Source organism: Schistocerca piceifrons, chromosome 2, assembly GCF_021461385.2.
Source record: "Schistocerca piceifrons isolate TAMUIC-IGC-003096 chromosome 2, iqSchPice1.1, whole genome shotgun sequence".
Lineage (NCBI taxonomy): Eukaryota > Metazoa > Arthropoda > Insecta > Orthoptera > Acrididae > Schistocerca > Schistocerca piceifrons.
The window spans coordinates 133,834,812-133,978,990 of record NC_060139.1 but is presented as its reverse complement, the minus strand read 5'-3'; the positions used below and the strand labels follow the sequence as shown (position 1 = coordinate 133,978,990).

At 39.4% G+C, this 144,179-nt stretch overlaps 1 protein-coding gene across 4 annotated transcripts; it reads left to right on the top strand.

The window, feature by feature from the left end:
* The first annotated feature begins 40,678 nt into the window (after positions 1-40,678).
* Positions 40,679-127,554, top strand: LOC124776296 (tetratricopeptide repeat protein 14 homolog). 4 transcript variants are annotated; one of them, XM_047251212.1, is made up of 20 exons: positions 40,679-40,713; positions 49,757-49,972; positions 50,051-50,175; positions 76,521-76,603; positions 83,888-84,010; positions 94,888-95,105; positions 96,470-96,610; positions 101,016-101,207; positions 102,191-102,313; positions 102,970-103,248; positions 103,493-103,678; positions 103,754-103,842; positions 103,953-104,021; positions 113,988-114,135; positions 116,921-117,000; positions 120,858-121,086; positions 121,315-121,413; positions 121,966-122,096; positions 123,592-123,694; positions 125,176-127,554. In XM_047251212.1, exons 2-20 carry the CDS (start codon positions 49,803-49,805, stop codon positions 126,818-126,820), a joined length of 4,233 nt encoding a protein of 1,410 aa, XP_047107168.1. In that variant the 5' UTR covers positions 40,679-40,713; positions 49,757-49,802; the 3' UTR covers positions 126,821-127,554. The 4 variants fall into 4 exon arrangements, with proteins under 4 accessions (XP_047107168.1, XP_047107167.1, XP_047107169.1 ...); XM_047251211.1 differs by having other exon boundaries at positions 123,565-123,694; XM_047251213.1 differs by lacking the exons at positions 40,679-40,713; positions 49,757-49,972; positions 50,051-50,175; positions 76,521-76,603; positions 83,888-84,010 and adding an exon at positions 94,037-94,181 and having other exon boundaries at positions 123,565-123,694.
* The last annotated feature ends 16,625 nt before the right edge of the window (positions 127,555-144,179 follow it).

Genomic DNA, 144,179 nt, shown 5'->3' with positions numbered 1-144,179 from the left:
GACTGAGTCTTTTTCCTGCCAACTTCCAGATGGGGGTGGAGGAAGTAGGGATGGCTGGGGGATTTCCCAGGAGGGGGAAAAGAGGGTAAAAATGGGGAGGGGGTGACAACAATGTGTCTCTTTTCCCAGAGGGGTGGGGGTGGAGGAGAGGGATGGGTGGTGGTGTTTCTCAAATGAATGGATTATCCACGGGGGTCATAATTCAACCACAGGAATCGTGAACTACTTAAACTACTTAGCAGAACAGTAGGTTGAGGGGTAGGGAGAAGGAGGGTGGTTTAATTGATAAATTTAATTAATTAGCATCTCAATTTGATAAGAAAAGTGGACCAGAAATGCCCTTACCCCAATACTCTTATCAAAAGCATTTGATTGTGCACTTGAAAATATTCCACTAGAAAAGTTCAAATACAGAGATATTAGAGATATTGCTGGTTTTTATCCTGTCTTACTAAAAGCATGCAAGAAATGTACCTAATGAAATAGCGTTTTCATAGTGGGGAATAAATCTACAGATGTTTTGCTGTGATGATATTGGGGCTCCTCTTATTCTTTTTATTCTTGTTATGTATAAATAATCTGTTATCATGAAAGAGCGCCTGATGGCATGATGAAACTATTCACTTGATTTGAAGAAAATTTGTATCTCAATGTTTTGGAGACACACATCCCTCCAGGACCTACCATTCTACCTATTATGCACTTGTATGTCTGAATGCAAAAGGATCTATGTGGTCCTGTCTTTAATGTTACTTCATAGTTTCACCCCTTTATGTAATTTACAGTTCATTGACGAATCTCCCCCAAAATGTGATTAAATGTATAGTAGAATGAGATTCTTTTATTTCAGCCAGTGATCACAAAACATTTGGTCCTTAAATTACTGTTTTCAGTCAGCAATGACGACCTTCAGATCTACAGCAAAATATGGGAACTTAAATACAATTAGTGAACAGATCACGACTTAGAACAACATAATAAGCCATAAAGAAGAATTATTACTTTCGTGGATGTGAAAACATGCACTTAAAATACAATGACGCATTTGTGTTTTATAACTTGTCCTAATATAATATAGCCTTACTGGGGTAGTCGCAAAATATACATACTCACACATATTTAAAATATGGTATAAACTAGGCCACAGTTCTGACAGAGTCATACTGTCTCTATCGCTACTGTTCGTAATAAACTACAGTTCAGTAGACACAACATATATTTGTGCTGTAAGACCATTAGATGTCGCTATTGTAATTTTACACATATTCATCAATTATAAAGTTGTACATAATGCAGTAAAAGCAGTTCACAATAGGTAATAGAAATATGTTTTGGAAAATCTAAAGTAAGATGTAGTTTTCAAATTAAGAATACCCTACAACTTAGAGTAAAACATAATTTTGAGAAGTACACGTGACACATTTGATGGCTGTGGTGTGTACATGATCAAGTGTAATAATTGTAATAAGTATTATAGCAATCAAACTGGCCGCCCTTTTAGTGTAAGATCTAAGGAGCATTAGCAGCCAAGTAACGAAACTGCCTTTGGATTGCACTTAGGAGAAACTGGCCATTCTATAGGGACTGTTGAAAAATGTATATATATTCTCCACAGAGAGCAAAAAGGCTGTGTTCTCGGTTTATTAGAAGAGCTTGAAATTTATATAGGAAAAAGACAGGAGCCGACAAAAGTGCTCAATGGGCAACATGATTTCGTAATCAACACCTACTTTGCTTCATTTTACAATGTCAATGACTGAACGACTCTCATATGTATATTTTACCCTGTCGCTACATAGTTCGGAGTGCATTACTTATTTCCTCCATTTTCTTGTGTTCTTCTTTTCCCCTCATGTTTCATTCTCCCTTGTCGGTTTATGTAACACATTTTATTAACAACATAATCTTATTAAGTGACAGTTGCAGTATTTTATTACACTTTTCTTGGAATGAGTGTCACAGGGTGGTTGAGGCCCTCTGGTAGTTAAGTTCCTCTGACTTCCCACCTTTGCTGCATTCTGATGGCTATGCCAACAGATGTCACTGATTACATACTTTAGTCTTTTGTTTCCATCCTTTTTAGTTTCTTTCCCTGGTTATTCTATCAACTTTATGGTATTTTATTAGCTCCATAAGCTTGTTCATATGCATCTTATTATTTCTATGTAAGATGACCATAAGAGTGTCTCAGAATCATATATTATCACTGAACTCCACCATCTAACAATTTTAAATTTATTAGTGTTTTTAATTATTACACTTTTTATTTGTAATAACTTATACATTTGGCAAGCACACTGTAGACTTTTTCATCTATTGCACACTGCACAGTTTTATAAATACAAATTTATGTAGCTTTTCAGAAGCAACTTCCAACTAGTTAACAGCACAAACAAATGTTGTTACTGTACTGTAGTTTGTTATGAATAATAGCGATATAGACAGTATGACTGTGCCTGAACTGTGGTCCAGTTTACATCATATTTTAAATATGTCCTATGATGCTAAGCAGATTTTGTGCATTTATTTTGACGATGCCACCATAGCTATATTATATTAGGACATGTTATAAAACAGTATGCCCTGTCATATTTTAAGTGCATGCTTTCACATCCATGAAAATAATAATTATTTGATAGTGTATTATCTTGTTCTAATATGTAATCTGTTCGGTAATTGTATTTCATTTCCAATGTTTTGCTGCAGATCTGAAGATGGTCACTGCTGACCGAAACCAGTAATTTTAGGACCAAAAGTTTGGTGGTCATTTGTGGAAATGAAAGAAGTTCATTCTAAACTTTGTGGATCACTGTTTTAATCCATGACCATGTCACAACTTTTGTAAGTACACCTGCATGTCTTTGTAATAATAATTTTTGTTGTAATCTTATTCAATACTTGTTATGTCAATCAGCGCTTTGGGAACGACAACTGACAGGTCTCGCACTAGTAATGGGCAGGTGGTGAATTAATGGGTGCAGCAGAGTGTGCAGAAACCAGTTTCTGAGCTCGCCCGCAACAGGTAATGTGACCAGGCTGGCAGTCAAGGACGAGAAGCAGCCCATCTGAGTGGGCAGAGGGCCACTGCAGATTCCAGTGAGGCTCACTGGCACATGGCTCAGTGAGGGATCATAAGCAGGGCAGCCACCTCTGTCTTCTGTCTACCTGACCACGTGACAGAGGCTGCCGATGGGGAAAGAGTATCCCAATCCAGTAGATAGATCAACTACAAACACATACTGGGCAGACTGCCTGGCGCCTGTATGGGGGTGCAACCTGGGGATGCCCCATAATGGTGACAGATAACGATGGACACAAGATGCTCTTTTCCGGTAATCTCATGTTCTTTGTCTGTGGCGAATCCATCTCTACTGGTATACAAAGACAAGTGCATTAGTAAATACCCTTTCAAGTAAATGTATTCAGGCAACCAGCCAGACTGCAACTGCACTGCAGCCCCTTACTGAAGAATTCTGGGCTCCAAGTTTTATTGTTTTTCTCCTCTCTTAGAAGGAGCAGTTCGATCAGCTGGTCAGCTTCCATAGCCTCTGGATAGCAACAACGCACCAGCTGTACCACTCCATTAATAACTACCGTACTCTTTGCTCATCCTTGAGCGAGTTCAATCTCACTGCCTTTGGGCATTTGACTAAGGGTCCTGAGACAGTGGCAACAGTGGTATGGTCCAGCATAGAAGCGGCACCTATACACCAGAATGGGCCCCCATTGTATCTTTCTATGGCTGTCAAACAAGATGTCCATGTCAAACTGTCCTAGTGCAACCTTCCAAATTCCGGTCATGAGAGCCACCAGGTCCAGTCATGCACACAACTGCCATGATGGACAGTTGCTGGGTGCTGCCCACTGCAGATTCCTCCTGGTGCCATGTCTTGTGGTACACATGTCAGAAACACCCATGCCACGGCTCGGTCATTTCAGTACTCAGTGAAAAGACTGACACCAACATACTTCTGTATCAGTGCAGTCTAATTGAGATATCCTTTGTGCAATTACTATTAGTGAGATACTCCATGCTAGCATTTGATGCTCTAGAAATCCATCTGCACTGTTAGGCACATTTCTGCACACTTATTGTCAGTCAGATCAAATCAATCAGTTCCCACCAAAACCTTAACTCTACTAAAAGTGTCATAAGTAGCTATGTTTTTGAGAGATGATCATAATTATCACAGTATACTTTTGAAGACAGTGCACCAGGCCTAATTTGTCTCTGTCAGCTGTTTGGTTTGTTACTCAATTCAAAGAATGCACAACCATTTCATCATAATTCTTGTGTTGCAGTTTCGAAGATTTCCCTATATAATTTGTCAATGTGACATATATTTTTCTGTATTGTTGTTATAAGAACAATCTTGGTGGTAGAACACAAATCAAAATTTTATCATTTCCTTTTGATGCTGGCATTCTGATAAGCCACATACATTATGACCAATATTTTTCTTTGGGTTTTATGTCTAATCAGTACATTACTGCACACTCATTATCATGCCACTGTCACAAACTATATCAAGATTATTGTCCATATTTCCACCATTACTCAAATTTACATGTATTCACTGACACATTGCTACAGTGGTCACAATTTGAATCTATATTCACATTTTCGTGTTTCCTACTCGGTATTTATTCACTTGTTCTTGTTTGTAATGTATTACACAGTTTTGTTTTTTTTATATAACGATTTCAAAAGATGTTACACTGTACCCCAGATCCACAAATTCTTGGTGTGTTTGTGTGTATATGAGTGCAGTAAGAACATTGTAATTATCATGTGTCAAAGGATGAATGTCTGCTGAGTGGACCATCTGTAATTTTGCTTATTATGTGTGATCTTTCTTTTGATCAGGGGTACAGTTTATGAGACAGTCAGTGATTAATTCCTTGAGAAAACCATTGTATTAGAATTCCTTTCTTTATGGAGTAGTGTGAATGTGGTTGTGTTGGTCAGCTGTTGGTAAATTTTTGATAGTTTTAAATGGTGATTGATACGTTTGCACAGACAATGAGGTCCAACTGAAATTAACAGCGACTTCCAGCATGGCCATTAACCTTGTGATCAACTTTCATCTAATTTTGTTAGAAACTCTTTGATGACTGTGGGGTATCCCTAAGTTTGTTTCTGTGCTGCGTGAGATTTATTAGTTTTAATGAAAAGAAGAATTTGGCATCGTTGAAAGAAGCCCACCTTTACCCTTGCTTTACTCTAATGTTTGATGTCATATTCGCATACTAGATTGTACAGATTTTTCTCCATGCTCATGACACACTAGCACAATCCTGAATGAGTCATTCACTGGAAGAAAAAATCTGTTGTGAGTGAGTGGTTGTGAGAAACGCCAAACCCTTTGGTCTTGTTCTCTCTCATTTACTTTTTTAAATTGCCATCTCAGGGTATGATGATAGGAAGATGATTGGGTATCAAGGGCTTTGATTACTTCTTGCTTGAATGAAATTAGGTGATCGGTTTTACGTTATTTGCTACATTTTCTATTTGCTACATTTTCTAAGATCAGTTGGTAGACATTCTGTGTGGGAGAGGTGCACGGGACAGGGGAGTTGGATGCGGCCGCTTGCACTGGGTCCCAGGAAAGTTGGGCCCAGGTGACAATAGCGGTGGTCAGGGTACTCTCTTTCAAAGGTGTCCTCAGCTTCCTCTCAACTGGAAGGATTGCAATGAGGATTTCATGGAATCTGCCAGCATAGCGCTGTGGCATCTGGACCAGTGCAGTCGAAGAGGCACCCTCCGCCCCAACATCATCAGTAACTCAACGCCGCCCAAGATTCTACACACAATAAACCCAGTCTGAATTCCCCACAGTTGGGTAAGATTGTAATGCTCCCATGTAACAGTAACTCGGTTGTTGCGAATGATAATCATCCCATGCATATCTCCAGTCATTCATAAAAGTCATGACAGCAACATACTGAGGATGGTCTTTAATGTCAGCCATCCAAACAACAACAAAGGAAAAATACTTAGCTAACAATAAGTCACAAAAAACGAATGTAATATTAACTATACGTCAGTATTATATACATCTACTAGCAAAACTAGTGAACCTAAACCCTAACAAATTTTAGCCCACGAACAAAAAATAGGTCTTGTTGTATGACGTGTTTATATGTGATGTCTGGTGGGAACCAACTGACTCCCTGTCTTCGACGACTCGACACGTGGTTATGGCTTGATCTGAGAGCCGGAACGAACGTCCCATGTGTCCTTTTCTTATTCATCTCACAGTAACATCACCTAGAGAAATGACCAAATCATTGACCCATGTCACGTCCATCGGACATGCTCCAGTCTCTCCTCCTAACCGAGTTCTGTCCGCTAAAATATTGTCCTCCAGCATCATATCATTCCATCTTGGTAGGATGGAATATTGTGCATGTGCTCGCTTTCGTTGCTGCACCATGTGCCATGCAGCACTCTTCTTTGCTCTCAGGCTTTGTGTATCGATCCTCCCAGTGCTGGCACAATTCTATGAGCGACTCCGGCCGCCTTTGGTCGTAATGGGGGCTTTCGCAATTCTCCTCCTCCATCTGTCTCGACTGACTCCATTCCCATAACCCAGCTCACTTTCTTCAGAACTTGTGATGGCAAGTCCCCAACGTTTAGTCCCCATATGAAATATCACAATATCAGAACTGTGTAATATTTCCTGTTAATGCATTTTTCACAGTTTGACTCATTCAAATATGCCATGGCTGCCCATATGGATTTATCCCTTACCTTTAGCGTTAGAGCAGCTTGCATGCTTGCAGTAAGGAAAAATGATCTCTCCTCGATGGAAAATATGACTTCAAACACTAACTGAACTTTTATAATGGGAAAGAGAGAGGAAAGAAAGAGAGGAAAAACGAACGGTGTTAGTCATGTTTACCCCACTCCATTCAGTGAAATTTTACTTTGCCACTTACTTTTCCTGGCAGTTCAGACATATTTGGTGAAGTTCCATGCCGTGTGACCAGGGCGTTTGCAGGTGTCACAAATCGCGTCCACTGCTTCCTTGCACAGGGTTCGGTGTCATATTAGATTACATTGAGAACATCGAGCAACATATAGACCTGCTCAACTTAATGGGAATTTCCTCTAAACTGACTAGATATATTTCTGTCCTTCCTGTTTCCAAAGTGACTTCAAGAACAGGATAACTCGACATCATGCCTACAAGTGCGACTCATTTGCTAGGTTATCCCTTGTTCACTACATTTGATCGAGATTGTTAACCGACCAAAATACAGGAATTCATTTAACAGTCCATACATACATACATACTCTTCCGGAAAAAAATTAGTGCACCCACTTGAGGTTTACAATTCACTCAACATTTGTCGTTATAAAAATGCATAAGGAGTACATGTAGTGATTACATTTACATAGCAATAGCACAACTGGTTCTGAAGTACCAAGTGTTGACCCATGCTGGTGCACACATATTAGTACCTGGTGTAGTCATCATGGGTGGCAATAAAAGCACTGACTCTTGCATTCAGTCGATAATACAGATGGGCATATCGATTTTTTCATATAGATCCGTAAGAGTTGTTGGCTAATGAATGCATGAGTCACTTCTCATCCCATCTGTACCATACATGTTCGATTGGAAACAACTCCAGAGATGGTGCTAGCCAGGCAAGTTGTTGAATATTTTTTTAAATTACACTGGAGGCCTTCATATTGAGGTAGTGACCGTTATTAAACATGAATAAAATATATTAAGGTGACAGTGATGGCTAACTACCACTAACTACTGAATCAAAAGCGATATTGTAAATAACTTGTGTTTATTGTAAATTATCTCACGATAGAAATTAGATCATATTGAACAAATCATGACTGAAAACAAATTAAACAAATTGTACACTGTTCTTAGATATACTACACTGGTAAGATTGGCTCTCAGCTCTTAATGTTAAGTTGATGAGAAGTTAGATTTAATTATGCTCCTGGATAAGCAAATGGTAAATGCGATCTGACTGAGTTCCTATAATCTCTTTTGTGTCTGAAATAATACGTACTTCGGACATCACCACCAAGAAACAAACCGAACAACATGCAAAAAGACAAATAACCAATAACGAATCGTAAGCAAAACTGCACAGATGCTCAGGGGATGGCAAGAACACGATCCAACAACTATTTCTGGACTTCACTGCCGCTGCTGCAAGTTTTACAATACCGTCTACCAGTGTGCTGGCTCTGTCAATACTGATGGGGCGACGACTGCAGCTGCGAAGTCGCTGAATTAAGATAAGTCTCTCAAATATCTTGAGCAGAGTAAACTACTCAGAAACTACTAATACCACAAGCCCTATATTTCCTCTAAATGGTATACAATGCTTTCAAGACTGGCTCATCAACCTTTAAGGTGCAGCCCAGCGTGTATTGTACTAACGTGCAATACCAGTATGATAGCTCTGTGCACTGGTTGACTACATTCAGTGGTGACTGCCAGCCTATAAGGCGGAATCAACTGCAATTATACTAGTAGTCAATGCAATGCCTATCGTGGACGCTGATGTCCTACTGTAGCTGCAGACTCTAGATCATACACAGCACAGTATTCAGAATCTAAGTCCCTATCTCAGAGCTACCGAACTTTGCGACCGTCCGCTTTCACGGCGCAAGACGCTCTCTGTGTGCTCGACATTTCCCCTCTCTCTCTCACCTGGCACCTGGCGGTCAGTGGTCCCATCCCCTGGGACCCCCGGCCCGTGCACAATGCTCTTCTGCCGCTCGCCGGCCTTCGCCTCCCCGGCTGTGCCCGTCCACTCCTCGCCTCCACTGGCAAATTTACTTTGCTTACACCTACAGCATGCAACTAAGTATTACCATCACCAAAACCCGTATTATTTCAGACATGTGTTCAACCATCACGTATCTCTCTTTCTAATCCACCTAATAAGACTAATTAACCATTATATGCATTTATTTACTTCAAACATGCAGAATAATCTGCGAAATGAATGTCAAGACTAATTAACCATTATATGGGTTTATTTACTTCAAACATGCAGAATAATCTGCGAAATGAACGCCACAAATGAAAGCCACCTTTCATAACCCCTTCCTTCCTGGAAATTTTATACAAGCAGGATGATTCTCACAGTGTCATCATGCACAGTGTAAAATTCTCATTTTCCCGTGCAAAGAACAATTAAGAGCCGATCTCATTCCTAATCTAATTTATTCCTCCATTCAATCATGAGTACTACCTTAGATTTTAATATTTGGCATGAGTACATTAAAATGTCGCCTCTCTTTCTTTCACAATATCGAATTACGACATGCATCATACACTGTCTCATGTCCTTACAAAAATGTTCAAGAAAAAGCAAGCAAAAATGTTTACGAAATTTAACTCCTTATGAAACGGCAGTAAGTAAATTTTTTAGAGTGGCCACCTACATTTAATTATTTTAAACAAGTAATAACATTCTCATTAGAGTTGACTTTAAGAAAACGTGTTATTGTTTCTGTGCGTTTTTCTGTTCTGATGTTTGTGTTGAAATTCAAACATACAATACTTTTTAATATGTTCTGAACAGGCCCAGTACCTGTATCATATGTAGACATGTGAAATACAAGACAAATATCAATTTAATACTTTGTGGCCACTCTACTATCATGAAACACACATATCATCAAACATATCATTGAATCACACAAAAATAAACATATAAAACATACATAGACACTGCATAATGAAATATTAAGACATAAAACATAATAGAAAAATACATCTATTATAATATGAAAGCAAAAGATAAAATACAAAATACAATAAGACATAAATATGTTATTTCATGGATAAATTATTGTCATTTTTATAATGTCCTTTGCTGATCCTGAAAAAGTCTTAGAACTCACATCAGTTAAATTTAGTTACAGAAAGACGTTGATATTCACCGACCTAACCATGTTGCTTTTCCCTGACACTATCACAACACTTTACACTTGTAGATCAATGCATTGGTGGCGCTGTTGAAAGTTGCTGACGGACCCCCGGACCCACGGCTCGATGGTGATTCAGCAACAATGGTAATCATTCAGGAATCTCCTCTGACGGACAATACGCCTCTTCAATTAGCTGCAGGACTGCCAGAACTATGGCTGGTATAAGAGGTGTAAGATGACGATTTAATTAGTAGTGCACAGATGTTGTGCTGTGTACTGACAGGGCTTTAGGAACCTATACACTTCTTTGGCGACTAAGGACTTGTGTCACTGTTTCCTATTTCATTCTTCGTGTTCTTCCAATCTCAAATGTGTACCTAGTCTTCTTTCTTCATGTTACATTTCATCAGCTATTGTTTTTGGATAGGGAAATTTTGTGGCAGGATCAGAAGATGTTAACATGCTTATGTATAAAGCTGCAATACCATGGTGTAGAAGGCTTTGGATGCATCCACACGATCTGTGTTTACTGTTTCCTCTCAGTCAGTGTTCGTCCACTAGAACCTCGTTGTCTGCAGCGAGAGAATGGGTAGTCGGCCTTGAGCCGCCCTCCTCTCCGCTGGGCCATTCAAGCTTTGGACTCCCCACTATGACGGACAGCTGTTGTGTCGCCCGCTACTTGTTGTGAAGCTGGGCCGCCGTAAAGGTCCTACTTCTCGCCACACCATCTCTTTCACGGTCAGCTGGAGCGCTCCGGTGGAAGGGGTGCCTTCCATGTGCCCTCAGCCTGCCAGCTGGCTACCTACTTCGTCCATGGAAAGCGACAGTGATTTCTCCTCGCTGTCGTCCCACTGCGGCCGGTACTCCACTTATGCCAAACACTCTCCCTCTTCTGTGTGCCAGTCCTCTGAGACCAAACATCCACGTCCATCTGTTTACAACAATTTCTGTCCTTTTTAGTTTTATACAAAATAAAACATTACATTTTATAGGATCCTTTACAAAGTTTACTCTCTCTACTCTAGACATAAATTACATATTTTACATACATTTACTCTTGTCAATAATATTAATATCTGCCAATTTTATCAATTTAACTCATTTAAACAAAATAACATCATTCTCCTTTTTTCGTTTTGCAGTAGGTAAAGAAAACATTTCGTTAGAATATTTACCACCACCAATTCTTACTACAATATTTCACTTTCTACTATAGATACTATATAAATGACTTGTAGTTTCTACTTCAATACTTTATCATGCAGACATAATATAATGTTTCTAGGATGTGTTGAGGAATTGTTGGCCAACTAGGACTAAGGAAAAAGGAAGGGAAGTTATCTTTTGTTCCGCCCTTGCTGTCAACGTTGGACACCCCACATTTCCTGTGAACAAAAAAAAAAAAACAGATTCTTTCCCAGATTAGTTATAGTTATCAATTACCAACATCTCTGCTTTTCTTCGTGATACCTTTCCTTTGCTTATTTTCTTCGTGCCCAATCTTCCTTAGTTTTTTTATACATATTTATGCTTTTTTTACAGTATTAAATTTTAATAACGCTGATTCCTGAAAAATTGCATTAAATTTTTAGTATTCATGTTTACAGTTGCTACACATTTGTAATCAAGTTATCCAGCCTTGCGTATCCTTGAGAATGTTTGTCTTGTGATTATCTCGATAACCTACTCTTTCAACCTTGTCGGCGTTCACACGAGCACACGTGGAGCATACCAGACAAATACAAATAAACCACCGGGCGCTACAACCCACATCGCATACATTAAAGCCTCAAATTCGGTGCGTCCAGACATTTCGCACTAGACAGATCACCGCATGTCTGTGTGGACGTAACAACACACTCAAAATACCCTCGAAAATCGTGCGTTACTTCGCTCCTGCTAGAAACTGGCCACCTACTTCTCTAAGAATGGTAACATAAATCAAACGAACATCCTCGAACTGGTGCGTCACTACCCAGCGGTAAGACAGGCCACCTATTATCGTCTCATAGGCGCAAATCAAACCCACAACTATGGTGAGACGCAATGCACACCAACCACAATTAACACTCACCCCACTACCTCGATTCACCACATGACAAACAATACTCTAAGAGTTACAATCTTGGAAAACATGACAAGTACCTGAAATTTAAATGGTTAGCATATGTTACGCTACAATTCCAGTAAATGTTATGTTAAGTTATCACTCAATTCAAAATGTTTATTAAGAATTCCCCTCAGCAAAACATATAATATTATTCTATACCATATTATTTTAAAGAAATCTACACATAACGTCTTATTTTACTTACACTTAATTACTCTATATGTACATTTGTCCCAGTGTCTTGTCATCCAAACCTACCCCACAAACAGCTTGAGATGACCGACATGATGCACCCCTAGTGATTTACCACTTTTGATTGCTTCCAGTTCATATGCATTCTGGTGTGCCTTTCTTCGCACCCTCACTGGGCCATTGTATGTTGCAAAGAACTTGTGGCACAACTTTTTCTGTTTGTTAGAATGTTTGTGGGTCTTTACAAGTACCTTTTCCCCTATTGCAAATTCCCTTACACATGCCTTTTTGTCAACCCGGGCCTTACGTTTCCCCCCCACCGCTCTTATTCTACTAATTGCCACTTCAACTATCGCCCTATGGTGTAGTCGTTTCCTGGGTGGGAAATCCACTAACTCCCGGATACGATCTTTTGGATATTTGTTCTTCAAAACTGTTATTGGTGGTAACAAGGTTGTGCTATGTGGGAGCTCATTTATCACGTCCTGAAAATCTTTTAGGAAAACATCCCACATACAATGACTCTTGTTGCAGTAGATTCTACACAGATTTACAAGATCTTTCATTGTCCTTTCGGCAAGATTAGAACTTGGGTACCACCTTTATATAAAGATGGGTTTAATACTGTGTCGTTTTAACATCAAGGTCCATACATCTGATCCATATTGTGGTCCATTTTCTGTAATAGTGGAATCCACTTGTCCCACTTCAGACAGAAAATCCTTGCAAAGGGCCTTGCTAACTGTTAAACCTGTGGCTCTTTTTAGGGGCGTGAGGGTGACAAATTTTGATGTTAGTTCCAACACTACTAAAATGTGCTTATATCCCCGTGCTGTGGTTGGCAAAGGTCCCATTAAATCACTCGCCACCATTTGTCTGAGTTTCTCAGGAACTATGGGGTACAATGGTGTCTGCATGTTAACAGTTGTTGTCTTAGCCTTCTGACATTGTTTTCAAGTGGCCAAAACCTTCCTAATGTGTCTCTCCATATTTCTAAAAAATGGTTCAAATGGCTCAGAGCACTATGGGACTTAACATCTTAGGTCATCAGTCCCCTAGAACTTAGAACTACTTAAACCTAACTAACAACCTAAGGACATCACATACATCCATGCCCGAGGCAGGATTCGAACCTGCGACCATAGCAGTCCCGTGGTTCCGGACTGCAGCCCCTAGAACCGCACGGCCTTCGCGGCCGGCCCCATATTTCTAAAATAACATACACTCTTCATCTTCAGTAAACATTTTCGTGACCCGAAATGAGCGTAACTTAAATGGATGTAGCAAATCAGTTTATTCACAACATCATCTGGTATGCATACTGCCCAAATTGAGTCATTCTCGTTTGTTCTATGAAAGAGAATCCCATTTCTTAGCAGGTAGCGCGTCCTAGTATGACCTCCCTTCTGTCTTTCATTCTTTCCTTTAGTTTTCTAAGTGCGCATCTTTCTCTTGTTCATTTTTGATGTTTTCCATGCGTCATGGTGATGAAATTTAAAAGGCAACTTTTCTTAAATAGAATATAGAATAGCGCTCTTCCTCCATTTCGTTCCCTACGTTGTTTTCTAGACCAATAGGAGCACGAGACAACGCTTCAGCAATTACGTTACTCGGACCCGGAACATGCTCGATTGTGAAGTCGTATTCTTGTAGCAGCGTCACCCAACGTGCCAGTCTCCCATATTTATACTTGGCAGTCAGGATGAATTCGAGTGCTTTGTGATCAGTATATAACCTCGGTTTTCTTCCCAACAGGAAGTATCTATATTTCTTGAACCCGCAAAATTACGGGCAGTGCTTCTGATTCAGTTACAGGGTAATTTCTTTCACTTTTCGTCAACACCCTGCTCCCAAAAGCGATGGTTTTATGTACTCATTCTCCATTCTCTTCATGCTCTTGGTATATCAAAACCACAATTCCCGTTTTTGCACTGTCTGTCGCCATGCAAAAGTCATGGGACAGGTTCGGATGAGCAAGTATGGGAGCATTCACCAGTGCTGATTTCAGCGCAAGAAATTCTTTGTCAGCTATTTCGTCCCATACCCACAGTGTTTTCTTGTCTGTTAATGCACATAAGCGTGGCGTTCCTAAACATTCCACATATATGAACTACTTGTAAAAGTTAATGACCCCAAGAAACTTTCTTACTTGTTTTCTATTGGTTGGTGTTGGGAATTTTTCAATAGCTTCGATCCTTTCAGGATTTGGAGCTATACCCTTGGCCGAGACAATGTGCCCTAAGAAGTCCACTTCACTGTTTGTGATATTTACAGTTACTCCATATTCCTTTAATCTATTTAGAACATTCTCCAGAAGATCGTTATGCTCTTCCCAAGTTTTCTCCGCAATAAGGATGTCATCCACATAGCAGGTTATTTTATCCTTTAACTCATCATTGAAGATTGTCCCCAAACCACGAATAAATGCGGCAGACGATATGTTGAGTCCGAAAGGGAGCCTTTTAAATTGGTAACAAGTACCAAACGCCAGCAGCGCCGTATATTTTCGACATGAAGGATGCATCTCAATTTGCCAAAAACTCGAGCGCAAATCGAGCGTCGAGAACACAGATACTCCGAGAAATTTTTGAAGCAACTGTTCAAGTCTCTCTGGTCGATCAGTCTCCTGAACGATAATAGTGTTAATTTGGCGTGAGTCGAGGACTAACCGTATACTTCTGTCTCTCTTGTCCAGTACTCTCAACGAACTATTGTATTCTGACGTCGCCTGTTCTACCACTCCGTCAGCCAGCATTCTTTGTAGTTCTTTTGCTACTTTTTCTCTATAAGACCACGAAATATCGTAACTTCACACTCTGAATGGAAAATGTTTCTTGACCTGAAATTTGTATTGGTATCCTTTTATTACTTCCGGCTTTGGTAGGAAAACTGCTGCATGATCTTTTAACACTTCTTCAAGCCTCTCTCGTTCTGCTGTCTTTATGTTCTCAATTTGCGTTAACTTTTGCTTAATTTCTTCGTGCATCTCAGCTATCTGTGTTTTCTTATCTTCCAGACTAATATTTTTACTGTATTCAAGATCCTGTTCTATATCATCTTCATGCTCTCTCACAAAGTGCAGTTTTGCGCAACTTGCAGGTACTTGCGCCTTAATGGCTTGATCATTGAACCTTATCGTTGCTCTATCAGTTTTCCCTAACGTCAATTCTCCACGTCCAAGATCCAATATTGCTTTCTCTTCGGCCAAGAAATCCATCCCTAAGATGATTTCGGCGGAAAGCTTCGGAATGATATAGAGATTTGCTGTAAGTTTATGCCCTTGGCATTATAACTCCAGTTTAGTTTGTTGCGTAATGTCGCTGCTTTTACCAAGTAGCGCACCACGTACTTTAATCTTTTGGATTTTTAACGTTGGCGGGTTGACTGACGCTCTGCATCGGTCACACACGCGGTCTGAAATAGCAGAAAGTTGGCTTCCACTATCTATAATTGCAATGCAAGATATGTCGCCTACTTTTACCGTTACAATAGGGTAAATGTCATTCTTCGTATTATTCTCTCTCTTCTCTAATAATGATTCCCGTATGTCGTCTTCGTTTCCTATTATGTTCACTTCCTGTGTTCGTTGTTTGCCAACGGGTACGCTCCTTTTTGCACGCGTTCGTCGTATAGTCATTCGTGGTGCCTGTTCTGATCACCTTGTCCGCGCCCCGGATTTGGTGGTCTAACTTCAACCATCTGTGGATTCTGTTGCGCCTGTGATCTCCAATTCTGCTCGACTTGCGGCCTATCCTCTCTGTTGAAGTTTCGTGATGGGAAATTATTTTGTTGCTGCCACCCACGATTCTGTGGCTCTTGATTTCTCCATCTATTATTATTCCTCCAGTCCTGATTTTGACTATCTCCGTTTCTGTTTCCTCCAAAGTTGTTTTGCCTATTTCCTGCACTGACTGGCCAATTTTAGCTTTGATTATTATTTTCGTTTTCATTTCTCCCCTCTTTTTATGCCTCCTTTGCTGTTCTTTTCTCCCCAACTTGCTGCTCACTAAATGCAAATTCCAATTCCTGTACAATGCTTTTAAAAGTCTCCACGGCATTCCCACATCGTCCTGCCAATGTCTGTTGGTAAGACAACGGCAACTTCATGTACAAGGTGCATTCAAGTTCTAAGGCCTCCGATTTTTTTTCTAATTAACTACTCACCCGAAATCGATGAAACTGGCGTTACTTCTCGACGTAATCGCCCTGCAGACGTACACAGTTTTCACAACGCTGACGCCATGATTCCATGGCAGCGGCGAAGGCTTCTTTAGGAGTCTGTTTTGACCACTGGAAAATCGCTGAGGCAATAGCAGCACGGCTGGTGAATGTGCGGCCACGAAGAGTGTCTTTCATTGTTGGAAAAAGCCAAAAGTCACTAGGAGCCAGGTCATGTGAGTAGGGAGCATGAGGAATCACTTCAAAGTTGTTATCACGAAGATACTGTGTCGTAACGTTAGCTCGATGTGCGGGTGCGTTGTCTTGGTGAAACAGCACACGCGCAGCCCTTCCCGGACGGTTTTGTTGCAGTGCAGGAAGGAATTTGTTCTTCAAAACAGTTTCGTAGGATGCACCTGTTACTGTAGTGCCCTTTGGAACGCAATGCGTAAGGATTACGCCCTCGCTGTCCCAGAACATGGACACCATCATTTTTTCAGCACTGGCGGTTACCCGAAAATTTTTTGGTGGCGGTGAATCTGTGACCTTCCATTGAGCTGACTGGCACTTTGTTTCTGGATTGAAAAATGACATCCACGTCTCATCCATTGTCACAACCGACGAAAGGAAGTCCCATTCATGCTGTCGTTGCGCGTCAACATTGCTTGGCAACATGCCACACGGGCAGCCATGTGGTCGTGCGTCAGCATTCGTGGCACCCACCTGGATGACACTTTTCGCATTTTCAGGTCGTCATGTGGGATTGTATGCACAGAACCCACAGAAATGCCAACTCTGGAGCCGATCTGTTCAACAGTCATTCGGCGATCCCCCAAAACAATTCTCTCCACTTTCTCGATCATGTCATCAGACCGGCTTGTGCGAGCCTGAGGTTGTTTTGGTTTGTTGTCACACGATGTTCTGCCTTTATCAAACTGTTGCATCCACCAACGCACTTTCGACACATCCATAACTCCATCACCACATGTCTCCTTCAACTGTCGATGAATTTCAATTGGTTTCACACCACGCAAATTCAGAAAACGAATGATTGCACGCTGTTCAAGTAAGGAAAACGTCGCCATTTTAAGTATTTAAAACAGTTCTCATTCTCGCCGCTGGCGGTAAAATTCCATCTGCCGTATGGTGCTGCCATCTCTGGGACGTATTGACAATGAATGCGGCCTCATTTTAAAACAATGCGCATGTTTCTATCTCTTTCCAGTCCGGAGAAAAAAAATCGGAGGCCTTAGAACTTGAATGCACCTCGTACAAAATCTAACTTGTAGATCAGTGGCCATTGCGGTGGGAAAGTTAAGTCGAATTGACCAATGAAAGTTTTTGGATGCAATACATTGCTGTCGTCTTTGAAGTGTTGAAATATTCTTACGGAAAGAAAGTGCTTGTAGTCAAATGACCCTTCGTCGAATCTATTTTGCCTCGTCTCCAGATAGTTACTGTTGTTCATTGCTTCTTTGCGCGTATTTTCGAATTCTACATTTCCTCTCATTTCTTGTACGTTTCTTGAATCCGCTAACACCGTTGCAGTACGTCGCAGTGGGCTACAATTGTTTGTCCCGGACGATCCGTTACTGTACTGCGAGTTGATAATCCTGTTCGTGTCCATAGATGAACTAATCGTTTGATTTTCGTGACAACTTTTCCGTTACTTCCTCCTTGTCTTTCTACTTTGTGCGATCGCGAGTCGATTTCCATAGGATGTACGGCTCGGTCCTCAGAAATTCTTTCTGCACACCTGACCCCTGCGTTTGTTTCTCCTGTCGACGTCATTTGCACTCTTTGAACGGTTTCAGTGTCTACATAGCCCGATCTTGCTTTCGACATAACGTCAGCTGATAGTACTTTCAATTTATTCTCGATCTTTTTCTTAAATTCAGAGAATTCTGCCGAAAACAATCCGTTTTCCGATTCCGTATTTTTACTGGTTACAGTTTCCTCAATTTTCTTCACTCTCGTTTGTAATCTAGTTATGACTACCTTCCCCACTTTTGTCGTTCTTTCTGTTCCTTCTTTCGTCTCTTTAGCTATTCTTTTTGCGCCTTTCGCAATTATCTTTGTTTCTTTTGCCGTCCGCTTTGCTTCCGCTATTTCACGTTCTAGTTTTATTCGTATGCCTCTGACTTCGTCCTTAACTTCAGATGTTTCTCTCCGTATCGTCTGCACTTCTGTATGGAAATGTCTTCACTTCTTGTGATAGACGTTCTCTCGTCGCCTGTGTTTCTGTACGGACTGTGTTCACATCCTGTGATAGACGTTCTAGATAGTCCAAAATGCTCGCCACACCTACGCCTAGATCTTGTTTCTTACTGGGTTGCCGTCCGTCATAACACGTGGGTGTTCGTCTCCCGTCTTGTCTCACTCTTTCTGGACTAGCACAAAAGTCGTCGCGATACATTTGCGCCGGACTGTTACGTCCTCAACTATATCTTTGAACCTCACTGAAATTTTCTGTCGGTATTCTCCGCCCTCTAGGAGAAATTTCTCCGTACTCATGCACTACAATAACCGGCTCTACGTATTGTTCCCTTTGCTCCTGATTGGCTAATTGGCCACGAGCTGAATGATCGAACGTTGTTGCTTCACTAAATTCCACTGCACCGGCTCTCACGCTGCCGAAACTGCTCTCTGTTTCGTCGTTGATTTCACGTAATTCGTGTAAACTATCAGTGCTACCCCGATTCTCTGTCATCATTTCATCTCTTTCCCGACTCATATCGTCTGCCATTTTACGTGCTCTTGCCCTTGTAATCATCAAATTACCCTTACTACAACCCCACTGATTTTGTACATAACATAGATGTGCTACACACGACAAAATCTGTTCTCTGACATACAATGAACTATTACACTAACCGTAATTCACACACAAAGTTTACTGTACAACCTGACATAACTACATATCCTAGAATCTGATAATCTGAACCTGCATTCAAAGTCACACCCAAACAAATACACTCCTATTTACTATAGTACAATTATACACAACACTTCCCACAAAAGAAAACAAAACATAAACAACACAATAAAATACAATGCACATGTAAATACAAATCTCGCAAAAGAAGCAAATGTTGGATCACAATTACTGAAAATATTCCACTGAGTCCCTTCTTCTCGTTATTTGGTTTGCCTCTCTTTCTGTCTTTCTTAATTACCAGTTTTAATATCGATCCTAGCAGAGTCGCCATGTGGAGGACTTCACATTGGGGTAGTGGCCAATATTAAACCTGAATAAAATATATTGATGTGACAGTGATGGCTAACTACCACTAACTACTGAATCAAAAGCGATATTGTAAATAACTTGTATTTCTTGTAAATTATCTCATGATAGAAAGTAGGTCGTATTGAACAAATCATGACTGAAAACAAATTAAACAAATTGTACACTGTTCTTAGATATACTACACTGGTAAGATTGGCTCTCAGCTCTTAATGTTAAGTTGATGCGAAGATAGATTTAATTATGCCCCTGGATAAGCAAATGGTAAATGCAATCTGACTGCGTTCCTATAATCTGAAATAATACGTACTTTGGTCACCACCACCAAGAAACAAATCGAACAACATGCAAAAAGACAAATAACCAATAACGAATCGTAAGCAAAACTGCACAGATGCTCAGGGGATGGCAAGAACACGATCCAACAACTATTTCTGAACTTCACTGCCGCTGCTGCAAGTTTTACAATACCGTCTACCAGTGTGCTGGCTCTGTCAATACTGATGGGGCGACGACTGCAGCTGCGAAGTCGCTGAATTAAGATAAGTCTCTCAAATATCTTGAGCAGAGTAAACTACTCAGAAACTACTAATACCACAAGCCCTATATTTCCTCTAAATGGTATACAATGCTTTCAAGACTGGCTCATCAACCTTTAAGGTGCAGCCCAGCGTGTATTGTACTAATGTGCAATACCAGTATGATAGCTCTGTGCACTGGTTGACTACGTTCAGTGGTGACTGCCAGCCTATAAGGCGGAATCAACTGCAATTATACTAGTAGTCAATGCAATGCCTATCGTGGACGCTGATGTCCTACTGTAGCTGCAGACTCTAGATCATACACAGCACAGTATTCAGAATCTAAGTCCCTATCTCAGAGCTACCGAACTTTGCGACCGTCCGCTTTCACGGCACAAGACGCTCTCTGTGTGCTCGACATTTCCCCTCTCTCTCACACCTGGCACCTGGCGGTGTTCCTTTTGATGCCTGCCGGTCCGTGGCCCCATCCCCTGGGACCCCCGGCCCATGCACAATGCTCTTCTGCCGCTCGCTGGCCTTCGCCTCCCCGGCTGTGCCCGTCCACTCCTCGCCTCCACTGGCAAATTTACTTTGCTTACACCTACAGCATGCAACTAAGTATTACCATCACCAAAACCCGTATTATTTCAGACATGTGTTTAACCATCACGTATCTCTCTTTCTAATCCACCTAATAAGACTAATTAACCATTATATGCGTTTATTTACTTCAAACATGCAGAATAATCTGCGAAATGAATGTCACAAATGAAAGCCACCTTTCAACACATTCATTACACTGCCTAAACTGTGGCTTAGTGCTGTCCATTTAAAGAATATAAAATGCAACAGGAAAAAATTTTAAGCTCTGATTTCATGCACTTTCAAGTCTAACTCATATGTAAGCCCATCCACAGACAGGCCTTAAGCCTGCCTCGATGGTCATAAATCGTACAGAAGTAGTAAGTCGGCCCATTGAGCACACGCAAGAAAAAGTTTCACATACTGATTTCTATATCATGAAATTCATTATTTTTATTTTTAATTTTCTTCATTCCCTTGTATTTCAGTTTTATTTCCCCTTCTTTCAAATAATTGAAATCCCAATCAGTAATTAGTTTAGAAAATCTGTCTGGTAAAATTATCTTAAAATCATTATTAAGCTCCATAGAAATTTTTTCTCCATATCTAGTATTTAAATATTCACAGCCAGTAACATTATATAAAACATTTCTAGCTCACTTATTTTTTTAATGTCTTTTGTGACACTTACATTGTTGAGCTTCTTGATTAGAGTCTCCATTTACATAGAAAATTTTTTATTAGATTTTTTAATAACTTGTAATGTCCATATGGTAATGTATCTACTCGATTTTCCAGGACATGTCTTTTGTTGTGATGTGGGCTCAGCGCCTTCTTGTTTATTTCAACTGTGTAGATTTCGTGTCTTTCACTTTGTATCATATTAAACCTTCTGTACGGTTCTCTATCGTTGAACAGGCAGTCTTTATAATGTTCCAAACTGATTCTATTTTTGATTACACAATTCTTAACTCCTTTTGATTTCTTCATCACCTTGTCGCCAACCTTGTAGGCGCACATCTTCGCCCTTAGGCCACAGAACTCTTCCATTATTCTTCCATTGCACTCATCCTTCATTTTTCCTACAACTTTCTTGTTTGCTTGAGAAATGCCTTAGATGTTGTCCTTCGAATAGTCGCTCATATCAAAGCCATCAAGCATCGATTTCATGTCTTCATAGAAGTCTTCAGTCTGAATGTTTTATATGTAGCTGACTGTGTCTTGGTAGCACAGCTCAAAATTTTCCCCATACTTTGGGTTTATTATTCTGTAGTGAAAATCATACATAAGTTCTTTAGACAGATCGAGTATGCTCATTCCAACATATATAGGCTTATTAAATGTGATTTTTGTCTTATTCATATGGATAGCAGCAAGATTTTCGTTAAATATAGTTCTATCCTTAAACTTTGGGTTTTATATAATTTTATAACATTTCTCTTCATCTGAAACCAATTTTATTTCTACTCTCTTTCTTATGTTTTCCATCGTCTTGCCAAAGACTGAGTTGTTCATTAGCTTATAGAAGTCTTACTCGAAGTCGTTGGTAGTGTTGGTCCTCATCTCTGTGTTCAAGTCTATATATTTCTTCAGCCAGTCAGATTGTTTAAATTTTGAAACTCTGTGTATTTTTGTAAGCTTCATCCCAAGAGAGAGGTACTGTTCGAAATTTCTATAGTGGATCACATATTTATGTTTGTCACTCAGTGTAGTCAACTACTTGATTCTTTAGTGACAGGTACAATCTTATTTTCAGGTGCAAGTGGCAAATCTCTGTGTAAATCATACAGTTTCTTCAGATATTCAAGATCTATTTCCAATAAGTACCCCCCTTGAGAAGTGTTTGACATCTCACTACTTTTGTAGAATCAAAGTTTCTTGGATCATCCCACTCGAATCCATCATAAGGCAGATATTGACTCATAGCCCAACCATACAGATTGTTTGCATCTAAATATGCCAGGTAGTTTGACGTCTTGTTAGAATCAAAATCGCTCAGATACTTGTTGTTTGCCTTGATATAGCTCTTTCAACATTGTGATATTCCTCCTTGTATACCCTTTTAAACCATTAAAATCATATCATAGTCATGTAGTAAGTTAAGCGGTTGTTTAGCCATTTTCAACCTTGCATCCCAAGATAAACCTGGTGCTGTAAAATACCGAGATGGATCCAAATCATAAGCTTTAATATAAGTTTTTCTAAAGTTTTCAAACACACAGCCAATAACAAGACATCAGTTTTCAGATACAGATCATGATATTCACCACGGTTTTTTATATTGAATTTTTCCCAAACTATTTTTGCATGTTTGTAAACTTCATCACTTATGTCACAGTCATTCAATTTATCGTAAAATTCTTCTTTTTCTGGTATCTGTGTGTCTTCAAATTTCTTCCAAAAATCTATGTAATCATATGGATATACACCTTTCCTTATCACTAGCTCGAACAACTCTGCTGAGAAAACTTTCCTAATGTTTGTCATTTGATTCTTTTTCAGATTTGATGAAAGTTTGTCAAGTGATGAAGCCATAAATTTAAATGGTTCAATAAATCTCACTTTCAAATTTTTTGTAGTCTTGCAAAAACTGATGTATCTATATTCATTATGTGGGATTAGGTCTATCTCCTTCTCACTGTAGGCAAGTTCTTTCACAAAGAGGTGAGAATCATATCCAGATAAATTATGTAAATAAATAGGTTCAAGGGTAGGATGTTTTCGTTGCAAAATACAATTATTGCTCAATGAGGCAATGTATTTTCCAGTTAGATAATCATGATGATGATCCTTCTTATTTTTCTGTGAGTAATGACATCTACACAGTGTAAAAACTTTTGATCTTACATGTTTTGATTGTTCTTCAGGAGTTAATTGTTTCATTTCGTCAATTTCAGAATAAATTTGTCCAATCTCTTCAACCTCTTGCTTAAATCTAACTTTGGCACAGAAAGGGGTGAATTATACTGGCACTAAAGTCTTTGGTCACTTACCAAATAGTATCAAAAGTCTGACAGATAACCAACAAGTATTTAAGAAGAAATTAAAAGAAATTCTGAATGACAACTCCTTCTACTCCATAGAGGAATTTTTAGATATAAATTAAGAAAAAAAAGAAAAAAAACAAAAATATTAAAAATAAAAAATAAAAAAATAAAAATAAAAAATAAAGAAAAACAAAAAACACAAAAAAAGTTGTTATATTAACTTAAGTATGTTGTTAAATTAACCTAATTATGTCATGTATTGGAAAATTCGACTCGTTCCACATCATTATGAAATATCGTATTCATGATCCATGGAACTAGTATTAATCTAATCTAATCATGCATTTTATGTACTTTTTATGGCAGTTCGGCCCTCTGTACACGACAGGGTATTTATAGTGTCCATTCATGTATTTGATGTAGTAGCAGAATCCACTTGGCTCGTGTTTTTGATATTTCATCGTATACAAGCTTTCAGGATTTGGCTGACAGTTGCCCATCTTTAAAGGTAACTTTCAAAATCAGCATAAATAACAAATGGATCTTTCTGATAATTTTTAAAGTGTACCTACGATCCTTCCTTTGGCATTTCTACTTCTAATGGCTTCATAGTCAAACAATTTGATGTGTGCTCATCCAACCTCTTCTTGCTGTTGAAGTGAAGCAAACACATGTCACAAATAAATTTTACTTCTTCATGTTTATTGATTTGACTCGAGACAAGCTGAGATAAATTTTTATGCTAGAATAATGCAAATTATTTTCATTCTTGAAATAAAGGAAATTTACATGTTTTTCTCTTACTTTTTGTAATTTTCAATGGATGCACTCGATTTTGTTCATCAAATGAAAATACATTGACAGATACATTAATTCTAATCACTATTTTTGGAATATGATCAATCACTAAAGAAAATTCAATATTCTCACGTTTCTGATCAAGATCAAGACCAACATTTTTGTATTTCGTTACTGTTTCAGCATATTTATCTACAGGATATAATGCGAATTTTATAGCCCACAGAAAACATTTTTGATCATAATTTTTTACATTGAGGCAAGTGTTTTTGCTTTTTATAGCTTCAGGTAACTCAATGAAGGATGATCCCCTCAGTGGAACATATCTGTTAAATGCTAGCTGTAAACCAATAATTCTCTTTAATGTTCATCCTGATCCTTGTGCTTGGAAATTAGATATTTTCGCTAAAATATCACTTTTCACACGCTCTAATTTCTTATAAAATACTTCTCTGTCATAATGGTATATTTTTGTGTTTGGTATCCAAATTTCTGAACTTTATCATCCGTCTGCAATTTGTACTCACAAACTAAGTTGAAATTTATCTTCAAACCACGATGTACTCTTAGGTTGTCTTTCACAATTTTCAGAATTTTAGTCTCCACTGTAGACAAGAAATGATCAGGTTCAACTGAGTCTATACTGTTTTCAAAATCTATAGTTTGTAATCTGTTTGCAAATGCTTTATCAACTACATAATCTCTAACTGTTTTCCTATCTCTTCGTTTCTCAAATAAATCAGTGTAAAAGGGGATAATGCTTTTTCGTTGTTCTAGTTTTCTGTTTCTCAAACACATCGGTAGAAAATGGAAATACTGTTTTCAATGGTTTATCTTCTTTAGTTTTGGCAAACACATCGATAGAAAACGGAAATATTTGTTTCAATGTTTTTATCTGTCTTAGTTTCGAAAATCTCGACATCGCCTCCAATTTCAGAATATGGCAATTTGTTCCAAAGATTGCGTCCTGCAGGACGTATTATATGTTGTGCCGACCAACGATGTGCTACAACAAATCTAATTAGATCAGCCTTGTTCAGTTTGCTGTAGTCACTCCACTTATGTCTCCTGCAACAGTCACGAAGTTGAGCAACTGTGAAGTTCTCCATTTGGCCCTTCTATTTAGAGGAAATAAAATTTATTAGATGTGCAAACATTAGTTTTTCAAAAGTCGAGGGCAAGGATTCACAAATCGATGGTAAGGATTATTATTTAATATTGATTAAGTTCGAGATGTTTCAGATGCAGATGTAGTCTAAACCTGCTTTAGCTGGCGCTAATTTCTTGTTCTTCATATATTCTAAAGTACGCTCTTACATTTATTATTATGCTTATCTTTATGTGAAGGATTTATATAAAAACAACTTTAATCTTTAATCTCTTGACAACCTTTACATTTCTTTGGAGATGTGGATGCTTGTTCAGAGACAGCTTCTTTGTTATTGATCGATAACAATACTTTCGAATGTTCTTCACTCTGAATCCGGCTTAAATGTACTTTGTAATAGTATTTAGGAACACTTTTTCCACATATGCAAGGAATTAAACATTCATTGTAATTTTTTACATGATATTTATTTATACATAGTCTACACAGTATTCTGTAGCCATGTTTTGTGTACTTCTGTAAAGTAAAATTATCAATTGACTTCTCAGTATTGCAATATTTACAAAACTTAGATTTGATGCCTTCTGGAGATTGCTGTAATGGTTGCTGTACGCTCTCCATTTACATAGAAAAAAATTTATTAGATTTGTGAAAAAGTTAAATTCTCTAATTTTTGTACCATGTCTTTCAATATATTTATTTCTTTAGGAACTAATTCAAATGTCTTATGACAGTCAATACCAAATAAAGATAAATCAGTTCTAACTACTTTTTTTGTAACTTCACTGTATTCATAGAATGTATCAACCTTGAAAAAATGCAAACCATTCGTGTATCTAAATGCAGAATTTATTTTTTGGGGGCAATCCTGGACATTCTTAAGTTATAGTTCCCCGTGATTGTATGTGAGATTGCATTCATCTAATTCTACTTGGAAAAATTCGTTGAAGAATAAAATATGTTATACCTGAATAAGTGTTTACTACACTAAACCTATAGAATTAATTTGGGGGGGGGAGAGAAAACATGCAAAATAACAAACATTGGAACGCTTGTGCATCGCCCTTCAGCTTGGGCATACTGTGTGTGGCATGCTGAAAAGTTTCAGAAAGAAGACTGATAGGGAGGTGAAGTTGGATATCAGTCTTGAAACTGTTATCCTCAGTTTGCAGTCAGATGGTTCAGATATAGACTCAGATAGAAGTGATGATAGTATTATGATGAAGATGTTGCAACAAAGTTAAGTAATAATATTTCTTGGTTTTAAAGACTCATGGTTTAAAAACGTGCTTGTCAAAATATCAGATGCATACATAGTATATGAGAACTTACTAAGAGTTTATTGATCAGGAATTTGTAGTCTGTGACGTATTCACACCATAATGTTCAACACTTTGCCCAATGAGAAGTTATGCTTTTCCCATTGTGTTATATGTTCTTTTACACAGCTGGATAAATTCGTCAAAACTCCAATATTCCGACAAATAAACCCCTGTCATTTTCAAGGAATGAATTGGAAACTGCCTTAAAATGAAATGGAGGGTTACCTGTCGAGATATTGTTGGATTTCGGCGTTATCAGACAGCATTCCGACAAATTATTCACAAAAGATGGTTAATTGCTTTCTTGTTCAGTGGATCATAGATGTAGTCTCTCACTGTAATGTCTAACGAGTTAGTTTACACCCATAATACCTTTTGATGCTGAAAAATATAACACAATGATAATTTTTATGACAGTCGTATGCACTAGTCCTTGTTATAAGTAATTTTTTATGCACAATGATTTACATTGAGCTACAGTCAAACACATCTACACACATGCATTATAAACGTTAAAAAAATTATGTGAACAAGAAGCAGTTGTCAAGCAAACATAATGATTTCGGTTTGAGTTCGAAGTTAATTTTGTTGTGTTTAACATTTTTACTTGTAATACAGTCCAAATCAAACTAAATTGCAATTACTGCAAACAATTTTCGACGATCTTGCCCTTCGACAAACGTTATTTATAGAAAAATTTTGCTGGACGTCTTCACAAAGCTGCATCTGCTATTCTCTTCTTCTGACGTCAAACAGACAATTGCCGTGGAGCATTTGACAACGTCAAAATGTGAAGTAAAATTTCTGCCATGTAGATGATTGCCCGATATCAGTTTTATTCCCCTCGTAGATAATACAATGTACCAAAGTCAAATGAACCTGACTATTGTCCTTAGCAAGACTGTTCCACGACATGGACTTTGTTTGCCCACTCTCTGCCACCACACATGCGCTGAACTCATCGACTCCATGCTTCCCTACTGCTCCGCCTCTGTGCGCGGAAGTGCCGTCCTATGTTACTAAATGTTCTTAAAAGGACTTAGTAATACTTTTAGCTGATCAGATCCAGACATTGAAAAGCATATGACAGGCTTATTTTAAAGTTATTAGATTACTGTGCTGTTAAACATTACACCAGCCACTATAGAGCCCCACTGAGACTGCTGTTCTTGAACATGGGATGACTTAGTTCACATTCATAAAAAGCTGGAAATATCCCCCACTACTGCCCTATGATTGGAAGATGCTATAAATGGGTGTGTTGGGTGAGCCCTTACAGTCATGTACCAGAAATAAAAAAGTCACTTCAATTACATTGAAGTGCTATAGGAACTAGTACAGGCATGTATATTCAAATACAGAGATATGTAAACAGGCATCATATGGAGCTGCAGTCGGCAACGCCTATATAAGACAACAAGTGTCTGATGCAGTTTTTAGATTGGTCGCTGCTGCTACAATGGCAGGTTATAAACATTTAAGTGAATGTGAATGTGGTGCTATAGTCGGCGCACGAGCGATGGGGCACAGTACCTCTGAGGCAGCGATGAAGTGGGGATTTTCCTGTACAATCATTTCACGAGTGTGCCGTGAATACCAGGAATCTGGTAAAACATCAAATCTCCGACATCACTGAGACCAAAAAAAGATACTTTAAGAATGGGACCAATGACGACCGAAGAGAATCGTTCAATGTGACAGAAGTGCAACCCTTCCGCAAATTGCTGCATATTTCAATGCTGGACCATCAACAAGTGTCAGTGTGGGAACCATTCAACGAAACATCATCCATATGGGCTTTCAGAGCTCAAGGCCCACTCATGTACCCTTGATGACTGCATGACAGGAAGCTTCACGCCTCGCCTAGGCCCTTCAACACCGACATTGGATTGTTGATGACTGGAAACATGTTGCCTGGTTGGACGAGTCTCGTTTCAAATTGTATCGAGTTGATGGACATGTACGGCTATGGAGACAACCTTATGAATCCATGGACACTACATGTTAGCAGGGTACTGATCAAGCTGGTGGAGGCTCTGTAATGGTCTAGGGTGTCTGGTGTTGCAGTTATGTGGGTCTCATGATATGTCTGGATATAGCTCCGATAGGTGACACGTACATAAGCATCCTGTCTGATCACCTGCATCCATTCATGTCCATTATGCATTCCGACAGACTTCGGCAGTTGCAGCATGACAATGCGACACCCCACACATCCAGAACTGCTACAGAGTGGCACCAGGAATACTCTTCTGAGTTTAAACACTTCTGCTTGTAACGAAACTCCCCAGACATGAACATTATTGGGCATTTCTGGGGTGCCTTGCAACGTGCTGTTTAGAAGAGATCTCCACCCTCTCGCAGTCTTACGGGTTTATAGATAGCCCTGCAGGATTCATGATGTCAGTTCCCTCCAGCACTACTTCAGACATTAGCCGAGTTCATGCCACGTCGTCTTGGGGCACTTCTGCGTGCTGACGGGGGCCCTACACGATATTAGACAGGTGTACCAGTTTCCTTGGCTCTTCAGTGTACTATCCTCCCCTATGGATCATGTCTCCGCTGCTGGAGGTACAGCATCTTTTGCTACTCATCAGTTTGCAGTCTGACAGAGAGTCGTGTGTCAGTGGCTTTAGGCACCCTGTACAGGGGAGACAGGCACCAGAGAGAAGACAGGGTGCTCTATATCAATCCCTCTAACTAATCTTAATTGAGGTGTTGTCTGTCACTGAAACTCATTGAGACTCATTTCCATTTTGGGAAAAATGCTGTGTCTTGTGTCAAGAGGAGGTATTTGAAAAGAGCTAGGTATTTAATGGCTCTTAGCTGTTAAAACATGTGGTGAATAATGGTACCCTTTAGGGAAAAGGCAGAAATGGCAGGGAAGGAACACCAGGTGCATTTAAATTTGTTTTTATGGGGACCTCATTCACCACTTTGAAAAAGTTATTCTGGTAGCCATTGAGGGAACATGATGCAACCAACTGCAGACTGTGGAACTCATTGGGACATAAGATGCCTGTCATCTGGGTTATGAAGCCATACTTCATGTCTGGCAGAGAAGGTTGAGAAGATCAGCGTTTCAAACAGAGTTTCAATGAAGCTTACAATTTCCAGCACTGTCTCTAGAACTGACTACAATACCCTGATTCTGAGCCGAGTGGAAGGACTGAACAACAGATTTTGAATATTCTGTTACAAGCAAGGCTGCAACTTCCTGGACTTGCCGTAAGGTTATCTTTGTGTGCATTACACATCAGAGGCTGCTACCCAGATAGCTGAATGTGTGTGGGATGCATACAAGGAGTTTTTAGATTAGACTACTTTCCATTCAATCCAAATAACGATAGCTGTAAGTGATCTGGAACCGTCAGGATGAGATCCAACGAAATGCCCACCTACAAGGCGAGGGAGTTAAAATCCTGGTGGTTAACTACCAAAACATTCGCAACAAAAGGCCAGTGTCCGTAACGTTCCTAAAAAGCTGTGGTGCTCGCATGATATTAAGTGCAGAGAGCTTCTTGAAACCCAAAATTGGTAGCAGTGAGTTTTTGAGGAAATTTTAACTGAATATCGAAAAGACAGGCTAATGCTAAAAGAAGATGGTGTGTTTGTCACAGTAGACAAAAACTCAAATCCCCAGAGACAGAACTTGGAATTGCATGCTATACTGTCTGGACAAGACTCAGTATCAGATCCTTCTATTGACCATACAGCCACCTCCAGATGTAAATGAAAGCTTTAGAGAAAATCTAAGTTCACTAGTAAGTTCCCCAGTCATGCTGTCATCATTGGAGAAGACTTAAAGGATACAAAAATCAATTGGGAATATTACAGTTTAGTAAGTACTTTGCATGACGAGGAGCCCTGTGCAACATTGCTAAATGCATTCTATGAGAACTACCTTTAGGAGATTGGTTGAAGTGTATTTGATTTAATTGTAACAAACAAACCTGACATCTTTGAGGATGTCCCCTTAGAAACAGGTATCAGTGTTCATGGGGTAATAATAGCAAGAATTGTTACCAAAGTACAGAGGGCAACTAAAATAAGTAGAAGGACTTATATTTTCAGCAAACTGGATGAAGAGGCAGTAATATCGTATTTCAGTAAGGAACTCAAAACATTTAGTTCTGGAGATCAGCATATGGAAGAAGTGTGCCTCAGGTTTCAAAGAATAGTTGGTCATGCACTTGGTAGATATGGACCTAGCAGAACAGTGTGTGTTGCAGTCACTAAAAGAAACATGTAAAGAAACATGCGTTACTGAATTGTAGGTGTAAAACATAGCTTACATATGTAGATAGGGAGCTGCTGTGTGAAAGATGTTTGGCTGCCAAGAGAGCAATACATTAGCCCTCAGCGATTACCATAGCATTCTATATAGAAAGAGCACTCAAAAAATCAAAAGACATTCTGGCTGCGTGTAAAGTCCGTCAGTCGTTCCGCAGTAAGTATCTGGCCGCTCATTGATGGGATAGGGACTGAAACAGAGGGTAGCGAAGCAAAAGTAGAAGCAATTAATTCAGTTTTGAAATAACCCTTTACAAATGGAAATCCAGGAGTATTGCCCCAGTTTAATGTTCACACCACTCTAAAGGTGAGTGACATATACATTAGTATCAATGGTGTATAGAAAAGATGAAACCGCTAAAACTGACAAAGCTTCAGGGCCTAATCTAATTCCTTTCAGATTCTATATTGAATTTGCGGTTGGGTTAGCCCCTCTTTTAACCATAATCTACTGTGGACACCTCATACAAAAACCATGCCCCGTAGTTGGAAGGAAGCACATGTCACATTTGTCTTCAAGAAGGATACTGAACATGTACAGAGAAGAGCAGCACTAACGATCACAGGTTTGTGTGACTGATGGAAAAGTGTCCCAGAGATGTTGATCAAACAGAATTTGCAGACATTTGAAGATAAACGCAAACTGTCCTAAGAAATCCTTCTCATAAAGGTTCAAAAACGAGCTGTAAATGATGACTCTGGGAATGCACTACAATTCCTTGTGTATCACTGCCAAAGGTATTGTGAGGACAAGATTGAAGTAATTACAGTCTGCACAGAGGCATTTAAACGTTCATGCCAGTTTCCATACGTGAATGTAATGGGAAGAAGCATAAAAACTTGTACAATGGTAAGTACACTCTGTTATGCACTTCACAGTGATATGCAGAGTATGGATGTAGATGTAGATGTGTAGTGTTTACTCTAGAACCTCTTATAAACAGCCGCTTAAATAACTGAGTGTACTCACAACAGCCTCACAATAAACTTTCTCCTTTATGAAAGCTGTTGCTACATATCAATCACAGGTAGAAAAGAACACTAATGCTCATAAATACTGTACTAGAAGGAGAAATGTCTCACACTATGCAAGCAAAAAAATGTTCAGTCACATACCCAAAGATGCCAAGAATGTAATACATAATTAAGTTTCTTCGATCCTACGTTGAAAATTATCCACTTTGTAGCTCCTTTAAGATCACAGAAGAATTTCTGCATATGTATTTGTGTGTGTGTTTCAGAAAATAGAATTGTACACAGATAAGCACAATGATGAGCCAGGATATGGCGCCCATCTACTTGGTCCAGCTGTTTGGTTCACCTTCTGAATGCCATATGGTGGCGATTCTGTATGGCATGGATTCGACAAGCCGTTCATAGGTTTCCAGATATGTGTGACACCAAATACCTACGCACAGGCCACGTAATTCGCACAAAATATAGTCAGTAATTTGCAGGCAAGGAGCTGGCCCTGACAGAGTCCCAGGGGTGTTGCATTGGGTTCTGAATAGGCGAGTTTTGTGACCAAACCATGAATGTGAGTTCTGACATCGTGACACACATAGTTATCCTGGCACCATCATCGACAGGGAAGACATCAAGTACAAAGAGATCCAGGTGGTTTGTAATAATGTTCACATAGTCTACAGCTGTCATGTCTTGGATTACTAACAAAGATCCCATGGAAGCCCAGATGAATGTTCGACAGAGCTTAATACTATCCCCAGCAGCCTGCATCCAAGGTACAGTACACGTTTCGACAGCTGTTCACCTGGATGATTGCATGTCTGAACACCACCATTGACTGGTGTAAAAAGAAACTTAATTCATCTGATGAGGTCCACAGTCGAATCTCGATGATCCTGTGCCCACTGCAACTGTAATTGACTATGTTGTTTGGTCAACCTGGAAGCATGTGGGAGTCATCTGCTGTGAAGCCCCGTGTTTATCAACAGTGTGTGCTCAACAGTGTAGAACTAAAACGATTGTGCCTACACCAACAGTGAGCTCTGTCGTCAGATTTGCCACAGATCGTCACCTATACAACTTTACACAGTGGGAAAGCCTCCTACATTCGTGTTCTGTGATGAGTGCAGGCTATCCAAAATAACCACGCACCCTCCAACTCAGAGTTGCAGTATTAAAAGTTTTGGCTGGTTTCGTTGTCTAGGGGCTGGGACACGTAATTGTCGCATTACAAGCCAAATACTGCTGAGTCTACAGTATACAATATGAATAGACACACGAATCGAATGGTCGAAGGTTCCTATCACTTGGCAATTGCGAATTTTGAACGTAATATAGACATTTATAAATGAAAGATTGCAATTAAATACAATCTGCAGGTTCTATCTTAACGACTTTAAATGATGAGGACAATAGTAGAAGTACTTTTGAGAATGCGGTATATTTCTGCAAAGCACTTATTGGTGTTGATGGTCCAGCAATTAAATAAAATATAAGCTGAATAACAGGGAAACAATAGATTCCAACTGCACGTAATTAGTTATGAACAACAACATAGCTCGCGAGATATTCACTTCTAAACGCATGCTACGTCTTCACTGCACAAGCCACGGAAATCACACAAGAGCACAGGTCGGCACTCCGAAATATTTCTATCCTCCGCGACCACATGCGAACTGCTCCACTGTCCAAGTCTTTCCGCCGACTGTCCTGTGCCCTTTCTCGAAACGATGCTCTTCTCCCACTTCCATCCGGTCTCCACATTCACAAGCGCTGTGATTGGCTAGAGCGCTTGCGCAATGTCTTCAAACCAATGCACACACACAACATAATGAAATATATACGAAATACTGGAATTACGTTTAAATACTTGAAATTAAATAAATATTCCTACGACTGGACTATAAACATGCGCTAACACACATTATTAAATACGTAAACAAATAAAATACTCTTATATCAAAAGAAAAGAAGCAAAAGATAGGCCAGGAGCCTAATGTCTCCGTGCTTCCTAAAATACAGTAAATAATTGACCAGTTTTTTCATGAATAACATATATCGGATATTAACAAAGACATAGACGAATCAATATGTGTATAACCATGCTGGTACCGTTTTTTTGTATAACTGTGGAGTACTTATGGCCTGACGCGATCGGTAGTAATCGGCCACTTTGACCACCACTAACTCATGTACTATTTAAGTTACATGCCTGTAATTCATACCAATTTAGGTTTACACTAATAGCTTTCTAAATATACGGCGATCGACAAAATCGGGTAAAGCGTTTATACACTCCTGGAAATGGAAAAAAGAACACATTGACACCGGCGTGTCAGACCCACCATACTGGCTCCGGACACTGCGAGAGGGCTGTACAAGCAATGATCACACGCACGGCACAGCGGACACACCAGGAACCGCGGTGTTGGCCGTCGAATGGCGCTAGCTGCGCAGCATTTGTGCACCGCCGCCGTCAGTGTCAGCCAGTTTGCCGTGGCATACGGAGCTCCATCGCAGTCTTTAACACTGGTAGCATGCCACAACAGCCTGGACGTGAACCGTATGTGCAGTTGACGGACTTTGAGCGAGGGCGTATAGTGAGCATGCGGGAGGCCGGGTGGACGTACCGCCGAATTGCTCAACACGTGGGGCGTGAGGTCTCCACAGTACATCGATGTTGTCGCCAGTGGTCGGCGGAAGGTGCACGTGCCCGTCGACCTGGGACCGGACCGCAGCGACGCACGGATGCACGCCAAGACCGTAGGATCCTACGCAGTGCCGTAGGGGACCGCACCGCCACTTCCCAGCAAATTAGGGACACTGTTGCTCCTGGGGTATCGGCGAGGACCATTCGCAACCGTCTCCACGAAGCTGGGCTACGGTCCTGCACACCGATAGGCCGTCTTCCGCTCACGCCCCAACATCGTGCAGCCCGCCTCCAGTGGTGTCGCGACAGGCGTGAATGGAGGGACGAATGGAGACGTGTCGTCTTCAGCGATGAGAGTCGCTTCTGCCTTGGTGCCAATGATGGTCGTATGCGTGTTTGGCGCCGTGCAGGTGAGCGCCACAATCAGGACTGCATACGACCGAGGCACACAGGGCCAACACCCGGCATCATGGTGTGGGGAGCGATCTCCTACACTGGCCGTACACCACTGGTGATCGTCGAGGGGACACTGAATAGTGCACGGTACATCCAAACCGTCATCGAACCCATCGTTCTACCATTCCTAGACCGGCAAGGGAACTTGCTGTTCCAACAGGACAATGCACGTCCGCATGTATCCCGTGCCACCCAACGTGCTCTAGAAGGTGTAAGTCAACTACCCTGGCCAGCAAGATCTCCGGATCTGTCCCCCATTGAGCATGTTTGGGACTGGATGAAGCGTCGTCTCACGCGGTCTGCACGTCCAGCACGAACGCTGGTCCAACTGAGGCGCCAGGTGGAAATGGCACGGCAAGCCGTTCCACAGGACTACATCCAGCATCTCTACGATCGTCTCCATGGGAGAATAGCAGCCTGCATTGCTGCGAAAGGTGGATATACACTGTACTAGTGCCGACATTGTGCATGCTCTGTTGCCTGTGTCTATGTGCCTGTGGTTCTGTCAGTGTGATCATGTGATGTATCTGACCCCAGAAATGTGTCAATAAAGTTTCCCCTTCCTGGGACAATGAATTCACGGTGTTCTTATTTCAATTTCCAGGAGTGTATTTTGGAAATTCGTTGCTGAGTGTTACTTGTATAATTTACCGTCAGACACTAAACTTTAAACTAATAAAGATATTGAAAATCTGATTACACCACCAGAATCGTCGTGCAAATAACAGTAATGTACATGTTTCTTTTTGAGGTATCATGATTCATCTGGCTTCTATTAATTTCTATACGAACTGTGAAATGTCTGCCATTAAGGTTTCACAAAGTCCGCAATCCTTGGCACTCCCGGCATAGACATCTACTTCATCAACACAAAGCACCGTCCCCGTCACAGCGGAATTCCCTGCCACATGGCTGGACTATGCACTGGGGCTACCCCTCTCGTCCGGCTAACGTTTGCCACCACGTGTTTTGCTGCTGGGCCCCGGCTTTAACGAGCGTCCTGTGCGCTCACCCCAAATCCGAACATATAATATTCCCAGGGCGCCACACCTCGCTTGTTACCTCACAGTAGGAATGGCTGTCCAAAACCTTGCCGCATGTTTGTTGTTTCCTGATCATTCACCACTTTCCATTGATGCTCGCCTCAGCATGTGGACTTCACCATTACTGACATGCTTGTTCTTAGGTGCCAGGCATTAACAATCTGTCCTAAGAGTTTTTATATCGATATATTTCCCAATTTGCGTCCCATATGAATATTAGTGTCATTCCCTTTGGCTCAGTTCCGCTTAAAAACATTCCTTTGCACACCATGTGCCCACATCACCACCAGACAGCATTCAATCTCACAGTGGGTACTTGGGTATTGGTCATAGTGTTTTCGCTCATTGGTGTATAAACCTGTGTATGAAACAAAGATAACTTAAGACAGTCATATAAATGTTCAGCATATTCCTTTTTTCATTGTGAATGTACTTTACCTGTCAAAGGAAACTGAAAGAACGAAGTAAAGATTTCCTCAGATTATCCAGTATGTGATTTGAAGCCAATGAGATAGCTGTTGACTATGAAAAGATTTCAGCTTATCCAGAGTTGATGTGGAGTAGACTTCTACTGAACTCCTTGGCATATACCTGGATATAAAATTAGCTTTGGAGACTTACATGGACTACATATCTCGAAAGTGTTCATGAGTTATCCTACTACTGAAAAAAGATAGAGATTTGCTTCAGAAAAACTACTGATTTACTCCAGTCACACCTCCTTTCATTGCCATTTCAGTTGTGCCATTCATCTATGGTGTAGTACTTGAAGGGCCAGGAAAATTTTATTTGGCAGGAGAAAGCCAACAGGAGCACCTCTGAAATAAAAAAAAAAAAACATATCATGTAGACTTTATTTCAAACAGTTACAGGTAATGGTAGTATCATATCTTTTTATATAAAGCTACCTTTTGTACATAGCAGAAAACCTTACCAGTTACAACCTTAGGTATCCAATTTATAATCATAATACCCACCAAGCATTAAACATAGATATACCTACCACTCAACTTAAAAAAGCGCAAGGCAGTTATGAATACATAGGAATAAAGCTTTTCAACACATTACCTTTGCAGGCACATGCTGCCTCTCTTAGTACCTTTAGAAATAAGACACAAAAACTGCTGAAGGAGAAAGCTTTTTGCACTCTTAAAATATCTGAAAACTCTTCAGAAGTAGACCTGAACTACTAAATAACTCATAGTACTGTTTGTTTGTACATTCTTTCTATGATTTTTTGTCCTGTCTGGTATCTTGTCTCATGTATATAATGAATATGCAAGTAACTAAATAATATTCAGCTCGTGTTTTACTATTAACCACATTAGGAAATTTTTGTTTGTGTCCATTATTCTTTTATTATGTGGAACTTAGTAAGTAATTTAACAATGTTTAGTTCCATGTTTAACTATTAACCATGTGGAGAAATCTTTATGTAACAACTACATTGTTTTATCTTGTATGTTGTTTTATTATGTGTACTTTAATTATGTGTAGCACCAAAGAGTATTTAAGTATTTTTCTTAACACGTCAATCATAATTTATAAAACCTCTTTTACATTACTCATGATAACATCGACTGCATGCAAATGCTTAAAGATGGTTGAATAAACAAATTAATAAAACGAACTCGTTCAACTTCGAGGTGAGAGACTGCATTTATGTTTCATGTAACATGGAAATAACTAAATCAAACAGAACTAAATGAGCAATATGGATAGCACGATCAGTGGTAGGGAAGTGCATTTGCAAGTTTTCAGTACCTGTTGATGTGTGACTTTATTTTGATGTAGTTTGTTACGACATTTCACTCTCTTGTGTTACGGTACATGTAAATGTCCTTTTTATAGTAAAAAATCAGGATAGATATTCACCTTTATAAACAGATCAGCACTTTTTGGAGGTCTAGAGAAAAAGCCTACAAGAAATTCCTAAACTCACAGTAAAAGCATACTCTGTTTATATTTTCCTGATCACATTATTACATTGGTAATAGTTTGCCTTCACATCACTGACACTTCCTACAACTCCAGTTTGTGTAAAATGTGCAGTGATGCATTTGACACCACAATATAGGTCTTACGCTATAAACATTATATGGAGTGATTCTTATTAATGTTTAAAAAACCCTGAAGTAATGTCAATGATGCTGAGAAAAATAATTTAATATAAGACACGTAAGATCGCAAATGTCAGGTAATACCCCAAAAATGGATGAGGAATGTTGAACATGTGACATCACGAGATGACATACCTTGCCGCACATGCAGATGTTAGGCTTGGCCATGTGAATAGCCTCCTATATATCAGAACCCTTAAGGACTTGGGCAATTAATTAGTTGCAGTCATATACTTAAGGTGACTCTAAACATAACCTTTTCAAGTATTTTTGTGGAATCCAGCGAAAGTGAAGTTGGTTGATAGTTTGATGGTGTCTCTTTATCCTCCTTCTTTGAAAGAGGCTTAACTTAAGCATATTGTAGCCAGTCTGGCAACATTCTGCTAATAAGAGATTGATTACACAAGTAGCTTAAGACAGAAATCAGCTCGCCTGAGTAATCTTTGATTAACTTCACTGATATGCTATCATAACCACTAGAACGCTTTTATTTTAAGGATTTCATGATGGATGCTACTTCTTTAGGAGACGTGATTGTCATTTTCATTTTACTGGAGTTATTCGTAAAGATTGGTCTCACATACTCTATTGCACTCTTTATTAATCCTGGTAACCCCGAGCTATCAGTAACAGAAACAAAATACTTGTTTAAGAGGTTTGCAACACTACATGCATTTGTTGCCATTGTCTCATTCCTCTTCCGTTTTGGCCCCTCCTGTCTCTGACTTCGCTATATTCCATATAGTTTTTATTTTGTTTTCTGATGTAATTATCTTTTTCTCATGTCTGCCTGTTTAGCTCAGTGTTAATGTGCTTGCCTCCCATAAGCGGGCCTGGGTTTGATTCCCAGCCAGCTTGGAGATTTTCTCTGCTCAAGGACTGGGTATTGTGTTGTCCTCGTCATCATATCATTCTCATCACCGGCACGCAAGTCGCCCAATGTGGCGTCGACTGAAATAGGACTTGCACTTTGTGGCCAAACTTCCCCATTGGGGCCTCCTGGACAACGATGCCATATGCTCATTTCCATTTTTCCATTTTTTTCTCATAATAAAGCTGCTTAGATTTCTGGATTATTTGTTTCAATACTTTGCAGTATTCTTTGTAATGCATTACAATGCTAACATCAGAACTGTTCCTAGATAGTAAATACAGGCTCCTTTTTGTCCCACACGATATCTGTATTCCTTGTGTAAAGCAAGGTTTATTTTTAGACTTCTGTAATCATATTTTCATTCTAGCCATAGCTTCGGAAAAATTGATACATTGTGTTTCGTTTCATGATGAAACTTTTCCCTAAAAGTAGAAGTACCCCAGTGATTGTTCACACGTGAAGATAGCCACTGTATTGTTTTGCACCATCGCAGGAAAATCTTAATTCGGAGAGGAGATGTTTTCCAGTATTTTATGATCATGTTCACTCTCGTTAGGATTAAAAAGTTCGCAGTGCACGATAACAGCTTGTTTTACTCATGTACATAGCTCCTCCTATGCTGTTCCGCTCTTTAAGCTTGCATATATTTGTTGATTGTAGGCTGATTGAATGGAATGCTGACGGCATAGCAGCATGATCGTTGTCATGGAGTCACAAGCCGGTCTCTGTAGAGAGTACAGTGATTATGTAAGCCTAGAGACTGCGAAAGAACAGAGTGATACTTTTTTTCTTAAATTATAAGTTACGTTACGCACATTGCACTTTGTACAGTAGGAACCAACCGAATGAGGCAGTGTAAATATTGTCGTGACACTGACCTCATATTCTGAAGGATGGAGTATGCTCTGTCTGGCCATCCTGACTTACGTTTCCCTAAATCATTTCAGGGAAACGCCGGGATTGTTGCTGGAAGAAGGCCACGGCCAACTATTTATCATATCCTCGTAAAACATATTTATATATTCTATATATTTAATATTTTGAATTATTCGAATACATTGTATTGTGATGACAAATCCTATTTCATTATAAGACGTTTAGATTCGACCTCCAAACCAACCAACCAATATTAGATGATCCCTGGACGAATACAAAAATGAAACTTAGGAAGACAGTTGGAAGTCACAAGTGTTACTAACTAAACAAAGTTTCAATATATTTTGTATCAAACTAATTTGCAACACACGATTAGCACTCATAAAATTTCGATTATTTTGTGAAGAAACTTTAAGTACATATTATCTTTGGTTGCATTCCCGATGTTATGTAAGTTGTCTTTGGTTTCTTTGTTCGTTAAAGCGAAGGAGGTGAGTTGGGTGTGGTGAAATTATATTGTATATTTCTGTGGTTTTTAATTCGTTTTATATGTTGTAAAATTGCTTAAAAAGTGATTTAGGTTCTATTAACTCATTGCGCTATTATTGTTACTTGAAGTATATTATTTTTCTTTGATGTATTAATTTACTGCGTCATTCCTCTTTTCATGAGAGGCCGCCATGTTGTGCTCACAATACGGGTGTAAGTTCGTCAGTTGCAAGAAAGGTCGAAGATACATAAATTCTTTATTTAGTAAATTTTGCATCATTTGTTTTGTATGTAAATGAATAGTAATAGTTGTTATAGTTGTTTTCTAAATTTATTTCGTGCTTGCGTGACAGACTGTTCTGAGTGTGCAACTTGAGACTACACCGGATACCCGGGTGGTGTTGTAATGTCGCATAATTGCAATAGTTATTGGAAAAAACGTTAACTAGTACCCTTTGTATTTGTTTCCCAGAATGGTTGTATTAACAGTTGTGATATTTCTTTCACGTCGCGAATGGAGATAGCGTGTTATTCATATGCTGTGCATTATCCATGTGTATGATGAATTGTATGCCAAACTTATCATATTGCAGCTGTTTAACATATTCACCTTTCTGCAAGACTGATGATAACGAAACGTGTGGGTCTGTCTATTGTTAATTTGCCTTGTGACTGGAGTTTTTTTCTTTGTGTATTTTCAAATGCTTTTGGTTTGTTAGTGATAAAACTTATTTGAAATTGCGGAGTTGTAGGTGGGTTAACTGTCATAACCTGGTGCATTATAATTGTGTTATTTCTTCGCCTTGCTGAAAGATCTCCCATAACTCAGTGAATTTACGGTCATGTATAAGGGCTGTCAAGCACCAAATTCAATGTTGGGACGTTCCAAGATGACGCACAGTCGAGTTGAGGGAAGCAGAGTAGAAACACTGAAATCTGTTGACGTGGTCTTCAATCTGAAGACTTTGATTCATCTCACCATGCTACTTTATCCTGTGCAAGCCTCTTCCTTTCCGAATAATTACTGCAACCTTCAGAATCTGATTAATTTATAAATCTGTTGTTCCCCTCAGCTGCTTTTACCTTCCACATTCTTCCCCCCTCCCCAATACTAAGAATGGTGATCTATTAATGTTTCAAAATGTGTCCTATCAACTGATCTCTTCGCCTAATCGGGTTGTGGTTTCTGTTTAGTACGTCATTAGTTACGTGTTCTACCCATCAAATCTTCAGTGATCTTCTGTAACAGTGCATTTCAAAAGGTTCCATTTTTGTCTAAACTGTTTGTCTATGTTTCACTTTCATATATGGCTACACTCAAGACAAGTGCTTTCAGAAGCTACTTCCTAACACTTAAATCTATGTTTGATGTTAACAAATTTCTCATCTTGTATGCTTCTTTCAAAACACTCTCCATCCTGTTCAATTGTTCTTCCAAGTTATTGGATGTGCCTTACAATTACGGTGTTGTTGGCAAAGTGCAAAGTTTGCAATTCTTCTCCCTGAATTTTTAATTTCTAATCCAAATTTTTCTTTTGTTTCTATTGCTGCTTCTCCAGTGAGATTGAATAACCCAAATTTTTTGTTTTTCATTTGCTGCTTCTTCAGTGCTTGAATAACACGGATAGGTTACAATCCTGTCTCACTCTGTTCTCAAACACTGCTTCCTTACATATATACCTGCTTCCTTACATATATACCGACTCTTATTATTGCCTTCTGGTTTTTGTACAAGTTATAAATAGCCTTTTGCTCCCTGTATTTAACCCCGGGTATCTACAGAATTTCAAAGAGAGTATTCCAGGCAACATTGTCAAAAGGTTTCTTAATCTCTGCAAATGCTGTTAATGTTGGTTTCCCTTTCCTTAAGCCACCATTTAATGTAAGTTGTAGGGTCAGTATTGCCTTGCATGTTCCTACATTTCTCTGGAATCCAAACTGATCTTCCCTGAGGTCAGCTTCTACCAGTATTTGCATTGTTGTCAGGAATTCGTGTTGGTATCTTGCAGCTTACTAAACTGATAGTTCAGTAATTTTCGTAACTGTAATCAACTGCTTTCTTTGGAATTGGAATTACCACATTCTTCTGGAAGTCTTGAGGTTATTTTGCCTGTCTAATACACCTTGCACACCAGGTGGAAATCTCATTGCTGGCTGTCCCAAGGCTATCAGTAGTTCTGATGAAATGTTGTCTACTTCTGTAGTCTTGTTTCGACTTGGGTCTTATGCTACTTTGTCAGATTCTTCTCACAGTATCATATCTCCCATCTCATCTTCATCTTTCCATTTCTATGTTGTTGCTTAAAGTTCCTCTCCCTCGTATATACCCACTATGTACTCCTTCAACCTTTCGGCTAAAGTTACGTGTTGGACTCCTTCGGTGAGCCGGCCGAAGTGGCCGTGCGGTTAAAGGCGCTGCAGCCTGGAACCGCAAGACCGCTACGGTCGCAGGTTCGAACCCTGCCTCGGGCATGGGTGTTTGTGATGTCCTTAGGTTAGTTAGGTTTAACTAGTTCTAAGTTCTAGGGGACTAATGACCTCAGATGTTAAGTAAGTCCCATAGTGCTCAGAGCCATTTTTGAACTCCTTCGGTGACAGGTCTGTAGCGCAGTCTGAGTTCTCACTTAGGTTGGAAGTGACAATTTGGCTGTGAGTTGACAATGCCAATGAATATGAGAGCAGAAAAATTTGATTGTGGTGACAAAATGACTGGTAGCAAAGCCTAATGTCATATTGAAAAATGCAAGGGTGGCTAATATGTAACTTTTACCCACCTTTCAGCTTTCCGTCCTTTGCTTAGGACTGGTTTTCCATCTGAGCTCTTGATATTCATATAGGTGTTTCTCTTTTACCCAAAGGCGTTTCATTTTCCTGTAGGTGGTATTTGACTTTCCCATAGTGAAATATCTTTCTAAATCCTAAAGTTTTTGGTCTGTTGCAGTTCCAGACACACACTCATTTTAGACATTTGTATTCCTTTTTGCCTGCTTTATTTGCTGCACTTTTGTATTTTATCTTTTAATCAGTTAAATTTTTTGTGTAATCCAAGGATTTCTATCGTATGTGCAGAGTTGACACTTGGCGTTGTGGTTGATTGGGAGTGACTGCAAAGGCATTTCCCATTTACAGCCGCTCCCATCGGCCAGCGTGTTGAGTGTCAGCTTTGTTTGCGCATTTCGTACTATTCCTTGTCTTTTTATCTATTTGATCCTCAGCTGCCTTCACTATTTCATCTCAAAGATTCTTCTTCCCCTGTATTCCTTTCCCGTGTTCTAGTCAACTGTTGCCTAACACTACCTGTGAAACTTTTGAAATCTCTGGTTCTTTCAACTTATCGAGGTCCCGTCTCCTTAATTTCCTACGTTCTTGCGATTCTTCAGTCCCCATGTGCTCTTGCAAATATTACAAAATATATACAGCTTACCAGAGATGTTACATTTCATTCCTATTTTTCTTTGAATTTTATCTTTGGCTGTGTATGTTTCGCTTTCCATGTGATTACTGCTTTTCGTATTCTATTATGTCAGTAGAAGTTTTTGAGACAGTATCCATGTTTAAAATCTGTGTGTTCATTTAGAGTTCTATGAATATATATGTCCAGTTCTTCAAGAATGTTCGTAGTAAGTCCTTTCGGTATTTTGTGTGAAATTTGTAATGCAGTTTAAATTTTCTCTGCTTTTGTATTGGAGGAACATCTGCGACTGAGCATTATACCGGAGGTTGAAAGTTCCGCTACAGTTGTAAGGTTCTCTCATTTAGAACACAACCAGGTTTGGGCACTTACATACCCCTCTTCAGGTGATATCCTGAAAATAGCAAGAGACGGGAAAATAAGTTTTTATACACAGCAATACACACAAAAAAGTGTTCCTTAAAACATTTTAGAAATCAGTGGTTGGGCTAGGTGGCAAAGTTACACAAGACAGTACAGTGAATGACTGCTTGGGTAAAGAAATATGCAATGAATACCAGGACACTTACAGCTCGTTATGACCCTGACTGCCGCGGTGGACTAGTACAGGACCCAGGCAGTCAAGCTTTTGGAATGTGAACATATACCTTGCTTCCAAATATTCTGAGATGTTGGAGATCTGGCTTATTGTTTGTTTACGGTTCTTCTGGAGTCTTGGTTTATAGATCTGTTAATTAAATGGACTGCATCAGAGCCTGCTTCTAACCAGAATTAATTTGGCAAATCTGCTTCGAAGAGCAGGCACATCTTGCTTTTTTTTTTACTATTGTATGGTTATGAAGCTCAGCTACTTTGTTTGCCGGTGTGGTCAAGCGGTTCTAGGCGCTTTAGTCTGGAACTGTGCAACCGCTATGGTAACAGGTTCGAATCCTGCCTCGGGCATGGATGTGTGTGATATCCTTAGGTTGGTTAGGTTTAAGTAGTTCTAAGTTATAGGGGACTGATGACCTCTGATGTTAAGTCCCATAGTGCTCAGAGCCATGTGAACCATTTTTACTCCGTTTTTCTCTGGTGTATATGGTGCTGTAGGCCAAAGTTGGATCCCTCCTTGTCTGAAAAGTTTATCAGTTTATCATTCACATATTCTGTGCCATTATCTGTGTGCAGAGTGAAGATCCTGTTCCCAGTTTGTCTTTCAACTAGATTTTTAAAGTCTCATACAAACTGTTGTACTTTATTTTTATTTCTCAAGAGTATATAGAAGTAGTTTCCTGCCATAGACATCAAAATTAGGAAGTATTTGGCTCCTCCAGTTGACATTGTTTTCATTGGCTTGGACAAATCTGAATGAATTAGCTCGAATTTAAGTGGTTCTTCAACCAGATCGTGAAAAAGGTAGTCTTTTTGTTTGCTTTTTAAGCATATGGCACAAAGAATATTAACTGCTCCCTCAAATGAAATTCTACTAGCCAGGCCCTTGTGAATGGCATGCATAGCTTCAGAATGCAAATGACCCAGTCTTTCATGCCACAAGTCAGTGCTGTTTTAACTGTAGTGCTGATTTTGCTTCAGAAGTTAGATCATTTGGTTGGTCTATTTGGTACATACCATTTGCTAATGGTGCACTAACAACTACATTTTAGGATGTGTTGTAAATAGGACAGCGTTGTTTGTTAAAACCGAATGACCTTTTTTCACCATTTTACTAAGAGATAGTAGGTTTGTGCTTAGCTGAGGCACATACAGAATGTTGTTGTGGTCTTCAGTCCTGAGACTGGTTTGATGCAGCTCTCCATGCTACTCCATTGAATCTGTTTAGTGTATTCATCTCTTGGTCTTCCTCTACGATTTTTACGCTCCACGCTGCCCTCCAATACTAAATTAGTGATCCCTTGATGCCTCAGAACATGTCCTACCAACCGATCCCTTCTTCTAGTCAAGTTGGGCTACAAACTCCTCTTCTCCCCAGTCCTATTCAGTACCTCCTCATTAGTTATATGATCTACCCCTCTAATCTTCAGCATTCTTCTGTAGCACCACATTTCGAAAGCTTCTATTCTCTTCTTGTCTAAGCTATTTATCGTCCATGTTTCACTTCCATACATGGCTACGCTCCATACAAATACTTTCAGAAACGACTTCCTTAAATCTATACTCGATGTTAACAAATTTCTCTTCTTCAGAAACTCTTTCCTTGCCATTGCCAGTCTACATTTTATATCCTCTCTACTTCGACCATCATTAGTTATTTTGCTCCCCAAATAGCAAAACTCCTTTACTACTTTAAGTGTCTCATTTCCTAATCTAATCCCCTCAGCATCACCCGATTTAATTTGACTACATTCCATTATCCTTGTTTTGCTTTTGTTGATGTTCATCTTATACTCCCCTTTCATGACACTGTCCATTCCGTTCAACTGCTCTTCCAAGTCCTTTGCTGTCTTTGACAAAATTACAGTGTCATCGGTGAACCTCAAAGTTTTTATTTCTTCTCCATGGATTTTAATACCTACTCTGAACTTTTCTTTTGTTTCCTTTACTGCTTGCTCAATGTACAGATTGAATAGCATCGGGGAGAGGCTACAACCCTGTCTCACTCCTTTCCCAACCACTGCTTCCCTTTCATGTCCCTCGACTCTTATAACTGCCATCTGGTTTCTGTACAAATTGTAAATAGCCTTTCGCTCCCTGTATTTTACCCCTGCCACCTTCAGAACTTGAAAGAGAGTATTCCAGTCAACATTGTCAAAAGCTTTCTCTAAGTCTACAAATGCTAAAGCGCGCGTCATTTATGTTGGCGGCCGAGTTTAGGTTCGTTCTGCACATCTGACGTCACAAAACACAGTCAGCCAATGAACAGAGAACGACGTTGCCACATCTCGACTGCAGTGCAGAGCATGGACGAGTGTCTTCAGTTTTAGAAACGTTCAGTCGTAAATAAAGTAATAGAACAAAAGCAATGTCTTGATAGCAGACATTCTTTTATAGGAAGTTTGGAAGAAGCATTCTTTATACTAATTGCTTCATATTCTATTAATTAATTAAACCAAACAAGCAATAAGACTCCTAATTCAGGCGATAGCAAGGAAAGGTGTTTGTATCACTCTCACGAACCGCTTTTTCGCAATAAAGAACAGCGGTAATTGTTTATTTCCTATTGTACTTCGATGAAGCGTGAGTAATTCATAGTCATAGGAACAGTGTTTGTCAGTTTTTTGCGTGACGTGTTATAGTCCTCATGGCGTTGTTTAGTCAGACGAGGTGCGTTAGCGTAACGGTTAAGGTGTTTGGCTACTACATTAAAGGTTATGAGTTCAAACCTTATGCGGTGCTTAATATTTTCATTATTTAAAAACAATATCGAAGTGCCTTACTTCACGAATTGTATTCGTTTGAATGCAATTTTTTGAAATTTCTAGTGCTTTGTCTCATCATTAACCCTTTCGCTGCTGCAGACACGTGCTCCCCGCATTCCGCGCTGTGCGCGATTTTGTCATCACTGCACTGCTCGCCTGTGCAGACACATGGTGTTCCCACTGCTTTGACACACTTATCATTTGATTTCACAAAAACTATTTGGCCCAAAAATTTGATTTTTACACTTCTTCTTGACTGATACCTTCCCCCCATAAGTGACTTAATTTTGTTTCGATGTTCAACGCAGTTATTATGCAGCATTAAATATAGTAAACTTTTGCATGAAATTTTGAAGAGTTTGCAGAGGTAAAAGTCCGTAGAGTATACTTTCCGCATGGTCGATTTTAGTTGCCACAATGTTGAGAGTGAAATGTGGACAGGATACCTAAATTTCATATAAAATTTACGGGACTGAAAATCGGCTGCTGTTCTGCCTACCTCCACTGTTGCTTATGGCTGTTAGGAACACACACTTCACTGAGACCATTTATGTCTTTTACACGGTGTTTATACTACAGGGTGAGGCAGTGAAACGGCACGATTTTGTAAAACCACCAAAGATTTATTTACAAGTAAAATCATAATAGTTGAACATGGATCTCAAGTACAAGAGTGGAAATTAAAGATTTAACTTAAAAACAATCATTTTTTAAATATGGTGTCAGTGAGGTGTCGTCCTTGGTTTTGCACACATTGTCTAAGCCTGAGATAAAATTGTCCCATGACGTTTCGTAGCATCTGTACTGGAATGTTGTTAATTTCCTGTCGAATTCGCTCATTCAGGTCTTCTTTTGTTCTTGGTGGATTTTCCTGGAAGACTTTGCACTTGAGGTAGCCCCAAAGAAAAAAGTCTGGTGCCGTCAGATCTGGTGAACGGGCAGGCCAGGGGAAATCGCCATTCCTGCTGATTAGACGTCGTGGAAATGCAAGTCTGAGCAATTCCATTGAGACATTAGCAGTATGGCTTGTTGCACCATCTTGCTGGAAGAGTGTTTCAGCATCTGGATCATGTCGATCAATTCCAGGCAGACCAAAAATGGTCAACATGTCAGCATAACGTCCAGAGTTTACTGTCACTGTGTTGCCATCTTCATCTTCAAAAAAATAGGGCCCCACGATTCCACGAGATGACATTGCGCACCAGACTGTTACTTTTTCAGAATGGAGAGGTTTTTCATGAAGTTCGTGCGGGTTATCTGAGGACCAATATCTGAAGTTTTGCTTATTTACGTACCCACTAAGATGAAAGTGGGCTTCATCACTCATCCATAAGTTATGCACTCTTTCTTCATTTCGTTCAATAACGTTAAGCATTGACTGGCAAAAGCGTATACGGTTATTGTAGTCATTAGGTTTAAGGGCTTGCACTACCTGAATTTTGTATGGATGATAGTGAAGGTCACTCTTCAAAATCCGTCTTACTGATCGATTGCTGAGACCAAGTTCTGCGCTGTGCCGTCTCGCGGATTTTCGCGGACTTCGTCCCAACGCTTCGCGCACACGATTAATGTTCTCGGGTGTCCGGATTGTTTTTGTGCTGCCGCCTCTTTTCTTTGTTGTGCTAGCAGTAGCTTCAAAGGTTTTAACCCAAAGGAGAATGGCTTTCCTTGATGGCACGGGAGCCCGTGGCGGCAGGTTGAATTCACGACGAAAGGCGCGTTGAGCACCAACCACACTATCCGCGTTTTTGTAATGTGCCTTTACGGCACATGCACGTTGCGCACTCGACCAACGCTCCATGGCTACTGAAACTTCCACCACTCTAGACGCCCAAGGTCACTTCCCCCACTCTCGCAACCCCCCTCCGCGCCCGACAACCACTATCGAAATCGTGCCGTTTCACTGCCTCACCCTGTATAATGAGTGAAGAAGCAGCTCCTGTTCAATCCCTGGTTGCAGTGTGGGACCTGATCAATACTTATTTCCTTGCAGCAACCTGTTGGCCAGATCGTGATTACATTGCTGACTCCCTTTTTTTTTTTTAAAAAAACCTTTTCCTTTAATGTTCAAATAGTGGTTTACAGACTGGATATTTTTCAATCACATTTTTGACAAACAAAGAAAATTAACCTACATGACAAAATAACGCAACCATGCGAATAATTTTGTCCACAATGTCATGAGTGTGGTCTGCTGTTTTCTTCAGTTGAGTCCTTATTTTGTCCTTTGCAATGTGGAAATCGGATGATGATCTGTATTTCTGATTTTCTTTCCAGGAAATATAAGCTTTACACAAGTATTGTCAGTGGTTAATGATAGGCAATGGAGCCTCCATTGAATCCGGACCTTGTGGTCCAGTCATTGAATTTTCATGGACAACAGTTACAAAAGCTGTGGGAAAGTGAGAGAGGTGAAGATGATTTGAGCAAAGTGAACGTAAACTCAAAAGAAATTGACTTTGAAGTATATCAGCAACGGCAGAAACAACTGAGGTTTGTGTTTATTTTGTTATTCATTTTGTCTTGAGGTTTTTAAATGTTTTGTTTTGTTTAATGAGTTTCTTATTGCAGTTTTCAAGACAGGGGAAAGAGGCTGAAACTGCAACAATTTATTGTGAAGAAAGCTACGTCTCTCTTTGAGCTCTCCCTTTCAGAAGCAAGTGAAACAGTCAAGGATAAGACCCAAAATGATGATGGTATGTGAAGTAAAAAAATATATCTGCTTTGCTTTTATTTTCTTCATTCTTATTAGTAACTGATAATTGAATTACATACTGCCTACACACATACAGCAGAAAATGGAAACAGTAGTGAAAAAGAATAAAAGAGAGCTGCATCAAACCAGTCTCTGGACTGAAGACCACAACAGTTTTTACTGGGACAGTCTTCACAAAGAATTTGTAAACTCGTCATCAATGGTGGCAAATGGACTTCTTTTTGGTCATATGTCTCCTGTCTGGGTTGATGCAGGACTGCCACAGATTTCTCTCTTGGGCCAACCTCTTCATCTTAGATTAGCATTTGCACACTTACATTTATGTATTGAGCTTATTCCAGTCTATGTCCTTCCCGACATCTTTTTATCTCTAAAGCTTCCTCTTGTACCATGAAAGTTATTCTGTAGTCTTAAAAAAATGAAAAATGGTGTATCATCCTGTTCCTTCTTGCCACTTGTTTTCCATATGTTCTCATGTGATCTAAGAAATGAAATGAGAAATTTATTTCTTACAGTATATGTGATAGTGCATAAGTTGGGGGTGGGGTGGGTTATAGTACTTACATACTCACAAAAACATGATAGTAATAAAGATAAAGGTTACATTACATTTGTATAAGTTGTAACAATTTAGCATCATAAACACGCAAATCACATTCACAGCACTGGTTGTATATAGGCTGAACCAATAAAACAACTTGCAGAGTACAATAAATTGAAGTAAATGTGTGTTTTAGGTTACTTCCCACTAATTACAGAACAGTATTTGTACAAATATACAGGGTGATTCAAAAAGAATACCACAACTTTAAAAATGTGTATTTAATGAAAGAAACATAATATAACCTTCTGTTATACATCATTACAAAGAGTATTTTAAAAGGTTTTTTTCCACTCAAAAACATGTTCAGAGATGTTCAATATGGCCCCCTCCAGACACACGAGCAATATCAACCCGATACTCCAACTCGTTCCACACTCTCTATAGCATATCAGGCGTGACTGTTTGGATAGCTGCTGTTATTTCTCGTTTCAAATCATCAATGGTGGCTGGGAGAGGTGGCCGAAACACCATATCCTTAACATACCCGCATAAGAAAAAATCGCAGGGGGTAAGATCAGGGCTTCTTGGAGGCCAGTGATGAAGTGCTCTGTCACAGGCTGCCTGGCGGCCGATCCATCGCCTCGGGTAGCTGACGTTCAGTGCTTGAACCAATTTCAGACAATAAGGTTTCATAACTAACTTTTTTCATAGGACTCTCCATACAGGTGATTGTGGAATTTGCAGCTCTCTGCTAGCTCTGAGAGTCGATTTTCCTGGGCTGCGAACAAATGCGTGCTACATTTTCATCACTCGTTCTCGGCCGTCCAGAACTTTTCCCTTTGCACAAACACCCATTCTCTGTAAACTGTTTATACCAACGTTTAATACACCACCTATCAGGAGGTTTAACACCATACTTCGTTCGAAGTGCACGCTGAACAACTGTCGTCGATTCACTTCTGCCGTACTCAATAACACAAAAAGCTTTCTGTTGAGCGGTCGCCATCTTAGCATCAACTGACGCTGACGCCTAGTCAACAGCGCCTCAAGCGAACAAATGTACAACTAAATGAAACTTTATAGCTCCCTTAATTCGCCGACAGATAGCGCTTAGCTCTGCCTGTTGTCGGTGCAGAGTTTTAAATTCCTAAAGTTGTGGTATTCTTTTTGAGTCACTCTGTATAATACTGTGAAATATATTATAAAATGAGTCACTTATGTTAATGTATTCAAGCAACTCCATAGTTGTCACAATGTTCGTGAGAATGGGCTCCTTGAATTGCAGTGGTGAAATAAGTTATACTATCTTGGTGGTGAATTACTAAAATACATTGCTTGTGTGACAGTAGAGATATTTCAAGTATCAAAGATGTGTTAGAGTGCACTTGATTCTCCATCATTCTCCTATACAACAGTACAACACAGTGACAGTGCTATAAACACCATTCATATTACAAAACCAGCTGGTATTGGTAGAAGGAACCAGATGGCACAGGCTGTGAAGTAGTCATTGAAGTGAAGCTCATTGTGTTGGGCAGTGTGTTCAGCAAATGAATGTTCCTTCTGTCTCTTGGCCATAGTTTCTCAGTAGCCATTCAGGGTGATAGACATCTTGTTGGTTGTTGTGCCCATGTAGAATGCAGCTCAGTAGCTGCAGCTTAGTTTGTAGAGCACAGGACTGCTTTCACAGGTAACCAACACCAGCTTTTCTGAATTGTGTAGGCAGGAACTCTCCTGCAATGTATCCTTTGTTCCCGTAACCTGGCCTCAACCTCTGTTAATCCCTTGTTTTTTTCACCCACCTATCCCCTCCCTTGGTCCCACTCCAGTATTGCACAGTCTTGTATTCCACCTACACATTTTTCCCCTCTCTGTTTCAGTGCCCCCCCCTCCCCCCCCCCCCCCCCCCAAAAAAAGAAAAAAATTGTGACAGCACGTAGCATCCCTATCCTGTCTCCACCACTTCCATGCTCGCTCCAATAAGCAGCACTATTCAGTTCTGCATCCCTACCTTGCTATCCTTCCCCCTCCTTGTCCCAGCCTCCTTGTTACCCAATCCAGTCTATCTCCTTGTTACCCAATCCAGTCTATGTCCAGTGACTCTCTCTCTCTCTCTCTCTCTCTCTCTCTCTCTCTCTCTGTCTCTCTCTGTCTCTCTCTGTCTCTCTCTCTGTGTGTGTGTGTGTGTGTGTGTGTGTGTGTGTGTGTGTGATATTTTCATTATTCTATCCTGGATTCTCCATTGTTAAAATGAAAACTAGCAACTCAAAACACAAAAGTGGTGGAGTATGCAAAGCATTTACTTTGCTAATGGCTGCTATGCTTATTGTTTGGTGAGGTTGGCAGTAGTATTAGGCAAGTCCTCTTTATCATTTTCTTAAGCATTTGTAGATCAAACCCCCCTCCTCTTCCCCCCCCCCACCCCCCACCCCCTAAAACTACTGGGATACAGTGGCTTCATAATGTTCCAGACATGCATATAGCAACAACAGTAGTACACCATTTGGTGTTAGATAACATGATATAAAAGTAATTCTGCTGATGGATTGATGAGACTGGGACGGATGCAAGCGGGTGTGAGAGCATTGTCATATCTTTAACCACTTATATGGTATTGAGTGGAAGTTATTTAAAGAGCTCCTCTTTCTTAAATCTTACAGTTGTGTAAATGAGATTAATTTTTGAAATTACAATATACTTGAATAGATCAAAATTTACTCATCAAGAGGCAGGAGAAAACACATGTAGAAGGTAAGGAAGTGTGCAAGCTTTTGGACCTAGTGGCTACTTCCGCCAGAAATGTTGAAGGGGAAGGGAGAAGGATGAAGGAAAAGATTTCTGAGGATTGAAAAGTTGTCCAGAACCCCGGGTCAGGAGAAACTTACCAGATAGATGCAAGGGAAAGACTTCCTTTTGGACTGCACCGGATGAGATTTGAGAACCTGAGAGCTTAACGTTCAAAGAGAACGTAATAAGCGAGGCAGGTTACCGCCAAAACTTCATGTAAGAGTTAGACTGTGTCCGGTAGATGTGCAGTTGGGAGGGCATGCAGTGGTGAGAGCTTTAGTGGGCAGGGGGGGGGGGGGGGTGTATGCAGGTCCTGAAGCGAAAGTTCCAAGTGCTGAAGGGGAAGTGCCATGCTAAACTGAAGCTATGCACAAATTTTTTTTGTCAGTATTAAGTGGATCCCTTATATGCCCACACTTCCATGGTGACAATTCAAAAAGATGTCACCTCGGCTTTGGATAGTATCTAAAAAGAATTATATTGAGAATTCAAAATCAGTAGCTATTTATTTTCGCCTGGCTTGTTAATCATTTAAGTTTCAGAGAAGCATCGGGAGTGATGAATTTTTAGTGAAACTTACTTGTTGTCACGTTAAAATTTTCTTCTTCAACCAAAACACAGCGGAGGTTACACAGTGTCTCCCCTCTAGCATATGCAGATGCAGTTGCGATATAATTCTGAAACAGTGATTTATTAAGTGAGGAACTGAGGAAAAATAAGGTTGATAGCTTACGAAAAACCACAGCCTTGGTACAAAAATAATCACGTTATATCTTCACTTACATTTCTCGTTTCACCAGCTATTGATAGCCCTTAAAAATCACATTCTTTCTTTGAAAAATTCTGTAGTTATTGGAATAACACAGCAGATAATTTAGTTTTGGATAGCAACCATGTGACAAAACAATGCCTCCTTGCATGCTATCATTTGTCAAAATTTCATTTTGATATCTGAAATCACGAAGTATGAGAAATGGTGTTTGTATCTCTGACTGGCTCAGCACTTGTTCCTGTGATAGCAAATGATTCTGCTACATCAGATCAGTTTTCTTGAGTGACAGTGGCGTCCACCAGAGCGTGAAGAAAAATTCAATATGTTAGCTAAATTTCATATGCAGCAACATATTACATAATATGCACCAAACACAAAATCATAATGACCCCTATTTTTCGTCGCAAAATACTTTAAAATTTCGCACAGTATCTTACTTACCTGCAAATGCCACAGTTACTAAAACCATTAACGAAATGATGATGGGCATGTCATCATGAAGCTGACATATAAAACTACATGTAAAAAAACTCTCAGTAAAATCATTTGAGAAGGATTGCATGCTGTGCATCTGAATTCTGTCATTGCCTATTGGCTGAAAGGGGTCAAACACTGTTAGTCTCCCCTTCTGAACAACTGAATGAACTTGCCCCCAGTGCTTCAGATGAAAATTGGTCACTGTGTTTAGGCCATCGTAGCCTGTGCAGACTCCAATAACAACAGAAAGCTGAGTACATTATCTGTGGTAGACGTGTGTGAGGTGGGAGGGAGGGGATTTGACAGGCCAGACTACACAGAAGACTAATAGGGAGTGAAGAAAGGAATAGTTACTCAAGATGAATGCCGAGACCAAAAGAAATTAATGTAAATTAAGATGGGTGGTGAGAACAAAGGACACATTGTGATGGAATTTCCCACTTGTGTAGCTCTGAGAAACTGGTGTAGAGAGAGAATCTACATGGCATGTGCAATGAAATAGGCAACAAGGTCATGACTGTCACTGTACAGCATGCTCTGCAACAGGATATTGAGTGTTGTTAGTATACACCTCTATGCCCATTTAGCCTAACTGATAACTTGGTGGTAACCATACCATGGTGGTAACCACACCAATAGGCCAGACAGTGTTTACATAATAGTTGGTGTATGGCGTCATTTTGCAAATGGCTCTCCGTTTAATAGATCGCACTCCCTGTCCCATAGTTGCTAACTTCAAAACAACCAATGAACACACATCTGTCTCAACATTTGCAATCTATAGTACAGAGACTACAGTAGACACCAACCATTACCAAGATTGCCTGAAATCTGTCTGTCCCACTCCCACCACACACCTTGAGTGTCATTTGTATGTAGTTTGTCTGTTGCTGAACATTACCTCTATCAGTGCCCACATGATTCCAAACTATGACGTTCCTCCTGCTCACCGTAACCATCTTTATAAGTACTTTACCTTTGGGGGCAGACCTACGAACACATCAGGGCACTGCCATTGGAACGAGGGTGGCTTCTTCCTATCCCAGCATTCATGGCTCACTTTTAGGGCTTTACTGAGATCCATTAGCTCTCTCGTCCGGTTTGGTTTAGATACATTGATATCATATAGATTCAGGGTGAGGATGGCCTGTTAAAATTTGTGGAATCTCTAAATAACATTCTCCTGATTAAATTTCAGTCAGATTCCAAATCCCATACCACCTTCCTTGATGTTGATATCATACTCACTAATAGTAAGTTGCACACTTCTGCTCACATTAAACCTACTTACAAGCAACATTATTCACATTTTGGCAGTTGCCATCCCTTCCATGTCACATGTTCGGTACGATACCCTTCACTTGACACAGTTACCCTACCAGCCTTGATAAAAAGCAGATTTCCTGGGCCATCACATGATATCCTGGTACTGCTGATCCCTGCAAAAAATAGCTTAGTACACCTCTTGTCTCTTAATACTATCCTGGTCTTGACTGTACGAGTGCTGATCAACAAAGACTGAACTTTTTTCACGGGTTATTGTTACTCCATTTAATTTTTTCACAAGATACTTCTATTTATTCCTCCTCCTAGGTGAAAGCACTTTTTATACTATCTGCCAGTCCTTGAACAAGTGATGCGCAAGCTATTCTTTGTGAGGTTCTTGCGAATAACCTCACTTCATTTGAGCACTGCTTCAGAGTTCTCTAATAAAATGCCCCAAAGCTTTGCTTTTAGTGATAAAAAAATTTAAAAAGCACAGGGTGCAAGATCGGGGCTGTACGGTGGATCCGGTACGCAGATAATCTTGGATTGTGCCAGAAATGGGACAACTTGATTCGCCATATGGTGCCATGCGTTGTCATGTTGAAGTCATCACCCTGCCCGAGAAGTTATGGTTGTTTCTTTGCAATGTGCTTCCTCAGTTCAGTCTACACTGCTGTTAACAGTAGTGTGAGGGGAAACTGCTGGCTGGTAAATCATTTCATGAATGGAAAAAATATGGTCACTCACTTTCCCTGAAGATTCAACAACTTTGAGCTTTTCGGTGTTGCAGAACCCATCGATTTTCACACTGCTTGTTTTCCTTCAGGATCATAATAATGCAGACACAACTCATCACTGGTGGTAATCGATTCCAGAAACACAACCCTTCCGTCAGCAAAGGGATGCAGCACCTCGTAGCTTGCCTACATTCGCACAACCTTTTGTTTGGTAGTCAACAGATGAGGCACCCAATGGGCAGAAATGGTGGTCATATGTAGAATGATCATGCATAACAGTAATGACTCTGCCATATGAAATTCTCAACACTTCACTGAGGTTATGTAACGTAACCTGCCGATCTCACTGACAATCACAGCAGCTGTGTTGATGTTGACTTAGTCACAGCAGAAGCCGAAACACAAGGCTCACTTTGGTTAACACAGACAAGTCTACCTTCTTTGAAATCTTGAATACTATTGCACGAGGTACTGCATGTTCACTGTATGTTTGTCAGCTTTTCGTAGGTTTCTGTGACTATATGGTTTAAGTGATCACAGAATTTTATTACACTGTACTGCTCCTCTTGCCTCACCTCCATTGTTTGGTATGCAAAATTCAAAGAACATCTACACAATAGAACATTACTACCAACCTGCCGATATTAAAGTGCTTCCACCTATGGACAATTTATGTAAAACTTGCTCTTTGCAAATATTTGTGATACAGATATCCTATCACGGAAGATATAGGGAAAAAAATCAGTCTGTCTTAATTGATCAGCCCTTGCATTAATCAGTTATTTCAACAAGGTTATTACTTCTTAAAATCATGCTGTGAAATGAGGTACATTCTGTCTTGACATTTTGCATTTTGCCGACCATACAGAGAAAAGTGTTCCCTCCTCCCATCTCTCCAATATCCTCGTCAGACCCTACGCTTCTTCTGCTTGGGTTTCCCTACTCTGACTGCTCCCACTGTAAGCTTGCCCTATGCACCCTCCTACCACCACTGTCAGCTCTGTGACTCGCAATATCTACTATCAAAGGGAGAGCCATCTGGAAAATGACACATCACACACCAGCTGTGACTACCAACAAGTTATTGATTTGGCAGAATGAATATAGGCAGAGAATGTATACTAGCAGCACACAATATCCTGGCTCAGAGCATGCTCTGCAACATGACAGTCATGATCTCGGTGCCTGTTTCACCACACATACCCTCTAGATTCTCCCCTAACACCAGTTTCTCAGAAGTCCACATGTGGAAACTGGCATTACAATGTGTCCTTTGGTCTCAGCATTTCCTTTCAGTAATTATTCCTTTCTTTGCTCGCGTTTCTTATTTTCTGACTCGCCTAATTCCCCCCTTCCTCCTGCCCTCAAATGTCAACTATCTTGCAAGATATTTTGTCAATCATCTCTGTCTTGCATATTACTCTCTCTTCCACCTTTAAGCCCTCAGGATTTCAAATCTTGCCTGGTGCAGTCCATAGCAGTCTGTCTTCTCATCCTGTCATTTATTTGTATTGTTGAGTATGAAAACAAGGTGGAATCATGGGCAAGTCCCACACGTTTTTGTACTTGGAATGCCTGTATTATAACACAAGTAGTTTACAGGGTGTTCATAGTCGAAGTTCCTGTTTGAAAATGCTGTAAAAAGAAAACCACTGCTCAGAATGATGTAAAATTTGAACAACATATTATTGACACAGGGAAACGTCATGGAACAAAACAAGAGTTGATGAAAATTTTACCAATAGATGGTCCTGTAAGCATTTTAATGTAAATGGGGTCAGCTGCATATGACAAATGAATCCTAGTATGGTGGCTATAGTTTGTGTTGCATATTACACTATCTGTACTGTTCTGTGTGGATGACTGCAAAAGTTCAGCAATCAGCAGTTGTGGTGTTGCTAGTTAAGTAAGCCCAACCACCATGGCAAGGCCATACGACATCAGATAGGGAAAATTTGGTTTTTAATTGTCCTGAGGTTGAAAACTGTATAAAAGGAAAAATGGTATTGGTTTCTGATTGACATGGGACTGAAGAAAGATATGTTCAACTATTTTTCTTCCAAGAGTTGAAATCGAGAAACAGCATGTTCCACAACAGATTGGAGTGTCTGGAGTCACATTCAGAATGTGTTGCTCCATGTGTGCCTTCAGTAATGTTCATAATTTGAGCACTGCATTCAACATCTTGCAGATAATCCCACAGCTAGAAGTAATAAGGCTGAGGGAATTGGCGGCTGATCATTCTAGCATTTCCGAACTGCAGCCACTTCACTGGCTGTGCAATGTGTGGAGGAGTGCCATCTAGCATAAAAAAGATCTTTCCACACATCTACTCTGTTGGAGGATTTGAATGAATGTGATGCGCAAAAGACTCTCATAGTTTTACCAGTGTCTGTACGGGTAACAGTACTCGCAGGACACATCACCTCAAGAAAATATGACCATACAATAAACTATAATGTCAACTGAACCACAGCCACCTTTGCAGAATGTGGTGGAAGCAGTTGGTGTGCGCGTATGTGTGCAATTTTTACATTGCCCATATTCTGCAAATTTGCATATTTAATGTCCTTGGAGATGGAAATGGGCTTTGTCTGTCAACAGAATATTGCTTGGCCATTCATTGTCTACTTCTGTGCAAGTGAGAGAATCCATAGAGAATATTGTCTTTGTCTCAGGTCAGCAGGAAGCAACTCTTGATCATGTGCAATTTTCTATGGATAACAATGCAGGATGTTTCTTAGGATTTTATGTGCTGTGCTCATGGGCATGTCCAATGTTCAAGCAAGTTCGTCGTGCACCGCACATTTGCACACAACCGCTCGATCTCTCCTGCAGTGCTGTGGCAGGTCTTCAGCAGACGTTAGATCAATTGATTTTTTTGACAAACATTGTATGAACTGTTTTCCTGCCTCTTCCACATTGCGTTTCAAAAGAACCTGTCTTCTCAAATTTTGTAATCATTTTCTCCAGACCCTTAGAAGACCAATGCCTATTTTCATACCCTTGAGTGTCTGGAACTTCTACAGGGCTACTGGCACAGTCACAGTCACAGCTGTTGTAAAAGAGCTTTACCAACAGCACTTGCCATGTTGGGTGTCAGGGACGCAGGCTGAGGAACAGCCATAAGTCGTGCATCTGTATGCGTATTCTCATGTTTACAATGCCATCTGTTGGTAAAATTTTCTACAGAATATCAGGACTATGAACACTAACCATGCAAAACTAGCAAAGAGAATATCAGGGATGAATTTGAAAGAGATTTTTTTGGTGAAATCTCCAGTTAGTGAAGAGTAGTGTAGCAGCTGCTGAGAGATGATCCTCGGATCCCTGGCAGTTTGCAGTTCTAGTACCAGCTTTGAACAATGTAGCACAGGTGGCTGCAGATGTAAACTTAGCTTCCGATCATTACATCACACCCCCCCCCCCCCACTTTCTCACCTCTATTTCATGTAGTAGCTGTGCCTGATAGTGCAAAACTTGCCTACTGGAATCAAACTCAGAGGTGGTTTTGTACAGCATTGCGGCGTGTATATTTCTGCGCAACTTACAGGGCAGCAGAGAGGAAAAATTGAGTTGTTCCCTGGGACAATGACTTACTCGATATACGTTGAAATTGAGGTAACAGAGCATCAGACATTAAATTTTTTAAATTAATTTCAATCTCCATACATTGACTAAATTCCAGTCAGATATAAGTGAAATATTCTGGTTTCAGAATATGACACGATAGTGTAATATGCAAGACTTCAAATGATTTGAAATGATGATATAGTAACCAAACTTACATATTTTTGTATATGTTGTCTTGACAAGACAGCCTAGACACAATGAGAGGAAGCCGAAAGGCACGCGCTTAAACTCACGCAGGCTGGCGTGAGGTCTGAAACAGGATACGTAATTAATGCTATAAAGAAAAGTACTTAGCTTCTGGAATACTTAACTTTAATCCACATTTGTAGAACATCGCTCTTGATGATACATGTTATAACCACAATATATATAGCAAAGGATTATGGCGCCTTGCTAGGTCGTAGCAATTGTAGCTGAAGGCTATGCTAACTATCGTCTCGGCAAAGGAGAGCGTAGTTGTCAGTGAACCGTTCCTTGCAAAGTCGGCTGTACAACTGGGGCGAGTGCCAGTACGTCTCTCTAGACCTGCCGTGTGGTGGCGCTCGGTCTACTATCACTGACAGTGGCGATACGCGGGTCCGACGTATACTAATGGACCGCGGCCAATTTAAAGGCTACCACCTAGCAAGTGTGGTGTCTGGCAGTGACACCACATTCCTCCCCCGCAAATCGGCGTACAGTTGTGTTATAAGGCTTCCGCCCGCCGTGTGGAGGACTCCATGTTGACGAATGCGATGAGGTGGGGAGCCTAACAGGCGAGGCTGTGCCACCCGCACCCGGCTATTCGGTCCGAGGGGAGCTAGGAAACGCCTGAAAACGTAGTCCAGGGTGCACGCCAACATGCTGTGTATGCACCCGTAAAGAGACAGGAGGGGCCCTAGGGTCGACCTCCATCGCTTCGGGGCAGCCGACGGGCGAAGACGACATCTGGTCCGGAGCGGGCAAGAGGTCCGTGTCGGAGGACAGCTGGCTACGGGAAGCAATCGGCGGCGCCTGACCCAGGGAGGCGCTTGGCGGCTGCAGCGAAGCGTCCACTGCGGGCATAGCCGGCAGGAGAACAGGCGGCGGCGCATCGCCACGGGGCAAAATGGAAGGCAGCGTCGGTAACACCTGGGGATGAGGCGAGCCAGTAGATGGGTCCCCAGGGTGCTGACCGGGCGGCACCGTCGCTGAAAGCAGACGGGGAGCGGCAGTACCCGTGCGACGACAGAGGCGCAGCTGATTGAGGTGCCGACGCACCTCACCAGAGGCCCCCAAAACCAGATACATAGTGCGGCCGAGGCAGCGAAGAATGTGCCCTGCGAGCCAATGCCGTGAACCGCGATAGTTGCGATAGTATACAACATCGCCTGGAGCAAAAGCAGGTGGCTGCCGCTGCACAGGGACCTGATGCGGCGGATGCAGCAAAGACATCAAGGTTCGAAGAGGATGACCTTGCAACAACTCAGCCGGCGAGCGACCATCTCGGGGCTGAGAGTGATACGAGCACAAAAAGAGCAATAACGCGTCCTCCCGAGAATGTGACTCTTTCGACTTCAACATCTGTGACTTGAAAGTCCGGACCAATCGTTCAGCAGCACCGTTTGACTGAGGCGAAAACGGCGTGGATGTCAGATGTTGAATACCATTGGCCTTGCAGAATAACTGAAATTCTGCGGACATGAATTGTGGGCCATTGTCGGAAACAATAGTCTGCGGAAGACCTTCAATGCAAAAAATAGCGGATAACGCTTGGATGGTGGCTGAAGACGTCGTGGAAGACATCCTGACAACAAAAGGAAAATTACTGAGGGAATCGACCAGAACCAACCATCGAGCATTCCAGAATGGACCAGCAAAATCGATGTGCAAGCGTTGCCAAGGGGAAGTGGCTTTCGGCCATGCAAAGAATTTCCGCGGTGGTGCGGATTGTTGTTCGGCACACGCCATGCAAGAAGAGCACATATTCGTAATTGCAGCATCGATTCCGAACCAAGTACAGTGCTGACGAGCAAGTTGTTTCGTTCGCACTATACCCCAATGTCCTTGGTGGAGAAGCTGTAAGACAGAGGACTGTAACGAATGTGGGACCACGACCCTGGACTGATCATTATCAGAAGGCAACAGCAAAACACCACGTCGAACAAGAAGTCTCTCCTTGTGAGCAAAAAATCGGCGAACCAACGGATCCTAGATCCGTGACTTTGACAAGGGCCATTGCGTAGCTACAAAACGCAAAACTGTAGCAAAGACAGGGTCAGCAGCTGTGGCTGTAGCTACACGACGAAAAGCAATTGGAAACGATTCGACCACGTCATCGAATTCCGCATCAATGAACATGCAAACAAGTTCGGAAGAATCGAATGCTCTATCCCCAGCAACAGGCAAACGGGACAATGCATCGGCGTTTCCGTGCTTAGCAGTGGACCGATACAAGATATCGTAGCGGTACTGCGAGAGGAAAATAGACCAGCGAATGAATTTCTGCGCCGTACGTGGAGGTACAGGCTTGTTCGGATGAAAAAGCGACATCAAAGGTTTGTGGTCTGTGATGATGGTAAAGTGACGACCATACAAGAAATCGTGAAACTTAGTAACACAGTAACACCAAATACGAGAGCCAAGGCTCCTTTCTCTATCTGTGAATAATTTCGTTGCGCAGACGAGAGCAATTTGGACGCAAGGCAATAGGACGATCATGCGAGCCATCTTTGTGCGCAAGCACAGCACCGATCCCGAAATCCGATGGATCTACCATCAACAAAAGGGGTTTCTTGGGATCGAATGGCGTAAGGCAAGTACTAGAAAGCAACGCCGATTTCAACTGGCGAAAGGCGCGTTCGCATTCCGTCGTCCAGACAAACGGAACACCTTTACAGCGTAAGCGATGAAGCGGAGCTGAAATGGAAGAGGCATGGGGAAGATAGCGATGGTAATAATTCATTTTCCCCAACACACTCTGTAGCTGCTTCAGATTCTGCGGCGAAGGCAAGTCCTGTATGGCACGGAGGTGCTCGGGACTGGGATGTATGCCTTGGGCATTGATTACATGTCCCAAATATGGCAAGTCATGAACATAAAACACACATTTGTCCTTCCGCAAGCGAAGACCATTTTGTCGCAAGACCTGAAATATTGTTCTGAGATTGGCTAAATGTTCTTCTTCCGTCTTTCCGGAGATCACAATATCGTCCAGATAGTTTGCTGCAGTAGGGACCGACGCACAAACAGTTTGCAGATGTTGCTGAAACAATGCAGGGGCGGATACACACCCGAATGGCAGTCTTTTGAATCGGTACAAACCAAGATGCGTGTTAACCACCAATCGCGCTGGGGTTCTTCGTCCACCGGTATTTGCAAGTGCGTATCTGCTAGGTCCAACGTCGAAAAATATTTACCCAGGCACAGTTTATCAAAAAGATCTTCCGGGAGGGGTAAGGGAAAAGTTGCAATCACGAGTTGTGGATTCACTGTTGCCTTGAAGTCCACACAAAGTCTCAGTTTTCCTGAAGGTTTTGGCAAAATTACTAAGGGCGAGGCCCAGAGAGAAGCCTGCGCACGTTCAATCACACCTTGTGATTCCAAATCGTGTAATGTTCTTGTGACCTCATCACGCAATGCGTGGGGAACATTTGGGAACATTGCGCGCCCTGAAAAATCCCGGTTGCGCGTTTACTTTCAGTTCCAAATGTGCTTCATAGTGCTTAGCGCAACCAAGGCCCGGTGCAAAAATGTCTGCAAACTCTTCACATAGACTTGAAACACTGGCGGAAGGCACAGTCTGGTTCACTGATAGTACCTGATTTACTATAGACAAGTTAAACAACTGAAATAAATCGAAACCAAACAAGTTCACTGCAGAAGAAGAACGAAGGACGTAAAATGACACAAGTTTTGTTTGTCCTTTGTATGTTGCAAGAAGGCTGCACTGTCCTAACACAGGGATATTCTGACCTGAATAACTATTTACCTTAACATTTGCGGCACACAACGGAGGTGTGCCCAGTTGTTTGTACGTGTCTTTATTGATCAATGAAACTGCAGCTCCGGTATAGAGCTGGAATGGTATGACCTTGCCATTAATGTCCAAATCTACAAAAAGTTTATTGTCCTGCTGACGACAAGAGTGACTGTCTCGTGCAACGTGAACACACACTGGTACAGAATCACTTGCTAATTGACATGATTTCCAGTGACGTCGACGCACACTTTTTGTGGGACGCACACAGTCACTTTTAGAGGGAGTGGCACTGGGCGGAGTGGAATTAACTACATGAATTTCCATGGGCGAAGGTTCACGAGCCTGAGTATTCTTGGTTCGATTCCGGCGCGAAGCAAAGGGCCTGGAATCGTTGAGTGTGTCCGATCTGAGCTTTTTCTGGCAAACACTCTGAACATGTCCTTTTCTATTACAGAAAAAGCAAATAGCTTGGCGTGACGGGCAATTTTCACGCGAATGTCTAGTAGCACACCGCGGGCATGATTTCACTGCATTTGCTTGCTGCCGCGGGACACGTGGTTGATAGCTAGGCGGCAGCTGCGCGGACGAGCGCGAGGGCTGTTTACAGTTCCGTGCAGCTCGCCCGGCGGGCCGGTTAACATGACACACGGCTGGCGAAGTTTCAAATGATTCCTGAGCAAAGTCAAGTGTGTCTTGCCTATCCAATATGTCCATCACTTGTTGAAGGGAGGGATTGACTAGTTTCAAAATCTGCTCCCGTATACGAACATCTGAAACGTTCTGTGCAATTGCATCACGCACCATAGTATCTGAATAAGGGAGTCGACATTCACACTCAAAAGCACAATCCCTAGTAAGGCCTTGCAAAGTTGCAACCCACTCCCGATTAGTCTGACCTGCCGTACGTTTTGTACGAAAGAAGGTATACCTTTTCGCAACTACATTGACTGATTTTTTGAAATATGCATCTAATGCAGACAAAATTTCGTCGTAGGACAGAGTTGCTACGTCGCGTCGGGGAAACAATTTCACTATCACACGGTACGTCTGGACGCCGACACACGCTAATAAGTGAGGCTGCCGCTCATTACTTTGAATTCTGTAGGCGGCGAGATGGAACCCAAATTGGCGTGACCACTCCGTCCAGCGTTCCATCGCCGCATCAAACGGACGAAAAAGTGGTGCAACTGCATGTTGTAGCTGCGGTAGCGGTGGAGCGGCGGCTGCCGCATTGTTTTGCATTGCACGTTGACCCTGGACGAGCTGTCCAAGGGCATCCAATAACGCCTGCGTCTGCTGATTCTGCAAGCGATGAAATTCGGACGGTAAATCTGGAGAATGTGGCGAAGCGATGACACAAGTAAATTAGTTATATATAAAGGAGACCGTTTGTATCCGAGTCGCCATATATGTTGTGTCCAGACAAGACAGCCTAGACACAATGAGAGGAAGCCGAAAGGCACGCGCTTAAACTCACGCAGGCTGGCGTGAGGTCTGAAACAGGATACGTAATTAATGCTATAAAGAAAAGTACTTAGCTTCTGGAATACTTAACTTTAATCCACATTTGTAGAACATCGCTCTTGATGATACATGTTATAACTACAATATATATAGCAAAGGATTATGGCGCCTTGCTAGGTCGTAGCAATTGTAGCTGAAGGCTATGCTAACTATCGTATCGGCAAATGAGAGCGTAGTTGTCAGTGAACCGTTCCTTGCAAAGTCGGCTGTACAACTGGGGCGAGTGCCAGTACGTCTCTCTAGACCTGCCGTGTGGTGGCACTCGGTCTGCTATCACTGACGGTGGCGACACGCAAGTCCGACGTATATTAATGGACCCCGGCCGATTTAAAGGCTACCACCTAGCAAGTGTGGTGTCTGGCGGTGACACCACAGTATAGATTACTGAATGTCATGAAACATAAAGTGAAATTTTTCATGTTTTAGTTGTTGAAACTAAACAGGAAGGGGTGTCTTCGGCATTGCAATTTTGGTTTTCAGCATTGTCAGTGTACGTCGTCCTTTTATTTTGCTTATAAGAAGTGAATGTTCATTAGTAAGTTGATGAGACGGCAAATGAATTCCTGCTGTAATACAAAATAAGTTTTATGTACCAGCCTTGTTTTTCCTATGGGTTTTTTAGTGTGGTAACAAAGCTGATGCCCAGTGCTCAGTAATGCCCACTCCTAGCACTTCAAAGGATACTGAATTCTTTCTGCAGCACTGAAGCACTGTAATACATTGAGAGAACTTTCCATGTAGGCCGAAGTTGCGGTTGCATTGACTGTGTGTCTATCCCCTAACTGGAAACATGTTGTATGGGTATGATTGTTGATTCTGAAAGCAATGTACAAAATTTTAATATACTCATATTTTCGTTTTGTTTTCCGCATGAATCTGATAGAAGCGTAATGATCTTACAGCAAATTCACTATCGCACTCAGTGTTCCCAGTGCCGTGGACGTAGAACCAAACTAAATTGAACTGGATTGTGTTAGGAGAGCCTCGTAAGTTAAAGTATTCTGTAGGATGAGATATGTGAGGAATTATAAAGCACAGACATTTCCATAGTGGTTATTCGGAAAGAAACTACATTCTGTTCGTAGAAGTAAAGTAGCGAAGATATTGTCTCAGAGTACGATTGGCGTAACATTCTTTTGTTACCCACAATTAGGTAATGTTGTGATTGATTTTCTGTGGTTTCTGAAATTGCTTGTCATTGAAATGGTTTTTACTGCAGTGAAGTTTTAATGATGAGAGACTTGTTCCCAGTCAACATTATTACAGTAGTAATTTCCATGATTATAGTACATGTTGATACGTTTGTTTACATCTGACTGCATTTTGGGCGTCATACAAACAGGAAGCTGAACTGACACTGTTTGTTGATGATACAAGCATCATTATTAATCCAGTAAAAGAAACTCCAATTGGAAATGGTACAGATAAGATCTTTGGAAAAGTCATTAATTGGTTTTCTACAAATGGGCTTGCTCTAAACTTTGTAAAAACACCGTACATCCAATTTTCTGCTGCAAAAGTACAGTTCCTTCAATAAATATAACACATCAACAGAAGTCAGTAGACAGGGTATAGCATACTAAGTTCTTGGGTGTACATATAGATGAGAATCTTAGTTGCAAAATTCATATTTTGGATCTTCTAAAGCAATTAGGTTCAGCAACTTTTGCAATCAGAATAATTGCCAATTTTGAGGATATAGAAATCAGTGAGCTGACATACTTTGGTGACATTCGGAATAATATTTTGGGGTAATTCAACATTTAGACAAAAAGTATTCACTGCTCAAAAGAAAGTGGTTACAATAATGTGTGGGGTTCATAGTCACACATCTAGTTGGCATCTTTTTAAAAGATTGGGAATTCTTAAAACAGCCTCACAGTACATTTACTCACTAATGAAATTTGTTCTCAATCATATGGACCAGTTTAAAAACAGTGACATCCACGATTATAATATAAGAAAAAGACGACTTACACTATTCTTTACACAACCTATCTTTGGCACAGAAGGGGTAAAATGTGCTGCTATAAAAATTTTCGACAAATTACCAGATGAAATAAAATGCCTGACAGACAGCAGTAATAGTGTCAAAAATAAATTGAAATAATATCTCCTTGACAACTCCTTCTATACCATAGATGAATTCTTGAATAGTAATAAATCCATCTGTAAATATAGTATATGCATTTTGTGCCATTTAAGGGAATGGGGTAAATAATAGAAATATTAATCTTTAACTCTGTGTTTTATATATATATATATATATATATATAAATCTAAAAAGAAAGATGATGAAACTTACCAAACAAAAGCGCTGGCAGGTCGATAGACACACAAACATACACATAAAATTCTAGCTTTCGCAACCAATGGTTGCCTCGTCAGGAAAGAGGGAAGGAGAAGGAAAGACAAAAGGATATGGGTTTTAAGGGAGAGGGTAAGGAGTCATTCCAATCCCGGGAGCGGAAAGACTTACCTTAGGGGGAAAAAAGGACAGGTATACACTCGCACACACACACACATATCCATCCACACATACACAGACACAAGCAGACATTTGTAAAGGCAAAGAGTTTGGGCCGAGATGTCAGTCGGGGCGGATGTACAGAGGCAAAGATGAAGTTGAAAGACAGGTGAGGTATGAGCGGCGGCAAATTGAAATTAGAAATTAGCGGAGATTGAGGCCTGGCGGATAGCGAGAAGAAAGGATATGCTGAAGGGCAAGTTCCCATCTCCGGAGTTCTGACAGGTTGGTGTTAGTGGGAAGTATCCAGATAACCCGGACGGTGTAACACTGTGCCAAGATGTGCTGGCCGTGCACCAAGGCATGTTTAGCCACAGGGTGATCCTCATTACCAACAAACACTGTCTGCCTGTGTCCATTCATGCGAATGGACAGTTTGTTGCTGGTCATTCCCACATAGAACGCTTCACAGTGTAGGCAGGTCAGTTGGTAAATCACGTGGGTGCTTTCACACGTGGCTCTGCCTTTGATCGTGTACACCTTCCGGGTTACAGGACTGGAATAGGTGGTGGTGGGAGGGTGCATGGGACAGGTTTTACACCGGGGGCGGTTACAGGGGTAGGAGCCAGAGGGTAGGGAAGGTGGTTTGGGGATTTCATAGGGATGAACTAAGAGGTTGCGAAGGTTAGGTGGACGGCGGAAAGACACTCTTGGTGGAATGGGGAGGATTTCATGAAGGATGGATCTCATTTCAGGGCAGGATTTGAGGAAGTCGTATCCCTGCTGGAGAGCCACATTCAGAATCTGATCCAGTCCCGGAAAGTATCCTGTCACAAGTGGGGCACTTTTGGGGTTCTTCTGTGGAAGGTTCCGGGTTTGAGGAGATGAGGATGTGGCTCTGGTTATTTGCTTCTGTACTAGGTCGGGAGGGTAGTTACGGGATGCAAAAGCTGTTTTCAGGTTGTTGGTGTAATGGTTCAAGGATTCCGGACTGGAGCAGATTCGTTTGCCACGAAGACCTAGGCTGTAGGGAAGGGACCGTTTGATGTGGAATGGGTGGCAGCTGTCATAATGGAGGTACTGTTGCTTGTTGGTGGGTTTAATGTGGACGGACGTGTGAAGCTGGCCATTGGACAGGTGGAGGTCAACGTCAAGGAAAGTGGCATGGGATTTGGAGTAGGACCAGGTGAATCTGATGGAACCAAAGGAGTTAAGGTTGGAGAGGAAATTCTGGAGTTCTTCTTCACTGTGAGTCCAGATCACGAAAATGTCATCAATAAATCTGTACCAAACTTCGGGTTGGCAGGCCTGGGTAACCAAGAAGGCTTCCTCTGAGCGACCCATGAATAGGTTGGCATACGAGGGGGCCATCCTGGTACCCATGGCTGTTCCCTTTAATTGTTGGTATGTCTGGCCTTCAAAAGTGAAGAAGTTGTGGGTCAGGATGAAGCTGGCTGAGGTAATGAGGAAAGAGGTTTTAGGTAGGGCGGCAGGTGATCGGCGTGAAAGGAAGTGCTCCATCGCAGCGAGGCCCTGGACATGCGGAATATTTGTGTATAAGGAAGTGGCATCAATGGTTACAAGAATGGTTTCCGGGGGTAACAGACTGGGTAGGGATTCCAGGCGTTTGAGAAAGTGGTTGGTGTCTTTGATGAAGGATGGGAGACTGCATGTAATGGGTTGAAGGTGTTGATCTACGTAGGCAGAGATGCGTTCGGTGGGGGCTTGGTAACCAGCTACAATGGGACGGCCGGGATGATTGGGTTTGTGAATTTTGGGAAGAAGGTAGAAGGTAGGGGTGCGGGGTGTTGGTGGGGTCAGGAGGTTGATGGACTCGGGTGAAAGGTTTTGTAGGGGGCCTAAGGTTCTGAGGATTCCTTGAAGCTCCGCCTGGACATCAGGAATGGGATTGCCTTGGCAAACTTTGTAAGTAGTGTTGTCTGAAAGCTGACGCAGTCCCTCAGCCACATACTCCCGACGATCAAGTACCACAGTTGTGGAACCCTTGTCCGCCGGAAGAATGATGATGGATCGGTCAGCCTTCAGATCACGGATAGCCTTGGCTTCAGCAGTGGTGATGTTGGGAGTAGGATTAAGGTTTTTTAAGAAGGATTGAGAGGCAAGGCTGGAAGTCAGAAATTCCTGGAAGGTTAGGAGAGGGTGATTTTGAGGAAGAGGAGGTGGGTCCCGCTGTGACGGAGGACGGAACTGTTCCAGGCATGGTTCAATTTGGATAGTGTCTTGGGGAGTTGGATCATTAGGAGTAGGATTAGGATCATTTTCCTTCGTGGCAAAGTGATATTTCCAGCAGAGAGTACGGGTGTAGGACAGTAAATCTTTGACGAGGGCTGTTTGGCAGCTGCCACCCATTCCACATCAAACGGTCCCTTCCCTACAGCCGAGGTCTTCGTGGCAAACGAATCTGCTCCAGTCCGGAATCCTTGAACCATTACACCAACAACCTGAAAACAGCTTTTGCATCCCGTAACTACCCTCCCGACCTGGTACAGAAGCAAATAACCAGAGCCACATCCTCATCTCCTCAAACCCGGAACCTTCCACAGAAGAACCCCAAAAGTGCCCCACTTGTGACAGGATACTTTCCGGGACTGGATCAGATTCTGAATGTGGCTCTCCAGCAGGGATACGACTTCCTCAAATCCTGCCCTGAAATGAGATCCATCCTTCATGAAATCCTCCCCACTCCACCAAGAGTGTCTTTCCGCCGTCCACCTAACCTTCGCAACCTCTTAGTTCATCCCTATGAAATCCCCAAACCACCTTCCCTACCCTCTGGCTCCTACCCCTGTAACCGCCCCCGGTGTAAAACCTGTCCCGTGCACCCTCCCACCACCACCTATTCCAGTCCTGTAACCCGGAAGGTGTACACGATCAAAGGCAGAGCCACGTGTGAAAGCACCCACGTGATTTACCAACTGACCTGCCTACACTGTGAAGCGTTCTATGTGGGAATGACCAGCAACAAACTGTCCATTCGCATGAATGGACACAGGCAGACAGTGTTTGTTGGTAATGAGGATCACCCTGTGGCTAAACATGCCTTGGTGCACGGCCAGCACATCTTGGCACAGTGTTACACCGTCCGGGTTATCTGGATACTTCCCACTAACACCAACCTGTCAGAACTCCGGAGATGGGAACTTGCCCTTCAGCATATCCTTTCTTCTCGCTATCCGCCAGGCCTCAATCTCCGCTAATTTCTAATTTCAATTTGCCGCCGCTCATACCTCACCTGTCTTTCAACTTCATCTTTGCCTCTGTACATTCGCCCCGACTGACATCTCGGCCCAAACTCTTTGCCTTTACAAATGTCTGCTTGTGTCTGTGTATGTGTGGATGGATATGTGTGTGTGTGTGCGAGTGTATACCTGTCCTTTTTTCCCCCTAAGGTAAGTCTTTCCGCTCCCGGGATTGGAATGACTCCTTACCCTCTCCCTTAAAACCCATATCCTTTTGTCTTTCCTTCTCCTTCCCTCTTTCCTGACGAGGCAACCATTGGTTGCGAAAGCTAGAATTTTGTGTGTATGTTTGTGTTTGTTTGTGTGTCTATCGACCTGCCAGCGCTTTTGTTTGGTAAGTTTCATCATCTTTCTTTTTAGATATATTTTTCCCACGTGGAATGTTTCCCTCTATATATATATATATGCTTGTACACTTGACACGTTCCACATCATAACGGCCACCGTACCGTGTGATTGATCAATGGAACACGCAACCAACCAACCAACTAACTAACTAAATATCGTATTAAAAGGAAGATGTGTTTCTAGAAATTTACGTCATTGGTCAATTTGGCAATGACTGTTAAATACATAAAACTGCAGTGGCCTGTTGCAGAAATGCACATGTGTGTTCTCCATATTCTTCTTTATGAGGATCATTTGCATTGACATTCAGTATGACTTCCAACTCCCAGCAGAAATCGCAGATATCAGTTCTTGACTTTCGAAATGAATATGAGCTGCTCTCTCAGGATTTCATCTGTAATACCATATTGGTTTCATGGTGAAAATAATTTTGGAACGATGTAAGTAATTTAGTAATGCTGAGGTCAGCTGCGTGGAAGTTGTTTATCTGCTGTCTACAGAGGTCTGTGGAAGTATAACTTGCTTCAGCATGGCAGTCAAATGCTTCTAGAGGACATAGTTGTTGGAGAGTAATAATATTATGTCAGCAGAAAGACGTTATAGAGAACTGATTCAATATTTGCAAGAAATGGAAAATAAGTTCATGATCACCTCAATTGTGTTACACAAACGTGATCAGTTGGATATTCTACTCAAAGAATTATCAATATCTTTCACGAAAGTGATGTGCACCTCCATTATCTACAGATCCAATGTGATAACACTGCTGTTCAGGTCTGCACGACCCAAAAAGGTCGTAAATTTCATTTATCCACGATTCCAGTAAGTTTAAATTGTGCCTTGTCACTCCTCACTACCTTTGTTACAAATTGTCATCAGTTATCATTTGCTGATACCATTCGCAAAATTGCTCTTGGCGATCAGGATTGTTGTCATTAATCGCGTGCAGTGATCGTGGAATGTAAACTTTCCACTTTAAAGCTTTCAGAATTCTTCATACAGTTGTATTGCAAACCCCCCACTTCATGTGCACATTGCCTAGCAGATTTCTGTAGAGGATTAACAAATGTTTCTAACACAATAGCTGACGAAGCAGGGCTAGTAGCTGTATGCTGTCTTCCTGATCTTCCTTTTTGAATATCACAAATTGTTCCATGCAATTGAAACTTGTCAATGATGCATTTAGTTGGTAGGTGGTTTGGCAGTTCTGTTTCAAAATCCTGCCTCCACTGAAGTTGCACTTCAACGGCATTATCAAACTTGAAAAAAAGACTTCAGTACATTCTTGTTGCTCGAATGTGAAGTGTGCTCCAGCCATACCGAGATGAAAGTACTAACATCTGTTGAGCCAAAGACCATTCTACGACAAACTCATAACTCAAATTGAACGGCAATGTCGATATCTCGATAGAGACTGACAAGAAGTGTATACATTTTTCTTTCGGACGCTGTTTGTTAAGTAATATGGGCATAAACATTTATAGTTGTATGTAACATTAAATTCACAATGGCCTGACGTATGTTTGCTCCAATTTCAAATATTTCTTGTTTTTTTCTGATGTTAATGGTAATAATGATTTTGTATCATCCCAACTTACTCTGAACACTCAGCAAACGCTCTCTGTTCCCAACAATGGGTTAAGGAACAAGTTACTGGGATAAAGATACTGAGTGGAACATATGTCAAGCAGCCACGTCCGATGAAACATCCTGCAATTTTATAAGAAAATCACGAGAGAAGGAAGACGACGTACAGATAACTTGCTGCAATTTGTAGTATGTGGGTGAGGTCGGCAGAAGTTGTTCTTAAACACTCTGATCTGAAAGGGAAATTGCAATGTTGAGAACTACATGGAAAGAGGCGGAGCTTCCACAAAATATGACCAATGATTTGGTTCGAAGCTCATTATTTTTCTTCACACATGACACCAGTGATCAGTTATATTCTTAACAGGAATAAGAATGCTCTGCTAATAAGTATGTTCCAAGATGTTGTTGACACCAGTGACAGATCCGATAAGAAGCTGAAAATGATTTTGGATTATAATTCAGTAAAAAGGGCTGTAGACACCCTTAATCAGTTAAGAGATACATATTCATCAAACGAAAAATCAGTAGGTGGCCCTTGGTAGTTTTCTGCAACATCCTTGATGTTTCTACTTATAATGCCTATATCTTGTGGATTTCAGTAGACCTTAATTGGAATGTAAGAAAATTGACTAGGAGAAATTTCTTCAAGGAACTTCGAAAGTACGGGTAGCAGAACACATTTTTCAAGGACACATTTCTCAGGAAGCAGATTATTCTCCGAGAGTGGACAGGAGCACCTAGAACACTAAAAGGTGTGGCAAGTGTGTGTGTGTGTGTGTGTGTGTGTGTGTGTGTGTGTGTCAGTAACACTTAATGTGCATGTTGTAAGTTCAGTTCAGGAAGCAACGACAAAAAACAAATGGGTAGAAAAAGTAATAAACATATTTGCAAAACACCCATCACCTACTTGTGTCCAAACTGCAATGAATAAGAATGAAAATTAGAAAATAAATGTTAATCCTTTCAGAAGTAGTTGTATGTATGATGTCAATTTTTGTGGGGCTGCTGATATGCAAGCAGCAATCTATGTAATTAAGAGTAGTTATTGTTGTGGTCTTCAGTCCTGAGACTGATTTGATGCTGCTCTCCGTGCTACTCTATCCTGTGCAAGCTTCTTCATCTTCCAGTACCTACTGCAGCCTACATCCTTCTGAATCTGCTTAGTGTATTCATCTCTTGGTCTCCCTCTACGATTTTTACCCTCCACGCTGCCCTCCAATACTAAATTGGTGATCCCTTGATGCCTCAGAATATGCCCTACCAACTGATCCCTTCTTCTAGTGAAGTTGTGCCACAAGCTCCTCTTCTCCCCAATTCTGTTAAATACCTCCTCATTAGTTATGTGATCTACCCATCTAATCTTCAGCACTCTTCTGTAGCACCACATTTCGAAAGCTTTTATTCTCTTCCTGTCCAAACTATTTATCATCCACGTTTCACTTCCATACAGGGCTACATTCCATACAAATACTTTCAGAAACGACTTCCTGACACTTAAATCTATACTCGATGTTAACAAATTCTTCTTCTTCAGAAACGCTTTCCTTGCCATTGCCAGTCTACATTTTATATCCTCTCTACTTCTACCATGATCAGTTATTTTGCTCCCCAAATAGTAAAACTCCTTTACTACTTTGAGTGTCTCATTTCCTAATCTAATTCCCTCAGCATCACCTGACTTAATTCGACTACATTCCATTATCCTCGTTTTGCTTTTGTTGATGTTCATCTTATACCGTCCGTTCAAGACACTGTCCATTCCGTTAAACTGCTCTTCCAGGTCCTTTGCTGTCTCTGACAGAATTACAATGTCATCGGCGAACCTCAAAGTTTTTATTTCTTCTCCATGAATTTTAATGCCTACTCCGAACTTTTCTTTTGTTTCCTTTATTGCTTGCTCAATATCCAGATTGAATAACATCGGGGACAGGCTACAATCCTGTCTCACTCCCTTCCCAACCACTGCTTCCCTTTCATGCCCCTCAACTCTTATAACTGCCATCTGGTTTCTGTACAAATTGTAAATAGCCTTTCGCTTCCTATATTTTACCCCTGCCACCTTTAGAATTTGAAAGAGAGTATTCCAGTCAGCATTGTCAAAAGCTTCCTCTATGTCTATAAATGCTAGAAACATAGGTTTGCCTTTCCTTAATCTTTCTTCTAAAAGAGCAAGAAAAGAAAAATACTGTTATACACTTTAAAAAGACTATCTTATTGAAAATGATCTGTATCAAATTTACCCTATGTAAATATTCAAATAAGAAATTTTCTTAGTAAAAATGCTGTGTGTTATTTTCAACAGCATGTAAATGGCGGTCTCTTTAATATGTAATCCTTGATGTATGTTAGTTCTTTGTCAATACATAGAAAACATTACATATAAACTTAACATACATTTGTTAGCAACAATTGATCGTAGTGTTAAATGCCATGAAAAAGATACAAAACGTAATACATAGCCTAACGGATTTTGAAATTGAAAGCGTGAAATTGTGATACAGTTACAATCCAGTGTTCTGCAAGCAAAGGGATACATAAAGTTGCATGTTATTAGTTCTGTCATTTTTACATTTGTTTTTATTGGATTATTTGTATGTGCTTGTGGTAATTCAGTAGTATCTAAAAAGAAAATATAGTAAATTCAAGCACTCAAGTTGAGAAGTTTGCGATTACATATTTCCTCAAAAATAAAAAAATTAAATAGGAAAAGCGATTAGAGGTTTGTCAGCAGGAAGAATAGTGAATTTAATTCAAATAAGCTATTTTCTTAGTTTTTGATAAGTAATATGATACTTGGTGGTAGTGATTGATAGTTGTTGTTATTGGTCATAACATTGAGCTATTTTATGAAAAGTAATCTTAAAATACCCAGTAAAATCTGTTTTCATATAGGATAGAATGCTCTTAGACATGAAACATATCATCTGATGTTTACGTAATTGTGATTGTGAGTGAGTTAATGTAAGTATGAATGTATTAGTTTCAGATTGTTATGCTGTCATGCCTCCATATGAAGCATTCATTGATCTGGACAAGCAGAGCCGTCTCATGCATTTTCTAGAGGTAACGTAAATCATTTTATAATAAGCTTTTGATATGTTTATTAGATCTGACACTGATGTTTTTGAGTGCCACTGTTTTACTGTTAAATCCTAAATTTGGCAGTACTTCATCTTGCAATTTTTATTTTGTTTCACATGGATTGAAAATATGTGTAATGTTGTGAAGATAATTTGTGCATTAAATGTTGCTGTGGGGTATCCTGCATCTGAGCTTAGAGAGAGAGAAAATGTACTGTTACTTTTGTGTGGATTGCAAGGCTTAGAGGATAAGTTCTTTTTCTTTTAAGTAAATTATTAATGGGTTTTTAATATGTGTATCGGGGAGTTGGGGGGGGGGGGGTCATTTTGTAGAAACTGGTATAAAAGTTAGTAAAAATACATGCTGGCAATTATATCACACCTGTAAGTCCATGCCTATTTATCAACAGCATTTACACAGTGACAGAAAGATATTTTCTAACAGTTATGTCTGTACATAGATAACAGAAAGAGAAGTATTTAAACTCACGTTCTATTGATCATGCAAGGTGGTTGTGGTCGTCGTAAATTATACATGTGAGTGGAGTAGATAATTACATCATCTGCTTTGTATTTCCATTCGTGATACAGTAACAGGCACCCACTTAACATACATAATAAGTTACTGCCGTTCATTGCTAGACCTTATTACTTCCCTTTGCTTTTTCACTGCTTGTTTCAGATTGTATGTTGTAAAGTGACTCACAATGTTATGTTACCACAAACAACTTCGTGACTGCTTCTTTAATCAGTGAAAAGGGCATGGTGAAGTAGGTGAAACTTAAAATGGAAATACTAAAACAGTACTCTCACTCAGACCCTGGGACACTTGCACATCTCCTCCCATCTCCCTGAAAGGTGCACCACGGGTGGGTTGTGAGTGTTGTGGGTAATAATATTTATTTCATTTACCAATGCAGTTTTTAATTTCATCTAACGAGTCAAATATTGGAATGTGAGTAAAATTGTTCCAACACCTTGCAGCGACTACAGTTGTTACACATGACTGCGATTGTGGCAGTATTAGAAAGCTAGGAAAAGCTGGTTTCAGGGACAGCTACTAGGAGTATAAGCAACTGAGACAATCGTATAGCAAGCATTAGGATGCGACATAAAAATAATGAATACATGTTTACAGGACAACTGTTAATTTTTTTAATAAAGAAAGTGAATGATTGATTGCTTGCAATATTAGAGGAGGTAACAGACCCAGTATAGTTTGTAATAGAATAGGAGCCTCATGACATTGGAAAGTCTTCTTGTCAGGCTGCAGTTGGTATGTTTTTGAGTGACCTGAGTGCACACTGCCCAACATCCTTACAGTGACAAGGTAACCACCAGAGTGACAGCAGCTGTTTGCCAGCCTGAGATAAGGCAGATTGGACTTGCGAAACAGAATTCAGAAACAAGACAGTTTATTTTAACAGTAATCAAGGAGAACAGAGACATTGTAAGTCAAATTTGTTTAGAGTTTATTACCACCGATTAAGTTCTCTGACTAATATAACTATCTAATTGACTCAATAAATGTTAAACCAACTGAAAATTTGTTAATGTGGGGAAGGCACCAAAAGTTAACTGAGCGACAACCAGAATGACGTATGAAATTAATAGATTTGACTAATAAAACTATAAAATGACAACTGCAAAACATGATGCTTCTGACTGTACTGATGCATCTTATAAACAAATAATATATAATTTACAACAAACACCTGAAATGTGATTTCTTTGATCCAGATTTATGTGATAGCAAAAGGAAGGTAATTACGTCGAGTAAAACTGAATAGACACTTCGTAAAAATAATTCATGACAATAAAACAATATCAAATGAACAAATAAGCACAGTAACAATAGCCTACTGTTTGAAAGTCACAGAAGTAAGCATTTCATAAGACAAATGCAAAGTAATAGTTTTAATAAAGAAAACAGTCGTAAAAAAAGAGATTACAGAATTATTGTTCATGACAATAGGAAAATAAAGTTGTAACTTTTGTACTGGAACTTGGCCAAGGCATGTGGTCAGCTGGAGTGGCTATATGTGTTGTACTACGTAAATTGCATGTAAAACATCAGTGTATGGTCACACTCAATATTAGAATAGGAAGTAGGTCGGGAGTCACTGGGGGGGGACAGTTATATTAAGTAGAATTGGTACGAGTGCTGTAATATGGGCAGCAGCTCGATGTTGGGAAACTTGTTGGTGCTTCTATGCCTTCAACTAATCCAAGGACTTGCGCACAATTCAGTGTTGTTAGTATCCGGAAGAACTGGTAAGGTAGGACATGTACTGAGAGAAGTGAAATTCCGGGGGATGAATAACAGGAATGGTTTGGTAGTGGCATTCAGAGTTTAACTGTGCAGAGAACTAATATTCAGCTTCCAGAGTTATTAACAGAATACTTTGAATAGAAATCCAATATTATGTAGCGTTACTCAGTATGAGTGTGGAGTGAAATTCTGGTGTACAACTAGCTTATTTTTATGCTGTGGAACAGAGATTGTGTTAATTCGGAGATCAATTGAATTTGTTTCGTATGAGAAACTGTCTTCAGTCAACACAGTAAAATAGTGCAAACAAATTCAATGGTAGATACAATAAAAATACAGAGGAATGAGTAAAAGTGCGAAATGTGGCTGAAAAGGTCATACCAGTTAATTTTGGGGTAACAGACAGAGTGCAACAAAAAATGTAAAGTAGTGACGCATTAGCAGCACAGGGTCTGCCAGTCACGTGGAACTGAAGTACAACCATGTTAGAACGCACAGCGGCACACAGTGGACAAAAGGGTTCAGCTGTATGGCTGGCTCTGTTTGACGAAGTGCAGATGTTAATAATGGCAGGCAATCGTCCGTTGCAGTAATTCAATGGGGAAGAAATGTTGTACAGTCATTAGTGATATCAAATTACAGTGGAACCTCAATTTTACATTCGCCAATTTTGTGGTTTTTTTTTTTTCTGTTCTACACCATAAAATCGTAGCTCCTGTGAAAAACACATAAGATCAGTGCTAAAAATACCCAGTTTTACGTTTCTTCCTAGTAAGGATTACCTTAATTCTAAGATCTTACTTGACGTCTCACTTGTCATCGTCGTCTTCTTTTCCTATTGATATTTGATGTGACTGGTGAGTTATAAATAGCACAAAAGATAGATGGTTCACACTACAATTGGTGGGCAAAGTTAAGGGAATATTTCAGGCTGTTGTGAGGAGGGGAGATGTGAGGGGGGAAATGCTGACCAAATCCACAATCAGTGTTGCCAGCACAACTTCCAACGTTTAGCTTCACTGCACAATTAAGATACAACTAATGCTAGATTGCAGTGGTAATGGAAAAACAAGACAGTCGATGCAAAGTGTTCTGGACTGAGCCAATACGTGATGAAAGGGCCCAGCCACCACCTTTTTTTTTGAGCCACGTATTACTCAGTCTCACCTTTTTGCTTGTACTTCTGGTGTACTGTATTCAGCAACAATATTAATCGTCCGCCTTTTAAATTCTGACGCTGAGTCTCAAAGAATATGCTCGGTCATAATCGAGGAAACATCACCCAATTAACAGCACAGCCACCACACCACACTAACACACACAAATGGCCCTTCATTGATGGGAGTGCTGGTAGGGGTGAAAGCATTTTGTGAAGTGTTGAAAATATACTTTTTGTGCAGGTCCTGTGCTGTGTCGGAGATTTCACACAGAAGTAGAACAATGACTTAAGTGCTCGTATCTCGCGCCATAGCACATTTTAAAGACTTACGTGCTCATATCTGATACCATACAGTTAGGAAACTACATACACTACTCGTGTATATACTTTGCACCTGAACTTGCTTTCAACTTTACATTTTACGCAGTGTACAGAAATTCACTGAGCCAACTTCTAATAAGCTTGTAATGTCAGTTGGGGAAGTAAACTCATTTTTTCATGTCTCAGTTTAACCAAGCCTAAAATAAGACTATAACGGTGGTGAGCATGTGAAGTATGGCTTTTAAGAAAAGCTTTAAACAATGACAGCAATGGTGAGAAATTATGTCTAAGCAGATTTCGGCATTTACGCTTACAGTTTAACATTTAGCTGCTGAAGAACTAATGAAATTCATTACCACAAATTATTGTATAAACATTGTGTTGTACGTTTAATTCCCATCACTTAGACAGATTTTATACAATGTATTGAAGAGGGTAGTGATTTTTATTCGTAAATGCCAATTACATGTGTTTTTGCTCACATTTTAGGGCGTTCCAAAATTTTCCTCAATTCTGCATTTCCCTCATTTGTCGTTTTTTCAGCTGGGCCGCATGAAAACGTAAAATAGTGGTTTCATGTTTAAAGAACTGTAAGGCACAGAGGTTACTTCATAAGTTAGAACAGGACAGGTGCAACACTTCAGCAAAATATTCTAGGTATCAGGGCCTTATTAAGATGAAAACACAACTGAAGTATCAACCTGTTTAAACAATAGATTGACATAGAAAATACAAACTCTACTTCCACCAAAGGCTGATGATAAAATATGTTCTCAATCCCTAAGCTGTAAATTGTGTGAAGTGGCAGCAAGTAAATAATAGTGACATAAAGTCATCTCTTGGTGTGCATATTGGCTGTTGTGCTGAATGATTCTTGGAATTTGGAAGGATCTGCTACAGGAGGTGGTATATCGCTGCCATTATACTTGATAAACCAATCAAAATGAACTACAGTCTTCTGTTCTGGGAGCTGTAATTTGGCATTGACACATGAAGTGAAATGCAATCTCTGAAATGGTCCATCCTGGCGTGCACAAATTTTTTAGTTGTGCATGGTTTCATGGTGGTTTGCTGTAACATTACTTATCTCCTACCTGTTATAGTGGCAGTCAAGTATTCTTTTGACTATGGAGTCAGTGCCTCCCTGTCGCAGCTGCATTGTTCTGTTGAGCTCTCTTCCAAACGAATTTCAATCTTTCGGTCAGGTGCTTCACTGTACTGGAATTTATTCCAGGGGTCAACTTCTCTATCTTGAGCGCATTTTGGGCCTGAGCAATCTCGAAGGGACTCAACCCTCTTATTTCGTATATCCTGGTGTCGTATGATGAAATTAGAAATGTCAGTAGCCTATCCAAACCTGTGTGTGAGCTGTGGTAGTACTAAATGATTGAGGAGAATGCTTTTACACTGTCTCAGCAGTCGTGTCTTCAATAAGTATCATTGATTATTTTTGAGGGACAGGCCCTATTGCTTCAGTCAAAGTTTGGAGAGGTATTTTAGATCTTTGTCCACGCACTCTTAGCACACAGGAGACTTTTTAAAATCCTTGGACATCATTCTTTCACTGTGGCCACCAATAATGACCTGTGACATGTACTTTCCCCATTATGAAGTGTGTATGCTCTTGTGACATAGTTGTAGTATGCGTTTACGGATAACCTTTGGCACTTCTGCTCATTCTCCAAGAGTCATTCTCTTATACAAAACAGTATCTTGGGACAAAATATGGGTAGGCAGCCCATGTCTTATACTTAGCATGGGATTCTAGTGACCTTTTTAATTCCTCAGTAAGCACCTCGTCTGCTGGCAGGATCCTAATTTTCTTGCTCAGAGCACCTGCAGTCTGATTTAACTTGACAGGCTTGTTGTTGACTGTTCAACTAAGTTTTAAGGCTGATATAACAAGTCTGCTGCTGACACAAAATCCATTGTAAACTGCATTTACTGCGAACTGTCATTGTTATGGGTAAAACTGAAAGCAGCGGGTGCCAAAATGAGCCAGAGGTTCTATTTCAGTGATGCTGTAGTTTTGTTCAGCTCGATTCAGCTGATGTGATGCATAACCAATTGGTTTTTCTGCACCATCTTGCATTTGAACCAAAATGCAGTCGATGACTGCGTTGCTAGAATCATGCTACAAGGTAAAAGATAGTGCAAAATCCAGATAAGCCAAGACAGGTGAACTTGTAAGAATTTTTTTCAATTTTAACATAGCACTGTTTCCCTTCTACAGCAATTTTGAGAGCGGTATTGTTTGGCTGCACAGTTTTCCATGAAATGGCGATAGTAATTTGTCAGTCCAACAAATAATTGCAATTCTTTAACGTTCCTTGACACTGGAAAAACATTTACTGTGTACATTAACCACAGATCTAGTTGCACACTATATGCTACAACTATGTGGCCTGTGTAGTACGCTTGTGACCTCGCGAAACTGCACTTTCCAATTTCAAATTTAAATTAGTGTGACTAACAGAGTTAGCACTTTTCTCAATCATTCTGCGTGTTCTCTCGTCATACTTGAAAAGACAATATTGTCATGTTAGGACTCCAAATGCCCGAGGGGGTGGGTGGGGGCACAACAAAAGTTATCTCTTCCTGGTGTTTCTGAACTATAAGAATTTGATGGTAGCCAGTGTGCATATCTAAGATTGTGAAGAATTTGTCTTTACCAAGGTGATCAGTCCTTAGAAGGGGATAAGTATCTGGTTTCATGAGGTTACTGACTGCTTACATACCAACTTATATGTGATGAGCCTCTTCCCCATTACTCTCTTCCTTTTTTTATTTTATTTTTATTTAATTTTTTTTGGGACGATTACTATAGGTGAATACCTGGGGCTGAAAGGAGGTTGAATTACTCCTGCTTCTAGCAAACGGGAAATACGTTTCTCCACTAGTGGTTGCAAGTGGGAAGCTAAGGAATATGGTTTATAGGCCTAGCATCACCTGTAGCGACATAATGGCACATTAACATTGCCAAAAGTTGTTTTTTTTCTTCAGGCGAACTTGGAGATTCGGCTAGAGTGGGGGTCAGTACATCCCGTCCTCATTACACAAATGTTAATGCACTTTGGTGAGTATGGTACCCTGGGAAATGTTCCACATAGTGGATTAAAAATGCACCCGAATTAATACACAGTGGACAGCAAAATGGCTGTTTGTAGTATCAGTATGTCATTAGGATTAAAATTCGTATATCTTTTGTTGATTTTCGAAGTCCTGTAACCAAGCACATATTAAAACTCTCCAAAACGTCACTTCAGCTTTTAAGCTCTCCAGCTAATCAACAGATATTACTAGTGGATGTAGAACTACTTGTGACCTGTTTCATGGAACACAAATGTGCAAGTAATTCTTTTAATTGTAATGAGTTATGATGAATTTTAATAAGTTGCAACATTATTGAGCATATTGGAACCAAAAATGATACTGCATAAAATGTTCTTTTTGTTAATTTCTCAGATATGAGGTAGCTTTAAAGCTCATTTTTTCCTGTTTGTTTATTTTTACAGAACCTCCAGAGAGGTGACGTCGTCTTTTGTTCTATTGTCAGCAAATCCGTCTCTGGCCTGATGTTGAAGGTTTTGTGCTCTGATGGTGAACAACAGCGTTACGTTTCAGACATTAATGTCAAGGTATTGCAAATGGCATACAGGTTTATATATTTATTTGAAGGTCAGAGTCTCATGTATATATGTGGTATATATGTGTACACATGTTTTTTATATTTTATATAAATTCTAAGAAAATGGTAAATCTGCATTTCAGATTTCTGAAGTTCACTTGTCTTTGAAAATTGTTGTGTTAATATTTGGTTTCGTTGGATGTACTGGAGTAGGGTTCGACTGCTGAATTCTTTCCCCAAAATAATGTGAGAACGTACTGAGACCTCGTATGCATGTGCTGTATGTTATTTCCAGTATCTTAGCGAGATGTGGAAGCTCTATCTCAAAACGTGTAAGTTACATTCTGCTTTCACTATTGTTTGTTCATTACGATTTTGACAGCCCCAAGTTAATTTAAGAGAGAACTGAAGTAGCTGGCAGCTTTTGATAGTTTGCAGCAGGTAAATCACCCATTGTGAGCTGTTTTTGCTAAGGATAAAGAATGTCCAGAATTCTGGACAGAATACCAAAAGTTCACCGTGAATAGTTAAGTTGATTATTCTTGTGTAAGACGTACAGTTATTTCGTTGCAATTACCTGCAAGTATTCTGCAAGGCTTTGGACCATCCCTCATCTCTTGATAATCTTTTCCTGTTAAATGTTTCCAGTGACTGGTCCATATTTTCGATTCTAGTGTTCATTATGACATTTTTATTGAAAATCAGCATTGGATAACCTGTTCTTATTGTACCAAAATACGGCAATTAGTTGATGACTAATTAAAAATATGGGTTTGAATTTCCGTGCCAAAAGAAAAGCTTTGATGTGCACGTCCAGTTTGAATTCAAAGTATTCAGAATAGTTTGGATTTGATTCGAAAAGTGGCTTACTGATGATTTCCATTCCTGAGTTTGATTGTCATATTGATTTATGATTCCCACTCCAGAGACTAGATGATAGATGAAAAAAATCTTGAGGGTTATTGATTTCAAATTTTCCATTAGTATTTGGTACATTTGTTTAAGATGTTTCAGAGCCCAAAAATAATGGCTTGCATCAATCATTTACGTTCTCTTAGGATTTCCTACTCCATAGAAGCAAGCAGCTGCATGTGCAATAGTAACTTGCTTGTGCTTAAACCTAATGGATATCAAAATATTTTAAACAGTTTCCCTTGTTCTACAGTTTCCTATTTCTAAGATACCTACAGCATGATTTTTGAAAAGTAGTTTACTGAGAAGGATGCTGATGAACAAAGGGCATTTAATTTTTGCCTTGTCCATGGACGACGATTTACGTAATCTTTTAATGAAATGGAAATGTGCTTAAAGAAGCATTCTTGCCATAATAATTATTGCATTCAAATGAGGTGTGGCATTTCATCTTGGAGATGCTGCTTCAGGTAATGTATGATTTTGGAACATTTCATAAAAGCAAACTTATTCAGTTCAATGAAAAGGAAATTTTTATCTGCCATTTTAAGGAAATGATGTACTCAATTTTTCATTTTTCAGCTATTCTTCAGAAATACATATTTGTCAGTATAAACTGCAAGGAAATGTCCTATGAAACCACTAACAATGCTGCAATATGGAAAGTAGCATGTTGGAATGGCAGTAAAGGAATTGGTTCCAAGATAACCTTTTATGTTGCTGTGTGGTGTACTTAACTACTGAGACCTGTGGAGTGTGGATTGATGAATGATGTTCTGCTACATGGGAAACTGATCCTTGAGGTTCAGACATGTCAACTTTAAATTACATGTTAAGTTCTGGGTGAAATATGCACTCTTGTGACTATGGGTTCATTATCTCAATGAAATGATGAATCTCTGTAGAACTGTCAAAAAAGGAAAAAAAATTCAATGAAGATACTCAGAAGATAATTAGTGTCTTTGACAAGTTGACGAGATTGGAAACTTCCTGTTCAGACTGTTAATGTCATTGGTAAATAAAGGCTCTTTTCCTACATACAGATTTATTAGCGATGTTAGGCAAAGATCCAAACCGTGACATTAAATGAGGGCGGAGTAACAAAATATTCTTGTACATTTTTAAATGAGCAATCTTTTGTACTTCCCTTTTTGGGGAGTATACTTTCGTTCCCATTCTGAAATGCGTGAGACTGCCCTTCGCCTGCAATAGTCCCCTTTGGCAAATCATGGGGCCAAAATCTTGTACAATGTTACAATCGCGAAAGATTTCTCAGCAGTTCTTGATAATAGTAACTTGGCCAACATAAAATTCTCTCAGCCATTCCAGTCTTGCATCATTTTGCTGTATTTCTCGTGTTCCTAATGTTAACTATTTCGTAAAGTATTCCCAGTTTCATATTAAAGCAAATGTAGGAATTGGGGGAACAAAACAAACTTATAATAAGTGAAGAAGTTGACTATCTTTGTAGTGTAAGAAGGAAGATGTACATGAAAATTGTGTGTCCTAACCTCCTGGATGTTGCCTCTTAACCTTTAGAGCAAAACACATTTTCTTGCTCAGGAAACCTTCCTGAGGACATTCGACAATATTGAATTGTTTGGAAATGCTTACATTTCATTACATGTGTATTGCTGTAACCCTTAATGAACTAATGTTTAAAATGGAGATATTAGTAATTTTTGCTGCCTTAAACTTGATGCCTTCAGATTTACTTGGCCCTAAATTAAAATATTGTTTCAGAATACTGCAGATATACTGTAATTAGAAGTAGGGGTGTTGAGTGTGTGTGTGTGTGTGAGAGAGAGAGAGAGAGAGAGAGAGAGAGAGGGAGGGAGGGAGAGGGAGAGATTTGTGGGAAATTTGTCTGTGACCAGTAAATTTCAGGAGTTGACAGGCTATATTATTAATTGCATTAAAGAAAGTTTTAGTCCAGTAAGTTAATGGTGGGTAATAGAAATGACATTACACTTAAATGTGCTGTCTTAATAACACCAGCAGGTAAATACCAATAGTAATGTAATGGGTGCTGGAATTATTAGTTGGTAATCCTTCCCCTAATTTATTTCAACTACATTAAGTCCTTATCTTCACTTGCTGTTTTTTGGGTCTGAAGCTGAAGGAATTTTTCTTGGCGCTTAGTGTTTTCAGTTACTCTAATTCTATTTCTATCTTCTGTGTAGCCAGTAAACTTATGTGATTATTCCACAGTTAATGTGTGTACATACTTAGTACTTTGCATAAAAGTTGGGAACATATAGTAGTTGGATTATAGGAACAAGGTAGCCATTGTCACAGACATTGAAAATTTGTGATTTGGCAGGTAGATGATTCTAAATCAGTAATTTTTCGCAGTGCGGCTATTTTTCCAATGCGGTGGTAATGTGTGTATTAGTCCCATACTTCATACTGCCATTTTTGTCTTGTAACCAACTGTTTATATTTCTTCCTTAAAGTCTTTGCCAGGAACCATTTCTGCAGGAAAGCTATTGCTTTGTGTAAAATGAATAAAGTAAATACTTTGTACATCAGTTAATATGGGACGTATGTTTAAGTATTGGGTTTTGTTTTTGGATTTCCATTTTTGAATTACATGATTGTTTCAGATACTACTTAGAACATACTTTCAATATTGATGGCTTCACTGTTTGATTAAAACAGGATTTGTAATTCGAAGTGCTGTCAGCTCCTTATTGTAATTCTCTTAAATGGAGTAAATGTGATTGAAAAACAGCTTTCTGAAATAATGGCTGAACCTGTACTTTTTAAATGTTGTGTTGTACAGTACTTTGTGATTTTCGTTACGCATGGCTGAAGCGAGAAAAGGATTAATGCTCTCAGCAGCTGTTATTCCATGTACTTGATATTTTGCCGTGGTGTATAAATAGGTGCGTCACTGATGACTGAGGTATGTAATGTTTTAAGGAAATTAAGTGATTTCACCTCAGTAGATATCATTGGACAGTTAGTATTGACTCAGACTGGATATTCATTGCATCAGATTAAAGGTATTTTTATTCTCAATTTATTTTTGACTTTTTCAGTCATATTTGGGACAAGAATGTGAGGTTTCCATTAAGAAGTTGTATCATGTTTGAATGTTCATGTAGGAATTGTGTAACACTTCTCTGATAGTTATATATTCTTTTAAATTGCTGTTCTTTTCATTTTTAACTTCTCCATGGAAAATGGATACAGGAATGTGCCTCCTACATGTGAAACAGCTGTTTCATGGTGAATTCATGATTTTTGTGAGCTATTTTGTGTGTGTGTGTGTGTGTGTGTGTGTGTGTGTGTGTGTGTGTGTGTGTGTGTGTGTGAGAGAGAGAGAGAGAGAGAGAGAGAGAGAGAGAGAGAGAGAGAGAGAGAGAGAGAGAGAACTTTCGAGTTGATAGTTATGGATTTTTTATTTCCATAAATGTTTCAAAACAGATTTGGAGCAAAAATTATGGTGTAGGCTAAGTGGATTTGAACCGAAAATAGAAAATAAGAAGAGTGAAAACAATCTTTGTGTCAGCATTTGGTGCATTTGAAAGTCAAGCACTGAATGAATAGTGTAACATAACATTGTATATATAATTTTACTATATAATCCAGAAGCTTACTGAGTATGGTAAGACATTGTATGCAGTAGTCTGAATTGTTTTGACAAGATAAGTAGTACACTCACAGTGGAAACCAATGTTTTACAGTCTAAACTGTGTAGATGGATTATTTCTCTATGTGCATGAATCACTTGGTCTGTTGTAAAGTTCTTTCTATGATTTGAATCAGTTCACATAGTGCATATGGTGTACTGAACAGTACACGAAAACAGCTCCCCTACAGACTTTAAACCGAAGTGTTTTGCAATAATATCTTAATACAGTGAAACCCAGTTTTACGTCACATTTCTGCGCTTGTGCATTTTTGTGCAGTTCTTAATAAATTTTTAATGCAGCTTTTAAGGAAGTATTCTTACAAGTTATGAAAGTGCACTGTTACTTACATGCATTCTTCTATCATATGCTACAACATTTTTTCTAACATCTCACAGAACTTAGATCAAATAGTATGGTGTGAGGTAATGCAGCCTAGAAAGAGTTTTGAATCAATTGCTTCGACTATTAGAAGATACAACTCTGGCTCCTTGCTGGCGCACATTCCACGTGTAACTTCCTCAGTGCTGTACACCACCTTTCAGCTTTATGAATTACATTCTTATGTAGTAGCATGGTATTGGAGTTGCATGTGCTAAAGTTGTTCTTTTCATATCTTTGAAATCTTGTCTGGATCCCCTGTACCTTTATTGGAGATACTTGAAAACCAAGCAAAGGCTGTCTCTTATGCTGGAATCTACTTGAAATTCACCATTTACTTATGCTTGGAACACCCTTAATTCATTTACTAAAAAAGTTTAAATTGTTACAATAATTCAAATTCATGGATTCACACAGTAGATAAAAATTGGTAAGGGAACCATCATTTTGTAGATAACACACAGAAACACAACAGAAGAAAGGTGTTACTAGCCTTCTTGGTATTGCTGCTGCCCCCCACCCCATTTGCCCCTGCCCCACCCCTCTTTTTCAGTGTGTGTGTGTGTGTGTGTGTGTGTGTGTGTGTGTGTGTCTGCTGTTCATCTCTGCACATTTTTTCTCACGTTTAGCTGTGCTATGTTAATGCCATTGTTAAAAACCGAACAAATTGTGCAAGGAAGTTGATGTGACAGCTTGTTATTTTAACAGATGCGGCAATGAAATGGGTGATTTGGCAGCTCTGTAAATGGCATGTTACATTAGGAATCAGGAAACAGGAATGGTGCCATCTGGACAACAAACCTTTGCTGTTGACCCTGATTACTCAAGATAGCATTGTGAACCAGTGAACGACACACCGTTGTCTTGATGGTGTTTTACAAAAACCACAACAGCTATGTGGCAGCACAGTGTATATTTTATGCTCATTACAGTCTTGTGCTCCAGTCCCGTCTGCACTGCTATCAAAGTGTGGGTATAGAACTTTGAGGGAAATGGGAGATACGGTGTGCAATACTGCCCTTACAAAATTCAGATAATGCAAAAACTGAACGCCAGCGACCTCCCAAAGAGACTACGCTTCTGCAGAGAATTGTTGGAACGACCACCCCAATCCATACCTCTCAGCATCCATTAACACATTCGACAATATCTTTCCAGGTCATCTCGTCTCGAAGAATGGGGACAATTCTTGGCCTCAAAGATCCCCTAACCTTTGAGCGTGTAATTTCTTCCTTTGGGGTCGTTAGAAATCACAGATCTCCCAGAGTGGCCCACTGCACACAATTGAGGAACTGAAGGATCAAGTTTGGGAAGAATTTTATCAAATTCCAGTGCCAATCCTGTAAAGTGTGATGATGTCTTAAGTTCCGTAAGACTTCGTGTGTGAAGAAAAATTAAGCCATGTACATGCCATTTTCAGGTGATGGACATTTTAAATTCAACGGTGGTTTCAAAATCACCCATTTCTTTGCCACCCCTGTTGCTCACAGTTTGAAAGTTCTTAGGAAATTCCTAGGACATCGCTTTGTAGGAATGAGTCTCCTTTTGTGTGGCCTGTTGTTGATGATCTAGAAACAGTCAAATTTTCAAAATAGAAAGAAAAAAATTACTAAACTCAACAGTTGGAATAATATTCCAATCAAATTGTTTTGTACTGAATGGAGTGTCTGAGTTTTGCCAACAGAATTTCTTGACGTAACATTGTAAATAATGCATAAAAGGTAAAAAATCTTATTTTTGTTGCTTTTTTATTATAACTCAGTAGGTTTTTTCTCCTATGAACTGTTGAGACTGGTGCTAGTTTAAAATTGCTGATTTTGGCTGTCTCAGCAAAAATCTCTTTTTTACCCTATACAAAACTTTTTTTATGATCTTCAATAGTGTAGGCACCTCTTTAGTAACTCGGTTGCACCTTCTTAGCATTCTGCCTATAAAATGCCGTCATTGGTTTACCTTGCTCACAACATTATGTATGCGATTTTGCAATTTTTAAGTTGTTCGTAATTGTAAATCCTAGATATTTAATTGAATTGACAGCCTTTTCATCTGTCGTGATTTATCGTGTAACCAAAATTGCACAGAATCCTTTTATCGCTAATGCGGATCACATTACACTGCTGACAGAGTGGCGCAGTGGTTAGCACACTGGACTTGCATTCGGGAGGACGACAGTTCAATCCTGCGTCCGGCCATCCTGACTTAGGTTTTCCGTGATTTCCCTAAATCGCTCCAGGCAATTGCCGGGATGGTTCCTTTGAAAGGGCACGGCCGACTTCCTTCCCTAATCCGATGAGATAGGGTCTGTTGTCACTTTTTGCACCTTACAGATACCTCGTCTAAATCGTTTGCTAGTGTTTCTGATCTTCTGATGACTTCTCTTGATGGTAAATGACAACATAATCTGTGGACAATCTAAGAGGACCACCCAGATTGTCTCCTAAATCGCCACTTGTTTTACTTGATTACATTCCATCACTTACCACAAACTGTGACCTTTCTGACAGGAAACCATGAATCCAATTGCACAGGTGAGATGATACTCCATAGGCACACAATTTGATGAGTAGTCTCTTGTAAGTATGTAAGCCTGTCGGAAATAAAGTAATAGTGTTTTTCTTCTTGTTTTTTATTTTTGGTGCTTTTTCTTTTTTTCTTTTAATATTTGTAGCTGCAAAAAGGATGAAATCAGTGTGTGCTGTATTCAACTTAAAGAGGAGGAATTCACTAAATTATGACCTTTAGTACTAAATAAGAGTGTTATAATGGAAAAACTTTGATACAACTGAAAAACACTAATTTTCGGCTAGCTCTTGCCTCTCAGTGGTTTGTCAGAGTAAAAACCTAAATATTGAAATTTGTAGGAAATTTAATGTACTTTTACACTTGATAGTTTCAGAGTTATGAGCAAAAGACCACCAAAAATGAATCTTTTCTTTCAGTTTTTTTTTTCAATGTTGTCACAAAATTCTGTAGGCAAACCTCAGATTCAGCATCCTAAAAAAACATGTAGGATAGAATAAATCAGTACTACTACGTAACTTCCCACTAGGGGCCCATTTGAGGACAAATTGATGTTTTAGAAAGAGGATATTTCTGTTGAAGTTGACATGTTGGCATTCAGTGTATATAGAGTATTTCGCGCGCGCGCGCGCGTGTGTGTGTGTGTGTGTGTGTGTGTGTGTGTGTGTGTGTGTGGAATTTCATAAAGCAGATTTGTGATCACATATTTTTTTCCTTAAATTTTTCTTTATATGTTACCCTGAAATGAGTTTGAAAATTGAATTATTATGCCAGATTCATTTTCCAGTTATTGACAAAATTTCAGAGCAATTAATCGCCTTTATTATTTTAGGCAATCCACAATTATCACATAACAAATAATTTGTCAGATTCAAAAATAAGTTTAAAGTCCAAAATCTGTCAACTTCATATCATTTAACGGTGTAAGGTTATGTAACTTTTCATTATAGGTGTGTGGAAGTTCATCTTAGGAATTAGTATTAGGAGTCATTATTGACATGTCTACACGACAGAAGTGATGAAAGGTCTTCTTGTCGTTTATTTGGTTCCCCAACTGTGTTCTGTGGGTTGTTAGTCATTGTGGTATTAATAGAAAAAAGTGAAGTTGATTACTTAATCCTAGGTTTTATACTGCAAAAATTTCAGTAGTGGCACTTTTTAGCCTGTAAGACATAACATATGTGAGAGCAAGATGTGTTTGGTGTCCCAGAGTCTCAGCAATTCCATTACATTGCTAGACTTCCTCCTGTGACTGGAGAAACTAACTTAAGTCCCAGTTCAAGTGGCAGTGCTATTTACAGCAGTGTTTCACATCTTTGCCTTTCTGTTTTTCATATACAGGGTGGTCGGAAATTCCCGTTACAAACTTCTAGGGACATGTAGAGGGTAGTGAGTACAGAACATTTTGAATAGGAACCCATGTCCGGAAATGTATCGTTACCATTCTACAACAGTTTTCAATTCAGATGTGTACCTCGTCAATGTCTGCTTAGGGCAAGAGGGACGTCTTGGAGTTTCCTGTCCTGGTACGCGACAGAGTAGACACGATGACTTGTACTACGTCAAACGATCCCCAGATGTCACTTATTGTCCGCTTTGCTGAGAGACCGAGTCAATACCTGTGCATCACCGATAGAGGAAACATGGTGCAGTACACATTTGCGGAATATGCAGACATGCTTCTTGTGTATGGTGAAGCTGGAGGTGACGGAAGAGCTGCTTTCCAGCAGGGTGCTGTTCAGACGGATAATGTAGATAGTTGTGTGTGGAGGATGGGCATGAAACCCTATCTCTAATGTGTCTGACAGTTTCTCACTGTAAGCATATGGGAAGTTATTAGTCCAGTCCTGTATCTTCGTGTTTGTGTATAACACCCATAGGTATCCTGTACCCTCAGCTAAGTAATAGTAACTGATAACTGCACAGGATAGTGTAGTTGAGTGCTTCCCTCCCTTGTTAAGGTGGTCTTACCCCAGTTGTATTGGGAACGTTTGGAACACAATACGGTAAGATCTGCATGCTCAGTAGCCAACACCTGTCTGTCTCTCATAATTGGTATTTCCAGTCTTAAGGTCAGTTGTACTTCTTTACTTTTTCTGAAATACATCTTCTTTGTCCTACGTTTTTTACCTGTATGTTCTGCAAATCAAATTATTAGTAGTGTTCAGTGATTCATCTTTATACACAGTGGTCACTGTTTGGATTAGTGCAAGATTATTGTTACCTTGTATTATAGAGGAAGAAAAGTTTTGACTGCTTGTTAGAGCCTTCTCTCCTCCTCACATTTGAGTTATCACTAAACTTTTTCAGAAAACGTAAAATACGGGTTTCACTGTATTTTGTGATTTTGCCAAAGGCTCACACATTGTACTGCCAATCAAAACTTTCAAGGAAAATGTTCCAGTTTTTGGAGCAGGTCATTTTACTGTTGTATTTTTACAAGGATAATTAAAAATCTTATTACTGGTGGATTCTCAAGAAATCATTTATTGTTAAAATTTATAATTTATTTTCTTATATATAAAAATATATATTCTATTTCATTTCTTTAGAAACCAGGATGAATGCTATAATATTGGAACATCAACAAGAAATTTTAACTCATGTTCTCAGTACATAAAAGCTGCTGATTTGTATGTAGCCAGTTTTTAATATGATAAATGTCTTAACAGACTGAGGAATATTAATTTTGAAGATTTGGAAGATCTAGTCTCACTGACAGCCAGAAAGGTAATTGTAATGTCAGTTACACATAAGACCTTACCACATATTGCGTATGACATTTCACATTAAATAACCACCACATCAAAATATTTTAAGCAGTTGTGCTGACAATGTAGCTCTCCCCATGGCAGAATTTAAAGTTTGCTTTACAATAGTTGACAGTTCTAGGATGTTACCTGTATAAGGTACCTGTTAACTATTTTTTTCTAATTTTTTTACCCTAAATGGCTGTTGCCCCCTGTTGTATGAAGACATACAGTTTGAAAAGTTTTTGACTTTTACATCTTAATAATAAAAAGAGAATGTAACCTTCAACCAAATATTACCTTGCAAATTTTATAATTTTGTAGATAACGGAGAAATTTTATAATTTTGTAGATAATGGAGTGTTGGTATAATGTGATACAGCTACTTTGGAGACACCAGTTTTGTGTTGACAACGATGTGTGGCAAGAACAGTGGACAAGGACAATTTTACATGTGGCTAGTAATTTATCAACTACTTGCTTTTTAGGCGTAATTTTGTGCTTCAAAACAAATTAAGTTCTAATAACATTTCGAAAATGTAATACAGTGCATTGTGTACTATGCTGTGGTGAAAGGAAAGCTAAACCATTAAATTTTGTTAACACAGCAAGAAGTGTCCTATTTGTTTTGTGGAGTTGTAGATACAAGTCTAATTTTGATGAACTTTGATTTCTATTGGTTGTAGGCCTTCTGCCCTATGTCGAGCATGATTCCAGCAGCTGACAAGAAGTCCGTTACGCGTAACTACCTTGTCAATGACACGGTGTGCTGTGAGGTGCTGGAAGTGATGCCAGACACTGAGAAGCTTGTGGTTGGTATGAAGGGCTTTGCTCTTCCTCCCGATTCCGAGTATTCGTGTCGTCTTGGCTTAATCACCAGTGAAGATTTCCCAGAGATGTATAAGTAAGTAACCTTGAGCTGTAACTTCACAATTGCAGAGTTTTTGATATTTACGTAAATGTGTAGATCACTATTTTGAAATTGTCAAATGAGGATAATTTGTAGGAGAGGATTTAAAATTATCAAGGGATGTGGGTATGCATGAGCATGCATAGGAAAAATGAAATAACTGTATAAGTCTTCAAAAAATAATTTGAAAGTTTTTTCTTGCTTTCTTTATAGTTCCCTGATTTCACAAAAAGTGGGAATGGTGTTGAAAGAACGAACTTAAATATTTTTGCTTCAATAATCAATTTGAAGACTTTAATATTAATGTTTCTTTATTTGACATTACAGCATGTATAAACATACAAAGCAATCAAGTGAAATACCAGTAATGCATATGATTGCAAAAATCCAGCAACTATACTGTTTTGTTGGGAAAGCAAAAAGTGATGCACAAGCTTGTAGACCAGTCAGGAAAGACTTCATTTGGATATAGGGTTCCCTTTGCAGCATTGCACAACACAAGAATTACAACACCATCATGTCCTTTTGTGTATACCAGCCCAACTGACTAGGGAGATGTTATTAAGAAATCTGAGATGGATGTATGAATTGTGTGCTTTTAAAAAGTCACGTACAGTAACATAACAGCTTTATAGCCAACAGAATGGCAGGTGAGATCCAGGTATTTTGCTGGTTCATTGATTAGCGGTGTGGAGAATTTATAAATTTGTCAGTATGTACAGAAACTATAGTCTTTAAGTCCATGGATCAAAAACAATATCTTACATTTTTCAAACTTAAGTTTGTATCAGGACAAAATGCAACAAAATGTCAATAGTCTTGGAAATTTTTAAAGAACATTTACACAGAAGTTATATATACTTAAATTATAACCGTGGAATTTTTTCAAATTTGGAATAAATGTTTTGATTCATGTAAGTGTATTTGATACAAATCAAATTTTATCTGAATTATGTTATGACATGCTTAAGAGTTCTAACCTTAAAAGTCGGCCTTTCATCAGTTTGATGACCGCACTTTCATCTAGGGTATTCTTCTGTTTTAATGACCATAAACAATTGACTAAATTAAGAGCTAATCCATCATTTACTGAATTGACTGAAATAAAATTTATAACGTATTAGAAAAATGTAAATTTTGTAGTTTTGAGTATGTTGTGAGAGCTTAATTTTTGTAAATATGACAGTTACCTATATGAATTGTGCCGTCACTAAACTCTTACAAAAAAAATTCATTGCTTTCCACTTTCTTTGGATGACATGTATACGTTACTTTGAAGATGTCATTTCAAGATTAGTATTGGAAAGTAGGTAACTCTGCTGCTGAGTTTAATGTATAATATTTTTTGTTTCTCATAGGAAAACTCAAGACATGAAGGGAGAGTCCTACCAGAAAGTACTGGAGAAAACCTTAGGTTTCTACAACCCGAACAACATTAACTACTTGGCCAATTTACTTGGTCTTGGAAGCACCAATTATTCACACATGACTGGAATGCGGTAATTATCAATAGAATTAACGAAACATTGAAATATGTATATAGAATCACACCTGGTGGATTAGTTTTGTTAGTATTTTCATTTGTACACTGTCGGTTGAAGATGGATTTTCACTTGGTTGAGTTTTTAGAGTGCATACTGAAAGTGAGTCATTTGTTAGGAAGAATCTTTTTTTTTTATTAAGCTGATTTTGGTAGTGTCTATAAAGCTTTCCCATTAATGCCAGTTTAAGTTGAGACTGCTAATTTATTTATTTTATGTTCATCTTCACTTCCTGCTCATGCACGAACGTTAAACAGTGCCCAAGTGTTTTTCACAGTTTTGATTGATAGTTGTTAGTCTGGTAATTTTACACCAATGTTTGTCTAGCTTATGGTAGTTGCTAAAATTCTTTTCTGATTTCATCTTGGTTGCAGGCCATTTGTATTGTCACTAATTATTCGTACGGTGCCCTCTGTTTAGTGTTTCTCGTATTTGCAATTATTTCAGTAAATCTCAGTGTTATTAAATGGTAATGCCTTTATGAAGGTGTGATGATACTCAAGTTTTTATTGTGGTTGACGCATTGTACTCCATAAGGAGTATTCTTAAAAGTTAATGTTTGAGTGGAGTAAGAATAGTAATAGGCTTAGCTTCTTTGTATTTATTAATTATTTACACAAGTCTTTGCTCATTTCCTTCAGTAAGTACAACTTGTTTTGAGAAACTTTTGTACAATCCCAGTGTTCGGTTCTGATAACACTTCCAGACTGATAAAGGGAAGCGTCACTGCATATCTATTAAGAAGATGTGATGGTTTGTGTGTGATTTTATAACCTAGCCTTCGGCAGAGAGCTTCTTTGCCTATTTGGTTTTTATACAGCTTTGTCAGTAGGTATTCGTACCACGTGGCAAAAGCCATATCAGTGTGTGCATAGTAACCAGTGGCATTTCCAAAATAACTATATAGAGGCTGCCACAGTTTGTCGTGACGCTGAATCCATATAATTTTCTGGAGCATGATTACAAATAACTGGACATCAGAATTGATCTCTCGGTGTAACATCTGCCTCCATGTTTATCTTCCCTTTACTTTCTGTTAAAGTTGTTTTGATGTTCCTAAATTTCTATTTCTCTCCATTACAAGTGCATGTGAAGATATGTTGTCTTTGGTCTCATGAAATTTTACTACAAATCTTTCCTGCTACAAATGAGCTCTTTGCATTCTGTGCTGGTTTTTTTTGTTATCGATATACTGCTCCCAAAATGGTGGTGTTTGCTGAGCTGCTGTTCCGACCTGTATGAAACACTGCCATCAGATGTTTTTGAAAACTATTAGGTGAAAAAATTTAATTTTGCACATCATACAGTCTACAGTTGATAAAGAACTGAATTTCTTTTCATTATTTGCCTTAGTTACTGTGCTACATCAAATTAAGTAAAACATTGCATGAAATTTTAGAGATTCTGCAGAGGTAAAACAATGTTGTGTAAACTCTGCTTATGGTTGATTTTTGCTCATATGTTTATAAAGTGAATGAAATGTAGATAAGATACCGAAATTTTATTTAAAGTGGAGAGCGGAAGGATATCTCATTTTGGGTTTTACATATGAAGGGTACACGCAGACCTACGCCCATTCATGTCCTTGCGCATCACAAAACATGGTCTTAACACTCAGCATAGCTCATAATTTATATCGAAATCAGGTTTTCTGAAAATGATAGCATGCAGTGAGGTGCATATATTGTCTGAAAAATACTCTTGAATTCAGACATCCATAGCACTGTAGGAAAATGTAAGCAGCGTTTGTGTATGCATGTCCATAACACCTGGGGAACGGCGTAGCAGGACCTGTATACACAGCCACCATAGTGAAAAGGTGAAGTGCTGGTTACCTGAACACAAGAGGAACTGTTATTTTATACTCCAGAATTAGCCACAGCAAAGCAAGTTGTTTTTTTCTTTTTTTTTGTGGAAGCCATGGATAAAAGTAAATGAGGCTAGCATTTTCTCCAAGAGAATGTCGTATCATCACATTTATGAAGAGAAGCAATAAAAATGTGTAAACACAGTTTTAATTTTATCAGAAAGGAAGAGGGACTTCGCAAAAAAAAGGAATTCTAACAGCTGGTTACTTTTAACCAAGAATGACATCCGTCACCTGTCAACAATCGTGTCCATTTGGCATCACCTGTCGACAATCGTGTCCATTTGGCATCACCTGTCGACAATCGTGTCCATTTGGCATCACCTGTCGACAATCGTGTCCATTTGGCATCACCTGTCGACAATCGTGTCCATTTGGCATCACCTGTAGACAATCGTGTCCATTTGGCATCACCTGTAGACAATCGTGTCCATTTGGCATCACCTGTCGACAATCGTGTCCATTTGGCATCACCTGTCGACAATCGTGTCCATTTGGCATCACCTGTCGACAATCGTGTCCATTTGGCATCACCTGTCGACAATTGTGTCCATTTGGCATCAAATGATGAATTTTGGTGCCTTCGTACAACTTTTATTAACTCCTACAAAGAGGAGACCACTTGAGGTACCTATGTGCTTGCCAGTGTTTCATCTCTGATTTCTTCTACAGATAGGGATAAACTTTAGTGAATCATCTCAGTCTGGAATTTTAACTCAACTTACATTGTCCCCTTTTCTCTCTGGATTTAAATTGTGAAAACACGATTAGTAATAAAGTAAAGTAGTGTATAAAAATAAATGTTCATTATGCCTTTTTCCTGTTCGCACATTTGGTCTGTTGCTGCTCTATTCAAGGGAGGATGAACATGTGAAATCTTTCGCAAGACTGGTCCAACTTTTACGGTTACACATTTACTGAATACCACTACTCAGAAATTTCCTGTGTCTATTAATTTCTTTCCAGTTTATTTCCCAAATGTAGTATCAAATAAAAATCAGGTCTCTGGAGTTGCTTGACAATTCATCAGCTATATTTGTGGTTCATCTAAAATAGACAGTGTCTGAAATGTAGATGACCTCAGTGGTGTGCGGGTACATACAATATTCTCACAGTTTTTAACTTATATCAGTCCAGCGAAACAGATTAGGCATTCACCAGTAAAGTTGTATGCTAAATTAGTTACTTTGAAGAAAAGGTGTCCTTCCTGTGTCATCCATGTCTAATCAGACCTGAATTCCATTTTGAATCTTGTTTTTGGTGATTGAACTTTCTTCATTTAAACCCTTGTTGTTAAGATTATTAATTTAATGCTGTCCTTTTTGTGTCACTTGTGCAAAGTGCATGTAAATTTTTCTTTTGTATATCAATTCAGCATGTTTCCAGTGGATGTACTTAAGTGTATTCAGGCCCTGCAATGATGCTGGTAGGTCTGTGAAATACTTTTATACAGTTGTTAGAATAGAGGATATTTTGAAAGGTTGTCCAACCACAAATATCTAGGGACAGGGGAAAAAATGACATGTATCAAAAATTCGAACATAAGATTCCTTAATTGTCCCATTGCTAAACCACATTTTTGGTTGTTCGCAATGTCCCATTAAAGGAAGACTTTCTCCTTCTGAAATTCATGACTAATGAATTTATTTCTCTTTTTCTGTAGTTTGTCCAGCGGAAGTGCTGAACATTTATTGCAGAGCATTGTGAGAAATGCTGCTGTGTTTGAATCCAGCTGCTCATTTCGTAAGTTATAGAAACCAGGGAGCAGTCATCTTATTAATCTATTTAATATGAATTTGCATTGGTGATAAATTGCCAGGAACAAAGAATTGTATAATGGCTTGGTATTCCAGTTGTAGTTGATGGAATGCACAGTAAGACTTCTTTCAAAATTCACTTACACCACTCTGCATGTCAGATTGACAAGTCTCTGTTGATCCATCATGGGTCAACAAATTGACAAGTGTCTTTTGCATTATTGCAAGACATAGTAACCTGGATCATAATAAATTTCATCGATAACAACATCTCTGTTTCAGACTGGTGACTTATTTTCTCCTTTGTCTTGTATGACAGCTTGTACAATTTTGTAGATTTTTTTTCTTTATGTGCGTTGGAAATTGCATAACACATTTCGTTTTAGATGTGTGTGCTGGGAGTGAATGAACTGGTGACACTGGTACAGCTGTTGGAAATTCTACTCATTACTGATTACATATTGTTTTACACAGTTCTGTACTATTTCAACAGTAATACTAATAATGTCGAAGTTTTACAAACTTGTGACATTCAATATATTAATTTATTTTATTGGGAGATCAGTTCAAGAACAAATTTGAGTTGAATGTCATTGTGGTAAACTTTATTAAAACTTCGGTATTGCGTATACTGAAAAGTCATGCAACCATGCTTTTATATAAAAGGTAATCCATTTTCAAAATGGATGATTCTAAAATGAATGATTCTAAAAATGACTTTGTTTTGATGTTTTTGCAGTGGAAGATTCCCTGAACAAGAGTATGCATCTGAACTTCGTCAGATACAAGCGAGCAAGTGGGCTTTCAGGAGTGTAGCCGAAGGCATTGAGCATTTCAAGTCAGGAAGGCATTCTGAGGCATTTCAGTGTTTGAACAAAGCATTGAACATCGATCCTCGGAATGTTGAAGGATTGGTGGCACGTGGAGCATTGTAAGAACCATGAAATTTTTTCCACCCTCATCATTACTGCTGTAACTCCATTACAGTCATTCTCCTTAGCATTTTCAACCTATGTTACTGAATAATAAATTATTTTGAAAGTATTATTTACATTTTAATAAATGTAGTTAAAATATATTGAAAAGGAAATGGCAACAAAATTATGGCTGCTAAAGTGTGAAAATAGTCTTGTGCAAATCTGGAACATCTAAAGAGCAGGATACTTCATATTTATGCTTTAGAAAGTGAATTGAAAGGTGATATTTATTGCAAAAACCATAGATGTTGTAATTTTATACAGTGGAAAATCCAGGATGGAATGTAACAATATTGTGAAAAGGAAAGTTGCTACCCACCATATAGCGGAGATGCTGAGTCGCGGATAGACACAACAAAAAGACTGTCACAAATAATAGCTTTCGGCCAGTAAGGTCTTCGTCAGAATTATACGGCAAACACAAATATACGCACTCGACGAGATGCAACTCGCACACACGTGTCTCACGATATTTTAAAAATTTGCAAGAGGAGGAGAAAAATCTTTAAACCATGGTTTCATCAGTTGAGTAGTAGGCCCATATTGTCATCCAAAATAACTGCTTGTTTTCCAATGGTCCATTCACACTGTTATTGAGAAGATACAGATGAAAATGCAACATTAGCATTAGCACACTGTATAAGCCAATGCTATCCCCAGTCATAGCTTTAATCGGTTACATTCTTGCGTAAGCGCGCGCGCGCGCGCGCACACACACACACACACACACACACACACACACACACACACAAAAGAGAGAGAGACTTTCCAAAACCATTTTTCCTGTATTTCCTAAGTAGTAGCACATACTTTGTCACTTGTTACTTATTTGATGTCTCTCATTAAGTGTATTTAAAGTATATGCAGAGCTGTTGATCGTTTACACATAGTAGTGTGTGATTACTAATAATTAATCTGTGCTTTCATCCTCTTACAGATACGCAAATAGTGGCAGTTTCCAAAAAGCCATAGAAGATTTTGAAACAGCTCTAAAACTGAACCCCAACCACCAGAATGCTCGTAAATATGCTGGAGAAACATTGGTTGCTCTGGGGAGAAGGTGAGAACTACTGTTGTGTACATCTGTAACTATTAGGATTAGTTATAGAGGTAAACATATTTTAAGAGAATACAGTTTTAAAGGTTGTATTGTGAAATAGTAAATGTGCAAATTGAAGCAGAACAGTGGGGATAATGGGTGTGGACACTGAATTGTGTTTTAGCTATTGAAAATACTGAACTTTGCAATTATTTTGTAGCATTTGAACAGATAAGTGTTCTGTTTCATTTTATAGAGGAGATTTGCAGTGTAAGTGAGGTAAGAGTGTATTTATGAATGTGATAATTAATTCTTCATGCAGAAAGCTGTTTCACAGGACATTTATGATCAGGTTTCCATTTTTTTAATTCAATTTTTTGTGATCAACGTAGTATAATTTTAGTTACATTATTCAGAAGAAGATAACTGTAATGCCATATTGATAAAACTAAGTGGAGCATATAGTGAGGCACACTTCATTGTTGGTATTGCAGAGTTTAATGATTTGGTGATACAGTTGATTTAGTTCATTAGGCAAGTCTTTGATGACATTATCAGTGAAGTTCCCTGTAAGAAATTACAAGACTCACAAGAAGGCAGTCACTGAAGTCTTAATGCTACAATGCAATGATAATTTTATTTGTGATGTTGCTATTTATTCTTTCCCATAATTTCAGTTATGAAGATGAAAACAAATTTGACGAAGCCCTGAAAGCATACCAGAACTGCTTATCTCTCATACCATTTCACGAAGAAGCTCAAAATTCTATTGAATATTTGAAAAACAAGATTCTGAACAGCTCTAAATTATCGGATTCAGAAGTTACCATACCAGGCTTAAATTCTTCAAAATCTGCTGAAGTGAAAGAAACATTGAAGCAGTTACTGAAAAGCAATGAAGAGGAGGAGAAAAAGGAGAAAGAAAAATCGAAGTCCAAGAAGAAGAAAGAGAGGAAGTGAGTCATTATTTTCTTGTCTATAATGGAACCGATAGTAACAGAATAATTTTTTGGATAAAGTTCATTGCATTATTGTAAATTTTAACTGCTGGCCAAGTTCAGTTGTAACATACTTGGCGTCTAATACAGTAATTACAGTTACTGTTGTTTACATCGTAAGTAACCAGGAACATAGTAGCATGTAGTTTCTTTCATTGATGAAATACTCCAGCTTAAAGATGTAATCAAATTCTGCTTCTAGGTCTAGGAAACGGCGCCACCGTTCTAGTTCATCAAGTAGTACTTCCAGTTCAGCAAGTTCTCGGAGTTCGTCTTCTTCTTCTTCATCGTCTTCAGATTCAAGCTCAGCTTCATCGAGATCTGGATCCCATTCGCGTTCACGCTCACCTTCCAGGTCCCGAAAATCTTCAAAAAAGCACAGGAAAAGGTTTGTATGTACATTTGTAATTTGCATGAGAAACTTTGTGAGTAATAAATAACTAAATTATTATGTTGATTACAGTTCCAAAAAGAAAGAAGACAAGAGAGAGAAATCACTTTCACCGTTAAGCAAAAGAATGGCTCTCATGGATCCTAACAGTGAAGTTGAAGGTACGTTTTCAAGTCAAACATTTTGTTCTGGAGTGAAAAAAACATATCATTTTGATAAATTTCTGATCTTCAGCATGAAGTCTATTAGTAAAGTTACGTAATTTTTTCAGGTCTTGGAGGTTTACTTGCGCAGAGGGTATCTCATTACAATCCACCTGCTGTTCCGTTTTCTTTTACTCGTAAGTATTTGTGTGTGTGTGTGTGTGTGTGTGTGTGTGTGTGTGTGTGTGTGTGTGTGTGTGTGCGTGCGTGTGCGCGCGCGCGTTCGTGTGTGAAAGAGAGAGTCAGTCACACTTACACATACCTTTTTTTAATCTGTAGGTTCATGTAAACGAAATTTTGTCATTGTGATATCTTTCAAGCAATTTCTTTCAGATTATTGCAGAATTCAAATGGCTGGAAGCCCAATACAGTTAATGTCTGTCATTGACCACTGGAGTGTTGTCACATGGACTGCCACTTACAGGCAACACATGGCATATCACTTTATAAGTGCTGTTATGGGCCCTACATACGTTTAGTATTTATTGACAATAGTAGTTCGTCTTGTCGAAGTTAACCTCACACAATCAATAATATTGTCAATTGGCAATGCGAGTTTACAAGGTTAAGATGGGTCAGGCACCCAAAAGAAAGCGTGTGCCACAGTTACTTTACCTGTAGCTGGTAAACATTTAAAAAGAGGAAGCAAGTCCGAGAATGGCTGAAAAAAGAAGTGATTGTTGGTATGTTGATTTACTGGCTAAAATCGTATTAGAAACGAAAGATGTCATAAACAGTTTTCCTATGAGTCTTACATCTTAAGACAATTATTATTTTGATACAGTGAAAAATAGAGTAGGAATGGTGAGGCAGCACTGTCAATGAGAGATTTCATGTAACTGAGATTTCTGAAGACTGTTAGGCCTTTTAAATTCTTGAAGTTTAATGTTGTAATATCAGCAAACACAATTACAAAAATGTTACTGAAACCCATGAAGGAATTATATCTGTCCTGCAGTGATTTATTCTGGTAATTAACTTACATTTTTATATATAAAATGGGTCAAGGCTGACAGTTATTTTGCATTCTTTGTATATACAAGGTGCTATCCAAAATTTTCGGGATTGATGCTGCCATCTGTTAAAAACCTTTGGAGCAGTGGTCACTATCACCCTCGAAGTAGTTCCCATCCGCATGTACACACCGGTCCCAGCACTTCTGCCACTGGTCAAACTTTTTCTGGAAGTCCTATTCTTTGAGGGTGTTTATCATGGCCAGTGATGCTTCTTGAAGCCTCTCTAGAATATCGAACCGATGGCATGTCAACTTGTTTCAGTTTTGGGAATAGCGCGAAGTCGCAAGGTGCCAAATCTGGTGAGTATGGTTTTTTTTTTTTTTTTTGCCAAAAACGTCCTGGTGAGTAAGGACATGTGACAGGATGCGTTGTTGTGATGCAGCAGCCAGTTTCCTGGACGCCAAGGTTCGGGCCATCGGCGCCGCACGTTCTCATGGAGCCGTTGTAAAACGTCACAGTAGTACATGGAATTCACTGTTTGGTTGGGTGGGACAAATTCTTTGTGCACCGTTCCCTTGGTATCAAAGAAAATGATGATCATGCTCTTTACGTTGCTCTTCACCAGACTTTCTTTTTTGTGTCTTGGAGAACTAGTCAAACACATGGGTACAGCTCATGCTCTGTCCCCCAAACACTTGTTGAATCATTGCAAGGGTCTCCACAGCACTTTTCCCGAGATTCGCACAGAATTTGGCACACACGCACAGTTCTGTTTGTGGATCCATCGTAAAATTGCCACACACCAAACAGAGTATTATGAAAATCACTGTGGACACGCAACACGTCCTCCCAACTGAATGCCACTCCGCACACTGACTCATCAGATATGCAGCTCTCACCACCTAGCGGTGCAAAGATCTACTACTCATACTTTCCAGATGGCAGCACCAGCCCTGAAAATTTTGGGTTCCACCTTGTATATGGCGAGGCCTGCTAATTTCCAAATTAATAAAGTAAGTGTACTACTGTATAGTCCTATTGAAACTGTTTTGTATTAAGACTGCTTGAATTGAATCTTAGACATGTTACACTCAAAGACAACTAAAAACCAAACCATCAGTGCTTGACTTCATTATTATTATTTTGTCTTGAGGTGTGATGGGTTTTTTCGGGTCTTGAGGTTTGAGGAGAAAGCGAGATGCTCTTTGGCTAGCTGAATTGGTTACATAACCACAGCCTTGTCATGTGCAATGTATCCAAGAAAACTGAGGTCAACAACTTGGTGGCAAAACCATTGATCGTGCTTGCATTGTTCATGGCGATTAAAGTTAGCCTGTATGAGCAAACTCCAAAAAGAAATGAGCACTAAATGCAAACTGTTTCTCATTCTGATTGGGTTGGTGAAACTATACTCAAATAGAAAGTAATGTCCCCCGCCCCTCTCTCTCTCTCCCTCCCTCCCTCCCTCCCCCTCCCCCTCTCCCTCTCCCTCTCTCCCCCCCTCCCCCTCCCTCTCCATGTTTTCACTGACTGCTAGCTGCAATCAGCTGCATTATCTGAAAGATGGTAGATACCAGTCACTACAGAGTCACTGGAACTTTCTGAAGTGCATGAGCAGCTGCTGGAAGCAGTAAGTAGTTCTGTAACAGGATCTGACTTTCATTATTCCACACTTCATCAGTTACTCTCTTTGTATACATCACAACCAACCTCTTGTCCAGTTTGGTGATTTTTTTTCCATGTCCTGAAGAGTCATTTCCTCACTTTGCTCACAGTAAACTCTTTTTCTTCGTGAGCAACATACCCTTTCCATTGCCCCCAAATCAGTTCAGTTGCTTATAAGTGGCAGTGATAAGATGGTAGTCTTATGACACTACGTCCATATTTGGAAGTTACCTCAACGTTAAAGTGTTGGAAATTGTGTCTTATAAAGGAAAAAGAGTTCTAATGATCCTACTCTTTTCAGTGTGTCATTCACAGTAACTTTGAGTTCTCATAACGAATGAACAATGTCGTCTTTTCGAGAGGACAATGTTGAAGTCTTACCCTGAATGGTATTGAGCATTGTCGAGAATAATTACTGATAGATTTTCTGAACTTGGTAACAACATGTATTTGAGCCAGTTTGAAAATGTTTCATTTCCTCCTGTTGTTCTGATGGTTACTTCAATCTGAAAAGCAGTTGCCAGCCACGAATAAAGTCCTGGTAGATACTGGCATACCAAAGAATACTATACCGTATTTGCCAGTGATGAGTACCTTACCTTCTACTTCTGTTGTCACTCCAACCTTAATGTAACAGTAACCTGTGCTCACTTGTGTTTCATCATTTCAGACAATTTCATACAGAAATCTGCATAACCATGCATCAACATTTTATGGCCTGAAATATTTTTGTATTTAGAATCATATTCTGCAGACCCATTTGCAAAGTTTATTTGCTGCCTTCAAGATGTTCAGCCTCGTGAAATGTCGTTCAAGCTTACCTGATGTAGGCAGGCATCTGCTTTGACACTGAATTGCTTCTTGTGTGCGAGGATCAATATTCGCAATTATGTGTTTCTCAATACTTCTCTTCTTGCCTGGCATGTGAAGACGAGGGTTCTGCTTCACTTCTTTCCTTCTCATTCTTTCCTTTACCAATACAAAGTATGGTCGATTCACTAACCTTAAAGTGTGGCTGCTTTTCGTGTGGCTATGTTTGAAACAGGTAGGAGAGGTCCCCATTTTCTGCCTGCCTCTCAAAGTATTTCTGAACATAGCACACAAATTGTTACGATTGTCCTTCAACTGCTTTTCGTTACATGGCTTTCTTTTCTGGTGTGTTTGCACTTTTGAATCCTGCGTCTGCCCCTTTTCTTTCATATGCATGACAACCACAACAAAAACAATATGTTGGCAGCTGTGTGTTGAGTGCTCCGATTGGAGGAAGGCAGCTTCATTGTGTGAAGTGTCAACTACCAAGTAATTTTAACCAGATTTTATTATTAAACCTTGCACGTCTCTTCTGCCATTGCTAAACAGTCCACTCATACCTGGACTTTCAGTAACCTAGTAGTATAGACGTACTACTTTCTAGGACCAAGTTTTGATGCAAACTAAGCAAACGTGGCTAGAGTGCAGACACTATATCATGGTAGAACTAAGGTGTCTGAGGGGAGGTCAGCAGAGTGAGGAATTCTGCCCCCACAGGGCTGGCAGCCTGTACCAGTATTCTGTGCTGCTGCAAAAGCAGAACTGTCCTGATGGGTATAGGGATTGTCAGCATCTGCTGTTTGTGTCATACACTCTTTCTGTCAAAGATAGGGATTAGTCCCTTCAGTTTGCTCAAAATATGTGAAGAAAAATTAATAACACACAACACAGGGCAAAGTGGAGCATGCAAGGCATTCCTTAACAGCTGCAGTACAGTTGTTTGCCAAGGTTGCCTGTGTCATAAACATGGTGGTCAGGTCCGGCATCTACTCTCGACCACATTATTATTGCACTAGGCCATTGCTGAAAACAAGGGGTGATGTTTATAGTAAATAAATACAGGTGGACCAATCCTTTCAGGTCAGTTTTGCATAAACTGTCAATCACAATTATGTGCTGCTCACAATAAACCAGCCAAAGCTCCCTCTCAACCAAGGTACAGTAATATTGTGGTACCAGTATGTTATGCAAACATAGTTCAAAACATGCCCCACCTAAAACTGCCATTTTAAGTGTCTGCATGATACTTCATTCATGCCAGCTTAACAGGTGTCTCACAAGTTCCTCTCAGCCGCTGCCTTTCTATGAACCTCCTATACGCTTCCTGATGGAGGTGGAGGTACCTCCCTTACAGATTTGACAGCATACAACTCATTAGTTAAGCTTCCTGATGGAGGTGGAGGTACCTCCCTTACAGATTTGACAGCATACAACTCATTAGTTAAGTATGCTGTCCTTGAACTTAACATCACTTTAATCTCTTACTCGAAGCCCACCTCTCCCCACCTGCCTACCTTAGAAGCACGCTGGGTCTGGTTGGCGTACTTCAGTATAAAGTTACCCCTTTAACTAAATTGAGGATTTCTGCATGCGTTTGTAGCATCGTCCTGATGCATTCAGATGATAGCCAGTTACTTTCGTCATGGTTGTCTTCTTCAGTCTGAAAAAAAACTAGCCATTAACTACACTTAACAAAGGGTACTAGGAAAGTTTTGCAATACATTGCAACAATAAGTTGCAGTAGGCTGATTATTGCTGTATTCTGAGAGTACTTTGTACTTGCATTCTAGCCGCTGTGCTGTCTGTGGGCATAGTCGTTCACTAGCGAAGTTAGTTCGAAGTGCTTGCTGTGACATTGTGGTCACGAAATGAGATTCGGGCAGTGTTATGTTACAACTTTGCATGTAGTTTAAACATACACAGATGCTTTGAAGAAATGACTTTTGCACTCTGTGATGTGTGTCCTCATTGTACAGCTATATTGAGGTGGTGCAGAGAATCCCAAAGATTTCACTCTGGATGATGCTGAGTGGAACAGGAAGGCCACAATCATCAGTCATGGAGGAAAAATGTTGATGCTGTGAGGAAAATGCTAGACTAAGACAAGGTGAATGACCTGTAAGCATATAAAGGATATCTTAGGGCTAAATGCACTAGCGGTTCTTTCAACTCTGTATGATCATTTTAAAGTAAAGAAACTTCGCTGTTTCTGTGTGCCACATAGATTGACAGAACAGCAGCCGTCGTGTGACTTGGTGCTGGGAGATGTTAGAGAAGTTTTCTAAGTGACAGTCTCAGTATACGATAGGTGATGAAACTTGGGTGTGCTATTATGACATGCTAAGACACAAAACAAAGTTTGGGTCTTTGAAGAAGACAACACACCCACAGCTGTCAGAAAATTCTGACAAGTAAGGAAGAAAATGATAGTTGCCCCCCCTCCCCCCACCCCAAAAAAAATTGAGTAGAATTGTGGAGCATGTTGTTATGGATGCGGAAGACAGTCACAGCTAAGTAATACACTGAGCAATGCCTACCCAAAGTTATCCAATCTTTGAAGAACCTGCAATCAAAGTCAAGAATGGTCACTAGGTTCCTCCATCAGGACCGCTCACTATCCCAAAGCATGCACTGAATATGTCTTGGGTACAGAACTGAAACTTCTTGAGCACCCTCTAGCCTTTGCTCCTTGTGGCTTTGCACTGTTGCCGCATGTGAAAACAAAGCTGAAAGGAGTGCAGTTTACAAATGATGATAACCACCCAAGGGCTCGGAACAAGTGTGCCTCACTCCCTACAGAAACTTTGGAGAACTGGTTTAGGGGTTGGTTTCGGAGGATGGTGAGATGTATTCAGTGTGGTGGAAATTACTTTAAAAAAAAAATTAAGTAAAGAAATCTGTATTGCAATACTTTCCCCAGAACATTTGTACTGATCGAATAATAATGCTGTTCTTCATCCAGTTAAGTAATTATTGAATAATGTACCAAACACAGAGAAGGTAGCTAACATGTTTTTTTTTCCTGAATAACAGCTCAAATATTGTTATGCAGTCTTAGTAAAAACACAGTTTGCAATTTGAATGTTACATGAATGAATGGACACTGTTGGAGTTGATTAGATTGTATACAGTTAAAGATAATGTGACTGACGACAGGTTACTGTTCTGAAGGAAGCTCTGCATTGAGGTTCCAGGTGCTTGGTGCTACTTACTTTCTCAAAATGTGTATTGTGCTTTGTTTAGTCAATTTAAGAATTTAGTTTTTAGATGTTGTAGCTATTCATTGTTAATTGCCGTAAAAACTCACTATTGTCACTTCATGTTTCACAATTGTGAGCAACATATTTTCTGAAGAAACAATTTATTTTCCAGGTATTGTCAGATATTGAGGTAGTTGCTTGTAAATTTTGCTCATAAGCATGATGGAAGTGCATTTCTTGTGAACATATTTATGAAAACCTTTAAATCTAAGTGCGTAAGCTCTTCGATTATACACTTGTCTCTGACATCAAAATTTTTATTATGTAACTTCTCATGACACACTTGGGTTACACCATGAGATGTGTCATAAGACAGTAGTGTAAGACAGAATGGAGAAGCGTATACTACAGTAAAGTGGTAGCAGCAGCAGCAAACATCGTATATCAAATTAAAGAAAATTAACACTTTAAAAGGTGCTAGGAGGATATTTATTGGAATTACTAAGGATCAATGAAAATTAACACTCTAAAAGGTGCTAGGAGGATATTTATTGGAATTACTAAGGATCAATGCGATATACAACCCAGTGGCCAGTATAGCTTGTAATACCTGAAACTGTCATAACTTTTACATTATAAATTAGCCAAGCCCAGGGGTGGCCAATGTGCGGGCTGCGTGCGCCCCTAAGATAGTATGAATGCAACCCAAGAAGTGAACAGATCACACTCCAAGATAAAAAGAAAGAAAGAAAGAACCTTGCAATTGCAAGCACTTCGAATTGAAAGTCAAACAGCTTTCGCAAAACCGTTCTAACTCCTTGACTTTAACCATGCGAGAAGTTAACCTATGGGGCTATTTGAAGATGAGTGTACTATAGCGGATGAGAATCATTACAACAGTCAACAGATCAAATTCAAAATGAAATTTCCAGAATTCCTGCAGCAATTATGAAAGATGTGTTCAAAAACTTGGTGAAATGCCTTGAGTATTGCGTAGCTGCGAATGGATGTTATTTGTCTGACATATATCATAAGTAAACCGAATAAATGTTGTATCTTATGTAAAATGTTCAGCTTTGTTTTGCAATTAGTTTGAATGTTGTTCAAATTTGAAATTGTTGGAACATTGTGAAACTCCCTGTATATTAGTTGTTTACTAATTTTGTTACAATGTGGTCCAGGTAAGATGAAATGTTGGTCACCCATGCTTTAGATACTACAAGCATCATCGATTGCTAGGCTGCATGTGGCAGTGGTCCTTTGTAATTCCAAAAAATATCCTTGTTCTCCTACCACCATCTTTTAGGTGCATTAACTTCTGTAATTTGTGTACTAAGCAACAGTGCCATTAATTAGTATTTAAAATAAATGTGTCGTGTCTCAAGGTGGTCACATACTACATTCGAATTCGAACATTTTGAAATGTAACAGTTATGCCCTTCCATTTCAAAAGTACTGTGCATGTGCGACTGTTATGGTGGCATGATCAAGTTGAAATTAATGTAATTTGTGAGTGAGACTTTGGGTGTGATGGTCATATACATGTTTGCAAGGTTGTGTGGCTGTGTTGTGGGTAATTCAATTTTAAAATGAAAGCTGAAGCCATGTCAGTTCGGATTACATGTAGTGACCAGCATTCGTACATCTGAATTGGATACCTACATGGAAAGAACCCAACGGAAATTTACAGTGCTTTGAGAGTGGTGTGTGGGAATAGTGCCATTGATTGTAGCACAATATACTGTGGTCTGCTTCTTTCCATGGAGGTCGGGTTATCACTGAGGACAACCCAACAAGTGTAAGGCCATTATCTGCAACAGACTACAGCTCTTAGATTATTTCGAGTGACGATCGACAAAAACATGGGAGGAAGTTGCATATGAGGCCAGATTGTTTTGTCACTTCAGTTAACAGAATCGTAAATCAAAAGTTAAAGGTGAGTAAAGTTTTCACCAGATGGGTTCCACATGATGTAGGTGATAAGCAGAAAGCAGGTCGCGATTGCACTTGAAACCTGGATACGAGATTTTGAGCCAGAGATGAAGTCAGTCATCATAATGGAAAAGTTCAGTCTCCACACCTAAAAAAATTCCTCCACCAACAATCAAAGGTGAAACTCATTATGATATTTGTGTATGACATGAATGGTGTTATATCTACAAACAGAATGCCCAAGCGAACTAAAAAGTTTTTCTGCAAAATGTTTTGCGAGTGAAAATTCGTCAAAGAAGGCCTTACGTGATTGCAGCTGGTGTCCTCATTTAGCGTGATAATGCAAGACTGCATAATGCCCTACCAGTGAAAGGAACCTCGACAAATGTGGATGGGAAATACTTCCCTGCCCACCATATAGTCCCGATATGAGCCCACCAGCCTTTGATTTGTTTCCCTATTTGAAGAAGGAACAACTCTGTGGAAAATGTTTGGGTACAACTGATGATGATGATGATGTTGATGATGAAGCGACCCGCGTAATTAGATAGCTTGACAATGAGAGTGCCCTATCCAGAATACAGAAGTTGCCAAAATGTTGAGAAGCTGTCATAAGCAGAAATGGATGTTATATTGAAGGCCTGTAAAGGTATTTTGTAAAATAAATTACTTTTGTCAGTTCTGAGATGACACATGTTGCATATGCTAGATGTCATAGGCAATATGATAATGTCACTAATGCCACTTATTGGTAAAAATTGTTTACTTTGTAACGTTTTGTATTGCCATATCCAGTTTTGGGCATTGACATTGTAATTGAATAAGTAGGAGTGACAAAAATACTGGGTATGCCTTGAAGAAGTTAAATTGGATTTAATGTAATATATGCTTCTTAATTCGTAATACTGTCTCGCCACAAATCTGGTGACAGGATAATGCAAACACGGCATGAGGAGTCAGGTAAAAAAATTTCGGTGGACAAAACATGTATAATCATTAATGACAACATGGTCACAGATCCCGTGGAAGGCTGCTAGTCTAAAATGATGAAACATATTGTCACGAAAAATGTGAGATACATTTAAAAATATCACAGTGCAGTAACAACTACGACCTATACAATGACACATTTTAACAGATACAGTAGCCCCTCCAGCCATTCACCATTTGCATATATATTATCATAGCAACAGTTATCTAGTGATCTTTTCTGTCCATGTCTAAAAACTGTTATTTTTGCTCTTCAATGTTAGAGTAATTTTATTTGTCAAAATGTCTTTAAGCAGTTGTTGATCCTTTTCAGTTGCATAAAATATTTCCCAAAACTGGCATGTGTTAATGACTACATGTGTAGGTATTAGAAAACAATTTTTTCAGGATTTCTGAATGTAATTTTGTAGAGATAAGTCTAACAATTGTGTTGGTGGTTTGAACAGTTCTTTTCGTTTCATAAACAAGCTTATTACGACGGTCTTAGTGTAATTGCTTAGCGTACAGATTTTCCACTGACAATCATTACTAAATGTAAATTATTCTACAGCATTTCAGGTTGTGCAAGATACCAGTATGCAAAAATCATATGAAAAAGATGATTATGAGCAGAGAGTTTGTAGATTTTTGGAACAGACTAAAGGAGACTCAGAATATGAAGAAAAGGTTCGAAAATTCTTGGAGGAATCTGCACGATGGTAAGTTGATGACTCGTCTTAATTTGTCCGTATGCCGGTTAGAAAATCATTAATGTTACTCTATATTGTATGGTTTTCTGTGGAAATTTGTCTTCTTTCTTTATGCTACAGAAGTGTTGTTCAAATCACAAGAGTAAGTAAATTAGAGAATTAATATTGAGGACAAGCAGCAGGGGTGGGGCGGGGCTTCAGGTGTGTGAAGTATTTTTTTTTTATAAGGATTTTTGCATGAAAATTGAATTACTGAATGTTAAAAAGGCAGTATTCTGTGTTTATTAGATTTTTATTTGTTTGCCTTTTCGTGTTCAACATGGGCAGCTGCATTGTTTAATGCTGAAAGGACCTTTGTCACCCACTTTCTGGAGGCTTAATGGCAGTTGACAAGTACAGGTTTCTGAGGTTGGCAATTTAAGAGGGCAGCAGTCTGGACAATGGCCCCTTCAACATGCAAGAGACTGGTGGTCACCCTACTAGAAAAAACAGTATTCCGTGGAAACACAGAAGCAGCCAAAATGTGCTCAGGAGACTTTCCAATTTCATGATTTTTTTCGGAATCGCCTTCTGGTGGCCTACTTTAAATGGCTAACCAATTGCATACAGTGATTAAATGATGCTGTTTCTTGAAGGCTTTTGATTTGTCTTGAAATGTCTCTCGTACTTTAATTACCTTCTCATGTAATAAAAGTTTCGTTTGACATGTTTTAACCTTTTTGGTTTGTCATAAAAAAACCGTTGTGTTCCCATAATCCATTAGTAAAGCTAAAGAAAATTGACTTGATTTCTTTGTGATGTGTTAAAAAGGGTAGTAGTACTCGATCTTTAAAAATGTATCTATAATAGAGAACTTGAATTAGTTATATATTCGTATTAAATATCTCTCTGACCACTAGTTCTACAGATATGTACCATCCAATTGAACATTTTCCAATATTTTCAGAATGAGACAGTTTTATTCATTTCACTGAAAGTTGGCCTCAGTGGACTTCTGCCCTTTTAATATTTGTCGATTCAATTGTTTTCGATGTCACCTCACTTCTTAGTTAATATTTTGTAATTTAATCGGACTATCTTTCGCATGTGCTCTCTTTCATTGACTGCGTTCCAAATTGCTATTTCAATCGTCAGAAAAGCATTTTTCCATGCAACTTGATGCATCTGTCATAAAGTGAAACTTGGAAAAAGTTCATCTTAAATATTCATTGTGACATTGACTTTAAACACTGAAAATCGTGAGATCATCCATAAGTGCCAAAAGGATTCTGTTAAACTTTGTAACACGATAAATCAATCAAATCTAAAGGCCGTAAATTCAACCAAATGGCTAGGAATTACAATTACGAAAAAATTGTAATTGGTTTGTTTATAAATAACTTTTTTGCTACCAATCACATTTTCTTCTATTCATATTTTACATGATGTATTTCGGGGAATGATTCCCATTTTCAAGTATGTTCTCTCTTTGTACTGTGCAATTTTTACACAGTGTTTCCGATCTGTGAGGTTCGGCTTTGTTGTGTTGATTTTATTGCAACATATTTGCATCTTTTTATATATTGCAGTAAAGTCAAATAAACAAAGCAGAACCTCACATATTGAAAATGGAATAGTACATAGGGAAAACACACTTGAAAATAGAAATCATTTCCCAAAATGTGTCGTGTAAAACTTGGGTAGAAGAAAATCGTGATTGGTAGCGGAAAAGTTACTTATAAACAAATCCATTGTTTTCACTCTTTGAAGAAGAAAGTTTATAAGGGACTAATCAGCTTGAAAGAGTTGTGAGGAAGGCGAACCAAATGCTGCATTTTATTGGCACAACACCTACAGTACATTTACCTGTCCTATTTTAAAGTACTGGTGTGCAAAGTGGGATCCTTGCCAGATGCGATTAAGGGAGTACATTGAGAAAGTTCAAAGAAGGGCAGCACGTTTAGTATTCTAGAGAAATAGGGGGGGAGAGTGTGGCAGGATCTTCTCACGAAATTTGTCACCAACTTTTTCCTCCAAATGTAAAAATATTTTATTGAGGCTGAGGAGCTACATAGGGAGAAATGATCATAACAAGCAAATAATGGAAATAAGAGCTCACACAAAAAGATAAAGATTTTTTTCACATGCTCTTTGAGAGTGTAATAAATAGAGAATTGTTTTGAATGTGGTTTGATGAACCTTCTGCCAGGCACTTCAGTGTGATTTGCTGAGTAGTCAGGTGTAGAACATGTAATTCAGATAATATAGTTATGGAATAAGTTAAGTCTTTTTGAAGTTTTGCAAAAAAGTTAATTTCTCAGTTGTTTCTCATGAAGTTCAAAGTTATGAAAAGAATTTTTTCAATTGTTAAGAGTGTAAGATTGTTTCAGCTCTATTTCAGCAAAGAAACTTCAACACGTATTGTACTGTAACATTTAAAACATGTTCGTCCACAAATGAATCACAAGTATCCTGCCAGTTAGTACAGGCAAGCAAATGAGTTCATATACAGGGCTGTGAGAACTAATTTACTATTTCATAATTTCACATGCAGAAGTTGTTATTAATTTGTATTGTGAAGATCACAATTTCAAACCTCTTGATATAGTGTAACTATGACTAAAAGTTTATTACAAGAGTTACATGAAAATATGATTATACATTTCATTTGTGCTTATCATATTATTTATCTTCATGAAATAAAGCAGCAGAAAAATGTAATGCAAATTCTTTCCCTTTGTTCTACTTGATTTTTATAAATTTATGTATCAGCTGCAAGGTAATTGCTTATATTCATGGTGACCGTTTGTTTCAGGAAAAAGGAAAGGAAAGCTCAGGAGGAAAAATCAAAGAAGAAGAAAAAGAAGGAAAAGAAGTCCCGTGATAAGGAGAAGAGTAAGTATTAGAGTTGTTTTATTTTCTTTAACTAACACTTAATTATATAGAAAGTGTGTTCTCTCTCATGTGACAAGAATTCCTGGTAAACATGTCAGAGCAATGAAAATGTTTTAGAAGTTCGATAAAAGTTTGTGTGTATGTAAATATGACACATAAGAGCAGCATAATCTGAGTCCAAAAGCTTATAGTATTGCCCTCCCCCACTGCACTGCAGACACATTGTTGATGCAATTTTTGATTTCCTGTCCAGTTAATCCCAGACTGTGTGGCGCTGGCCATAGAGCCATTGATCGTGTGTTAAATGCCATGCTGAGATGATCACCTGTGAACATGGATCATGGTCTAGTGTGCATAGTGTTCCCTGCAGTCGTTGCAGACCGTTTTTTTTTTTTTTTTTTTTTTTTTTTTTTTAATAGTCTAAGCCCAGTATTTCACTATCGTATTTCTTTATCAAAGAAATATGTTCAAATATTCATCAAAGATCTGTAATGTGTCACCAAAGAGGGTTATTACACTTGTCATATTTTTTGTCAATGTTCAAGATGGCGGACGACAACCTGTTCTGTGCTGCAGTTGCTTGTACCACAGTTGCAGTTGCATTGTGTGTGCTTTTGGAAGAGAGGCAGTGGAAAGAAAAGGAAACATACTTAGGTGAAGCCTTGGGTTTTGTGGCGAGTTAATAAAAGTGTTCTGAAAAATATATTATTAGAGGTGCAAGTGGCGGACGTCAAGTCTTGGAGTGCATTTCAGTAGTTTCTCAGTAAAGTGGCTTCTCATATTACAGAACAGAACACTCAGTTGACAAATGCTGTATGTGTAGAAGACAGGCTCACTATAATAATATGATTTCTTGATACATGAGAGAGCTACTCTAGCTTACAATACAGCACTCTAATTAAACACATTTCACATTAACCAAAATAATTCCAGAAATATGTGAAGCGATTTCTAAATCAGTAGAGGAGGAATATCTTAAGGTAAATAAATGTTTCGTGCACCATATGGGCAATAAGAACTATTTTTATTTTTTAATAATTTAATTTATAGAATTAGTCTTACAACAGCTGTAAAATTGATAAAAATTGCAAAACAGATGAAGTACTTTTTAACTCGCGGCATCCAGAGTTCAAAAGTAGACTAAGTAGAATTGAAAGCTAAGAAAAATAAATTTCTTTTAGAGATGTCCATTTCCTCTATAACGGCTTGCTGAAAGGCTGCCTGGATGTTTCCGGATATAGAGGTGGATGGCTGTAGCTGCGATTGTGGACTCCCGTGATGTCAGTGCTCCAAGTGGTTACAGTTCATATTGCAGTGAATGGAAGGCAAAAACAACTTTTGTGATCAAGCCTAGATTTGATCATATTTCTTTGGCGAAAGGCGAGATTTGGCAAAGTTCCGTATTACACTATCAAATATCTTCGACATAAATATTTGACATAACAATAAATATTTGACATAACAATGTTGACAAAGAATATGGTAGTGTAATACTGACCTAAGCTCATGTTTTGACATCTCATTTATTGACACAGGTTATAGCAATGTAAATAATAATGTGAGTGTTATTGAAGTTCTCCAGAATTCACTCATCCACAGCAGAAACAGGAACACTGAAAGTGGGAGACACAATAAACAGTACGAGAATGACTCGGACTGTTAGATCAAAAGGAAGATAATCTTAGGAAAGGACCTTTAAGAGTAACAAACTTTGAAGAAGAATGTATTGCACTGCATTGTCCATTTCAGTATAAAATGTTACGTGAATCCTGCACACCCTCCTCCAAAATTGCAAGTTGTTAGACAGCCACCATCAGCTTTGAAAATGTTAAATTACTGTAGTGTGAAATAAGAGCTGTTTCTGTAGAATTTCTTTAGTTGCAAGGCTGTTCATTCCGTTTGTAGTACGCTTAAAAAATCTCACTGTGGCGGCAGGAGGAAACGCATGTAAAAATATGGAAATATACAAGATTTTGGAGCCAATGGTTTCTTATAGCAGCAGGATTGAAGTAAAAGGAAGAGATGAAGGAAAAGAACTGGTGAGGTTTAGGAAATGGGGAGAGTTAAAGAAAAGTTGCAGAATCTTACTGTGTTGGATGAGAAGGAAAGACCATTCGTGCCTGCTCTCTACAAGAGTAGAAAATGTCATGCACCAACAATAGTCCCTCCCTCTCATTCCGTACACTAAGTCTCCCCTGGCCTGAGGTTCAGGGCATCTTTTCCTTAACTCTCCCTGTTTCCTAAATTACACCAGTCCTTTCACTCCATCACTCTTCCTTCCCTTCAACAGTTCTGCCAGGAGTAGTAAGAACAACTAACACAGAAAGGTTGCACATTTCCATATATTTTGTGACCCTTCTGATGCACTTCATAACTAGATTTTTTATCTATACTAAATACGTTTTCAATCATTGATCATTCTTTTGTTGCCTAAGCATGTTGAGTTAGCCAAGGCTCAAGAGATACAGTTCAAGGGTCGTATTTCACAGTTATTTGTTTTGTGTGTGTTCATGTTCCGTTCTTTGGTATATATTGAATATTTTATATTTTAGTTTACTTAATAATGTTCTAAATCTTACGTTACTGATATAAATATGTACTTAAATTTATGTTCTATGGCTGGTGTCTACTGTTGTGTGGAAGATAAGGTCTCAGCTATTGTGCACATAGACCCAGAAATGTACTCTCATCATAGGAGAACTGAATATTTTGATGCTGTCAGTAAAGCTGCATTTACGCTTGAATTCAAAACTTTTTCTTTGCAAACACCCCCCCCCCCTCCCCCCCCCCTCCCCCCCCCCCCCCCCCCCCACACACACACACACACACACACACACACACACACACACACACACACACACACACACACACACACACACACACACATATATATACACACAGTGGAAGCATATTTGAAACTGTGTCAGTTGTTTGTGTCCTCATCACTGAAGCTGGTGGCAAACATTTCACATTGTCCATTAAATCATGTGCTATGCTATGTCCATTGAAAATATAATCAGACTGAGATAAAGCTGTAGTAGTCATTTGTGGACTAAAAACAAATTGCAGAAGGTGTGGTGGGAGTGACATGCTGCAAGATCTGAATTTGTCAGACAGTGTTGTTAGAAATATTTACATTACTTTAGAGTGTATAGCCTTACCAAATCATGTTCATTATCAACATTTAACGTCTCTTCTACAGTAATTTTGCAGTCAGTTCTAAGGAACATATCGGGGAATATGCAGTTGATCTCCCTTTTGTTAATGATATCTCAGTTCTCTTCTATAAATTTGTTTCCACCTCAAAGACAAAATTCTACAATTCCTCTCTCTTGTTTTAGCAAAGAACTCGGTTCCTTTCCTGTGTCACTGCTACTTGTGTAACTAGGAGTTCCTATGGTTTGCACTTTGCTCTTTCCAGATTAACCTCTCTGCCTCGGTGTCATAAATCTGAATATCTATTGTCTTGTGCATTTCACTTCTGGGCAACACATTGATAATAATACTCCATTGTGCGAAGTACACCACAACATAGGCAGCAGGACAGACAAAAATGCTTCCTGCAATCCGTACCAACACAGACATGGCGGTAGTTTTACTATGTTGTAACATGTTGCTAACATTAATCTTCTGGTGCTAGCTCCAGACGATGTTGTGACCAATCTGTTAAACCTGTTTCAAACATGGTGCAAACTCTGCTTACAATACAGATGCTAAATTGTTCTGCAGAATCAGATAATTATGTGTACTTAGCGTCCATCTTGATGATACATACTACATGTCACAAAAAATTTCTTTCCTTTTTGTGTGTAGAAATAATTCTAAAGAATATGTTTGCTCATAATTGGTTATTTCAGATAAGAAGAAGAAGAGGGAACGTGAAGAGCATGAGAAGAAGAAGAAACATAGGAGCAAACGCTCCGATAAATTTGACATAAAAGATTTCGAAGAACAGATGGAATCAAAGAAGTTCAGAGATGCTATTAGGAAGGAGCTCACTGTTAAGGACGAAACACGAAAACGAAAAAGTATAGATGATGAAGAAGAATTCCTGTATGGATCAGGAAGTGACAAAAAGGACTTGAGGTTTGTTTATTTTTTAAATTTTTTGTTTCTTGTGGTATTCAGGGGGCTATACTATTGCTCACAGTTGCCTTATAAAGTTCTTGAGATATATAACAACCTAACTAGATGATTCTTTATCACTGCAAAAAAAGGTGAGCATGAAAGCAGTAAAACAGTGATGGATTGTCAGCCGTCGCGTTTAGATTAAGGAATGAGTTTTTGTGAGGAAAAATTGTCTTGTTTTTGCAGATTGCTTGGACTTGAAAACCTTCCTGATCTTGAAGACTTGGAATCAAAGTTAAGTGCTTATTATGCCAAGGTGGAGAAGGATACTGGGTTATCAAAAAGGTGAGACAAAGAATACTATAAACTTCTGTATTTTTAATTTTTAAAGTTCAGTAGTGTGAGGTTATTGTAGACGTTTTTAATTTTGATCATTTCCGAATGTATTTAGATAGTGATGATGCTGCACTGGTCATTGTGTCGTTTAATTTTGCCTATGGCCAGCAAATTTTTATGGTAGTAGCTCTTAAGTATTACACGTGTTTGTAGTGTTTTAGGTATTAGGTGTGGAACTATCTACAATGGTTTTTGAGTTGAAAGAGTTTAATAACAACATGGAAACAAATTAGCATGTTGTATTGAAACTATGTATTCATAAATGTTGGCGCTATTTCACAGAAACTCGGTTGTTGCATATTTGATGAAGTGAAATCCTGTTCTGGAGGAAATGTTAAAAATATATGTTCCTTGTATGCTGTACTCATCACATGTTCAGTTTATACCTCTGTGTGAATGTTGAAACGTAGAGTCTAAATAAATGTGACAAGTGCACTTCTGATGCAAATGTGGCCCTACGTCTTTCATACATTTTAAGTCTTTATGTTCTTATTTCTGCAGGAGTGAGGAGAAAGGTGAGAAAGAAAAGAAGAGGCACTCCTCCAGCCCGGGGAAAAATAAACATGCATCACCAAAAGTTGTTTTTGTTCACAATGAAGAGGCAAAAGTAGAAGAAACATTAAGAGCAAGAGGTAAGACTTGATGTACATATGTGAAATGTGTGTTCCTTTGTAATAAGAAGAAACGGTTTTAATCATGTTGGCATTAGTAATATTAGAATACAAAACTTCGCAACATCAGTTGTAGGAGGACTGTTGTTGGTGTTACAAAGATCGGCCTCAGTTATTTTATACACTGTAATTCTCAAAGCACAGAATTAAAAAGGAAAAGGTAAATGATACGAAGAGATGTGTTGTTTCATGGGTGTTGGAGGGTAGGGGTTGATGAACTTATTATGTAAAACCTACTGTCAGTTTCTGTGAAAAGATAGAACTGGCTACATAGCTGTACATTCTCTTGTTTGCTGCTGTATTAAAGTCTGTGCTACATTCCTGAAACTATAATTTGGTCAACAGTACATTACTTCTTTACTTACTTAATACATAAATATGCTATGGGCTGTTACAGGCATTTAATTTCGAATGCTTGTTTGTTGTCTGCCTGGATTGGAATACAAGCTGAGAACTAAAAACAAAAATTCTCAAGAAACAATACAGCGCAGATCTTAATTTACAATTGGCTGGTGTCAAGTTACATGCTGCAATCAAGAACCAATGAAAAAGTTTCCATTTCAGGGCAATGCTGCAGCGTACATGCTTTGCTGGTATACAAGCACCAACATGTGAGCAATGAATTAGTGTGGCATTTGTGTCTTTTCAGTGTGTGTGTGTGTGTGTGTGTGTGTGTGTGTGTGTGTGTGTGTGTGGACGCGCGTGCGGAAAATGTGGAAACATGAACTATAGTGTCGTTATTACCAAATGAGTTCAGACAGGACCATTGTGCTGTTATTTTATCGGCTGTGAATGACTAACGCCAATGGGCGTGCTTTGGAGAAAGGAGAATGTGTTTGGGGCAGCATGTCTGTCGAAAACAACCTTGGTGGAAGGTGCGCCAAGGGGTGCGCTCGTTCATGATAAATTCAGGTCCCATATTGCAAGTGTAATGCAGAAGTTAACTGCAACTGAAGTTGGATACACTTCAGCAGTCACCCTAAGGTCCTGATCTCTCCCTATGGAATTATCACCCTTTGATCCGTTAAAAAGGCCTTGAAGGGTTGACTATTCGTGTTGGATACGGATGTGCAGCAGGCAGTTATGGACTCCTTCGTGCAGCAGGACAGGGTGTTCTACCAAACAGGTATCTTCAACCCTGTGGATGATTGCCTCAGTGCTCATGGAGATATTGCTTCATTGATGTACCGGTTCTAGACTGTACAGTTTTTGAATGGAAACTTTTTGATTGCCCCCATATATGTTGCTTTCAGAAGACTTTCACACTTCTGTTAGAATAACTTCATTCCCTCTTGTAATGTTTTTGTTTGACCACAATATTCTGATACGTATTCATTCTTTCTTAATCCTGATTCACTATGGAATTATGATACATCAATTTTATTAGTAGTGATCATATTTGTATACAAAATAATTCTTTTTGCTGCAGAAAAGAAAAAGATGGATATGTTTGCAGACTCACCTTCACCACCAGCAAATTCAAAGGAGAAAGCAACACCAGAGTCCGCTACAGTCATGCCTTCGAAATGGAAGATACAGATTGGCTCAACAAACACTAGGTATGTGGCCATGCATACATGCATCATCAAAATTAATTATTGTGTGTTTTAAATACTCAGTAATAATATTGAAGCCTCATTGTAACAACTTCTTCCTTGGAACTAATTGTGTCCTTGGCGACCAGCAGTAACTTAATCATGATGGTACATGTGATCCCATCATCGATCCAGCAGACCATTTGGCTTCTTAGTTCAAACAAGCAGTAGAAAATTTATTTTCCTATTCTTGAAAAAATCTCAAGTACTTTCATCTTAATCACAAATTCCATTAAAAATCCAACTGAAAAGAAGACACTGTTGCAATTTCTATGGAAAGATGAGTGGTAGTGTTGATGGCTTCCCATTAAGAACTACAACTGGGAAAATTTTGACACAAAAGACACCTGATTTGCAGTTTTCGTGATGTCCCTGGGATATCTCATATAATACATAACGACCATTTTCACTCACTTATTATCTACTCGACATTGAATTCTTACAAACCTTCTAATAGTGTAAAGAATGGTTGTTTCTGGAAACTACACTACTTGTTGATTGACAAAATCAGTGAAACGTTGTGATATGTAGGCCCTATGCTGATAAAAAGTTCATACTTGGTGAGATCTAGTGACATGATTTGCTAAAATGTCATATACATTGGCTAATATTGACTGCCTTTGTTCGCTGCTAGCCTTAGCTAGGACGTAATACATCTATGTCCACATCTGTTCTTCGCAAGCTACCAAATGTGTGACAGGTTACCAGGTGTACCAGAGTAATGTTCCCCAATTCCATATATTACATGCAAGCTTAAAGATAGATCATTGTGAAAGCTCTGTATACATTTTTATGTTCTCTAATTTTTATAATTATCACATGATATGTGTTGTGGCAGAAATGACAGGTTTCTAGTTCATGATTTGCTTGAGCTGTATCTCTGTTCCTATTTAAGAGCTAAATTTTGTGCATTGGCATTGTTGTGTTCTGACTTATGAATTCCGATATATTTCTACTCAAATTGCAACACTGTGCAAAGCTTCATAATATCGGCCGGATTTAATATCTTGGCATCAAACTGCATCATTTTCCCAGTAACTATCCTGTAGAGCTGTGCTATAATGAAATGAACCTTGTTTCTGATGGATGTGACTATTTGTGTGTTCCTTTTTCCAGTTGTGGATAGTGTTTGTAGTACAGTGGAACAAGGGAGTTTTCACATCTCATTTGTCTTTTTGGCTAGTTTGAAATACTATGTAGAAATTAAACTGGAACTGTGTGTTTGTGAAATTTCTTCAAAGTTTTAATTCCTACTTTTAATAGAAGTTACAATCAATGGCTTGTCCACGCTTTAGTACATTCATGTGAGAGTTGCTGCAATTGATAATGTGTTTAAATCATATGTATATGCTTTGTTGGTCAGTATGTTCAATTTACTGCATTTAATAAATGCTGTTCATTTTATGAGAACTGCAAGAATTTTTATGTTGTCTTTTGTTTTACAGAATTAAGAAGAAGGACAAATCTCAAATTGAAAAGGAACCATGGGATGAAATTGAAGAGAAGAGGTTCATTTTCTTAAAAGATAATGATAAAGAAGGTAGTGAAGATGAAGCTGAGGTGCGCAAGAAGAAACAGCCGGAAGAAAAGTTCAGTGCCAGGAAATCCAGAGAAACTGCTGAAAAAATTGTACAAGAAAAACCTAAGAAAGAAAGTTCAGAGGAAGCAAGAGAAGATTCTATTACTAAAACGCAACAGTTTATGGATAAGTTTCAGAGTGGTTTTAGAATAAACTCATCTCGTTCCTCAGAAAAAAAATCAGATGAGCTCCCTCCCCTGCCACCTGGTATGCCCCCAAAGACATCATTCACCATATCAGGTAGAGGCAAGACAACACCAGTGTTAGCAAACTCCAGTTCACAAGCCAAGGGCCCAAGGACTGATAGTGATACAGATTCCAATGCTTCTGAGAAACGAAAGAAAAAGAAACCACCGCAGCAACAACCACAGCAACAGCAGCCTACTCCTACATCACAACAGACACCAACTGCAGCTTCATCTAGTGCAGGTCCTGGTAGAAGGCTTTCATCTGGTGAATCATCACGTAGCAGGTCTCGCTCTCGAACGAAGTACAGTCGTGCTTCTAGCAGTAATAGCTCACGGTCTCGCTCTCGTTCATATCCAAAGAATAGGAACAGGTCTAAATCTGCTTCCTATGATGGTAGACGATCACGCTCAGCATCATATGCTAGGTATGGTAGCCGTTCAAGGTCCCGATCTTATTATCGTAGTTCAGCATCACGTTCAAGATCTCGTTCGTACCGTAGCCGCAGTCGATCATACGATCGCTATTCACGTAGCCGATCTCGGTCTGAGGATTACAGGAGGCGTAGCAGAAGTGAATCTGATGACCGTCGCAGGAGGCACGATTACCATATGAATAAATTTCAGGGTCGATATCCACGTAATCGTGGCACATATTACAGGCCTCGTTTCCAGAGCAATTACAAAAATGCACGTGGTGGAAGTAATTTTGCTAATCGTGGGAACAGGAATTTCCATCAAAAGTATGGACCCGGTCGAGGGAACAGGCCATTTAACAATCGAGGGAGAGGGAGAGGAAGGCCTAGGTTTTTTCACTATAAACCTAGTTCTGGTTACAGAGACTACCATAGCAGACGTTATGAGGGAAGACCTCGATCCAGAAGTAGTGATGGTAGGAGGAGCTACAGCCGTGAAGATGATGATCCTATGAAGAAGGTTGATGCAGCGAAAGAAAAGATAAATAAGTATATTGCAGAGGAAAATAAGAAAGATGATGCACAAGCAGCGTCCAGTAAATCTAGGGATGAACCATTAAGTGAAGGGGAAGCTGTTGATGATGATGATTATGGGTTGCCACCATTACCTCCAGGTGGACCACCATCAAGAGAGTCAAGTTACGTTGACCGTAAATCTTACGAAGGTAAATGGGCTGAGAAAGACTCGGAAGAGAAGAGTTCAAGAAATAGGGGATCAGAGGGCCCAAGATTACCCCCAGAAAATAGCATTGAGGAAATGGACAAGTTTCTGAATAAAGTTAAAGGTCAGAAAAAAGATGACTCAAAGGAAAGAAGTAAATCATTTGGAAAATCGAGCAGTAACTGGTGATCTTCATCAGAATTGTGACTGTTAAATATTCCTTTGCCTTAAATTTCCATGTTATATTTGTGTGTGAGAAATTGTGTACATCTCAGTAAAAGTAATTGTAGTGTTGTGTGCATAGTGAACTGAATTATTTTTGTTCTGTCACTATTTTGACTTGTGCACTATTATCATGACACTGCTGATACACATTGTAAATATTTTGTAATCTTAACGTTATTTAATATAACCTTCCAGTTCGTTGTGTGAGGTATGTGTTGTTCCCTTCATTTATTTGAAAGCACAGCAGATGGGCAGAAGTACGATTTATGTAAAAGTGAGTCTCCAATTATAATTGATAGAACATTCCAACTTTTAAGAATAGTGCCTGTAAGACTGCTGAAACTATGTGTAGCTTTTAAGCATTTCAGTAGTTGAATAGTAATTTCTTTGAATGTAATCAGTTTATCACTGCATAGTTTTATCAAAAACAGAAATGTGATGTTCTTGCAATACTAAATATATCAGTTCATTACGAGGAAAATCAGGCTGTCATTCAGGCTGTACAAATATCATAACACCTCATTTGAACTTCATTTAGGATATTTGACACTTGACAGAAATGTGAGGTACGAACTTCATTTTAAAATTTTGTAAATTGTCATCTTACTGTCTTGGATACAGTAATAAATTGTATCAAAATACATTGTATTTCATTCTTTGTATTTATTACAGCTAAACAAATAAATGAATGAACCTGGCATTTTGTTGTAAATTCTGAGCTAATCTGATTAAGCATTTTTTTATTCTATACAAACTGTAAATTGTTATGCAAAATTGAAAGTATTGTGGTAATGAACTATTTTCAGTTGCAGTACTTCATACATGCTAAGGTGCAGTTTTAAATTGCAGTTTGGTGACATTACTTGCAAAATATGGAAGTATTTTCACTGGATGAACAAAGGAAACAAAAATGCAAATGACACTGAAACTAGTGTCATTTAATGACAGTATATTACTGTGTTACAACACATCAGTGATGAGTTTGCCCACATGCATATGCTTCGAACTATTCACAAAGACCTTAAATTCTGTACTTAATAGGTTCATTAGGTGGTCATCTGTAGGTCCCCATGAGATCATAATAAACTGCTAACAGCTGTTAGATTTATTCAGGCGAGTTTTGCTGCATTAAAGCAGCATCTTCAGGTGCTTCTACATAGAAAGGGACATCTTTGCAATCTATCTATTTTTTTAAAAATTGAAGTCAGTCAGTAAAAATAAACTCAAATAAGAAGTACTTGCAGTAATGTCACATAGATGAACACACAGATGCCCCTGACGTTTGTAGTGACAGAATCCAGTGCCATGAACTAGTAACAGACAGAACATTGGGGCGAGTAGTGCAGGGAATGTCATAGAGGCAAAAAGCACAGTAGTACCATTAGAAATATGATTAAAATGTAATACAAGATGTCTACAGGTCATGAAAATGAACAGGTGGTCATGAAAGTGATATAAAGAGGGTGTATATGACCTAGGAAAAACCCGAGAATTTTTCATCTGGGAAAAATCCGGAAAATTTTTAGAGTTCTGGGGATCTTTAATTGTTTTAGTTTTCAGTTAAATTTTTGTAACTTTGACTGGTAAGAACCAATACTCGGATGAAGGATATTACTGTATCTCGCTATTGCAGAATAATACTGCAACAATACAACATGAACGATGGGAAAGTAAAACTTAACAACAAAGCACAGTGCTTATACAAGAGCAAAATGTATCAAAGGGTTCAGGAAGACTATGCAATGCTTCATAACTAGTGTTTTGATTGATATGCACTTAAAACCCACAAAATGTGCGGCAAAACTCCTTGAAACATGCAGTTAAAATATGCTCTTACTGCCAGTATATGCCTTTAAATATGCATCTAAAATTCTTTAATTATGCATTTCTCTGTCTTTAATATATTCATCTTACTTGGGAAAATTAATGAATTAACCATCAAATTTTTTCAATAATTGCTATAATTCAAGAAATAAAATGGAATATAACTTAGGTACTTACATGTTAAGTTTGGTAAATTCTAAAAGTTAGTTTGTTTGAACTACCAACATTTTTTCCATATTCTCTACATGAAAATGTTTCCTGTGGTCAGATAATAACATTTTCAGTCTTGAAAATGATTGTTAACGTCACATGACACTACAGGTAAAAATTTAAGAGCAGCGACAGCAGGCAACGTGAAATCGTCTAGATTCTCGGAGCGTTTCTCTCCTTCCAGAAACTGAGCGATATTCCAAATCGTAGGCCAATCAGGATTTCTATGAAGAACTGCATCCAATTTTCTTCTAAGTCTCTCACCAATCCGACCTGGCCAACTCTTGTTCTGTGTCCTGAGTCCTTCGACAAAAGGCACTGCCTTCGTGACTTCCATGTTAAGAGTCTCAGGTTTCTCAATTACATCTGGAAGGCCACCCAAGTGCACTCGGATGAAAGAAGTTGGAATTCTTCAGGGTGTTCTTGGCTTTTGATATAGTTAAATTTTCACAATCTTCAAAGTGCTTTAGGACCTGGAACAAGAAAGTTATCTAGTGAATGTCAGTTTCAAGCTAAAAACTGCTGTAAAGAGAAATAAGCTTAATATTGGAATTCTATGTCATGTTAGTTTTCTTTGCTTATTCAATTTATGTGGAACTACGTACACATCCATGCCTTTTCAACTTTTCTGTGGTTGTGTGCATGATAGTTCGCAGCTGAAATCCATTTTCCCCACCTCGTCAAGACTGGTGCAGGTGGCAGAGGATAGTCAGGGTGAGCAGTCTTGAAAGCTCTCACTCCGCTTGGGGCTCTGACCTCTTCAGAAACTCAAAGGATGCCATGAGCCAGACACATGAGGTGAATAATTTTAAGGTAAAACACCTGGAGACACTGCAGCCTTCAGCATAATTTAATGCAACAGGGGCCTAAACCTTGTTCTCCCCACATTTCCGATCACTTCTCCATAGAACACCTGAAAGAAAAGATTTTACAAACTTTATTATTGGCTCGGGATATGATGTGAAAAACTGCACTCATATTACCTATAATTTAAACTATTCAATATTGGTGAATCTTACACAATAGTTCATGCACTGTGCATGCAATCGTGGTGTGTGTCATTTGTTTCACTTCTTTGTACATAGGATGCCCTCGTCACCGGAAAAATTTTTTCAACTATGACGTGTACCATATACCGACCGCAAGAATCAATGGTTTCTTCAACGGATAGTCAGACTGGAGAATTGCAGTTGTCTTTCCTAATATTCTCCAGTGTCTGTAGTAGAGAAACTAAATTTAAAAAATACACACAAACATGTGGACACTACATAGGAGACACACACACAAAAACTTTATCCATTTTAGCACCTACCTAAATTGTGACTATTTTCTTATGTATATACATTGACCAAAATAATAGTTATTTAATTTGCTCAAAAAATTATATTTAAAAATTAATTTACTTTCTTTTTTGCAGTGAACGTTTAGAGGCAGTCTCCTCCTCAAGTCCTTTCTTCATTTGTCTTTTCCTTTCTTGAAATACTTCACTCACTTTCAATTTTCAAACATAGTTTAAATTTATTTTTCAAAGTTTTTTTATTTTTTAATTAAACGGCTATTATTTTGGCCTATGTATATACCAAATTGTATCCATTGACTTCCACATACCGAGAATCCTAAAAATTACTGAAAAGCCTTATCTTTTCATACAATGGGTTCATGTATTTCTTTTTGAGTGTTGACTCGTGAGAAATATCTTTTCCTGTGCAATTTTTTTTTAAGGAGGTCCGTAATCCTTCATTCTCCAGCTTATTAAAAGGGTTCTTTGTTTTTATTAAAGCCTCGCAAAGATCTTCATTGGACTCATTTTTTGTCGTCCATGTGCTTCGGAAATGAGGTCAGTGGTTGCTGTGAAATTTTTAACCGTGCCTCGGTTTCATTGTTCTGGTGCTGAGATGTCTTTTTAGCTGATCCAGTTGAAATTTTTTCCCAACCCTGACCTAAAGTGTTGGAGAAGTGAGTAAATATCAATAAGTACGTACAGTTGTACAAAAATGTAAGAGAACATTGTGTACTTGCAAGATGGTCACTGAAAAAAGTGAATTAAGACTACACATAAGTTTCTAAAAATTGGAACTTCGATCCCCTCAACATTTCTTTTTTTTAATTTGCAAGAACGCCAGAGGTAATTCCTACACTCATACATAGAAAACAGCAAGCAAATGAACTTACTAATTGTTTTACCTTCTTCGAAAAATTATCTAAAAAGAAAAAAAAAAAAACAAAATTAAACTTAACTCTCTTTCACATAGTTGGCAGAATATCATTTTTCCGTCTGTTGTGAAAGCACAATAGCTCCTGATGCATTGCCATAAATTATTGGACTTTGGCCTGGCATACTGAAATTTGAAGAAGGTAGCAAAGAGTTGGTGTGAACAGCACGGAAACACTCTGAAATGCCAACAATAACTAGTAGGGCGTTGTTGGTGCACTGCAGAGATTAGGTGAGCAACCTGAACACGCATTAACTGCGGGCAACAAGTACCGAAGCACGATTCTACTCCGATATCCATCTTTAAACAATTAACCATCACAAGTATTTAGCATCTTTATCCGAGAGACTACCTAAGTGGATAAAGACAATGTCCCTCCATAAGCTACCCACATTTACTGGAAAGGCTTTTACACTGTCAAGAACCTTAGTGTGTAGGTACAAGCTTCTGAATATTTTCTGACAACTATTAACATTACAGGGTGTTACAAAAAGGTACGGCCAAACTTTCAGGAAACATTCCTCACACACAAAGAAAGAAAATTTGTTATGTGGACATGTGTCCGGAAACACTTACTTTCCATGTTAGAGCTCATTTTTATTACTTCAAGCCACATTAATCATGGAATGGAAACACACAGCAACAGAACGTACCAGCGTGACTCCAAACACTTTGTTACAGGAAATGTTTAAAATGTCCTCCGTTAGCGAGGATACATGCATCCACCCTCCGTCGCATGGAATCCTTGATGCGCTGATGCAGCCCTGGAGAATGGCGTATTGTATCAAAGCCGTCCACAATACGAGCACGATGAGTCTCTACATTTGGTACCGGGTTGTGTAGATAAGCGCTTTCAAATGCCCCCATAAATGAAAGTCAAGAGGTTTGAGGTCAGGAGAGCGTGGAGGCCATGGAATTGGTCTGCCTCTACCAATCCATCGGTCACCGAATCTGTTGTTGAGAAGCGTGTGAACACTTCGACTGAAATGTGCAGGAACTCCATTGTGCATGAACCACATGTTGTGTCGTACTTGTAAAGGCACATGTTCTAGCAGCACAGGTAGAGTATCCCGTATGAAATCATGGCGGTGAATCGAGGAAGTGCAGTACATATTGACGAAACTAAAATGTGCTCTAACATGGAAATTAAGCGTTTCCGGACACGTGTCCACACAACATCTTTTCTTTATTTGTGTGTGAGGAATGTTTCCTGAATGTTTGGCCGTACCTTTTTGTAACACCCTGTATATTTGGGACAATTTGTTACTATCATTACAGTAAATCAACTTAATTAAAGCTTATTTTTAAATAATAAATTTCTAGAGGGTTCAACTTCAAAATTAAAGGACTTAAGAGGACATTGGCCCTTTCTAACATCATGAACTCTCTTAAATTATTTAACATTGGCTCTTTGGACATCAGGGTAAGGTACACTGAATAACCAGAAACAGGTAATTTTAAGATAAATATATCCTTGTACTCATTCCTCAAGAATTAATTCCTCAAGAATTTAATACGTGACAGCAACTGGTATGTGTTCCAAAAATCACATTTTATCACTAAATCGTGACAATACTGTTTGATTTCGTATTGGGGGGAGACTGTTACTCATTGCATACACTATGTTTGATACTGTAAAAGGGGAGAGAACAAAATATATCACTCCTTTCCATCACCATCCTCATCCTCCACTTTGTAAGATGTGTGTTTATCTCTCTCAGCTGTGTACTGGCTCTCAGGTGATTGATGAACTGCATATAGAATGGACAACTGCTTACATTGATGTATGGAAAGAGATCTCTTAAGTCCTTTAATTTCTTTTCTGAAATTGGTATGATGGCATCAGAAATAGGTGCACGTTTTGGCATAGACAAATGTCGAGTTTTCTTTCTGTTCAGCTCTATCATCTTGAATGTAACTGTGTTTGTGGGAGACAATTCCTGGCACACTTGAGTGACTTCAAACAATAGGATTCTCTTCTGTGTTTATTTTCTTGTGCAGATAATGACGTCTCATCAAGTCTTTAAAGTTGTAGAAGTCCGTTTGTTCCAGCTCTATTGCAGTTATGGGTGGCTTTTGGGGAACCATGTGTATTAATTTGGCCCAGTCTCTTGGCAGTTCTACTTCAACAGTTGTTGTTTTCTTTGTCTTCTTAATGGCTGTGTGAACTGAGCCAGATTCCAAGTTACATCAAGAAACTTGCGGTTGATTTCCAAACGTCTTCTCTGAATCATGAATTCGTCCACTACTCTCAGAAACATGATGACAATAAAAATATTTCTGTTTTGTCCGGTACTCGAGTCGCTGTACAGGTGTACCTCAGTTTTGTCGGCCAGTTTCATCAAATAATAATATAGACGAGAAACTATTTCTTGGCCACGCTTCCTGCCACTATTTCATTCCAAATGTAACATACAGGAGAACGTTCTTCATGTCTCTCTGCATAGATGGTCAAGTTGAAAGTCCAAAGTTATTTTTTGTAAAATGCCACACCACAGCGTAGAAAAGGAGTGAGTAGACATTTCTGCAAATCAAATTGGAATTCTGCTCAGCTTTTTTTTATCACTGTTTTGGCCTGGGCCAAATCCAAATGTTGCTGTCGTTCCACTTCAACCTTACAACATTCAGCATCATCAATACAATTCTTGAGTAACAAGACTTATTTGCACAGGTGTCAGTCTTCAGTTGATTTAAACAGGTCACAAAAACTCTTCGATAACAAGCTTCACTTCTTGTCTTCTTACATTTGATTTGACAAAATTCTTAATATAGCTGGTACATTGCTGAAATTCTCAAGTCTGGAGATAAATATTTTTTGGAAGAATGAGATCGAGAGTAATGGCTTTCGTAGGGAGGAAACATATTAATGTGTTCCTTTATTAAATCGATGTCGTTAAATGGAACTTTAGGATGATTAGAATGTTTACCACGTCCATCTCCAGAACACACTCCTCCTTCAGAGCTCCGTCTTTTCTCCACGATTATTCTTATCTTCTTTTGTGTTAAGGAAAATGTACTAAGGAACATATTCTGACATACTTCTTAGATGCAAAGGAGGACTGTAAAGGAAGTACTTCCTGGAATATTTTCGCCTGCTCGCAGTTCCTTCAGGTTTGTTCCTTAAACGCTCCACATGTTTCTTTTCCTCAGACACATGATTAAGTATGAACTGATTTTGAGCTTCTGGGGACAATTTGCTATATTCTATGAACATCTCTCTCTCTCTCTCTCTCGTCATTTACTTTTCCTCCGCAATTTTTCCTGCACGTACACGATGATTTCAGAACTCTGCAGGTATAACTTTTCCTTTCGACGTCACATCTTCCTTTCCTGCAGTTTTCAATTCTTTCCTCCGATTTTTCTCCCACAATTTTTCGTTTCGCTTTCTTTTCCTGGGTGAATCCCGTGGATCACATTTCTTCCTCCCCCTTCCATTGAACTTTGTTGTTTCATTGCCAGGCTGCTGCTGAATTAGATCAGTTTCTTCAATCCTTGAAGATCTTTTAACTGCCTTTCGTACAGCCATATTCCCTCTGTCATTGCTTTCATCACTACTTGCGCCACCATTTGGAACATATTCATCAGAATCTTCAAATACATCTTCATCAGAACTTGAAATAATGACGAACATGCATTTCCTTCTGTTCTGGTACTGGGGTGACCTCAAAGCAAATAAAAATGAAATAAATTTAATATACGATTAATAATATTTTAGATTGGCATTAAGTAGAGATACCAGCCAAATTATGGTCTTGTGCTGGAAAAAATAGGGTAAGTGCGCCTGATACCAGCTTATTTTAGTAAACTTACCTTCATGGCAAAGTGACGACTTCAGCAGTGATATTTCAGATGCAGTTTGTTGCTCAAGCTCTTCCTTATCGCCTCTAAGAAACATAATGTTTGTGCCCACCAAGATTGTCTAGACTCCTCACTAACAATGTGACGAATGGTTAGGGGAATCGTTAAAGGAACAACTCTTATTATTGTGTATTCCGCCAGATTTAAGTCCAATGTCACAGCACTGTTTCAATTGTAGAAACCATATGTCAGCAAAAAAGGCCAATGTCGACATTAACCCATCTTACAACAAATGTAAAATAAGAGGGAGGGCCAATGTCGAGATCGGCTCTTTTATGCTGACTGGAAACTTGATAAAATACTCTGGGGCTTACATATTAAAGCCCCAGTATCTCTCATCCTGTGTGGCTTAGACATTGGCCGTTTTAACATTATGAAGTGCACGTGAAACTACATGGCGTACACCAATAAAACCGGTTTTGACAAGTATTGATATTGGCACTTTTAGAACCAAGCCACAGATATTGGCCTAATACTCTGGGACGTTCTTGGGTTGTCAGGGAACAAAATGAACCTCAATATGACCTCTAAATGTCAAAAATATGCATCTTTACGGCCATTTCCTCTAAATATGACAATAATATGCTCAAACGCCAAAAATATGCAAATATATGCATTTTAAGATTGAATTTAAAGCAGCCTAGTACCTCCAAAATATCATAATTCGTAAAGATACAATACCAAGTACCGTAAAAAATATGCAAAATCCGTGCTCTATTCATAACAACAAATTGCTCCGATGAGATTGACATCACAACTGCTTACATTAGATTCGTTCGAAGTTGCGAACCAGCTCATGCGAATGCGCAGTTGAGTCGCGTATGAGTAGTACCTTCTCCCGCTTCTGGCTACAGAAGTGTGGCAGCTAAACTGCGTTTTCCTAACTGCAGGAGTTTCCCGCAGCATGCTGCGTAAAACGCGTGCGAGACCCCGCTGCTCACTCGCACAATGCAACCATACGTGACCATTTTCCTAGGGTGCAGACAGACAACGCAGCGGGCTCCGCCTGCGAGAAACGCTTGCGTGCTTCGGGAGGAGTCGGTCCTGCACGTCGCAGCGATTTACTTGGGCGGAGGAGCGGGGGTAGTCGAACTGGGCAGCAGCGAGAAGACAGCTCCACTGTTTTTTTCGCGCGCACGGGCAACAGCAGACAATTTTTAACAGTGTTGTTATAGAAACAAATCACCAGAAATGTCGGCTGACCAGTTCTCTGCCTCAGAGGATGAGCAACTTATCGAACTGGTTTCCGAAAAGCAAATTTTGTTGAATATGGCCGACGCCGAGTGGAAAAATCAAATGAAAAAAAAAAGACTTAATTTGGTCAGAAATCGGAATAAAAATGAATAAAACCATTCGCGAGTTGAACAGGGTTGGAGGGATAGGTGGTACCGAAAGTACCCTCCGCCACACACCATTAGGTGGCTTGTGGAGTGTGATGTAGATGTGTTTTACTATGTCCAATGTAATAAATTTTGCCACTCGGTTACAGGAATTACTTCTCAGTTTGTCCTCAATTAACGAAAGAAAATAATGAAACTGGTTGAGTGTTGATCTGAAAAACGCCATAAACTTTTCCACTTCGTCGAGCAAATGTTTTGTAACTAAAATTTTATATGCTCCTTCTTCTTCACGATGCAAGAACATTCGTCTCACTGCGCTTCCGAGTACTCTTTCCAATAACATACACTCCTCCTCCTCTTACGTAACTTACATGTACTTTCAGAGTGCCAGTTTTTAGCTCGAGCACTCTGCTGTATGTTTGGGCTTCACTGTCTAGTACACAGAAAACGAAACTGCTCTCGTCTAGGGGAAACTATAGCACCCACCGACTTCCAACAAACTGTAAAAATTATTTCAAACCTTTCCGAAACTTTTCCTCGCTTTCACTCCCCACAAAAAAATGTAACGGGAAAAAGTTTGTAGCTTACTACATTTTGGACGTTGGTTTGGTAAAAGTTCCGCGTCAGACGTTATATTTTAATTTATTACTTCACTATTACCGACTCTATTGGCAAGAACTTTTGCAGACGTTATCGACATATACTACTGAAGGCAACTATAAAGTTACGTTGTTATACGACTCTTAGTGTAGGAGGTATGGCGTCATAAACATCGAGTAGCGCGAAAAATCAACTTTCCTTAAAGTATTAAATATTTATCTCTTTCAATAGCACAAAATCTTCATTGAGTTAAAAAAAGGTATCAGGAGGTAGATCTCGTATCAGTCTATCAAGAGCAGTTGCCAAATTCTAAAAAAAAGTTTCAGTTTTTAGGTCCTGACGCGCACCGCGCCTATGAAAACGTTTCACACAGCACCCAGCGACCCGCGTCGCACAGTGGGAGACGCTAGCGTATTCTGCAGCACGCTGCGACAAATTCCCGCAGTTAGGAAAACTTGGCTGTAGCTGTATAAGCAATAGCAGGAAGCAGCCAGATATTACACGGAAAAATTTTACTGGCGCGCCTAAGCTGCCAGATTCACGCATGCGCAACAGGCCCGGTTTTAGGAGCGGGGGACAAACCGGGGATTTCCTCCGGTTGGCAATTTGAAGGGGGAGGGGGGGGGGGGGGAATCAAATTCACACTCTTGAAGAAAACGACCTTGTTCCACAAAAGCGCCCAGCATCCAGCGCACGTTGGTCTATCGATTATTCGTATGATTTTGAAACGTATCGCTGTTGGTTTTTTAACGAATTCTAAGTTTTCTTCTGAATGAATCATACGTTGATTTTTGAATGGGTGCTTAGTTTACGTAATGTCTCTGGCAGGGGAACCCCCTTCGAATCTAGAAATAAACTTTCCTGCAGACAAAAGGGGACGGGGCTATTACCAGCTGAGCAGAATAAAGCTGAACGTGTGAAAGCCAACCGCTGTTTATGCGGTTGACTGGGTTTGCGAATGATCAGCGTTGTTATAATTACCAGAGAAATCCATAGATGCAGACTATCAGAGCGGAAATAAACGACTACCAAGAATAACAGGTAAGAAAGATTACCTTTTATCCTCTCAGTGTATCCAAGAAAATGAGATTTTGACAGAAATTTTTTGGCCAGTCCGCTACACTAGTAAGGGTCGGTTGTACAGTCCCCGGCTATCAGCCCCTGAAGTTCTATTCCGGGAGCAGCGCGGAAAACACGTTGTACGAACACGTAATAACGCCTAACCGGAGAATAAACGCGGGGTAGCTCTACCGGTGATTGTGGCAGGGTTAGTGAAGTTAACGGTAGAATAAGTATTGACACTGGCAAGAACAATTACAGAATTAGTGATAAAAAGATTTTTTGTAAGAACGAGGAAGAAGGAACGAGGACATCACACAAATTATGGAAGAATATGACGATTCCAAATTCATATAAAAATTTCGTACTGTTACTTTTCGACTTCATGCTTCAGAAGCTGGAGCGCATGAATGAAATGTGAAGCTACTGTATTTCCTAACATAAAACTTTTTGCTTGTAGTTGACCTAACAGCCTCGTTTATTTGGTGTGTGTTACAATTGCTGCAATATTAGGCAGGCCTGTTTCGGTTTATCTAGCAAACAATAACGAAATACACGTAACCAGATCGAGAAACCACACCAGTCTTGGGTACTGTTTGTACGAGGGCAGTTCAATAAGTAATGCAACACATTTTTTTTCTGAAACAGGGGTTGTTTTATTCAGCATTGAAATACACCAGGTTATTCTCCAATCTTTTAGCTACACAACACTATTTTTCAACGTAATCTCCATTCAATGCTACGGCCTTACGCCACCTTGAAATGAGGGCCTGTATGCCTGCACGGTACCATTCCACTGGTCGATGTCGGAGCCAACGTCGTACTGCATCAATAACTTCTTCATCATCCGCGTAGTGCCTCCCACGGATTGCGTCCTTCACTGGGCCAAACATATGGAAATCCGACGGTGCGAGATCGGGGCTGTAGGGTGCATGAGGAAGAACAGTCCACTGAAGTTTTGTGAACTCCTCTCGGGTGCGAAGACTTGTGTGAGGTCTTGCGATGTCATGAAGAAGGAGAAGTTCGTTCAGATTTTTGTGCCTACGAACACGCTGAAGCCGTTTCTTCAATTTCTGAAGAGTAGCACAATACACTTCAGAGTTGATCGTTTGACCATGGGGAAGGACATCGAACAGAATAACCCCTTCAGCGTCTCAGAAGACTGTAACCATGACTTTACCGGCTGAGGGTATGGCTTTAAACTTTTTCATGGTAAGGGAGTGGGTGTGGCGCCACTCCATTGATTGCCGTTTTGTTTCAGGTTCGAAGTGATGAACCCATGTTTCATCGCCTGTAACAATCTTTGACAAGAAATTGTCACCCTCAGCCACATGACGAGCAAGCAATTCCGCACAGATGGTTCTCCTTTGCTCTTTATGGTGTTCGGTTAGACAACGAGGGACCCAGCGGGAACAAACCTTTGAATTTCCCAACTGGTGAACAATTGTGACAGCACTACCAACAGAGATGTCAAGCTGAGCACTGAGTTGTTTGATGGTGATCCGTCGATCATCTCGAACGAGTGTGTTCGCACGCTCCGCCATTGCAGGAGTCACAGCTGTGCACGGCCGGCCCGCACGCGGGAGATCAGACAGTCTTGCTTGACCATGCGGCGATGATGACACATGCTTTGCCCAACGACTCGCCGTGCTTTTGTCCACTGCCAGATCACCGTAGACATTCTGCAAGTGCCTATGAATATCTGAGATGCCCTGGTTTTCCGCCAAAAGAAACTCGATCACTGCCCACTGTTTGCAACGCACATCCGTTACAGACGCCATTTTAACAGCTCCGTACAGCGCTGCCACCTGTCGGAAGTCAATGAAACTATACAAGACGAAGCGGGAATGTTTTAAAATATTCCACAAGAAATTTCCGGTTTTTTCAACCAAAATTGGCCGAGAAAAAAAATGTGTTGCATTACTTATTGAACTGCCCTCGTATTAACAGCTTTTCCAGTATTGGACTACGACATTTCGTTTTTTCATGTAACAAAACGTTTGACAAACTTCGATGAGGTAATTGATTCTTTCCCAGAAAGGAAAGAATGCCATGTAAACCTGTAGCAAGATTAGAAAGAAAAAAAATGCTAGGGCATAAAGATAGAAGAAATGTGTACTGTCTTGCTTGTCTCTTGACTTTACTGGTTTTATGTATCCTACATTTAATTTTATGTCACTGAAAACAGCAAGTTATTAGCTAATAGGCAATAAAGAGTGCAAATTTTCTGAAGAGTTCTTGTTCTTCCAGTTACAATTAATCCCATCCAGTATTAATTATGAGTTTTGTTAAAGAGGGGGCAGGATGTCAAACTGGCTGACTGGGAGCAGGAGAGGCACCACAGGACATTTTAATTCCCACGGTCCTGAATATAGTTCGATGGCACCCATTGCAAAATATTACACATTTGAAGTCCATAGAGCGAAATGCAGTGACATGCGACAGAAGAACGCTGTGTGAAGAGGCGTGGCACTACAGTTTGGCATACTTAAGACTAAGTAACATGTCTTACATTTCCTCGAACACATATGTTTAATGTATCAGACTCTTCAGAAAGATGTGCGCAGCAAAATGAACAAATTTTTGAAAAGTCGATTTTTAAATTTTTGACGTCTTACCTCAAACGCTCGTGGGAGGGGGAACAGGGGCGCCACTATCTTATATGGCCCCCGTTCGGAAAAGTCGTAGATCCGGGCTGATGCACAGAGCAGTCTGAGCTGTAATAGGGAGACGCGTAGTCTCCACGTGACACGTGCTTGCGTTTAGTGAATTTGCTGTTTCCTCTTCGTTTATTGCTCTCATGTCAAACGAAAACAAAACGGATTTCTGTGGCCAGGAGCTATCAAGTGAATTAAAATACATTCACATAATTATGTAAGGCTAAAATATATGATTAATTTCAGATTTTATTTTATTCCACCTTTGTGATAGTCAAGCATTAATCGCCTTGCAGAACAATGAAGTTATTTTTGTCGGTCAGCTAAAGAAATTTGGCTTTTATGAGGTGTGATTGAAAAATTTTAAGAATGGGCTTGTAATTGTACAGTGGTTATATTTACATGCTACTGTGATGCATCTCCTTCAAAATAGTCCCCTTCTGACTGAACACACCGACTCCAACGGTGTTTCCACTTTTGGAAACATTCCTGGAAATTTTTTTGCCGGAGTGTGTTAAGGACGCTCTCCGTATTTGCCTGGATGTCTTCAATCGAGTCAAATCGCTTCCCTTTCAGTGAAATTTTCAGTTTAGGAAACACGTAGAATTCCGCAGGGGCCAAATCAGGGGAATATGGCGGTTTTGGAAATACAGGAATTTTTAATTTGGTCAAAATTTCAACGTTGGAGAAGGCACGGCGAGCCGGAGCCTTATCATGGTGTAGCATCCAACTCCTGTCTTTCCACAATGCAGGCCTTTTATTCTGCACCTTTTCGCACAAACGTTCAAGGACACATTTGTAGTATTCCTGGTTAATTGTCTGTCCTCCAGGGTTAAATTCATGATGTAGAATACCGGTAGAATAAAAAAAATCACTAACATTGTCTTCACCTTCGACCGACTTTGCTGTGCTTTCTTCGGTCGTGGTGAACCTGGAGTCTTCCACTGCGAAGACTGCACTTCGGTTGCAGGATCATATCCATACACCCACGATTCATCTCCCGTAATTACCCTATTTAACAAATCTGGGTCATTTTTAGTCCGATTAATCAGTTCATGGCACACTTCAAGTCGGTATTGTCTCTGGTCACTTGACAACACTTTTGGAATGAATTTTTCAGACACTCGACGCATGTTCAGATCACCAGTTAAAATTGACTGAACTGCATAGAAACTGAAATTCATCAGCAATCTCCCTAATTGTAAGTCTACGATCGGAGCACACTAAGTCACGAACTTTCACAGCGTTTTCATTCGTTTTTGAGGTGGAAGGACGGCCAGACTGTGGTTCATCTTCAAATGATTAGCGGCTATTCTTAAATCTTTTGAACCAGACAAAACCATTTGACCGGCTCATACAATTATCTCCAAAAGCTGTTTTTAACAGTTCGTAAGTCTCAGATGCTGATTTCCCGGTTTTAAAACAAAATGTTACACAAACTCACTTCTCCGTTTTTACGTCCACCTTCACGCAGACAGAATCTGGCAACAAGCCGTAATAGACGCAGTTTCCTATCAGAGGGCGTTAAAGGACAAGGCCATGACTCACTTTCCACCCTCCGTGCACCTGCCCGCCAAACCAGTAAGCAGTAGCGGACCCATTCTTAAAACTTTCCAATCACACCTCGTGGCTAGTTTCAGCTGTTCGCTGCTTTTCAAGTGCACGTTTTCATCTGCTAGCACGTATGGCATTATGCCACAATAAAGAACCAAGCATGAGATAATACAGTATTGTTACTCAGCATTAAACCATGTCAGTATCTTCCGTAAAATTTTCCGGAGATAAAATAGTCCCCCAATCGGATCTCCGAGTGGGGACTGCAAAAGATAAAGACAACGCGAAGGAAAAGAATCCCAATTTTAACATAGCCACTTGGAATGTGAGAACGCTACTTAAGTGTAGCAAGCTGGAAAATCTAAAACTTGAAATGGAACGACTGGAAATCGATATCCTAGGCACATCTGAGATGAGACGGTCCCAATCATGTGATTTCTGTTCTGGCGAATACAGAGTCATTCACACTGGAACTGACCAAGGTGGACCAGGAACGGGAGGAGTTGGAATAATTTCGAGGAAAAACTATGGCTCACGTGTCAAGGGATATGTGCAATATAGCTCTCGAATAATAATAGTCAAACTTGAAACGAAACCAAAGGACACTGTGATAATACACAATATACATGCCAACATTCAAAGAAGAAGATGGAGTCACTGACGAAATATACGAAGAAATAAGTAATGCGATGAGAAATGTTAAGGGAGATGGGAAACCTGATTGCCATGGGGAACTGGAACACGATTGTGGGTGAAGAACCAGAGGAAGAAGTTGTTGGCAAATATGGACTTGGAAGAAGAAATGAAAGAGGAGATCAAGTTATCGAGTTCTGCTCGAGGAACCAATTAGTTGTTGCAAACACACTTTTCCAACATCATAAACGAAGAAGATACACATGGAAGGCCCCTGGAGACCTGAGGAGACAACAAATTGATTACATTCTAGTGAAAGCACGTTTTAGGAACCAGATAAAAGATTGCAGGAGCTGTCCATCTGCAGACACAGGCAGTGATCATAATCTGGTCCTGATGAAAAGTTCATTGAGATTCAAACATTTGAAGAAGAAGCCAGTAAAACTTAATGGGAGCTAGAAAAACTGAAAACTGACGGACTGGCAAAGCACTATGCTTATGAAACAGATAACCTAGCTAAGAATTTTCAACATGGTGGAGTAAAAGAAGACTGAGGTTAAATTGAACCTGATATATACAAAGCAGCAGAAAAGATAATTGGAAGAACTGAACCCAAAAACAAGAGAAAATGGATTACAGCAGATATTATTGAGCTTGTAGAAAACAAGAGACTATACAAACATGCAACTGATGGACAAGGGAAAGCTGAATACAGAAGACTAAGGAATTTAGTTAACAGAGAAGCTAGGAAAGCAAAAGAAAATTTTCTTGAAGAAATGTGCAGAGAAGTGGAAGAAAATATGTAAAACTGAAGAACTGATTTAGCCTACAGAACAGCAAATCAATTTTTTAACAAACGTAAAACAACACTCTCAGGCACAATAGAAAATAAAGAGTGGAAAATACTGTTTGGTGAAGAGATGGAGAGAATACATAGAGGATGATGAAGATCAGCTGGAGAGACAAAGTAACAAATGAAGAGGTGCCTAGAAGAGTACAGGGCATCAGATCTCTGTGGAGGCACATTCAGACAAGAAGAGACAAACTTGTAGGGCACATCCTGCGACACAACAACATCATTGGAACAATAGCAGAAGGAGCTATTGAGGGAAGGAGTCGGCAGGGGCGACCAAGTGTAATGTTGCTGCATTAAGTTGTTCTGAAAGCGGTGCTGATATTCAAGACAGTAAAAGCGGGTTAAAAGCTGTGAGCTATCTTGGGAAGTTAACCTTGCATTACTGAGCAACTGTTTCACCAGGTATCCAGTCTAGCTTACCAAATTCCCAACCAGACTAACATTAATAATAATCTTTTAATAGTCATCTTACGACAACCGGCGATATATATATATATATATATATATATATATATATAT

What these genes read in the sequence shown, in the direction of transcription:
- LOC124776296 (XM_047251211.1), top strand. Translation starts at nt 49,803, where the DNA reads ATGGAGCCTCCATTGAATCCGGACCTTGTGGTCCAGTCATTGAATTTT. An exon ending in TTTCAGACATTAATGTCAAG is followed by an intron (nt 84,011 to 94,887) that starts GTATTGCAAATG and finishes TATTGGTTGTAG; the next exon opens with GCCTTCTGCCCTATGTCGAG. An exon ending in AAGAAGAAGAAAGAGAGGAA is followed by an intron (nt 103,249 to 103,492) that starts GTGAGTCATTAT and finishes TTCTGCTTCTAG; the next exon opens with GTCTAGGAAACGGCGCCACC.